The sequence below is a fragment of the Gallinula chloropus genome (genome assembly GCF_964237585.1).
Source record: "Gallinula chloropus genome assembly, chromosome: 1".
Taxonomy (NCBI): Eukaryota; Metazoa; Chordata; class Aves; order Gruiformes; family Rallidae; genus Gallinula; species Gallinula chloropus.
Genome location: NC_140085.1, coordinates 134,945,020 through 135,089,198, shown reverse-complemented (window position 1 = coordinate 135,089,198; position 144,179 = coordinate 134,945,020). Strand labels below are relative to the sequence as shown.

At 40.2% G+C, this 144,179-nt stretch overlaps 1 protein-coding gene across 2 annotated transcripts; it reads right to left on the bottom strand.

Annotated features, from left to right (window-relative positions):
- Positions 1-38,307: 38,307 nt before the first annotated feature.
- On the bottom strand, positions 38,308-135,343 carry MID1 (midline 1; the record flags this gene model as incomplete). Of its 2 annotated transcripts, XM_084272824.1 has the most annotated exons (10): positions 38,308-38,656; positions 40,226-40,433; positions 42,927-43,088; positions 52,838-52,981; positions 60,380-60,507; positions 64,310-64,458; positions 68,034-68,141; positions 81,723-81,818; positions 105,326-105,409; positions 134,684-135,343. In XM_084272824.1, 10 exons carry the CDS (start codon positions 135,341-135,343, stop codon positions 38,308-38,310), a joined length of 2,088 nt encoding a protein of 695 aa, XP_084128950.1. The 2 variants fall into 2 exon arrangements, with proteins under 2 accessions (XP_084128950.1, XP_084128951.1); XM_084272825.1 differs by lacking the exon at positions 105,326-105,409.
- Between the last annotated feature and the right edge of the window lie 8,836 nt (positions 135,344-144,179).

Below are 144,179 nucleotides of genomic sequence, written 5' to 3'. Positions count from 1 at the left end.
TTCTAAACAGTTTACATGAAAAAAAAAATCACAAAACCCACCCAACAAACAGAGGGAAGGAAGGAAGAAAAGGATTTCTGTTGCAAATTGACAGGAATGGCGGTATTTGGTTTCCGCTGATGGAATCTCTCTACAGCCAAGGGTTGGCAGGAATAAAGGAGGCTTTATGCCTTATTAGGTTGAGAGAAAAACAAGACATAATGATGAAGCTGAATATGTAAGCAAGCTTCTCAAAACTTCTGTGAGTATTTGGGAATTTACACTTTCTCTTTCCAGAGAAGCAACACATCTACCAGTTTCTGGTTTTGGTAATTTTGGTGGAGTTTTTTTCTTTTTTTGTTTACATAGATCAACTACTTATGAGTGTCCAGAATAGAGATTATACGCTATAATCAGAGATGACAGTAACTCACTAGGCTGTTTTAAAAGAAAATTAAAAATTATTGAAAGCAGACTAAATTCTGGATAACCATATCAGTAATGTGCTAGTAAGAGCAAGTTATTGCAACACAGGCAATACAAATCACATTTGTATATACAGTTCAAATGTTTGGTCTTTCCTGCATTAGTACTGTGCAAAATGGAATGCATTTGAGAAATCCCTGGAATAAAGGAGAATATATTTAGTACCAACAGACTGCACAGAAGAGAGATAAACTTCTAGATGACCTTTAGGACAAGAGATTAATATTCAATGGGGAGATGGTAAAACCCTAAAGCTTTAAAAAATACATACATAAAATTCCTTACATCATTCTGCAACCATGCACTTCAGAGATAAATTAAAATGTCAGTACTGGAGCACTGGCACTTATGGAAATACTAGTTCAATGAAGAAGTGAATCTGATTTGATGAAGTGGATGACTGGTAACACACAAAATCTAAGAGCTTAATTCTTCAATATGATTTCCTAAAGGAGCAAGAATACCAAAGAAATTATGAGGAGAAGACTTAAAGCTTTCAATAAGGAACATAATTACCCAGGATACATCAATTAGATGTTCTGCCCTCAGGAACACGCAAGACTTGTGGTTACACAATGTGAAGTCTCTGACGGCAATACTGGCTGCAGGTATTCCCATGGCCACCTTTTCCTGAGTTCACCTGCACAGTTTCTTGAATGATAGACTGTGAACTGAATCAGCTTAAAATATATCCTGGTAGGTTTTTAGGGTTTGGTTTGTTGGTTTTTTTTTAATTTAGAATGGCTACACAAAGACTTGTGCTGGAGCACAGACCAGGATACCCCACAGCCACCGCTGCCGATTCCCACTCTCTTATTATGAAATCTATTAGTCAGTATGTAAAAGGCTAATATAGCAAGGCTGTTGTCTTGCTTGATGAAAACAAAGACATTACATGAAAAAGATGCATTAACATTTGTGAAAGATAATTGCCAGAAGAATTCTAAAGATTTGAATGCCATCTTTGTCTCTTACTCTTAGTCAACCACCTCACAGTCTTACATATGCGATTTCAGCTGGTACTTGCTCATTGTTTACTGATCCCAGTTCTGACTGAGTTTAGCCAGCCACATTAATTTTAAAAGGTAAGCTTTACATTCTTTATAACTCCATGGATTTGCGTGGGTGCTTCAAAAGCTAATTTTAGGATTTCAAGAAAATTTCCATTATATAGGCATCCTCCTTGCATACCAGACATACTTCACTAATTGGAAAGGCTTTCTCTAGGCTGCATAACCTTGCATAACCAAACTGACTCCCTGCATCTCAACGCTTATTGCTGTCCAGTCTTTCTAGGGGTTCTGGGTATGACAAGAATGGACTGATAACCTGTTTAGAAATGTTCCTTTGTGCTAAACAAATTTCCTCGGGTTTAGCCAGGTATCCAAAAGTCGTATCAAACACGAAAAAAGTGTAACATAAATAACTTCCAAACAATTGCAAGGATTAAAAAGTAATTATCACGTTAAAAGATGGATAGGTAAAAACCATGCCTGTTGACCCTGGATTTTAGTAAGCTCTTTAAGGGTTTCCTACTGCTATTTCAACTAAAAAGCTGTCAGCTGCCAGTGGGGATGCTTTTCTTCTAAATAGGATAATGCGCAGAGGCAAAAGTCCTCTCATATATTTGTTTCCTTACAAAGCAAACCATTACTAAGGAATTCTTTTCCAGCTGGTGCTTTCTATGATTCACAAATTTTATCAGGGTGTCAGTTTTGCCACACCTTGCAACTGCTGGCTGTCCACTGGAGTCTAACTTCTCTTCCACACTGAGATAATTAAAAAGTTTGCTGGGTCAAAGCCAAGCAGAGGTTTTGTCTGTAAACACATCTATTTACTGAAGATAAACAAAATGTCCTGCTAATGACCGAGTACTTGAGTATCTCCTGAGAATCTTTTGAGTTGGAAAGGGACCCATAAGGATCATTGAGCCCAACCCCTGACTCCACACAAGGCCAGCCAAGACAGAGCATGGGACTGAGGGCATTGTCCAGCTTTTTGCAAGGAGTTTCAGATGTGAATTTAAAGGTATGCTGAAGTGTATAGAAATATGTCTAATACATTTTAATGAATTATTATTTATTGCAATAATTAACTCAGGCAAGTGAGACAATCTGCAAATGCAACAATTATGATAAATAGGCAATACAGCAAATCACAGAATATCCTGAGTTGGAAGGGACCTATAAGGATCATTGAGCCCAACCTCTGGCTCCACAGATTGCCAGCTAGGTTAGAGCATGGGACTGAGTGGATTGCCCAGGCGCTTCTTGAACTCAGTCAAGCTCTTGGTGCTGTGACCACTTCCCTGGGAAACCTGTAGTTCCAAGAGGTACTAATTCAAACCCTCTGAATCACAATATGGTACAGATGCAAAATAAAGCAGAGCCAATATATAGGAGGCAACAGATGGAATTCCTGCATCACAGAACAAATCGCCATGGAATACATCTGGAAATTATCAGGAAAAAACAAACAATCAAAGAGGTTGCCTTAAACCTTAGAGCTTGCTAATCACAAGTCATTGGTAAAAGAAGCTGGAAATCAGAGATACAGCAGGTATTGCAAGCAGAAATTAGTATGACTAGAAAAAGAAAGGATATGCCAATACTTGATAGTTGGTATAATTTGGATGGATACTGTGTCCTTAAGGGGAGGCTGAGGACCTGTGGAGCATGGTGAAGGACTGGTGCTTGCAAGGGTTAATTAAATGTGTTCTCAGGCAGGAAAATGCATAGAGCATACAAGATAGTGCAGAGTTCAAAAAGGGTTGAACTGTTCTAGTTGGATGCTTGGGCATTTTAAGTGCCTCTACATGGCAAACTAAATCTATGTAGAAATATATGTCCAATGCAGATGCAGCGCAGGACACCCACTCGCTCCTGTCTAGGTGCTTTGCAGGGTCAGGGTGCTGTGCTGGGTGGGGAATGCCTTCTGCTTCAAGGATCTGCTGCTCAATGGGGCTATGCCCTCTGTGGTGATGCTTGTATAGACACTTAGCCAAAGTGAGCCACTTCATGATGATTTGTGTAAAGGAAATCCTTGTTTCAGTCAGATCAGAGGAGAATATTGACCTTGTTTAGTGGCAGGAGGGAGCACCTCTTCATTTAGTTCTTAGTTTTCTCTGGTAGGCTCCTCTGGCTTATCTTGCTTGACCCATGCACTGAGAAGAGATTCCAGGTCCTCATGTTACATTTCAGATCATGGTCCGAAAGCCAAACAACTCACATATAGGGACCACCTTATAAAATTTGCATATGCTTTTGGTCTTTAACAATATTGGCCCTAGATCACCTATGGTTCTGATACAAAGGATTTCTTAATTGTCCTGGGATGCACACTGTGGTGGTTTAGCCCCAACTCTAGGCCAGACATCCACCAAAGTTGCTCTATCAGTCCCCTTTTCAGTTGGACAGGGGAGAAAATACATGTTGAGAGGCTTAGGAGTCGAGATAGGGACAAGGAGAGGTCATTCCGCAATCAGCGTCACAGGCAAAACAGACTCAACATGGAATAAAGGACAGAAAACTCTCTAATTTATGACACTGCCCTGCACACCCAGTGACACCAGAGTCGGATAATGAGAAGTGCAACCAGATCTCAAAGCACCTCTCCCCACCCCTCCCTTCTTAGCAGACTTCACTTTAGTAATGGTTTTGCTCTCTTCTTCCCCGTTGCCCCACTCCATGGCAAGGGGAGGGGCAGGGACTGGGGTTTTGGTCAGTTCCTTACCAGTTGTTTTCCTTCTCGGCAGGGGGGGCATTTCTCACACCCTTCCCCTGCTGCATGGTGGGGTCCCAGGCCTTCACAAACTTCTCCAATGTGAGTCCTTTTCCACAGGGCTTCAGCTCTTCACCAGCTGCCCCAGTGTGGGTCACTCTATGGGGTGCAGTCATAAATCATCGAATGTCTCTCAGTCTCTCAGACTGCTCCAGCCTGGTCCTCCAAAGGGTCACCAGCCTCCCCCAGCAAACCCGCTCCGATGTGCGTCTCTTGCTCACCTCTGTGTCTCTGTCTCTCTCCATATGCTGCAAGTGCTAGCAGAGGCTTGCTCCAACACAGGTCACAGCCTCTTCTGTATGTCTCCACTTGCTGCATGTGAGGTATCGGCCTTTTCCATGGGCTGCGGCAGTGCATCCGCTCCACCATGGGTTTCTCCATGGGCTGCAGAGACATCTTTCTCTCCTGGCACACGGAGTGCCTCCTCCCCCTGCTTCCTTGGCCTTGGTGCCTGCAGAGTTCCTTACATCTTCTCACTCCCTACTCTGGTGGCAAAAACCCGCTGCTTGCAATTTTTTTCCCCCAGTGGCGCTGTGACCTTTGCTGATGGGCTCGGCCTTGGTCAGCAACGACTCTGGTCTTGAGCCGGGTGGTGTTTGCTCTATCAGGCCTGCAAAGAGCTTCCGGCTGCTTCTTGCAGAAGCCACCGCCCCCCTTCTCCACCAGAACCTGTTATTTTGGAATTCTGTTGGGTTTTTTTTAGGATCTGCCCCTGCCTAAAAAAAGGTGCTAAAGGAGTATATCCAACTCAAGATATTTTACATGAGCAAAGGTAGCTTTGAGTAATAGCTTAAAAAAAAATTATAGTAGTCAAGATGGGGAAAATGTAGTTCTCATTTACGTGGTCAAGTCAAATAAAACAAATTAGGTCTCAGCTAGTCCTTTATTTCTGTACCATATTTATAGTTCCCATATGTAAGATTTGTCAGTCTTATGAGAATGGCCAAACTAGCCCTAACTACCTCTGGTTTAACTTGAATTTAAATGCTCTTATGTGCCTATTTTTATAGAAATAAAATCTCTTCAGGGTTAGCTTATTGTTTTTCTAACTTGACATTTTTCGTATGTGTAATGTTTTAGTCCATATAATTCAGATTTCTTTTTCTAATTTAGCTTTAGTAAAGTGGAATTTAGCTTTAGTAACATGGCAAGGATTAGTCTATAAAACTTTGCTGGAGGAAACAGAGTCTAAGGAAAATATTATCAGAAGCAGAGAGATGTGAAAAGTTTGAGATATGAACCACCATTTGAGCCATATATTGTTCTATTTAGCAAAAATTTGCTGTAATAAGAATGGTGGCAATGACATTTAGACTGCATCAATATTCACATAAATATAATTCATTTCAGTTTGCTTTCTGAGTTTACTGTGATGCTCAAGGTGCCAGCAATGCATTACCATGTAATGAAGGCAGTAAAACTGCAGTGAAGAAGCCTGTCCTGTCCTCAGTGGTCCATTATAAAAATCTTGCACTCATGTAGTGTTTACAGCCCTGTAAGAGTCATGATTATTATCACTGAGCATTGAGACACATCATACAGCCATGGCAAAAGGAAGATGTGCTTTTTACTTTATCAGTTTGTTGTTTGAAACCGTTGGCTTCTGTTTCAAGCAGATAGGGTAGCTACCCATCATTAATCCAGAAAGTAAAGCAAGTATAAGCTCATTTGACAGAGACAGCTCTTTAGCAGAAGAATGGAACAGCATATTTGGGCCTATAATGTTATATGCTTTCATTATACACTAGCGGTTTGTCTATCTCCTTAAAAGCTTGATGGGTCACAATAAGAAATGGGACAGGGCTTAGGAAATTTTACAACTGTATTGTAAAAAATTTCTCAACAAACATCTTCAAACCACTCTGTCCCAGGGAAGAGCTTGGTGACACATTTATTTGCAGACTGTGCCCGGGAATTTTTTGCTCCTGCTCTTATTAGGTATTCCCAACAGGGAATGACACTAAAAAAGGAAGAAATGCAAGAATTATTTGGAGGGGTTCAGTGAAGGAAATGTAAAAGTTCTGACAAAGGAAACTGCCCTAGAAAGTATTGTAAACAGACTGTAAGTAGGGAAAGTCCTCCTAGGACTCAAGCTAACAGATGTGAGCAGCACTGAGGTGCCAGTAACACCTTCACCAGTTAAATGTGAACATAAACAAATAAATGGGAAGAACCATTGGTAATTTTTAACCTCAAAAATCTGTATTTATAAATCCATTTACTGAGACTAGTTTTTTATGTTTTGGTATGAGCTTTCTACTTGCTGAACCTACATAAATTCTCCCAAACTTTTCTCTTGCTCCCCTAGAAAGTATCTGGCTTGTTAACACTTACTTTTCCCTGCAGCATCATCTGTTAGCTTGCAACAACTTTCATTCCATTTGTAGGTCATGTTGAAACAATCTTCTTCAGATGAAGATTCATGGTGCCATTTGCCACCCTTGCAGTGGAGAAAGAAAACTTCTGTCTAACTGAGTAAGACTGTATTACAATAGAAAAGAAATACATGTCATGGGTTTTCCCTCAAATTTGCTTTTCCATCCTCATCCACAGAGTACTTTGCTGAATAGGGAATCTTGCCTTAGCTCCTTTTGGTTACCAGTTTTATAAGTACAGATATACACAAGAGCAAAACATTAGTGCAATAAAACAGAATGCTTAATTTTAATGCTTTTTCTTGATTCCAAATGTCAGAATTATTTTCTGCTCACTGAGCTGGGGAACACATAAAGAGTAAGGCTTACGCTGCCTGGCGGGGAAGGCACTTTGTCAAAGTGCAGCTCAAATCCCTGCTTCATGGGATAATGTCTGCTTGTTAACAAATGTCTAGCTGCACTGGGAGACATTAGCTTCTGAACAATGTGGGAGCTGGGGCATTCTGCAGACACACAGAGGTTCAAATCCCAATTTTGAATCAAGCTTGGAACCTTTGCTCCCAGATCATCAGGGAAGTGGATGTAACGTTAAAATCCCCAGGGCTGCAATTACCCCTGAGTTTATTTGAGAAAGTAATGACCTGCCTTAAGCTTCAGGTGAAGGTGTTGGGCAGCAGACCTGAGCATGCAGAGCTGTCTGCGGGACGCTTCTCAGCAGGAAGGAGGTGATCTACACAACCAAATCTTCCTGGGGATATTTCTTACTGCCTGCCTCCTGGAGAGTAGCACTGCTGCGTAGCATAGACTGAAAAGGCAGCGTGGAAGAGAAATTTGCAAATTTTCACCAGTGTGTCAGCTACAGAGAGCCTGGCAGTACGGTGTGGCAGTCCTGAGCCATGCACTCAGATCTGACACACAGCAAGCTTTCTGGACAATAGTTCAAGGACTGATTTTTGTTGTGCATTTCTGAAGTAATTGCCAAGGCACTACACCTCAGATCGTGGCTGGCATTTTCGCTTGTGCAAATGTGCTCCTCTTGGAGTGCATCTCACTTAGAGAGCCGTGTCGGTCCACAGCTGCACAATATTGACTGTAAAGAACTTATTGTGTCTGTTAATCATGAGGCTAATTTCCCTCCATGTCTCTCTCTCTGGTCTCACCATTGTAAAGGATACTCAAGCTGTGCGATAGTAAAAAATTCATGTACTGTTTACCCGAGATTCACCGTTAATCTGGGGTGAATATTCACCTTATTATATATAGTGATACACTCCATTTCCAGACCTTCAAGTCTTTGAAGCCTTTGGAAATTGTTGACATTTTTAATTACAGGCTGAAGGTTACATTTCTATTGCTTGGCTTTAAAATGAAAAAAAAACCAGTACAAGCTGGTCTTTGCCCGGATGAGGACAACGTTTTAGCTCTGGCAGGCCACCCAGCACCTATCTAAAGCTAAGCACAAGCAGAAAATGAAAACTATCTTTGTCACTTCTTGATAACCACCAAATAAAAAGTTTAATACTTTTTCTTAAACCTTTGATACAGGAAAACCAAATGCATATTCCCTCTACTAATCTGTTTGAACAGAAACCTCTTACTTGCCCCACTGCTATCACTCAAGAGAGGGGCTGCCGGTCGGACACAACACTATTTCTCTAATCACTTCAAGGACCATTGGAGAATGACTGTACTGTTTTATTTAATACCCTGCTTGAGAGCAAAAGCCTCTACTGAGAAGCACAGAGAAAACCATACGCTCTGCTTTCATGCCCGCAGAGGCAATTTAGTTAAATTACAAAATGGTTTATCTCTGGCTCCTTTGCCCATGCTCCAAGCTGGCCAAAAATGCTCCAGCCCAAAAGACAAGTGTCTTGCACACAAGAGTGTCACCGTGCCCAAGCTCATATACATTGTCAGGAGGCACATGCTACCTGCTGGCCTCAGTAGAACCAGTATCAAGAGACATAAGAAGAGAATCCACAAGCAGAAGAGTGTACATATGTTGACATGACAAATATGTTTTTGAATAAGGGAGACATCTAAACATGAAACCACAAGCATACAGACAGATGTTTTTATTGATGCAATGGCTAAGTAGAGGCAAATTTATGAGATGTTAAGTAACGATGTGCTTTTTGTTGAAGAAAAAAATCAGAGCAGTAAATGACAAATTATTGTCAGGAATAAGACCCGAGTTCCCAGCTAAAGGTACTGAGTAGATCCCGTGAAATGCAAACCAAAAGAGGAACGCAAACTGTCAGACCCAATTAACAGAGCCTCCTACTGCCTGTGTTTAATGTCAAAAAATTATGAGACATCCACAGGGAGACAGCTGTTAGACGCTCAGAGATACTGTTACTGACCTCAGTAGGAAAGGTTAACATGAACCATGAATCTGAATATCATCAGCATGCTTATGGTAATGAAAGCCATATGACACAATCAATGCTTCAAGGAGGTTTAAATTTAATGAAAGATCAGAAAGGTTCAGGACAGAGCACTGAGGTACACTGACACTCACAGAGCATACAACTGCAAAAGGCTTGATAGGCATGTGGCATCGAAAGGGTGGCTATAGGGTAGAGACCCAAATCTTGTCCCAACCTATGGAATTTCTCAGATGACAACTGCTGAAGCAGTGCCAAAGGCAGCTGCTCAGCTGAACAAACCTGAAGAAAATCTGCAAAATGTCAATCAAGATCCTCGTTTCCCCACAACAACTGCCCTAAAAACACAAATCCACCTGCCTTTGTGCTAAACAAACATTCGGTTCAAAACTACGTGTGCTGAAGGATGTGCAGAAGGAAAGTCCATCACACAAACTGCAAGTTTAATGAATTAACAAAGATACTAAAGGCTTTCTTTCAGTTGTAATGGGACCTTCATGTCAGGCTTAGAATGTGAAAACCTGGAGTCTGGTGTGAATCCAGAATGACTCACAGAAATAATAAAAATGAGAATTTTAAACATGGTTTCTTTCACTGACAGTTCAAACTCTTAAATTAGGCCCATCGCAGCATAGATAAATAATCTTTCCCCATTCTAACAATTAATTCCATAGCTTTTGCTCCCCTACCTGACCAAAACACATATTATGTTACTGGCAGACAACGAATGTATCGACATACTAGTTCTGGTTTGAACTCTGATGTAGACTCCCAATAGGGAGACTTGAAGTATTGTTAATTATATGTAAAGATTCATATAAATTGAGCCATGCATTGTTATATTGCATTCCTGAATATTCAAAAGGTCAATAAACTTTTTCTTCTATTGAGACATATTTCTATTACTTCATTGTTCACCTTTGTCACAAAGACTTTTTAAAGGCTCTGAGGTTATTTGAAAGCTAGGCTGAGCTATACAATCTAAAATAGGCAGTATAGGGAACAGTCATTTACAGACAAGGAAATGACTAATTGGGCTGGACTTGAACTTCAGTTCAGCGGTGTCTCTGATACTATTTCCTGTCAATGATTTTTAAGGAGACAGAAGTGCTGTAAGAAATACAACTGGAGTCTCTCTGAGAGGGTATAGACATCTCTGGATGTTTCAGAATCCCCTTATAGGAAAAAAAAAATAAAAATCAGCACAAAGAGTCATTGGATATCCATTTCAGTAATTAACAGCCATGCCATTCAGGAACACAGGACAGACAATTGCCAATCCTGTATGTGACTTGCTGTATGTATTTTGCACAGAGAAACTTCATAGGTAAGATTTTTACAGCACATTGCTGTGACTATGCAGCTGTTTCCTTTGCTCGCTTGGAGAGTTTTAATGTAACATGAAATTTATAGAATATTTTCAAGAATATTTCAGTGCCTGGGTTGATAACACTGGCTCATCGTTACACTACTTGTAAACCTATATAGCACATACCAAAAGCAAGCAACTACTGGTTTCAGTGGACTTCCAGACTAGTCCAACTCATAAAAATCTTGTGGCCTTATTGGCAGAGAAAGTCATCTCTAATTGTGTTTTTTTTTCACCAGTCTTTAAGCTCTAGCTCTGCTCTGTCTGTGAAAATGGTAGCTCTCATTGCACTGGAATTTATTTAAAATCTGTCCATCCTGGGACAACATCATGAAATATTTTGATTGGAAAAATAATTATTAACTGTTCTTTTGTGTATGGAAATTATCTTGGCTTATTTTTCATTTTTTTTTTTTTTTTCTCCATTCTAAACCTACGAGGTAGTCCCACAGTTTGGCCTTCCTGGCTGCTTGCCAGTCCAACTTCAATAGGAAAGGTGGTGGTGAAAGCTCCCCCTGCTCTCCAGGATCCAGTGGATAGGATGCTCTCCAGGTGTGCCAAGGTGGCCAGCTGCTCCACAGGAGGAACACCTGTAAATCCAGGGCCACCCATTAGCTGTGTAAGTCACACAATCACTCCTCTGGGTGTCCAAGTAAAGGAAATTATTTCAGGCACTGCATCACATTTTCCCAGTAGACCTGCTGCAGAGGTAGCTCCCTGAGCAAACAGAGACTCTGATGCTAGGGCAGCCGAGCATGAAACTGGCCTGTCCTTGGCATGACAATGCTGGCGAGCTCTTGTTTCAAAGCCTAATGTGTCCCCATATAGGGTCTAGAGCTCTTCAAGCCCCTAGATGAGGATGGAAACTTTGACTTCTGGCCTCTCGGGCATTGTGGCAACACCTGTCACATCACCATGGGTCCCATGCTGAATGCCTGTCCCACTGGACGTTTCTCCATGTGCACAGACACACACATGTTCACATGCTAATGTTTATTTAATCTTTTTTTTCTATGCAAAAGTATCATCAACATAACTACATTATTAACCTGTTCATTATACATTGTGCATAGGTAGAAGATCAAGGACAAGACTCTGAGTGGTATTTCAATAGGTTAGCCTGAGTATCTTTCTCTGCAAGCATGCATAAAGCATGTCACGGCATGCTCGGGAATTTTTATGGAAAGGCATTTGTCAGAGGACCCGAATGGAGACTAAGCAAACTATGAAGAACATGCCCAGCTAGCAGAGTCAGCCAAGAGGTGCAGCACCTGGTGCAGAAGGGTGGGTGAGAGTGGGACAGAAACCCTATACATGTCCTTGGCAATAGTTCTGACATGCCTCAAGGCACAGTCCCCAGCACCCACTTGAACAGTGCAGGTCCAGGACACCAAAACATGCCCGGTGCCTCTCTCTGTGGGCCAGGGCAGAGGGACTCCCCACCTGCAGCCCACATGCACAGGGGAAGACTCAATGTCAGCAGGGAAAGGAGCTGGGAGAGGAGGTCAGCAGGCTGCATGGCCTCTGGGCTGATGAAAACAAAAGTGATCCAAATTTCTTTTGGACTCTGTGGGTTCAGGGGGTCTGAGGGACAGGCAGTCTGTGCCTATCAGTTTTGGAGACAAAATAGCAAAGGTTGGGAGCTCATGACTTTGGCCATCAGCGGAATGACTCTGCCTCTAGGTCTGCACCTACTCAGTGGGTTCAGTGGCCTGGTAGCAGCCAAGGGGTTGGGAGCTCTGCCTAACCCAGCACTGCAGCTACTGAGCCTGAGCCCCATGGCAGCATGTGGAAGAAACAACTAGTCGCAGCAGTGGGACGGTCCCTCCTATGGGGATGGAGGCCCCCATCTATCAACCTCACCTGCTTTTGTGGGAACTTGCTGCTTGCTAGAGGCTAGGAGGAACTTCTGAAGCTTGTCTTCCATTACTCTCTCACATTGGCACCAGCAATGAGTGTAGGGGAGACCTGGAAAGTATCAGTCATGGCTACACAGCTCTCAGGGTAAGGGCGAGAGGCACGGAAGTCCACATGTGTGTCATTTCTCTTCAGTGCTGTCAAAGGGCAAGAGGGTGGATCCTGCAGCTCCATGCTGGGTTGTGCACCTTGGATTGATGAGGACTGTCTGGAAGAGATAGTGTCCAGCTGACCAAACAGCAAAAGCTTCTTTGCTAACAGCTTAACAAATACCTGGAGGAGAACTGAGGGATAGAAATGATGACCTACAGTCAGGAGAGGAAATGATAGACTGGGCTGGTGACCAAAAGATGCGGGATGATGGTCACAAGAGAGATTTCTTAATCAACAAAATGGGGCTAAAAGAGGCCCCGGTCAAGCATATGTATAGAGATAAGCAAGTGCCAAGAGGACAGCAAATGATATGTGTGCTAAATAAAGGAACAATGAGGTGGATTAAAAATTGGCTGAATTTCCAGACTCTCATGGTTGTGGCCAGTGGCAGAAAGCCCAGCTGGAGACGAGTCACAGGTGAACAGTTCTATTGTCAATACTGTTTAGTATCCACGTCAATGGCCCAAATGCCAGGACAGAGTGCACTCTCAGCAAGTTTGCAGGTGACACAAAACAGGGAGAGGTGACTGAAACCCTGGATGGATATGCTACCATCCAGAGTGACCTTCACAGGCTGGAGAATGGGCGACAAGTTACTGCATGAAATTCAGCCAAAGCAAATGCAAAAATTCCTGCATTTTTTATTCCTGGGGAGCAATAACATGAGTCACTTGTGGGGGCCAAGTGGCTGGGAATCAACTTAGTAGAAGAGGACCCTTGTCATCCGGTGGACATCAAGCTGACTGTTAACCAGCATGGCAAAAGCAGCCAACGGCATCCTGGGCTGCTTTAGGCAAAGTGTCACCACCAGGTCAAAGGAGTCTACATACTCAACTCTGGTGAGACACCTCTGAAGTGCTGGGTCCAGGTCAGACAAGAGAGATATGGAGGTACTGGAATGAGTCCAGTGAAGGTCCACAAAGGTGATTAAGAGACTGGAGCATGTTCTGTACAAGGAAAGACTGCGCAAGCTGTGAGTATTCAGTCTGGAGATAGGAAAGGTCAGGGGGATCTTTTCTATGTATACCAGTACAATGAGGAGTAAAGACAAATGAGCCAGTCTCTGTTTGGTGGTGCCCAGTGCTGAGACAAAGGGCACAAACTGAAACACAGGAAAATCAGTTGAAAAAAGAAAAAAAAATCTTTCTTCCTCACAGGGTCATCAGACATTGGCAAAGGTGGCCCAGAGAGGCTGTGGAGTCTCTGTGGAGATAACAAACTGGATGTAGTCCCACACAACCTGCTCTGTCTGACCACATTCTGAGCAAAACTGTTGGAGAAGATGATCTCCAGACATCTCTTTCAACCTCCACTACACTCTGGTATGCCTGTTTAAGCCAAAAGATGCTAATATTTTAGAGATGTGGTCATTCAAAAAATGCTTGTAATAAAGCCTTATGCCAGATGACATGAACTTTGCCCTTATCCCACCTGTGTGTGCTGATGTACGAGGGGTTTTTTCATGCAGAAAAGCGCCCATGCAGAAACCTCAGACAAAGGAAAAGACTGGTATGCTCAGAACTAATGCAAACACACTCATTTCATTAGGCATTTTATTAGCTCATCTCTTATCCTGTACTTGTATACTGCATAAGACAATGAAGCTTAAGCCTCGTTTGATGTCTTTTGTCCAATGATAAATAAAAATACGTGTTAGCTATAACAAAGGGCAGGCAACAATGGATACCTATAAATTCCTTATGGTTTTCAGAGACAACGCACTTATTTGACACACTAATAAAGCAGACTGTTTTTGATAAAATTGAGTGATAATAAAGGGTAAAATTCTGCATATTAAATGTTTTTGTAACACCATTCTGGTGTACTCAGCGAGAGTTTCCAGTTAATGCCCCATACAGAAGGGAGGAAAAAAAATTAATCTCACACAAATTTTAAAGAATATTAAACAATCCAATCTCACTTGGCAGGGATTTTGCCATCCGCTAAGAAAGTACCCATTTTTGGGGTCAGCAATGAATGGCTTGTCTGCAGCAGAGGGAACTTTTAACATTTCAGCTAAGTTCACCAGCCAGCGCGTCACTACCAGCTTTGACAATTACCCAAAGGAACGCAGAAATTGTCAGAGCATCTGTTTTCCAGCACTTGCATATGTAAAGGCTTTCTAAAAACACAGGTACTTGGATCCCTGAACACTTCCTGCAGTACCAAGGATAGGGAAGCAGAGACTATGGTTTTCTTTCCTCTCCGTATCCCATTTACTATTTATTAGTAATTTTGCCTATTTTATAGTGTTTTCAGATACACTCCTTGCTCAGTCCTTTTTATTTTCTTTTCCTATGTTGCAAGTGCTGTTTTATTTCATTTCTCCCCTTCTTCCCATTGTAGCATCTCAGTTTTAAAGCTAAGAATCTGGATCCTCTTTGGACCTGATGAAACATCTGAATCGTTTTGGCTATGATTTTGAAAACTCTCTCTGACATCCCCCCTGCCCCCGCCCTCCATGGCCTTTTCCTGCTGTGGAAAGGATGATCCAAAAGCAAATTGAAAGCTGACGCCTGCCCAGCTCCATGCCTGCTGTCTCTGCATGTCGCCGAGACAGTGGTTGTATGTGGGAAAGAGAACCACGGTAAAAAACATTGTACAGCAAGACCATTTGAAGATGGGGAAAAAAAGAAAGAAGAGGACCTCAAGACTTTATGCAAAAGAGACTCCTCTGAGATTATGGGGAAAAAACAGAAAAATGAGGAAAAAATGTCTGTGGGGAGCAGGTGTGCCTGTGGGGACACTTTTTGAGAAGGAATAGAGATGTGAGGAGAGTGGAAACTAACAAAGAGACATATTCCCATCTGCCTTTCATCTGGTTCTGAAAAAAATGCTCATGATATACTCTTAGGCATGTTGTCAGATGAAAAGTAACTCAGAAGGGAAAATGATGACAGATTTACAACATAGTTATTAGAGAGCCCAACCAAAGCTGCAAAGGGCCATGGGGTAACAATGAAGGGCAGCCATTGCTCACAGCAGCTGGATTTAGATTTGATATCCTGTAGAGAGAAATGCCTCTCAGTCCCGAGAACTAGGTGGATTTTTTACTTCCTTGTGCCCTTTATCACATCTCACTAGGGGAACGCATTGCCTTTGGTTTCACAGTCATTTCAATCAAGGTCTCAAACTTCTTCAGGATGGCCTTTCAAAACAGCAAAAAGGTGTAAAATGTCAAGGAAATTTTATAAAAGCTTTGGAGTTAAATGGGTAGGTTTAATTCCTCATTATGTCAATAATTTGCTCTGTAATTACAGCTGATACAGTAATAAAGATAAATGACAGTCAGCTAAAATTGTCTGGAAGCATAATTGTCTCCTTAAATCACACAAAGACAACCATTTGCATATGGCAAAATCCTGGCGTGTTCTTTAGCAGTCCTGTCACTCGTGCTGATTTCCCAACAATACGCCAGCCTAATTTGGTTTGGGTTTGTTTTTAGGAACACATGTAAAAATGATCCAGACTCTCCGGTCATTCATGCTGAGACTGGATTTGGTTTATGCTGCTTTCTGTGGGACACCAGCCTTTTTATGTTTCAGGGATAATGCCCTGGCCCAAGCTGCCCACGTGAACAGGCACCGGGTTGGCCCTGCTAGAAAGGCTTTTCTGCCTCCCAGCAGTGCCTGTCTCGCCCTCAGCTTTCCAGGGGCCTTGAGAACAGATTCCCAACCCAACCCTTTTCTCTCCAGCTCTTACACCTCACACGCTGTCCGCAAAACCCCAAGTAGGGCCACATGGATCTTGCCACTCTTGGTGTTGCCCCACTATATAACAAACTGCTAAATGGGAAGATCTCAGTTCCCTGGGGCTGCTTTCTTTCCCAAACATGAACACAGCTCTGTCTGGGAACACTAAACACTAATTACTTCCTATGCACCTTCTGCTGCTTAGTTAAGGGGCTAGATGATTTTTTTTTTAATTTTTTTTTAAAAAAGCTGATTTTTGACAGTGTATCAACAATGGGTATGTCATGTAGAACCTGAGGAACTGTGGACTGCACAAAGACTGCGTATAACAGTATGACACATTTGTGCAAAGGCTGCCTCTGCCTGTCCCTATCTATCTATCTATCTATCTATCTATCTATCTATCTATCTATCTATCCAACCATCTACCTACTTAACTACCTATGTACTTACCTACCTATTTATCATCTCTCTCTCTTCATCTGCCTGTATGTATTACTTGTATTTTCACTTGTGCTTTAGTGTGATCAGGAATCAGTAAAGGTCAGTTACAGCTGAAATTCAAAGACCGTCTTTGAATTAAACCCGAGACCAGCCTGTTGCAAAGAACTCTCATCTTACTACGCAGAAGAAATAAACCAAATGTGACAGGAATTCACAGGGGCAGAAAACTTTGAGTTGGTCTGGTTGGTATTAACCACCTCACTGCCCCAGCATAATGAAACTCCATCAAACACAATGAAACTCTAGAAACTGCTAGGATTATGCGAGCTGCCTCCTACAAAGCAGATTTGTACTTTTGCTGACTGGTGAAAGCCAGTGGAAAACCTACTGTCTGCTGCTAATGGAAATTATCAACACCTTCTTCAAAGAAGGCAGCTTGTCAGGCTCCCTGGAAACATCCACAGTTTCAAAGAGAATAAGGAAGTTAGAAAAGCCACATCACCCATTTCTCTGTTTCCAGCCTGAGAAAATTGCCGAGAGGCAGAGAATGAAAAGCATATGACATATGCCATCATGCTTTGGAACTGGGCTGAACTGGTCCTCAAGGTATGACAATATTCCTTAGGACAATGAATACCAATCACATCCTAAAGCTCCTATTTGTGTCTCTCAAGCTCCAGAACTGCAGAACACAAGCTACAGAGTCATCACAGCTGGAGTAATTGGTATTACCATGGTTTTAATTATTAAAAATTAAATTATTAACGAAAGTCAGTGACTCCTGGTAGGCAAAAATCTTTCTAGCCCAAACGCTCTTTTTTTCATATTTTCAAAATATAAACATAATATTTGGGATTGTGATGGGATGTTATGTGATGTCAGGCCCACAGGAGGCTGGTGATGCTGTGATGTAGCCAGTGATGTTGTATGATCGCTTTCTCTCTAGGAGAAATCACCAACTGGATGAAAAAAAGGCAGGCTCAGACTGCCAGACTTAAATAATGCTACCTGGGAGAAAAGAATGAACTAGCTGAAATACCATACTCCATTTCCATGTTTTCCTCTATTTACGAGACTGGATAGAAGTGGATGCATTTGACAATTGTCTGGACAATTGATGTTAGCCATGAAAAAATGCTTTATTTTATTAGCCAGCAGTGAAAATAATCTCATCCAGTTTAAGATCACTCAAAATACAGTTGTGAGTTTAGCTAATCATCTAGACTCCTTCTGTATTCTGTGGAGGCTCACAGACACTTATGAAAAGGTGATTCATACTACCCTGGGTATTAAGCAGAGGGTGAAATAATCGCTCTTTAGAGGTGTCTGTCCTTCTCCCTTGGCTATAGCAAGAAGCTAAGTGCTAGTTTAGGCTAAATGATTAGCATTTAATTGGTAGGCAAGATTAATCCCTGTTCATTTTAAAACTTCCCTGCCTGCAACATGCCTTCCTGTGAATCCTGTAAGATAATTTGGTATTGCCTAGGGGTGGAAATAAGGCGTATTTCAAGCTCTGGAACATAGAGGCAGACTTCGTCCTTGTGCTAAGCTCCTGGAGCCACATTAACCCTTTCTCTCAACTTTCTCCTGGTTTCCAGTTTGTCCCTGTGGTGGGTGGGACACCTGCAGTTTGCTTGTCACTGGTAACAATGAGCTGGGTCTTACAGAAACACAAAGATAACCTGGGCAGGGCCCTAAGAGATGGAAGATTTTTTTTTCTTGCTGCATTTCTGTTATTTAGGGGCTTCGTGTTGAAAAGGGTGGTAATCTCCTTGCTTTTTTCAAGGTGTAAGAGTGACCCAGAGACATTTAAAGGCCACAGCCTATCTTACAGGATAAGGATTAAAAATGATAGACTGAGAAAGGGTTTTTAAAATTATGGCCAAGTTGAAGCCATAATTTCATCAAGCCTGATGAAGAATGTCATATGAGGATGGGTGGAAATCACTCTACCTTCTGCCTCCTCTAGCTTTTTTTCCCTCCTACTCTTCCCTGTAATTTTCAGCTCATGATGAGTTCTCCATGTATTTTAATAACATTTTTTTGCTGCCTGAATTCTACTTTCACTGAATATCCACCTTGGCCTCAATAATCAAGTGGCTTTTTCAATAGTGGTACATCAAATTGCAATTGTGTAGTACAGACTTTGGATCACAATCCTTCCTAGGTTTTTTTTTTTTTGTTTGGTGTGAATCTGGTGCTTTCCACCGTCCTTGTGCAGCACTGACTGGAGTCATTGACCTTTCCTAGGGGAGAGTCATATAACGCAGCTTCAGGTTTCTTTTGCTGAGCTTTACAACAGTAGTAACGTAAGAATTTATTGCTTGATACACAGGAACAAAATCTTGCCACTTAATAAAGCTATTAAACACTCTGAATTTTTCCCACATAAGAGATCAAACTTACAACATTACCCAAACTTCCCTGGCACTACTAGTCAGTATTTAATGCCATTGTACAGACTCATATGGTTTGTCCATAGATTTTATAATCCTGGAAGATACTGTGTCTGGAAAGTGTTTTTATTGAAATTCAATATGTCCTAGATATTGCCATCAAAGATTAAACATCACTCTATCAACAGTGCTTATTGGGGAACAACACCTGGTATATATGCAGCAAAGGTTATTATATTTCCCTTTCACAGTAGAGGGTTTTAAGTCTTAACAAAGGACTAGCTTTTTATAGCTGAGATTATAGGTGAGAATATAACAAGCAGAGAGAGGTTTTTCTCTGTTTATTAAATTATCTGATGATTTAAACAGTAAGGGGGAAAGATGTTTTTCCCTAAAAAGCTTCTTTTTCACCCGAAACAATTATATATGCCAAGTTATAAAAGCATTACTGAGAAATTTTCCACTTCCATTGTTACAGGTATATCTATTTCTCAAAAAAGGGATTTTTGATTTGTTTAAATCTTGAATTGTGTGTTTTCATGTGCAGATGAAACTAGATTAAGTAAAAGTGGAATTAAGTTAAGATTTATTATATTTAAAACCATAATTCCATTACAGCAAAAGCTGGGACAACTTCAGTATAAAAACTCTCTATTCCAATCTTTGAACCCACCTTGAGTGCACACTTAGGAGACAGACTTGCACTGGAAAGTCCTGGTTTAAGTCATTGGCTGAAACTAAGTTTTAGTGCTGAGGGAGATACAACCCAGGGGCCAGCTCTGCCAGATGCCTCGTTTAGCCTGGCTCAGTGCTGCTCCTGCAGAAGTGCTGCTGGGGATCCCTTGGACCTCTCCTAAGCTAAGAAAAGAAAAATGAGAAAGGCATGAGTGAACCTGTAATGCTTAGTCCAGAACTTCGGAGAGAAATATTGATGTGAAGACTGGTGGGGGGAAGTAGAGAGGCAGACGATGGCAGCTCAGCAAGATAATGGTCCAGCCACGCCATGAGGGATGGCACTTCCCTGCCTGACTGATGGCTGAAGGGCCAGCAGAGCCTTGCCAATAAGCATATTAGTACTTACTAGCCAATAACTACACACTGTGTACTCAGAAACTATGTACAGTCCTTCCTCAAGTCTTTGCATGGGCTGAAGACTGCCCCATTAATGGATCCCCCACTGGAGAGGGGTTACAGCTATGCTGATATGCTCCAAGGGAGCTGGATCCATAGCTGGTGCCCAGTGGCATGCCTTGCTCCTGGGCACCAGCTACCTCCTGGAGCCAGCCCTCAACCTGCCCTGGCATACTCAGACCAGCGCCTGGCATCCTCCAAAGGGTACATTCCTGCTCCTTCTTATGGCTGCACTCACAGTGGTCTTGTGTATGAGGGTGAACCCCCAGACTGGGGACTGGCCTTCAAGGCCACTCTCCACAGAAAAGAGAGAAGCAGCCAGTCTCTGGGCTTAAAGCCACCAATCCAGCTGTCAAGATACCAAGCTGCAAAAACTGTTCAGTTATTTAGGAAAAATATTAAAGGTAATTAATATATAGTGTGAAAACACACACATGTATTTGCTGAATATATGCTCTGAATGACAAGTGGACTGAGATGAAACTGTTCCTTAAAGAGCTAAGACCCTCATCCAGGTCCTGCAAGCACCTTGTCCTCCTATTAGACATAACTTAAGCTACTCTAGCTGTTCCCCTGGAACAAGCTGAGTGGCAAGCTGAGGCTTGCTACTAAGCACTCCACAGGGTACGTAGTGCTGACCTCAGCAAGGCTGGCAGCCCTGGGCCTGGAGACTATGAAAAAAAGAGAAGCCTTCTGCCATTTAGACAGATTCACAATGAAAATAATGCTCTTAACTGTTGGAACACATTTAAGATTGCTTGCTATGTTACAGTGTGTGCTATGTTCTGTCTCTAGTCTGCCCTTATGACTCTCTACTCTGCCCTCCCAAGGCTCCATCCAGACTACTGAGTCCAGATCCAGGGCCTGCAGTACAAGAAAGATGTGAAACTGTTGGAGCGGGTTCCGAGGAGGGCCACAAGGATGATTAGAGGGCTGGAGCCCCTCCCCTATGAAGAGAGGCTGGGGGAGCTGGGCTTGTTCAGCCTAGAGAAGAGGAGGTTGCAGGGGGATCTCATTGCAGCCTTCCAGTACCGGAAGGGAGCATACAAACAGGAGGGGAATCAGCTTTTTAAAAGGGTAGACAATGGCAGGACACGGGGGAATGGACTAAAACTAAAGGAGTGAAGGTTTAGATTAGATATTAGGGGGAAGTTCTTTATAGAGTAGTGCGGTGCTGGAAGGCTGCCCAGAGAGGTGGATGCTCCAACCCTGGAGATGTCCAAGGCCAGGCTGGATGGGGCCCTGGGCAACCTGGAGGTTAGTGGCCCTGCCTGTGGCAGAGGGGTTGGAATTCTATAATCCTTGGGGTCCCTTCCAACCCAGACTATTCTATAATTCTATGATTCTATGATCTGTTTGTTGAACCAGAACCATGGGGTTTACATGCTTTTTCATAATATTAAATTAAAATTGATCCTGAAAAGTACATTAAATAATTTTTGAACTTTTTGAATTCTTTTTTTCTTCAACTTTTTCTAGTCTGATTGATTTTCAAAGCACAAAAATGACATCTCCAAAAGAGATAGGAAGCTGGATTAAATCCACTGCTATAATTCTGGAAAAAATGTGAAGCTACAAATTTATGGCTTTTTAAAAAGAAGCATATTTGGAAAAAAGTTGTTAAGTCTCGTTGCCAGGACACTTAAAAAAATGTTTTTGTTTCAAATCCATTTTATGAAGACTTAGCTTGTATTACACTTACGTCGATGGATGAGATGTTAATTGGTCAAAGCATGAATGCACGCATGGATAGAGAAGACCCACACTCTGGGAATACCATCTGTAAGCCTGCCTCAGCTGGAAAGTATATGGCTCTGCTAGCATGGGAGTTATGTTGCAACAAAGTAATTCACTTCTTCCACTTTGCCTCCTAAATTTATATGTTGACATGGGAAAGTCCAATGTTAACACAGCTCCAGAGCTTCCACACCACAACTGGCTTGTGTATGGGCAGTGGGAACCACTGGGCGTTTGCCAAAGTGGACATGCCTAAAAGAGAACATAATGATGTGTGTAATGGGTCCTTGCCATCCACATGGTCTCCTTGCAAATGGTAAAGGCAACATTAATTTTGACCCCCACACGTGTCTGGCACGTGGGAGACAAGCCCCAGACTGTGAGAGTGGTCAGAGTACACAGAAGTCAGCAGGAGCCTGGGGCTGGAGCTGACATCCTGGCAAGTGGTACTGATGCAGAGACAAGGGGGCTGCTGCAAAAGACGAGCCTGCGCCCCACCCCAGCACAGGCTGGGCAGACAGACAGACATACATTTGGCAGCTGCATCCTGCACGTAAGTGGTCTCCACTAGGGGTGCAGAAAAGTCACTATCCTGTTCTCTGGTCCCCCAGCAGATGTATCTATCCCTCTACAACGCGTCCAGAGCACAGGCAGCATCAAAATTCTGCACACCTCCAGCCCTTGCAGTAGGTGTCCTTCTGGGAGCACAGAGATCCCTGCCTTAAATGAATAGATCACATGATGTTGATGAAGGAATTTGAGCCTTCTGTGACATACTGTAAGTAAGATAAAAGGCACCCGTTAGCTTCTTCTGTGCAAGTAAAAATAATTTCAGCTGACTCTTTCTCCTTATGCATATTCCTTTCTGATTCTAAGACTCCCCAGTTATTTCACAGCAATCTCCTGATTCTCAGTGGTATGAAGTTTTTTTTCCCATGATCTTTTTTCTTCCTAGATTAGGCTAGTGCTTTACTGTATCTCCTAAGGACTTTTCTGAACTCAGACCTGTATGTGAATCCCCTTTCTTTGCTCCCTGCCTTTTTTCAAATCTTGGGAGGACACCAGAAATTCAAATTCAGGTAGAATTCACTGTAATTACTGGTGCAAAGGTAGTTAAACAGAGCTCCCAGTAAGTCTGCAATGGGGAGGATATATCAAAGGGAAAAGATTCTCCTCCTCCTTCCCATTATACATAAAAATAACTGCTTTCTAAAATGGCAGGAAGTAAAAAAAAGTTGGGTTGGTTTTTTTTCCTTTTAGCTCGAGTCTCAAGATGATATGCCCAAGAGGGTCTGCCAAAAACAGAGGATCAAAGTTCAGCAGTAACATAAAACTGAATGAGCAGAGATTCCATGAGAGATTAAAATGACAAAATTAAGGTCAGTTAATTTAGGTCAACTCAGGAATGACCCAGTTGTTAACTATGGGCCATTTTATGTGTCTAAAATACCTGGCTTACTGTTCCAGAGAATCCATGCCCCCCATAGATCCTGTGGCACATCTGGCAGCCCCCTGAGATACTCCCATGCCCTGGGGTTTCTCAAATGGGTCTAGATGCCTGTGCTTGAGCACTGGTCTTTTGCATGTCAGCATTTAGGTGTCTTAGTTTTGAACCAAACTTCTCATAGAATATCTGTTTCTTCTTTCAGCTGTTCTGAAATTTTATTTTGTTTCATACTGCACATTAATTTAGCTGGAGAAGGCATTTAGTAATTTTTTGGGAAAGAATTACTTTTTTTTTTTTTAGAATAGCAGTCACTGTTGTCAGTCCTTTATGTGCCTGTTCATGTAAAATAAATTGGCAAGCACCTGGAAGATAACTTCAAAAGGAGTAAAAGTTAACATGTATTTGTCAGGAACAAATACATCTGACAAATCCTATTTCCATCTACAGCACAGTAACTGGGAAGAGACGAGAGGCAGTACTTGTCACGTAGGTAATGCTCAGTGAAGCTTCTGGCACTGTCTCATGTGACAATCTTGGAAACAAACAAAGGAAATCTTATCTAACTGAAAGTACCAGAAGTAGGTCTAAGAGCCCTTACAAAACCTCTGCTCAGAGAGTAGCTATCATTAAGTTCGGTGCCACAATAATGGCACTGGTAGGTATTCCTCAGAGGGAGGACTTGTCTCAGGCTGAACACCTCTTGGTTAACACCCAGATACCCCAAAGAGGTGGAACAACAGATAAATGTATTACATTTGCAGCTGACGTGGAGCTGGACTGCAAATTCCTTGCAGTACTTTCATTGCAGGACTGAAAACAAACATGATCCTGACAAGGTGAAGACAGGCTGGAGGTAGCTCTCCTGAAGAGATTATAGAGCATGACAGGTATGTTATTCAACATTGCCATGGTGTCATGAGAAAGGCAAGAACCATACTGGGTTTTGAAGACTGGCAGTGTCCTTGAAAGATGGTTGTTTTTATCCATCTGCTCTGGACAGCTGCTAAAGTCTTGCATGCAGTTTTGGGCAATGCCTTTGTAGTAAAAGCTACATAGATCAGTTGAAAAGAATCTACAAGGAAGCAATACAAATGATGAAAAAAATCTAAAAAACGTGATTTATGGGGAAAGACTGTATCAGCTAGGGACTTTAAACCTAAAGCAAGGGAAAAAATAGTAGGGGATGTGGTATCAGTTATCAAACACAGCAAGCATGCTGCCTAACTTCCATATTTGTATGTTTATAGCTCTAGGTGTCAGAATTAGCTTCAGTTCAGCTCTTTCAGTGGGCCCACATGTGCTTCAGTTAAACCCCTTTACTGGTGTTGAGATATAACACAATACTAAAATGGGGCTCAGCACATACTTCAAGAAGAGCAAGGATGCTATGTGGAGCATTTCCAGCACTTGGGCCCAGCCTGGCCCTTCTTGATGGGAGACCAGCACAGGGCTGCGATAGTTGCAGGCACACTGAGAGCTCCCCCTGATGAAAGTAATGACAAAGCATGCTAATTCAAGGAATGTCTAACTATGTATTTTGTCATGCCTCTGCCAGGAGAAACGTGTAGAATTTATAAAGCTTGTATTGTAGTTGGGTCATGTAATTTAGATTCTTTTCATTTTTTTGGTAATAAAAGGTGACCAAATAGGTGTGATTCTTCTAGCACGAGCTCAACGAGCAGTTCTGAACAAGTTTAGATAGGATATCTCTGAGGTAAGGCTGTGGGAATGTGATGGAAAGCTGTCTTTCAGCCAAAAGTGAAATTAAACTTTTTTTTTTTAATACTGCTGGCTGGAATTTGTGACTCAGAGATAATCCCAAAACTATGTTGATTCAGAGAGAGAGAGAAAAGATCTTCTGAATTTTGTTACTCATCTTGCCCACAGCTCATTAATCCCAGTAAAGCCCCTCATTGTTCTCTCCCTTACCCATGCACCTCTCCAAATTTAGCTTTGCTGTTATTACCCTTGTCTTCAATAGCTCTACACTACAAAATAATTTTGCTCCAGGACCATTTCAGTTCCTATGACATTACATGGAGGAGAAAGCTTATGTGAGCTGGGAAGAGTGGCTTGGTTTCAGGGAGTCACATGGATCTGATGTGAGAGTGTGAGGCTGAGAACCCTCTCCTTCCCCTTGACTTGAAGGTGGCTACCCTTGGTCATAAAAATTCAGGCACATCCACCCATGTGTTCAGCTGATGTTTTTCCTCACTACAGATTTCGCCATTTTCCTCAAGGCTATCCTTGAGATAAATCTCTGGAAAGCTTCCTTAAGGTGCATATCCCCTGTGATTTCCCTTCAGTGGGAATTACTTGGTGTGACAGTGATTCACCAACACATTACTAATCTGTTGACCATTCTTTTACATTGAGATTAGATAAGGTTTATCTACCACTCTTACTTTTGTTAAACTAGACCAACCTAAACCAATTGCTGAAAGTCACAGGTTTACTTTAGCAGAAATTAAGAGGTAGAGTTAACATTCTTTATTACAAAAATCAAGACACATTCATACAATCCAAGATTGTGCTAATAAATTGTTATTTCTTTTCATATCCACAATTTCCTTAGCCTGGTAGAAGAAAATCACCAACAGATGGCCAACGCACCATCTTTTATAACCCAAATCATCTAGATTACACATTCATTTTTATATATCCCACAATACATCTGCAGTATCTTATTCAAATAAGTAAACATCACTTCATTTACATTTACAAAATTCCATATTTTAACACTATTCAGAGCACAATAACCTTACAAAGATTTTGTCAAAGTCCTTTTGGATTACAGTGACTGTAGTTACATTTCATCAACCTCCTTGACTGTGAGAGCTCATGAATGCCTTGGCAAAAACTTTCTCCTCATCCAGCATCAAACATCCTCACCACCCTTCAGACACATTCCGTTCCAGCAGTTCAACACAAAATCATCCATCATTGCTTTTAACCCCTCAAATACTGCCCACTTCTATCTGAAAGGCAAATCAGCCCTACTTCTGTCACATCAACCCACCAAACACCCAAACCTAGAGGTCTCATAGGGACACCATACCAGCCTAGTTACATTATTTACCAAAACCTTTCATAGAGCTACCTAGAGCTGGAAAAGTAGCTGCTCCACATTCCCTCTGTGCTATTGGAAGGGTCCAGGATTTATACAGATTAATTCCACTCTTGTGTCAATTGGGAAATACCTATGGAGGAAACACCCTGCTTGCCCTGAATCAGAATCGTAGGCTGTTTTAGGCAGCAGAAATGAAGGAACATTTTGTTCAAACACTGAAAATTAACAGAAGTAATGAACCAAGTTGCCACAACCAATGAAAATTAGTTAAGAGTTTAAAAGCCGTCTCCATTTCAGTAATCATTGCTGTTACAAATCACAAAGGGAAGGAGAAGCAATGTCAATTTACCAAAATCTTTCACTGTATCTCATTTCCTGCCTTTGGATATTTCAGTGCACTTTTTCTTTTGAATGAGTAGAAAAGGAAAAGAAAATATTCTCCCTTCTTTCTCAACTTGCATTTTGGTTCCTTTATTTTCTGCTGCTGCTTCCAATTCAGAGACCCCTAAGCAGGATGGGCCAGTGCAGTTTCATAATTTATCACAGAATCACAAGGTTGGAAAAGACCTTTAAGATCATCAAGTCCAACCATTCCTGTCCTATGCTAAACCATATCCCTAAGTACCTCATCTACCCTTTTTATCCCATACTTTCTACAAATAGAAATCCTCAGAGCAGTCCCTCCAAAGCACACCAGACTATCTCAGTCCTGTCCATATTCCACTTTTCACTGTGACTCAAACCCTGTTAAATCCCTCATTGCCAAGCCTTTTCCCAAATATTTGCCTAGTTTGGGTGATTTTCTGTCAGTTTTCTTTAGTTAGCCTTCCTGAAGCGCTAATCCGTTCCCATCATAAAGTGCTTCCTGCAGAAGCTCTCACCTTTTATTTGAGCAATTCTTTTTCTATCAGCTTGAAGAGCATCAACAGTCCTCACTATAACATTTCTCCAGCCTGAGTCATTTCCTTCCCTTTCACAAAGAACAAGCACTTAACAATACTTTGCATGTGAAGGGTTTTTTTCAACTATGCACTCTATTAACCTGAAGGATGAATCATACCTCACCACAGCATCCTTTGATAAATACTTGTGCTATTTAGAAATAGATAAAAAGAAACCATTGAAAGTAAACTACACAGTGTAGAGAGGTGAGTGTAAGATAAAACCTTGGAAAAGACATATTAACATCCACCCACAGAGTATTTTTCTCTCTTCATTAAGATTTTTCTGGATGGTAGCCATCCAAAACAATCTGCTATGAATACGAAAAGGACTCTCAGTTATCCTTCAGAGAACCAGCCCTGTTTCCTTTGCAGAAGATGCAAATAAATTACATGGCAATATAAGTACTTTTGACCCCAGCATCCGACTTACAAGCTAAAGAGCTAGCACTTCTCATCTGTCTCTTGTACATTCCTTTTAACTTATAATTAGCCACTTCTCCATTAGAAGAGAATTATGCCAAGGAGCATTTCAGTCCATAAACAAAACCTGTTTGGCACAGGCACTGTGAATTTAATACTTGTACTATCTAACTGAGTTAGCCTTACTATTGTGCGGAATGAATGATGCAGCCATGTCAACTGGTGTCTACGTATTCTAGCTTTGCTGTGGTCATGTAGTTGAATTCAGGTAATGCCAGAGGAGATGTGATTGTGACATCTATTAAAACAAACTTTAGGAATAATGATAGAACAATGCTGATTATTAATAGCTAACATTTTGCAGCATTGAATGACGTACCCAGTTGGGAGTTTCAAACACTTGTGCACATGATCAATACAATAGAATGCATACAAGCACATATATCTCCAAGGCACTGTTGTTGTGTGGTCAAACAGATGTGTTTTCATTCATTGACTTTGCCTGGGTGGCCATTTTACCGAAGCATTATTACAAGTAACTTGCTTTGAAAAATCAAGGGCTCCGTGGCTAGAACGCTCTTTGGTTCAGGAAGATGTCTACATTTAGTATGACATAGACCTTCAATGTTTCACCTTGTCCATACTGAAGGGTGAATTCTGAGCTCCACTGAGGCCAGTGAAAAATTGCCTGTTTACTTCAGCACAGCAAGGATTTTAAGTCGGAAGCTGTCTGTAAATGTCTGTATTCTATCCAAAGAAACGGTTTTACTCCATAATTGCCACTATATAAAGGTCAATATCCCTTTTGATAAATATGTAGAGTGATATTGATTCTTCCTATTGTCAGTTAGGTTGCTAGAATAACTGGGATGAGTAGATCCCTGAGATGCTGTTTGCTTCCTGTTCATTATAGAAACGCCTAGAAAATATGCTTAGGTCTAGTCAACTAATACTTGGGCATTTGGATTAAAAGGAGATTAATCTTACCAACAAAACTTTGTCTCAGAAGCAGGAAGGGTGCTTTTTTCTTCCTGCTCTACTGTAGAGCAACTGTCTCAATTTCTATGGACCTATCTGTCTCTAAACAGGTTTATAGAGAGACCACATTTATTCTCATACCATTATTGTCTTTTATTTAAAGCTGCTATTCTCCTTTCCTGGTGCTACTTGAAATCACACATTTATAGACACAACAACCTTATGTTCCTTCGCCCATCAACTGCTAGACCAAATAAACCACATGCACATCTCCCCTTCCTACCTAGGCTCTCTCTCTTGTGTCGCTGAACACCACCTTTCTCACTATGATCGACCAGAATTTTGTAGTGTTCCAGATGAGCTTCTACAAGCATCGTTGCAACATGGTAGCAGCTGTTTCTGGCTTTGCCTCCCTGGGTGCATTCCCCAGTTATTTTATTTCTGTCCTTAGTTTCTATTTCTCTCTCTTTATCAGATCTCTTGTCATGATAAATCTTCAGCTTTGTTTCTGTTACTGATTTAGTATCTGATTAAAAATGTGTCAGATATGAAACAGTTGTAACAAATAACAATTTTGCACACAGAGGATTCGCTGACTTTCTGTGCATTATCTTTGTTTTGACGCCGAAGACGAGTGGTATGAGCATTCATGCAGTGGAATTTGATGACTTTTTTTCTTCCCAGATGTCAAACCTCTGAAACAGTGGGGAGTAAACCATGGGGCAATGATTTTCCACTCTTCAAAATTAACTGTGAAGCCTGCCTGCCCACAAGCGCTCCCAAACATGGGGCATAAGGAGGTAGCTTTCCAGGCCTTCGTGGAAACAGGGAGAAATGGAAAAATGTGTCTCAGCCTCCTTACACAGACCTTCCTATGAGGATGAATGATACCTTGCTAGTGGAGCTAATCTAACCTCTCTTTCTGTGATGTCAAGTTCCTTAACCAGAGGAGTGTGCCTGGAGCTTCGTACCATAATTGCCACACAAGATGTGGAGACAAGGGCCAGCCTATGGCCTCACTGTTTCTACCATGAGAAAAGTCAGGGTAGGATTAGAGCTGAAGACCTTTTTGAGCTTGCTTGTCTCTCCCTTTACTTGTGGGAAGCAGGAAAAAAATGGGCCAGTGGGAAAACTTTCAGGGAACATTGCACCCTGCCCCCACCAACCCACCCCTCAGCATGATTTGCAGAGCGTTTGAATTGCCCAGGCAGATAAAAGGCTGTCAGGACCTTGGGCTACAGGGCTTATGTATGTGTGTGTATGAGAACCAGTGAAAGTGCAGGTGCTTTATACCAAGTCCATAAAAATATTTTCCTGTCCCTGTACCAAAAGGCTGCTTTGTAGCTGGAAAAAATTACGTCTATTCCCACATCTATATAGAACTGGTCACTTTTTTTTTTAATGCTTGGTGTTTCTTCTCGCACAGTTAAAAATACATGAAAGCATTCATAATGATGGTAATTTATCCTTGAAAGTGGCTAATGGCTTACTCAGGCTCTGCAACTGGTGAGAACTCTGTACTCATTCCTACTAAATTTATTCATCCTGAGAGATTTCCAAGTAACACGAATATGGAGCACTGACTTCATAAGAACAGAAAGACAAAGCGTTCCTGTTTCATCCTCTCCATGGAGGGACGTGGGAAGGCAGTGTCAGGATTCTAATAAGAAAGGATGATTTGGGTACAGTTATTTGAATTATTGAATGTGAATAAATAACTTCTTTTTTTCTGTTCTTTTTGTGTATGTCATTCAAAGATTTATCCTAATTTCCTCAGTCGGTCTTGTGTTTGTAAGTGTAACTCAGGGCACATCCTTAATAATATTTCCTGTTTTTTTTAAATACATGCTGTGTAGGAATGTTATGACCCACCTATTACAAAAGAAATTATATCAACTATTAATTTTACAGAAAAGACTTTTGCTTTTCAATAGTTTCAGCCCTGTGCCACTTTGTACTGACATACGTATTTGTGTCCATGCCACGGTTGAATTCAGTCTTCACTTACAGGAATAATTTCAATTAGGATTGATGGAAATGACGTTCATGAGCAGTATTATGCTGTTCCAAACTCAGTCTGCACCTGTATTTATTCTGTTGATTCTACGTTGTTCCTTATCTCTTCCCTCTGCCATAAGATACTGATGTAATATCAGCACTGTTTGCTTTCAGGATAGTTTGACAAAAACCATAGCAGTTAAAAAAAAACCAAACCCAAACTTTTTCAACTCCAACTTTAACAGATGTTCAAGCAGCTTGTGTATGCAAACTGGTGGACAAATAGGGAAGTCAGAATCACTTGAAAAAAATTAAAAGGATATCTTACTGATGGTATAAGGACAATATCCATTTGCTAATTTCCAGCTCTGGGTTGCGTCTACCACTGATTGTAATCACTACTCATGATTCACCAGCAAGGTCTTCCACCTCTTCCTGCACCCAAAAATCTGGATGAACCTATTTCGTCCTCAGTTTTTCCATCACTGCGACTTGCACAGAAAAGATGACAGAAATACAGATCAAATTACACCCTGCCAGTGGAAGATGTTCTTGCTGTTTCAACACCACCTTCAAACCTGCCACAGGGAAGACTTTTTTCCCAGTCCCATAAGGAATTAGGCCCTATACTTTCCAAAAGACACAGACTTTTCTGGGCTGGGAACCACTCCCAGAGAGGAAACATAATATTTAAAAATTAAAAATTACCCACAAATGAACTGACATTAATGAGGGAGAATATATATATATTGCTATTAAAGTAACTTGTTTCATGCTTACCCTAAAATAATCTACTATCCCTCAGCTTGTGCTCCTTAATCAGGTCTCATAACACAGGCTTAATTAGAGAGGAATACTATTAAGCCCTGAATAATGAAACCAAATAATTCAGTAATTGTAGAAGAGTGACAAGCTTATCTGCATTCTTTCTTTAACTTCTACCTAAAAAATATTTTCCACTTTCAAGGTGCCATATTGCATTAGTATTCTGACTTCTCATTTCATTTTCTGCAAGCCTCCTGAAAAAAGGTAATTTTCAAGGAAAGAAAAAAATAAATCCAAGTTTTAAAAACTCTCATTTCTTGCTGCTCTAATATTTAAAATCTGAACATGAGACAGAAAGCAGAAAAAGAAGAAATGGAAGGACAACAAAGAACTATTTTCAAGTGGAATAGTTTGGTCTCCTTATAAAATAAAAACGATGGATAAATAAAAAAACCTGCTAATGAAAACTTTCTCATCCTCTTGTGTGGCAACTGGTTGTCATTTTCTAATAGTGTTTCGGTGACCTAAACAGCTTTAGCTTTTATTCCCTGTTCAATGACAAACGTAATGCAGAATGCAAAGCCTGCATTTGCTGTCTTCCAAAAGCTTGATTATAAGCTATTCTATGAATTAATGGATTTTCAGGAATGTTCCTAATTACTGCATGTCTGTGTGTATCAAAAATAAGTGAGGTGGTATTCCTCAAGAGGGAAACATCTCCATACATTCAAATAAGTATATAAATTAGGACAAACAGTTAGAGGAAGTAGACTTCTAAACCTCTCTAGTTATTATTCATTTTTAAATAGGAGTCCAAGAAGAATAGTCTTCTGTGGCAGCATTGTATCATAACTGAACTATATCTGCTGTTTTCATGACTTTTATAAAAGTAACACAGCACCTGCGAAGAGGATTGTTCCTACCCTGCTTGGAGGAAAGAGCAAAGCATGGCCTGAACAATTCACCCGAGAAGAATGTTATTGAACCAGGCATTTAAAAAGAACCCTACTTTTCAAAGCACACCTGTGCTGGCCTTGGGAAACAGCCCATGAGAAAGTGCAGTTTTGCTAGCAGCCAACATGCTTTCTCCAAAGGCGTGAGTTCATAGGAATGCTGAGCTGTTTGCACCGGGGCTCCTGCTTCACTTGGGTTTGACCCTTGGGAAGCTGAAGATTCATGGGCTTGTACCTACCTCTATGTAAATCAAAACTCTCTCCTTTGAAGTCAGCAGATGTAAAAGTCTGGGTGAATACAAGAGAATCAAGGCCCAGGGCTGTCATCCCTGCCCTGCTGCTTTCATTCAGGTCAGGATTTCAAACGTATACCTGCAATATTTTTTTCCTGTCATTTGGGAATGTGGGTCGGGGGCCGACCTGTTACAGAAGGAAGAATAGGTGCAGGCACGCATTGCAGAGCTGCAGCAAGGTGCCAGGGCAGGTAGCCATAGCAGGTTTCCAGCTGTCCTGTCACTCCGAATGATTCCTCTCCAGAACTCTGTTGCTGCCTCCAACCCTCTCTCAGGCAGCAGCACTAGTGACAGTGTTGGTCACACTGTAGGAGGGTAAGACTAAAAAGAGTAGACTTCATGCTTTCCTTATACATTGTCACACTTCTAAACCAGAACTGCCTCAACGCTGATGGTGTTCAGGCCCATGTCTTTCCTATATAATCTATGGAAAATATGGGAGCCTCTCACCTTGAACTGATATCATCATATGTGTTGAGTTCCTTACTCATAGCAAGATGAATCCTACTCGAGAAAGCTAAATACTTGCTCAGTGGCTCAACATCATTCTGCACACTGGAGGTGACGTTGCAAAGGTTATGGTTGCAGTTGATGGGTTCAGAGGCACAGGACAGTGTAGAGATTGAGTAACATGGTGAAAGCTTATCTTGCTCCCAGTCTTACTAACATGGTCTGCACTTGAATCAGTGCAGATTCAACCGCACTAATTCAAGTGCAAAACCCATTCAAAAAAGAAGTCAAGGAACAGAATATTCCACACCAACAGTGGAGTTAATGCAAAAGCCTAACTCACAAGAACACACTTGGACTCAGACTGTTAAGTCCCACATGAATGACAGATCAGCCTATTCTGCCACAGAGATTTATGTACACACAGTTATATAACTTAAGCCTCCTGGTCCAAACCAAGAGTCTCACCCATACTGAAGCATCGCTAACACCTTTGATATTTAGACTCTTAATCATTTTTATATTAAAATCAACTGCTAAATCAAAAGTTAGAAAGTAAAAGCGCAATAAAAATGAACAGCTCTGCATAATTGGGAACACCCACCAGCAGCACTTGGGAGTGACTGGGGCTTTTCTCCCTGTGGAGAAGATAAAGTTTGATGTTGAAGATCAGAATGCTATGCTGAAGATGCTAAGTTCTACAGTGAAAACAAAGCTAATAACACAGGAAAAGACTGCATTTTACATTCCTAAATCTTAATACACGCTTCCATGAGTGGAAAGATCACTACATGAAAAGATGTTAGAGATGGCGTTACAAGAAAATTGGCAGTACATCACTACATAAGCAACCTGAGCATGTTTCTTTGTTGATCACTGGCTTCCCAAAGCAGCCCCATTGACAGTCTCCAGATCAGGTGTGCCCTGGACAGTTAATGAGATGGTCCAGTGTGTACTTCCTCTTTGGACCCAACACTTCTTCACTCCTAAACCAGAAATGAAGACAGTTTTTGGCAATTAAAATGAACAGCCTTGGTTTTGGTGATACAGATCAGAGCCACTAGCAGTTCTCATTTTGGCTTTGGTGCGTGGGCTTATCTGGAATTTGTGCTGTTGTAGCTGAGAGCTGAGCTACCAGGCATCTGTTTTATCAGAAAAATTAAGAAAGAGAAATACTTATACTGTGCTTGATGTCAAATAATAGTTTAATGAAATCTCCCACAGCTTCATAGAGCTATAAACACTGACCGTATCAAAATGGAATGGTTAAATAGCCGACACTTTCATTTTTGCTGTCAATGGTGTCCTGTTGTGTTTTCTAACTTGGGAAGAATATAGCCTTTGCAATTAAAATCTAGGATTAAAACCGACAATGTACACTGCTGTTTAGTGACCTACTATCACTAATATAACATGCATGTGTTTGCACTTGTGTTTCCTGATTTCCAGCTTTTCAGACAGTACCCACACCTCAGAGATTTTTTATGCTTCCTACCTTGGGACCCACTGATCTCTGGGGGTCCCTTTGCTGAGCAATTGAGGAATGGGATACCCAAAACAAGCGCGGAATAAACTCATGTCAGAAAATGCAGCAACTTCAGCTTTCTCATTGTTCTCTGGAAACTGGCAATAGGAAATACAGTGGGCTGGAGACAGTCTACTAATTATGAGCTACAGCACACTCCTGAATGACTTTTCCCCCTTTAGGTATGCATTAACACATGGGAGCCTAATCTTACCTAGTCTCATAGAGAGAAAAGTCCCCCACCATCCCACTACCTGAAGCTAGAGATGAACTCTCTCTGCCCTGCTAATGGCTTCTAAAGAGATTGTGCTACAGTTTGCTCTAACTTTGCTGAATCCCAACATCGCTCTTAAACACATCTCTGAAACAGTCATTATACCAACACAGGCTTTATCTACTACATTCCTTGCTCACGTCTCACCAGGCTAACACCTCAAAAATCTACCTTTCTTAAACATGGCATTATTCAATGCTATTCCTAGTCACAAAACTTCCAAAAATCAGGGGAAAACCCTCACCTAAGACAGCACACTACATTAAATTACCATGTTTTATCTTTACACAAGAATTACCATTCCCCCAGACTTCAACTGATTGCTATGGACCATGCAAAATGCCACAGACCACAGAAGCTACAGTTTAGAATGGATGTTTTTATTGATTAACCAGGCATTGAATCAAGTATTGTAAAATAAACAGATTTTGTTTATTTTTAAAAATGTCCAGAAGAATACCATTCATAGCAAACTTGTTTCCTCAAAGTCATACAGAATATGAAATTGTTCAAGAAACAAGCAAAAAAAGAAACACCTGACTAATTACTGTCAGTCTGTGTGTGTGTATACATGTTATGTTTGTATATACACAAATTACGCGCTCTATTTGTGCATACACCAGGGAGGGCTGTGTGTGTGTGTGTGTGTACCCATACATATGAATACATATATACACAAACATATACACACAAAGAGTACTGACTGAATGAACAGTCCACTGGAGAAAAGTGGCTTATCTCCAGATTAAGTATTTTGTGTTAAAATAATAAAAGATAGCACAAGGCCTGTAGACAACAGACCATCCTTTTGCCATTGGCCAAACCCATCACTGGCCTTTAGACTAACCGTCTAGCTTTACAATTGAAATATGTGAGATCATTTGGGACCTTTCCAAATTCATGGTATTACTTCCATCCAGCTCATTCTCTGCTACCGTTGTACAGTCAAACACTGAACAGTGTTTTCAGTTTGTCCACTACTGAAATCAGCTTCTAGATTTATTATTTCTGGCAAAAGAGGAGATACACAGCCTTGCCACAGGTACTGTGGTAATATACCCTTTCCTCCTAGGCAGAAACTCCTACATTAAAACTCCTTTCTACCTGCATCTTCTTATCACTGCTTTGCATCTGTCATCTCCTGCAAACTCATTGTAACGATTTTCATGCCACCTCAACTACCTTCCAAACACCCCAAGACAGATCAGGCAATGTACCCCTGATTGTATTAGTAGCATTGTGATCAATTATGAAATGTAATGTTTGGGGATTAATTTACTTTTTAATTTCTGAGGGTACATGTTTTATTATTAAAAAAACTATGATAAGCACCGCAGTTCACTGTATGTACACATTTTTTCCTTATTTATGCCAACCCTGGAAAGATCAGTGGCTCCTACCTCTGAACCCTGGGATTCTGTCCCAGCTGAAAGGCGTGGTATCAGCAACACGGTCAGACTTTTCTCCATTTAATTCAGCACTTAGCAGGGCATGTAAGGGAGAAATCAAAGGAATGTGGGTAGGCATTTTTTTTTCTATAAAAAAAAGAAGGAAGAAAACACCAGACTCCAAATAGGTATGTTCCTCATCTTGCTCAAAATTTTTCTACATCATCATAAGGCAAACTGTAGTACAGCTTGGTACCTGGAGAGTCAGTATTTAAAAAATCTGAAGCTGAGCTTGGGACCATTTTACTTTGGACCCATTAGTGAACAAAGTGCATTAAGGCATCCTTTTCAAAAAGACACCTAAGTCATGGTTATAAATTACTGAGCAAGTCTTTTCTTAAAGCTGGTATTCAATTTATCCTCTTTCTACACAGGCAGATTTTCACCACTTGCATAGTAACAACAAAACACGGTAGGAAAACCATTCTTTTAAAGTTGCCATATGCCTCAAGCATCTCCCAAAACGATCATTTATACATAAGTATTGTTGCAATTACAAAGGGCTTCTATTCTGTAGAAGGAAAAGAGAAAAAAATGCACCTGATTCAGCTCTGAGATAAAGTAGGTACAACCTCTGTTGATTTTACTGAAGTTCATCTCCCAACACCAGGATGAATGTCGGGCCTGCCAGTGCAGATTCCTACTGCTCCTGAAAACATGTTATTTACTCTTCATTCACAAAGAGAACTGTGCTTTCCCAAACAACCCAGGACAATGATAACTGTGAGCAAACCCCAGCTGCAGTGTTTCTCCACACAGCACATGTAAAACAGATTTCCTTGCTTTGTTATAGAGACTACACAGTGTAGACAATGAAACATTTGTATTTAATTTAAAATCAATGGTTAAAGTGGCGCATGTCTCACTTCCGAGTTGTCGGCTGGGCTTGCTATGTTGAACCTTGTAAAATCAGCAATAAGCATTCACACGTCTACCATCAGAACCGTGACATCTTCTATTACAATCAAGCCTTAAAAGACGCTGTGCTTTATCAAATTAGTCTACAGTCAGACCTTGAATCCGCTGCTTTCCTCCAGTGTTGCTGATCCTCAGAGATGGTATCAGTCTTTCACATCCTCAGAGATTCTACAATGTTTTCCAAAGACAAAGGTGAAGCAGTGGTAGATGGGAACGTCGCCGTCAATGAAATAAATCACCAGATGATTTGTCCACTTCCATTTCTAGGAGATATTCCACATTTGTTTTTTTTTTTTTCAAATGAATAGAGAGAGCACTGCCTTGTGAAGAGAAGTAAATTTAAATTTCTTCTTTTGCTGTGCTGGCTAGCTGCACTTCATCACTTTGTTTTTGCTTTTTTGGTCTGCACATTCCCATGTGTGAAGTAGAAATTAGGAGATCTCGCACTCAGTGAGACTGTTACTGAGACCGCTAATATTGGCCTGAATAAAACCTGCAGTATACCGACTTGTCCACTGCACAGTTTTCATCCTTCCCATTTCCTGCTTTTATCCACTGTAAAATGAAATGATGTAAAGGGCTGATGAAGCTTTAATTAACAGAACCATCACTGTGCAAAACAAATAAGTCATTTTCCAGGTGTCCAAACCAGGCTTTCCCTTCTTTTTTATTTTTTCTTCTTTTTTTCTTTTTTTTTTTTATAAATAATTTATAAATCTTCCTGTAAGAGACTAAATACAAAACCAAGGAACCAAAGCCAACTTCAAAAGAAAGTTCTAAGATATTATTAAAGCCACTTCTCGTCCTTCCATACAAAGTAGACAGTAAGGAGATACTCTCCCCTTTTCAGTTCTGGCCAGATTTGGCAATGACAGCTGGGAATACCGTGTGGTCTGCCAGCTCTGGGCAAGCTCCTGTGGGCAGCTGACCTGGCCGCCCTGGGAAAGACGCGTCGTCCTACCTTTTGGCTTTTAGCAGTCATGCGAGCTGCTCGGAGGAGTCTAGGTGGTCAGGGATCGGCAAGCCAGTTATAATGGTCAAACACTTGTTCCACACGGTGAATGTGGGGCACACCGGCTGCCCAAAAGAAATGTCAAAAGTGTAAAGGTGTAGGGAGTTCAAAGCGTCGTAGAAAGCAAGGGAACCGTTGTCATAGTCCAGCAAAATCCCGACCCGCCGGAGGTGAGGTGCAGGCTCAATGGGGATTTCCTTGCTGTTGTGCCGCACCACCCAGGTGTTATTGCAGCGGCAAAGCACCCAGGAGGCAGAATTCTTCCCAATCCACTCGTGCTTCGGCGCTGACTTATAAGAAATACCAATGGCATACCTGGAAAACAAAAGATAACTCAAGGAAACAAATGCTTCCTGCCATGTTTGTCTTTCGATGAAGGCAAACGTTAGCCCAGAAGACTCACTGGAATGCCTCAGCCTCTTACTTCTGCTAGTTAAGTTCTAATTAACTGACATTTCATGACAATATCTGCACAAGTTTAATTAATGTTTTTCCCTCATCTCTCTTTTGGGCCTCAGAGGTCACGGAAACTTTATTGTTCCTCACGTTGTTTGTAGTTTGGCTGCTATGGTAATTTTTTGGAGCGCTCACCTCTGGTATGCAAAAGGAAAATTGTTGAGTACTCAGCAACTCATGAGTTTAAATCAGCAGGCCTCAAATTTCCACTTACCAACACATGAATACAGAGGAATTCATTGATTTTGAAATACATTGCTATCTGTCAGCTAATCTGATCTCTCCTTGCTCCTTTAATATATGGCCCAGAAGAAGGAATGTAAGAGTAAACATCAAAGGACACATTAAAAAACCCATTTTTGCCATTCAAAAAGATGTTTTGCCAGATGTTGGTGAGGTTTTTAAATTCAAATGAGCATTTTTGAGACTGGGTTTTGGGCCAAGTGAAGCAATTGTAGGTGAAGACATTTGCTCTGCAAACCATAATTTATGGCAAGATGTGCAGGGTAAAAGGACTGTGGAAATGTTGTCATTAATGGACACTGAGGGCAAATACCTGTTTTCTCATATATAACAGAAATGTAACAGTTCCTCACGTTCTAGAGACACTGCAGTATTTGTTGGGCTTTCAACCAACAGAGATTAATGTGCCATAAATTATTCTTTTTCCATTCCTTAGCATTGGCACGGGCAAACAGCATTTTTCTTGTTTGGGACAGTGGGCATACCTGAAGACCTTACTGATTTTTCCACTCCTCTAACTTCCATCCTGATTGTTGCCTTTGAATCCCAAAGGATGCCATCTCTTCCACTGACTAAAGGGCCTCTGAAATCCACCCTTGTGTCACACAGAGGATCATTCAGGAGTGGAGGAATGCACTCCTCCATTTCCTGCCCCTTGCTTCATACCCTGGGGCATAGACCTACAGCTCTGCCGCTCTGTGCCCCCTCCCCAAAAGCAAATCTGACCTCCACCCCTGTGAAACTGGATTGCCCTCATCTTTTTTTTTCTCACTGAAGGACATTAAGATCTTTCATGTTTAGTAAGTTAACGATCACACTTACAACATTCACTCTGTTGTCTAAACTCGATGAAACTTTCTGAGCTCCCCAATTCACTAAAATTTTAGAATTTACTGTATGTGGGTTAAAAAAAACAACCATCCTAAATCATGGAGGAAAAGTCCAGTGAGGTCCTCTAAATATAGAGGTGCTTGATCTGGCAGACTTACTTCCAGAGTCTGAAAGATTCCCGCTGGAGATCGTGAAAACAGTCTGACAACTAGTGTGAAAGTAGATGTTTATTCTGCTCTTGTGCCATTCCCCATGCCTCTGCTACTGGTCTCTGACAGAGAAACTGTGCTGGGACCTGCACAGGCCTTCGGTGTGAACTGGTGATTTTTTTCATGTGTATTTTTATATACATACCACGTACTGCCGCTTATAACCACTTCCCAGTAATGCCGCCCGCTGTCAATGAAGACGTTGCCAGCTACTCCGTAGCTCCCTTGGCTTGTGAATCGCTCTGGTGTGTGACTCTTTTTGGAGGATGTTTCATCACGTTCCACTGTCAAGTTATCATGAGACACTTTCAATTTTCTATGAGCAGATTTGGGGTCCAGTTTAAATGGCTGACCTGAAGAGGCAGAGACAAAGACCACAGAAGAATGGTTTGGCTTTGATTTTGAAAAGAAGAGTGGATTAGTGAACCTCTAAAATGTCCACAAGATTACATAACCATATTAATCTCCTCCTCTGAAGCATCCTTGAGATAGACTAACCCATTCTGCTCCCTGCAATAGCTAGTTTGCATTGTCAGTTTACTGTCAATCTCATTGTGCACTAACTTCCCCATGTCGATAATCCCTGAAAAGAGCCCTGCATAATCAACACGCCCATTATCTCTGACCTAGAGGTAACCTGAATACTCTAATTCTTGTATGTAATTGAAACCAATATACATGCTAATAAAGGTCTGAGGGTTGCTTTTTTCACAGCATATTAGAATTAGAATAACTTATGTTCTATTAGTTCTCGAAGGATAAAGTTCCGTAATAACAACTTCATCTTTACTACAAAAAAGGATGGTTTTAAATACCACAAAATGAGTGTGAAGATAAGAAGATGCACTGCTCTTGCCTGTTTGTACACGCACAGCTTTATTTATAACAAGCGCAGTCAACAACTCAGGGTGGCTTTGGAAGGACGCCCATGTGGCACTGGATACTGAGCATTAAAAAGAAGGAAGTGAACTGTAACTTGGTCCAAATAATATGGTGTAAAAACATCACTGAGGCTGTTGCTCTTGGCAAGTACCTCCACCCCTAGCACAAGGTTTGTAGACAATAACAGGAAGCTTTTTTGGTAAACCAAACCCTGTACATATGTCAAGCCCACCGAAATTCTGACAGGCTTGCTCATTGTGTCAAAAAGCAGAAGGATCATTTATCTCCACCAGGAGACAACTAGGAAAGTATGACTCCACGAATGGCCCAGCAAAGCCTTTTTCTCCCCTGACTGTCTTTCATATCAAGGAGGAGAGAAAAAAAAAAACAAAAACCTAAGCAGAATATGTGATGACATGCATGGAAACCAGAGATGAGAGCTCTCCTGGGGTCTGTGTGTGAAGCACTGACACGCGTACATCAAATAAGATGCAAATTGTTCAGTTTATGGAGGAACCTTTAAGCATTTCTCACGCAGTAAACCTGAAAGCATTAACATGGGGGAGTAAAAAGAAATTAAGTTCATCTGAACAGTGTCAGTCAATATGTGTTGGTTTAGATCTCCAGGCAATCTGAAAATGCAGACATTTAAAATGGGAGATGAATGAGGCAATACTAATTCTCAATTAGCATTATTAAAGATGGGTCAGGAATTAGATAAGGAATACTTTTAGCTTTAGAGTTATCATCTCCTTTCATAATGTGTACTTAGTTAACCATTATGATCAAATAAGAAATTAAAGTTGGAGAGCATTTGGGGCACATTTTACCTGTTTTTTCTTATTTTTCAGTAGTAGTAAAATACCTACGGCCTGCCTCTCTAACTGGTTTGTGGCCTTTGTGCTGCTGAAACCATATCTGAATGGTGTCTTTCTCCATGCTGAAGTGTAGCTGGTGGCATAATTTCTCACAGTCACTTGAGAGACTGCTTTTGTGCCAGGCTGGGTCACAAAGAGACAAAAGGATAAAAGATTGCCATTTCTGAATGGGTCCTCTGGTTAGGCATTTGCTTGTAGGTTACCAGGTTTAGCAATGAGGAGAATCTTGGTAGCAGATGTGGGGTTTGTAGGAGCAGCTTTTACACAGAAACGCAAGTCAGGTTAACAGCAGGAAGGGGAAAATGCGAGACATGTACGTGCCATTCCCTGCAGCTTCCTTTTTGCAACATTCAGTATCGCCCCTCTTCAAACACCCTCCCCTACAACAAGCAGGTTTCAGAGGGTCAAAAATCCCAGTGTTCCCTTTCCAGTCCTCAGGGCTGCCTGCGATGACTACATGTGACTGAGGGATTGGCCAGGACGCAAGAGGAAAAAGGCTGAGAACCAGTCTTAAAATTGCTATACTACATCTGCTAATAATTTGTGCAACCATTTTCTTTTTTTAAAGTGGAATCTCTGAATACTCTACCACCTTGCTGAACTGCACAAGAACCCGAGAGGGATGAAGTTAAGAAAGTTTCTCAGTGTCCTAAGAAAGAGATGATTTTGGAGGACAAAATTAAACTAGGGATTATCTTATGAACATTACACAAAAGTGAAATATTTTATTGCAAACATAAGAAAAGTTTTTTTTTTTTTAGAGGAAGAATAGAGAGGACATTAAAACAAAACCACAAAAGAGTATTTGCAATCATTTCACATGTGATGGCTTTGTTCCTAAATGATATTTCCAGTGACCAAACTACAGATGTATCTCAAAAAAGCCCAGCACAAAACCAAATGGCAATTTCTGCACTACTGAAGACTGTGGCAATCTTCAGTTGGGTTAAATAAGTGGCTTTCATTGTGGGAAGCATTTTAAACAAGTTAAACTGCTCTGCACTCTTGTATTTTCTGAAGATCAAACCTAAAAAGGAAGGGAAGAAAGGAGAAAAATGCGCGTGTGCCAGATTTCACGTTACTCACTGTTTGTCTTGAGTTTGCCGGGCTCGCTGCTCCTGCTGCCCGCCTGATTAATGGCCTTAACAATGAAGATGTACTTAGTGCCACTCTGCAACCCATGCACTGTGTAGTGGTTTTGTTTGATATTGGGAACAATCATCCAGCTGTCGGCTGAGTTGCATAAACCTGCAATTTCAAACAGAGCACATTACTCATAGTGTACTAAACACTTTGTAACAAAAGAACATCTAAAGACCTCCCAAACACCCAAGGTCTGATAGGAATTTTACTTCTGTACCTTTTAAAGCATCTCAGCATCTACTGAGTCACTACTTGATTCCACTAACTCATTTATCTGTCCTCAGCCAAAGCATCTGTCCTGGTTTCATCCAAGACAGTGTTAATGTTCCTCCTGGTAGCCAGTATAGCGCTGTGGTTTGGATTTAGGATAAGAATCCTGTTGATAACACACAGATGGTTGTTTTAGTTGTTGCTGGGTAGCTGCAGAGCCTACAGTAATCCAAGGACTTTTGGGCTTCTCACACCCTGCCAGGTACACAAGGAGCTGGGAGAGCACAGCCAGGACAGCTGGCCCAAGCTGGCCAAGGGATATTCCCTGACATATAGTGTCAGGCTCCCTGTGGAATGTGGGGAGTGAGCTGGGAGGTGGGATCGCTGCTCGGAAACAGGCTTGGAATCATGTTGTTTTTGCAGGCAGAGAGAAATTGCATTTGTGCATCGCTTGTTTCATATATTATTATTATCGTTGTTGTGCCTATTGTTACTATTTTCTTTTTGTTATCCTATTAAACTCAAAACTATCTCAGCCCCTGAGGTTTTTTCCTTCTCTTCCCTGTCCCACCGGCGGGGGTGGAAGGCTGAGTGAGCGGCTGTGTGGTGCTCAGCTGCCGGCTGGGGACCTCTTAAGTTCTTGCTATGTGAAGTCAACCGTAAAAAATGGACATTGAAGAAATGACTCAGCCGAGGCACAAGTAGTCTGAGATTTTTCATCTCCCAGCACAAGGAATTCTTTATTGCTTAAGAACTAGAGGATTATGGAGATCCCATCAATCTACTGTTTGGATTAATGAACTCAGTTTAAGCCTCAGAAAACTAATATAAGCAGTAGTGCTAGGAGGGCTGGGGTGGCACCTTTGCTGACAGTCCCCAGGTATGCAGTCTTCAGGACATGAAGCAAATCATAGGAGGCAAAATAGGGTGCAGCATGGGCTCCAGAGCAAATTTTGGCTCTTACACTCCAGATTTTGCCAGGATGTAATCTAAACCAGCAGATTTAATGGATGCAAGTTTTTAATTTATGTCCTCATAGTTGGATGTCATCTGAGGAAAGGCTGGATAATTTTTCAGTTACAAACTCTTTGTCTATGTTTGATGTCTAATATGTAATAACAAAAGGAAGGAGAAATATCATCTGCAAAACAAGAAAATATTCCATCAAGATGAACTTATGCATCTGCATAATTTTTTCCTACTGTGATATAACACTGCAATGGCAGTCAATCACCCATATTACTTACTGCACACTTTAAACAGTCCCTGGTTTAATGGATCCCCAGTCTGATAGCTCTCTTAATATGAATGTTTACATAAATAATAACAACATTCATGAAGTGTATGTATAATTGCAAACTTTATATAGTTACACAGCTAAAAAAAGCTGTGCACAGGTGGAAGCACGTGCACGCGTGTGCATATGTAAGACTGGATTAGGAACCTGACAGGCATTTTGGTCTCTCCCTTGACTGGGCATAGAACATGTTATGAAAGCTGTTGTGTTATTCAAAACTGGCTTTCTGCTTTTAACTTGTGTTTAACCAGTAAGTACTAGTGAAGAGAACCTTTTAGAAGTCAGCACTCATTTCAGTTCTGCATATTAGATAACAAAAAACCTCTATGTAAAGCAAAAATTAACAGGCTACTGGGCAGAAAACTTGAAAGAAAAAGGCCTGTGATACAGACTCATAGGCAATTTATAGGCATACTGCGAGATTCCTTCCTCATTTGCAATGTGCTTTTCATAAGAAAAACTCATTAGAAAGAGAGTTCAGACCCCAAATTTCAATCTAAGAACTATGTAGCTTTCAACTCAAAATTGCCTTATAGTACAGCATCCTTGAGGCAGGCAGGTGTCCAGCCTGCTGTGCAAATGGGTAACTGAGGCACAGTTTCAGGTGGGATTCATATCACCTCTTCATCTAATGAAGAGCTGCAGTGCCTCATGTTTTTTCTGGACTCTGAAGAACGGCAGAAATCAGCAAGTAGTTTCTCTCACTTCTGGTGTGAACATCCTACCACAAGTGCCTCTCTTTTCTTAGCCACAGATGCCTAGGTGGCTAATGCAGGTGAGATCTCTAACTTCAGATATCCAAATGAAATGTGGTAAGATGAACACCCCGACACTGTGATTTGAAGTCTGGAAATCTAAATGCTCGGCAGAACTCACACATGGGTTGTGGCCTTTGGACCATGATTAACAGAATAAGAACATGTCTTTGTTGCAGTTTCCTGGTGTAAAGTGAGAAGACAGAATTTTCCATCCACTGAGCATCCTGACCACAGGTAGCCTCCCTAAATATCAGCTACAAGGGATTCAAATAGTTTGCTCTATCTGGATAGAAGCAACAAAGAAAACCAACCTTGCAGCACTGTTTTTCTCAAGACTATTGAAAAACTAGATCATATAGAGCAATCATCTGTCTACCTCTTGATAAAGAAGGATCCAGTGTCACACCCCATGAGAACCCCAGTCATGCCTGGCACCTGTAGTAAACTGCATATAGCAATGTCAGTCCACATCTTGTTTCACTGAACCATACCTACTGAACAGTATTTATTTTTTAGGCTGGGTGTGCATGGGTTTCCTAAGAGGAAAAAAGGAAATAAAAGCAGCAGTTTCCTGGCATAAAATATTTCACTGCCTGCTCAGAGGAATCCTCATCTTTTCCCAATAAAAATTTGCCACGGTTGTTAGAGCAAAGGCGTAACTGTTCTGTAGCTGAACTACCACATTGATTTTGCACTGAGACCATCACTTACCCAACTCATGGGCTCTACTGAAAAATAAGTGTTAAGTTAAAGAACCAAAATGAAGTACTGCATTTAGACGGTGCCCAGGACAACCAAGGAATCCTTAACTGTGAGATCTCTCGTGGGGAATCAAAGAATATAATAGGACAGTATGAGGAATGAAGCCAGACAGTGGTCCTGGAACTGTCTTCTCCTTCCATAACCACAATCTGAAAGCAAAGATCTATGGTATACATAGGCCATGTGTAAACAAACCCGTATTCAGGCACAGAAATACCCATATTTTTTTGCTAGATCATCTGAAAATTAGATTTGTATTAGTCCCTACAACAGTCTAAAGGGCATATTTTTACAGACTTGCTGACTGCTTCTTAACAAGGTATAAAACTTGGATCTAAATAGGTATATAAAGGACTGTAAAGGTACAGTTGCATTGCTATGAGTCTCCTCTCGGGCCTATGTTCTCCTCCCATCTCTGTGGATTTATACATAACCGACACTCACTAGTCTGTAAATACCCATACAGGGTAAATTATTACATTATGAAATAATCCACTTCAAAGTTAATTTAGATTTCTGTACAGAAGGCAGAGCCAAAATAATGTTAGGTATTCCTACATATTGGCTTCTGTTGCTGGGGTTCATGACAAAGTGCTCAGGTGCAGATGTATATTTGTCCCACCTGACCTTCAACAAAGAGCAGAGTTCCTGAGGTAGCACCATACCTAATCTAAAATATCTGCACAGTCAACAGAGAGATTTGGGAACCCTTTGTTTGACCTGACTCATGTTCTAGGGGAAGACTCAATCCTCTGATGACACAAGACACTCTAGGTTTCTTTGTTTGTCCATCCACTCTTATGCACCCCAGACCACCAGTGCACAATAAATATCAGAGATGCAGTGACTGCTCAACTTCTCTTCTTGACAAACTTTGTTGTCCTGTCAAACTCAGCTCTTGTCTCTGCACCACGGGGCTCAGTGGTATGTCCACATGCTTCCTGACAGCAAGCTTTTTGATAACAGGCTTTAAACTGAACTTTGATTCTAGAAATCTTGGAAATGAAGTTTTGATGGTGTCAATCTACAAGTCCAAAATCCTTCAGCATGAAGAACAATAAATAGTGGCAGCCAAGTTAAGCATTTAGTTATGAAAGAACATTTTCTCAGTAGTTCAAAAGAATTTGTCTCCAGTTCTGCCCTGTGAGGACAGCCTTTCTTCCCTGAATACAAAAGAAGCTGATTAGGAAAGTGCAGGGAAATGAGCAAGCAGCCTGGCAACGCGGGCACCAGGGGATAGCGTTTGCCCCCTCAGCTCCCTGCCGGTGGCAGGGGGCTAAGTGGAAAAGCACTCATCTTCTCCTCACTGGCACAGCAGCAGGAGCTAAAGGTCTTCTATTGTACCCACCCCTAATCCAGGCTACATTCAGGTTTCTTGTTTCAAAAACCCAGGGCTTTTTGCAGGGTTATGCAGGTGGTAAAACAATGTATTTTAAAACTGTAGCCTACAAAAATGTAGAGAATTTAAATTACATCCTGGAATCGTGCAGCGAGCACAGTGATGTCCGTACAGGATGTGTGAGTTTTCAGAACGTGTTTCTCAAAGTCTGGAGGTAATAGTTTGTAAAACTATTTCCCTGGCATTGGCTGTTGATGCACTTGAAAAAAACAGATGGGAAAAATCCCAAGGTGTAAATCCTCCTAAAATTTACACTGGCAGATTTTAATAAAACATATCTGCTTGAAAACTGGAAGAGGAGCCCAAAAGTCACGGGAAGGTTATTTAATCTCTTGAGTGCTTTAATTATTTTTAAATGCGTTATTTAAATAAATTATTACCAATTCAAATTGGTAGAACAAATACAGTAGGTGAAAGTAACAGATAGCTTTCCACCCCCACTCTGCATTCCCATGTGAAAGAAAATAATAATGCAGGATTTCTGCAAAAGGCATCACTTTTTTTTTTTAAGAAATATACTCTTTTTATACTCTTCAAGAGGCAGAACTTGTATCAGTTTTATCCCAAACTTCTTTTTGTGCCATTAAAACACACTAAAATCCTCAGCAGCAATCTGAAGATTGTAGGGAGTCTGGTTTTAATAAATTAATTCCTGAAACAGACAAAAGCTAGCATATTCAAAAATTAATTGGTGAATCATAAACTTACTCTTTTTCTTGTAAGGTTGGGCTTCTAATCGCCTTAGATCTTTCAACAAACTCATATCCCATCTTACAGGATGAGCAACACTGGGAAGGTTCTGACAGTACACTTTATCCTTAATACAGTGAATTTTAGTATTTAGCCAATGAAATTAACTGTCTAACCTAAATTCCAATTGCCAGGAAAGAGAGAATTATTTATGGCTTCTTGTCTTGAAGAGAGAGATGTGTTTTTCATGAAGACACCTTGCATTGCAGCTAGCAAAAAGCTGAGCATTTAAATTTTAACCTTCCTGAAGCACACTAAAGAAATTACATGTTAAAAAAAAAGAGCGTGCTTAGTAAATACTTGAAAATTTATTGAAATGGGATAATGAAATTATAATGCAGGTTAGCTAGCTAGTGACAAAGTCATTTTAAAAAACCTTTACAATATTCAGATTGCAGGTGATTAGCTGCCTCTCAGAAATGCAAATGTGTGAAGGGTATAACTAAGAACAACCGCTTTGGTAGAAGCCTGCTTGATTTAAAGTTCTGTATAGCTCTTATGCACAGAACAGGGCTGCCAAACATTTAATAGCCGAGCGGTTTGGCCACATTTGGAAATAATCTTTCCTGTATGAAATAGGATTCAAAATGAAATACTCTAGTTGGACCTTTTCCATCAAATGTTAACTCTCCAATTTTTCAGTTAATAAAAAAGAATATAGTTGATTATGTTGGATAGAAAATACACTAGATAAACACAGCACTGCTTGTTTTTGTTACCTGAATTCTTAGCAATCTCTGAATGATATATGCCTCTGGTGGGGGAAATGTACTGAGGAGTGGAAAGTGCAGTCAGTCTGGCTCTGTGGTTTTAAGAAACGGATTCCAAAATAACAGCCTCCATTAGCACGGTTGGTGGGTATGTATGCAAAGTGATTCCTGTTCTCTCAGGGGAAAAATGCCTGTTGGTTTAATGCAGTACTCCAGCAACTCCCTTGTGACTAATTCATAGCTACAAAAACACAGAACTGGAGATGATCTATGGACCTGTTTACATTATCTGCTACAGGCAACACACAACACCAATGGAAACTTCTTGGGATATGACAGAAAAATAAATAAATAAATAAAATTCTGTGCAATAGCATGCAAGTGCCAGAAATAGAAAGAAATCTGTGCAGAGCCAAAATCTATTCTATTAAAATAGGATTTTATAAAAAATCACCTAGCTTCAGGTCATCAAAACATGGAGGCTGCAGTGTAGCACTTGCTAATGCCACGCAGAGTAGAAAAAGCTCTCTGTGTTATACCACACCCCCAGGGCACACTGTGCTACTCCAGGGCCAATCAAGGAAAGTCATCTATAAAAGTTGGGATATTAGACCCTTAGGCAGGACAAAGAATATAATGCAATGAAGCAGAAAAATGTCTGAGTAGTGTTCAGAGTAAAATCAGGGTGTTACCTGGCAAATCTTTGCCAGTGGAAGTTGGAATGAACCAGGGGAGTCCCATGTGTTACAAACTTGGGCAGGTCTGTAGCAGTTAGATTTGGCAGGAACACCTCCATTGGAGGTGTTCAAGTCTATATTAAATAATGAGATTAGAATAAAACCTTTACATTTAGAAAAGCCTTCCACATATACTTATAAATGCATGTATTTAATTTGGGTTAACATTATTGCCAGGATATTTGTGGATTATAACAGCCAGGATACTTGTGTAAGAGTTGTTGCACTAAAAAAGCCCAACCAACCAACCAACCAACCAACCAACCAAAACCACAGTTGCTTCCTTTCTTTCTAATGTCATTTAAGGTCTTCAGAGCATGTTGGAAATAAAAATTCTTACAGTATTGATTTGATTTCTCTTCAAACTTTTTAATGACACCATTTCTGCCAAGTGATAAAATGGAAGTTCAGACTGCACACTGAGCACTCCATGCTATACCCAAATAGTATCATACTGCATCTCTGAGAGTAGACTAATCGATACATATTTTGCAGATCAAAGCTTTTGTCTCCGCATGGGAAACCTGTAATACAGCATTAAAATGACATAGCTTCTTATTTATTCACTAATAAACAAAGAGAAAAACCCTGCATCAGAAAGGTGTGGAAATGGCAGGCCTTTCTGCTGCCTGCTCGTCTGTAGTGCCAGTAACCAACTTACATAAAGCCTTTTATCATAAAGGCATAGATAAAAACGGGTCAGAAGGCAAGCAATGAACTGTGTTACCATTAATACCTGTCTGCTTAGTGGTGGTTAATCAGGTAAGAGTTCCATACTTATCTACCATATTTCAATTTGTTCCAAATTACTATTAGACCTTTTTGGTACCCAGTTTGCTCAGATGGAGCATCTGTTGAAGGTTAGCTTGTCTTTCCAGCAGTCTTAAATTTTACAGTGTGCTGTTTGGAATTAGGCTGTTTAGTGAAATACTGAATGAAGGTTTGAGCAAAACACTCAACAAATTTTCAACAGCCTACTGATTTTTCAGTCAATCCTGAATATCATGATGTATTCCCAGTAATCTACTTAAAAATAATTTTAAAATGCCAGCACATGATGCCTCATATATCCTTTCAGATGGCTTGGAGAACTCACACCAACAAAGGCGTCAGTGCAAGAGTTTGGCTCAGTACTGAGGCTTGGCGTAGACCACACCATTCTTCCACTGATCCAATGTATGTAAACATGTCCACAGCACTAATTTTCATCAAAACATCTCCACAAATTTTCCAAGAACAAAACCACTTCTGCATTGGGTCAGAGTTAAGCCTATCTAGCTCAGAGCATGCCGGGGTGTCTGACAAAAGCAAGAGCGTAGGAAGGCGGTAAGGAATGGGGAAAGCACACAGAGATTATTTCTCCTGGCTCCAACAGCTTACAGCTCAGGGACTTCCTGAGCCGGGAGGAAGCCTCTACACTTCATTGTTCTCAGTGGATTTTTCTTGCATGATCTGATGAGTCATGTCTTGAACTCAGACTTACAATCAACAACGCTCTGTGGCACGGAGTTCCAAATATATGTTGAGTGAACAAACTCCACCTTTTGACTGATTTAGTTCATTTCATAATCCTTTGGTTTCATAAAGCAAGTACAGATCAACTAGTGGTATTCCCCTTAAGCATACAGGGAACAGGAAGAAGTTAAATGATTTCTCCAAATTTATAGTCAAGGATTGCTATGCACTGAGCCCCGAAGTGTTGACTTCCTGGCCAAAGGTCAGACAGTATCATTTTCTCAGAGGAATAGCTATGTAACAACAAAATAATCCAAGGAATAATCAGTGAGCTAGCTCATTCAGGGAAGTCACAGATTGGAAACAGAGAGTGTATTCAATAAAATATGTGCTACAATGCAAAATAGAAAGCAATGATAATTAATGTCATTATAAGTTGAACAAAGTTACCATATTAACCGTTGTTTCACTGATTCTTGCTTTCCTAGCCTTTGGTATACTGAGACCTATACCTTTGAAGACAGTAAAAATCAGAGGGAAGGACTTAATCAGTTTTTCTGACAAAAGTCCATTTGTCAAGGGTATGTGAATGAGAACAGAGCTGCAGTTGTAAGTTCAACACAGGCTCCTAAGTGCCTGGCTAGCCCGGACAGAGATAATGAGTAGGTCTTTATCCCCATGGCTACATTTGCAACAAGAGACTTAACATGTAGAAAACAAGTCAAGAAGTGGGTGCATGTGAACCTCATGAGGGTCAGCAAGGCCAAGTGCAAGGTCCTGCACCTAGGTCAGGGCAATCCCTAATATCAATACAGGCTAGGGGATGAATGGATTGAGAACAGTCCTGTGAGAAGATTTCTAGGTTATTGGTGGATGAAGAGCTGGACATAAGTTGGCAATTTGCACTTGTGGCCCAGAAAGCCACCTGTATCCTGGGCTGCACCAGACGAAGCGTGGCCAGTGATTCTGCCCCTCTACTCTGCTTTTGTGAGACCCCCACCTGGAGTTACTGCATCCAGCCCAGGGGTCCTCAGTACAAGAAGGACATGGACTTGTTGGAGTGCATCCAGAGGAGGAACACAAAAATGATCAAAGGGCTGGAGCACCTATCATGTGAGGACAGGCTGAGTACTGAGGTTGCTCAGCCTGGAGAACACAAGGCTCTGGGGAGACCCTGTTGTGGTCTTTCAATCATAAAGGGGGCTTATAAGAAAGATGGAGAGAAACTTTTTACCAGCGCCTGTAGTGATAGGACAAGGGACAACAGCTTTAACCTGAGAGTAGTTACAGACTAGACATAAGGAAGAAAATTTTTACAATGAGGGTGATGAAAGACTGAACAGGTTGCCCAGAGAGGTGGTAGATGGTCCATCCCTGGAGACATTAGAGGTCAGGCTGGAGTTGAAGATGTGTCTCCTTATTGCAGGAAGAAGGTTGGACTAGATGACCTTTAAAGGTTCCTTTCACCTCAAACTATTGTATGATTTGGTAAATCTTGTTAACATGGACAGTGTTTGTGCCTTTGGGAATATGTGCTGGTTTTAGTCTTCAAAAGCTCTCACTACACAGCCCTCCCAGAAAACACACAAGAAATTTACTGAATGAAGCTGAATTTAAAAATAGATTTTTCTTTAATTTAAAATTTTGGCTTTACATCTTCCTATAAAATATTTTTTAGTTTTGCTTTTGACATATAATGCGTTGACATTGAAAGGCATTTGTTATACAGTGAAACCATAAGGAAACAGAATTAGAAAAGAGAAAGCTTATACTTACTAACAACATTAGCTTGTCCAGTGAAGATGGTGTACTGCAATTCATAAGAGACCACACTGAACTCATCATCCGATGTCCAGTGGACAGTAATGGTGTCATAAGAAGCTGTACAGAGCTCTTCTCGAATGGTGGGAGGGTTGGGAGCTGCAAGATACAACAGAAGGTTTACTGATGCAATCAGTAAAATATTTCCCTTCTCACCTGAGATTGGGAAGGGTTGCATCTGATGTGTAAGTCTGCAGCTATATCATCCAACAGACTTTTCAACAACTTTTCATTACTGGAGTAGTAACTTAGACTATCAATAAATTGTTGCAAAGGAATTCTTTCTATCAATATAATCACAGATTTTGAAAATAATTTCCATTGAAGTAGCTTTAGTTTCAGATGCTCTAGCACAATTGATGTGTTGGTGGTCACATTGAACTGTGATAAATGGGCACAGTTCAAGATGTTATTTTTTCTAGGTTTGTTTCTGACAATCACACCAAAATTTCAAAGTTTGATTGAAGTATATATCAAACACTCTTCACTGTTGACTTGAAACAAGTGTTTGCCTAGCCTATCTTACCAGAGATCAGCCAATTGGTATTTTAAAAATATATTTTGGAAAAGACTCCAAACACTCATGATTTCATGCACAATCATCTTCCCTACATGCCACCAGCGTGGGGAAAAAAAATAAAATTCCTTGTGCTTACTAGTGTTCCTTCCAGCTGTCACAGAGTGAGGAAGGAGGGCACTCAAGCTGAAAAAACCACAATAAGCTTGAATTAAAGGAACAGGAAGGAATTTTTTCTGTCAGCTCTCTAATTTGTTAGCCACAAATCATGGCCTCAAAAAAAAAAAAAAGCCTCTGAAGGAGGGACCTTTACTTTTGCAACAACTTATTTTTATGAAACATCTATTTAACTTTCCATTAAGAATTTTTATAGTTCATGTCCCTCGTTTACTGATGTATGTTCCCAAGGATTAAAGTGCAGATGCATTTCCAAGCAGCCTCTTTCAACCAAGGGGCATAAGGAAACGTTCAAATGTGTTTCATGATATGACTGTGATTTGTGATGCTCTAAATATTCTAGCACGGAAGCTTACCAATGCCCTTTTTTTTTCCTTTTTTTTTTTTTTCCTCAGCATAGGAACCCTTGGGACAGATGGGTATTAATAAAGAGAGAGAAAAATGAACTAAATTAAGAGCAGTCATCCAGGAAGCGAATATAAACAAAAGGAGAAGGGAAAAAAAAACCCTGCAATCTTCTGGAAAAATTAGCACGGCAGTTTAGAGGCTGTGTACTAACTGAGGCCAACTGTTGTGAAAGCTCTGCAGTACTGCATCGGCTCATCAGCTACATTTCAAAAATGTGCTCAGCAGAACAATCTACTGGAGCTATTATAGTTTTTTCTAATTGAGGCTTCATTTTCATATTTTGCCCATCCTTCAAAGGGGAAAAAAAATAACTAAAATATATAAGTGGATCAATTCTTTTGTGTGCCAGTATTCAACTAAAGTCTTCTTTAGTGATCTCCTGCACCTGAGAGAGCAAAAGCTTTTACTTGAGAAATGTACCTGTTATTACTACAGCAGAGATAATAAATATTAATTTATGGAAATCAATAATTACAGAAGGTTTAATGAACTGTAAACTGCATTTCAATAGCACCTAATGTCTTCAACTCCTTTGAAAATGACAGCCTAAGTTCTCTCTTTATGCACACACCTGGTTGGCCTTATGGCTAGGGATTTACAAGCCTTCATATAATAAAAATGACAGAAAAAAGAGATTTGACCTAAGTGGGACATTCCTCTTATGATTAAGCTATACCTACTTGAGACTACTGTGAGAGACTCAGCTCTTGACTGCACAACTCATCATTCCACAGCACACACTCCTTTGGAGAATGTAAGTCCATAATGCAATTAAAGAGATTGACCTTAATCAATTATCTTCATTGCTATATTGATAGTGTGTGATTTAGTAGTACTGCTACGGAGCTCAGGTGCCACTGGGAAAACTCCACAGACTCCAAAGCGATGTCAAAGCTGCACTAGCACCTTCCCACAAATGGCCTTGACTCGGCTGTGCTCCACCACTGCTCAGGAAAAAGGAAGCCCAGCATCCTCCCAGCACAGCGGTGGAAGATGTGAAGCCTTATATCCCCCCTTTGGTCCTGTTTCCCAATGGAGAAGCAGTGATTGCTCATGAGCTCTTCTAGTCCATTGGAGCACCAACTCACAACAGTCATGAGATCGACATTTGACAGCTGATGCTGTTGGTACCCTTGGCTATCAAGCAGCATCCTGTCTACAAATTGCTACCTAATGGCAGGCAGACCTGAAAAAAAATACAAAGCAGCTCTTGAATACCCCAAATTTACAGCCTTGAGCAGTGAGGAAACCTGGAGCCAGTGCCAGCAGACTTAACAAGGCACAGTGAAAGCTGCAGTGGTTTAAGTTATTGCGTCCTAACACCTGCAGCTCTTGTCGGTCACGGGGTGGAAATCTCCATAGAGGAGAAGGGCAAACATCTGTGGTGACTGCTCCAGATGCAGTGACTTTCATCCACCTGCATTCACAAATGAACATTCCTTGTCAAGAGTGAAAATCATCACTGAAGGTTGTTTTAGTTCATTTGCATGACTTCTACTCAAAATTGAGCAGGCACACCTGAATAGTCACGAACCACATCTGAAGTACTTGGAAGGCATTAACTAACGTTATAAAAGCAGTTTCTTAAATTTGTTCCCAGAAATAACTGACCTTGTGAGTATACCTAGTCCCTTTCAACTGAATTAGTCTAACCCACCTTCAGTTCAATGTCATCTGCATGGCTTTTGCTGTGAAGCAGACTAAAGCACTTGCATGGTCCAAACACCTGAGAGGCAGTTTAGGGAAAATGCCACCTCTCATTGGTGAAACCCAGAATCAATGCACGGGCTCATGGGTGACTATTGAGACTATTTCTATATCATTCCAGCTCAAGATCACAAGGGTTGACAAAAAGCACCACATCTTCCTTTTTCTTTTTCCACTTGGTCTCCACCTCCCTGCTGGCATGGGATGACCAACTTTGCCAGGGTTCATTAGTGGTTTTGATACTGAATGAAAAACAAAGAGCCAAGCCACTTCCTTGACTTAGTGGTGCTAGAAATGTTTATATTGCTGCTATAACACGAAAGAGTTGAGAAAGCTGCTGTGAACTTCTCTCAGCTCTTCATTACTGTCTCTACAGTGTATCGTGACAGTAGACTGAACCAGGATGCAGGAACTCAAAACCAGAGATGTGGATACACATTTGATGTGTTAGCAACAACCAACAGAATGAAAATTGGTTACTCCCAAAGGATGAGGCTGAGCCTGCTGGAGGCGGTTTTGATCTTTTTAAAACTGAAAGAGTTAAGAGGAAAGAGTTTCCAGAATGAAGTTGGGTTTGTGTGAAAAAAATGCTGGTATAGGCTAGGCAGTGCATATTTCTTAGTACAGTCATAGCTAAAGTGATGGATGAGGAAAATGTATCATTCTTTCAGATAGGATTTCTGAAGGAGGGCAAATTGCAAGGTCAAAGAATAGATGTTCCTGCAATTGATTTCAAAGTACCAAGACACAGAACAAGGTTTTTTTATTCACAATGGGTAAAAAAAAGTCCGTATGTTAGTAATATTGTTCAGAAGGTTTGCAAGTCATATGCATTGCCTGGATCTAGCTAGATATATGTTTTTATGAAAATATGAGTTCCAGATGAAGAGCTTCATCAACAAGCAAGATAAAAAAGCTTTCAAAAGACATCAAGGCTATATATACAGAGGATAGAACAGTCAGAGGAAGATTAAGGTTATTGTTTTACTATACTGAGCTTGACATCTTAATGTCTGGCTGGCAAGTTTCAGAGAGATATCAGAGATTTTCATTTGGATAGCAGAAGTGTTGGAAAGACAGCTGTGTAAAAGATAAGCATAAACTAGCTAAATTATATTTGGGAAAGAAATAGCCTAGGAAGAAGGAAAGATGCAAACTTCAATGTGACACACAGAAAACTAAGATTTGGGAGATGAAAGATGAAGACAATCTGACAAATAGTACATTGGGAAGAACCAAAGGATAAGAAAATCTCAAGAAGACAACCAAGGTCAACTGCTTCACAGACAACTGACAACTAACAGAATGAAGCTGGAGCTCAGGCTTCACTACAGACAGCACAGACAATTGCTATACTATGGGCTTCTTCCCTTGATTCACAACACAAATGTACCACTAGGATCTACAAGTGGTCTTCATTTTACTTAACTGTGGAACATGATAAAAGTAAAGGCCAATTCAATCTGTCACAGAGTTTTCAGTTTAAGATCTATGAAGATTCCATTCATCAATCTGAAAGGGGTAAAAGAAAATAAATTTTCCTCTAGAGTTTCTGAACAACAATAGAGGATAATCAAGTGTATTTGACCCCTCGGATCTATACATATACACATATATATTACATATCTACATATATTTACATAAATGTATTTTAACTGTCTGCATAGTTTGTATTTTATGCTCAGATAATTTGGACATGTGTTTTGGATTTTGGCATCACAGCCATATGCTATTTATTAATGTGAAGAAAAATAGTACAAAGACAGATCCGGCTAAAACTGTTCTTCACTGGGCATCAAGGACAATGATAAAAACAGTAGATTAGTAAAAACCGCAGCTTAACTGCTTGATATATTCATGAGTTCTCTTTGACTACATCATGAGCTGTTATTTAAGACTGCAGATAAGGGAGGAAGGAGGCAGAGAAGGAGCTGTGTAAATGGCACCACCGGAGTGCTGAACTGCAGGAAGGATCCTGGTGGCACTGCACTGTGTAGCAAGACTACCTTTCATTTTGGTACAGACACAACGTTCATTTTCTGCAGTGCTCAGCAATTAGGCTGGTAATATTGACATGGAGCATTGAAAGGGGAAAAGATGGGGGGGTGTGCAGTAACTGCTAGATGGACAACTTTACAATTTTACAACTTTAAAGATGTAAACTACAATTATCTGTATCTGAATGTGTCTCTTGAGCCTCTGCTTGGAGCCAGTTGGGAAAAATAGACACCTCCAGAACGGAGTCAACTGACTTAGATATGTGTCTTCAAATGAGTCATCTTTGACTGTAAATGAAGCTGAAGCTGATTATTTTACAAGTAGATTCCTAGGTTAGGGCAAATGAGTCTGACTTTTTCTTATTCCTTCCTTTCCTTTCATTGCCTTTTTTTTAAAAATAATTTTGGGGAAAGTATTCAAATGATGACAAAATTGTAGTGAATTTGGGGAGAGGCAGACACCATAGCATTTCACACTGGTGCTCTGGAAGAAGTTCAAGACACTCTCACCACAGTATTATTGTGTATTATTTACTTGAGCACGTGTTAAACGCTGATTGTATCCACCAGTTACACAGTGATACAGAAATTTCTCGCAGACAAAATCCCCTTCAAATATGGCAAGAACTCCACAGCTCTGCAAGGCAAGGGTGGTTCCACTGTGTGCATGCAGACAGACAGCTTTGCTCTTCCTAGTATCAATGTGCTCTCTTATCCCCCTGCAGAAGAGCCAGAAACCAGCTCTCTGAATAGAAAAGATCCAGAGGTTGGCAATGAGGAGACTTCATGCTCTCACATTCTTCTGAAATATCTCCTGTAAACCCAGCTAAGAGAACGGGTCTAGGAAGCCTTTTCAATAGCTTTTCTGACAGTGCTTTGTGACTTCCACTGCAGATTCTCACTGGTAACGGCAGATGCTTAAAGACTCTGCAAAATGAAAACCTACTCAGTGTCTCTTCTGTTTTCAATTGAACTGGAATGAATTGTTCTAATTCTGGCATTGAAATCAAAACACCCTAAATTACAGTAATTTGTTTCTCTTGGTGAGTCATTATATACTCTGAGATCGCACATTACTCAGGCCTTCAGTAAGGATCTAATCCTGTGGGCTTCTTCAAGCCAGTGCTCTCAGTTAAGCCAGCTGGGGCTCTGCAGAGAACCCATCCCACACCCTGGTGCGGGCTGCACTGGGTACTCTCTAGTCCCAGAGGCAGTGAGGGTCCTCCAGGTCTACGATGGGGGAAATACACAGTGTCACCAACACAGGAATACATCGTTCATTGCTGAGCCCTTTAAGTTGATTGCTAAAACAATTTCTGGTTTCTCAGGGGAAATCTGACAGGCTGCAATTTGCTGCAGCGAGGAGGCAGCCCCAAGGGAAAGGTTAACACGCTCCCATCCGTCCCCTGGGAAATGGGACTTAGTCCCTGCTCTCCCTCCTCTGGCCGCTCCAGGCTGAGCTCCCCCTGTTCTTTCATTTCACTCTGAAGCCTTTGTCCCTCCCACTTGCCCACACTCTAGTGAGGGAGAGTGCAAGGAGAGGAGGTAGGAAATGCATCTCAGTTGTTCTCTGTAGCATCTAATCCTTCCTGCGGAATTCTGGGGATGCTGGGGGTAATATATTCAGGATCAAGAGGTAGAGTTGCATTGGTTTTATGTAGCAAGGTTTTATTGGCAGTTGGACTGCAGGGGTGACTTCTGTGAGAAAAGACCACGACCAGACCCTGTGTTGAACACATACAGTTCTTATCCAGACCCACTGCTGCCCAAGGCTGAGCCCATCACTGATGCTGGTAGTGCTTCTGTGATAGCATATCTGAGAAGTGGAAAAAGGGCTGCACAGCAGCTGGGAAAGAGAGGAGTGAGAAAATGTGAGACAGCCCTGTAGACATCAAGGTCAGTGAAGAAGGAGTTGCTTCAGGCACTGAGGCAGATTCCCCTGCAGTCTGTCGAGAAGATCATGATGAGACAGGCTGTCCCCCTGCAGACAATGGAAGACCACACTGGAGTAGATATCTACAATTCTACCTGTGGAGAGGACCCCACACAGGACCAGGCTTTCTGGGAGAAACCACAGGGGAGCCACAAGAGAGCAGTCTGTTACTGAAGAATTGTACCCCATGGAAAGGACCCATGCTGGAGCAATTCTTGGAGAACTGCAGCCTGTGAGAAAGACCCATGTTGGAGAACCTGGTGAAGAACTGAATCCCATGGGAGGGAGCCCATGCTGGAGCCGGGGAAGAACATGAGGAGGAAGGAGTGGCAGAGATGACGTGTGATGAGCTGACTGCAACACCAATTACACATCCCCTTGTACCACTTGCCAGGAGTTGGGAGTGAAGTTTAGCCCAAGAAGAAGGACAGGGTGGAGGGAAAGTGTTTCTAGTTTTGTTTTTATTTCTCCGTATCCTATTCTTACAATTAATTTGCAATAAATTACATTAATCTTCCCCAAATTGAGTCTTTTTTTCCTGTAGCAGTAACAGTTGAGAGATCTCCCTGTCCTCATCTCAACCCATGAGTTTTCCATCTCATTTTCTCCCCATCTTGGTGAGGAGATGGAGCAAGAGACCACTTTGGTGAGCCATGACCATCAGCCAAAGTTAACAGATCACAGAGAAGAATGAAGAAAACCCATCACTACTAATTTATGAGGAACATATAATATTAGCACACTAAGAAAAAAATTACCTGTAAGATAATCAAGGCATTCCAACAACTTCTTCTCCCTGGTAAAATCAAGTGCGAAAGTATCGAAAGTATCGTTGAGATTAATTTCAGGAATTAGAACCTGGGATGATGCAGTTGCCATGGAAACTCTATAACAAAAAGAAAAAAGCCTTTTAGCAAAGAAGACACAATGACTTTCATATCAAGGAAGGACCTGATCATTGTAATTGTTATTACTTGTCAAAAACCTTGACAAAAACTTTTATATGTATTTTACTTATATGGTATGTTAGGAACTTCTGTGCCATTTTTGATTTTAGCACGTAAAATCTCCAGTAAAAATCCCTCATTACTTAGCTTTTGCCTAAATATGCAATGTCAGATAAGTTTTCAACAAAATATTGGTCAAACAACAATACACTTCAAATTGCTCTTTCTAATCACCCAGTGAAACACAGCAGTGGCAGCACCATAATTATCTATGTTTTAAGCAATCCTGACAGATGCTGCATCTCCCCTAACCCTTGTTTTCTCCAGCATTTTTTTTGCTCCAGGGATTCCTTGGCACTGCTATCCCAAGGGCTTGGTGCCGATCCCCAACCTCCTCAGCTGCTCAGCACAGCGCACTGCTGCTAACTTAAAAGCATGAGGTGGGGGGAGATAAAACAAATAGACATCAGTACAGTTTGTTTTGAAAGGCTTTTCCCTGCAAAGCATGTGTGCATGCTTACTTTTCCTCCAAAACTGAAAAGGTTCCTCACCTTCCTCATTTCGGGAGCTACATCCGCTTTCTGTCTATCCAGCCATACCAATAGAGAGAGGCCAGCTTTCACAAGAAAACTGCCATTAGGGCCTATCTTTCAGATCCTTCAGCCTGATATCTCAAAATATTTGTTACTGGAGAACTGGATACTGGGTATGTTTACAGAAAGTTTGGTCCGTTTAAGCAAAGAGATTATTAAACCTCATTTCTTAATTGAGTTTGGAGGCAAACACGCCAGATACGTCAGTTATCTGCCATTCATGACACATGTCAGATCAAAATATTTTGATTGATTCAATTAACAATTTCCCAAATTAGAGTATTTCTCTGTAGATGTGACTCGAATAGCTCCAGGCCAAATGCTTACTAAAAACTATGTTTGTGTATATTTGTGCAGCATTTTCAGAAAATGCAGTTGGGAAAGTCAAAGCCCGAGCTGTACATCTCATTGTCCTCAGCATAGTTTTCAAAAGCTGAGCTGAGGAGGTTTCTTAGTCAGTAATTCATATTATAGGGTTTTTAGCACTGTTTCTCTTGCAACTGTGGTTGTAGAACTTAGTTTAAAGTAGATCCTAGTACAGATAGTACAAATGTTTTTTTTTAGAGAGGATAATCAAAGAGCCTCTTGCCCCATGTACTTAGAGGTAAAATTCCCTGAGCTCTTTCACATGGGGTTTTTTTTTTTCCTCCCCCACTCCTTTGACCCCTGGTAGTTCATTTGCAGTCACACTACGCTGTTTTATATCCAGTAAGAGAAAATATACACTGGTTTCTTGTAGGGCCTGTGTTAGGGCAAACACCTCTACAGAATTAACAATGGCTTTGCTGAGAAATCAACTGGCAGATACCTAAGATGAAGAGCTTCTTTGAATACCTCCATAAAGCACTTATTATGAAGAAGACCGTTATCACCAGGCCCTTTGGAACTTTGTTTAGGGCTATGCAAAGGCTGCGCTGTGAGTACATGTGTGAAAGTCAGTTTTTAATGAGCTCAACAGATCAAACACCATCTCACTACAGTAGGTGCAGAGGACTGAGTTTCTTCTTGTACTTCTTCCCTACTCTATCTGACACGGTATGTGGCTGGAAAGGGTTTTTCTAGCATAAATGCATTCCACCCACGGTAAATGATGCACGACCTAAATCATTGTGGAGTGTGTAATGTCTTTGCTATACATAGTTACCTGTTGTGCTTACAACAGAGAATATTATACTGCAATTACTTTGAAATATGTGCATAAAGAAATGCAATGACCATAATTTCAGGAGACTGTTTAGCTGCTGGAGCTCAGAGCCCTGGTGAGACTGTTACATGAGCAGTCTAGAAGCAAACAAAATACTGCTTACCACAGGAGAATGAAGAGAGTTACTTGTGGGGAATAATTTATTAATCAGATTTAGTCTCTTTTTCTACTTGCAATTTTTCTGCAAACACTTGGTGTTTTTTTCCCCCTCAGATTTATTCACTGCTTGAAATGATTCTCTGATTTTCAGGGTGTTCACAGCCATCTCATTACAGAAAGCAATCTGTGATAGCCAAAAATTAGGTTTGAATGGGCACATATGTCAGCTGGTCTCATTTCTGCTCCCCAAGTGTCTCTCCTGTGACTGTATTTATGATGCAACTGTTCATGTTTAAAAGTTCAAAATACAACTCTTGAATTTTCCCTGGTAGTCAGTTCAAAAGCTTTGTGTCTCCACAGGTTTCTGCCTTACTGCTTGTTCCACTGAACACTGAATGAAAGACCAGACCCTCACTTCAGATTTTAAGTCATGATACTTGTGGTAGTTTACTATCAGCTTCAGCTGGGAAGCAGTGCTGTGATATAGGTTGGTGGCAGAATACAAACCAGGGTCTGAGTGTGACAGAACAAATTTAATCTACTGCCCTGCCTTCACTTCCTTTGCTTTGCCTTGCCTTGCCTTTCTCAATAGATATTCAATCCTCTGAACCCATAATGGGCAACTCAGTGTTGCTGGCTTATTTATAAATCGATCAAACACCTTTGGTGAAGCCTGGAGATATCTCCTTCTCTGGAGATATTCCAGACCCCTCTGGACGCCTACCTGTGCGATCTGTCCTAGAAAACCTGCTTTGGCAGAGGGGTTGGACTAGATGATCTCTTGAGGTCCCTTCTAACCCTTACAATTCTGTGATGCTCAGAGAACCTACATACAGCACTCCAGAGTAAGTCATAGCCTTAAAAAATAATCAAAAAAAAAGGAGTAGGGAATTTCATAATTTCATGCTTCAAATTAGATAAAAAATGGCTGGACAATGTGAAGATATAATGTAAACACAGAGATAAAAAAATAGCTGAATAGTTGAGCATACTTTTTATAGTTTTCTTCTTTGTTTTCTAGATACTATTTTTTTTTTGTTTGTTTGTTTGTTTTTGTTCTCTGACTGATAGCCAAACAGCTGATGATTCCAACAACTTATTTTTTTTCATCAGAAAATACTGCTGAAATTCAGTGGGAATTTTTCAGCATTCACAACATTACACTGAAAATCAGACCAAATTTTCTGACCGTGCAATTTCCAGTAAAGACATGCTGACTTTTCTTTGGGTCCTTGATATATCCAGTAATGCTAGGATCCCAGGAGCAGTAAAAGTTCCCTGTGCCCAGAGACCCAACACAAAGGCTGCCATAACTTCCAGACACCCTGGGCTGTTGAATCTCAAACCCTTTGAGTGGGCCGCCTCAGAGATGTGTATCACACCATCTTAAAGTTACACATTTTGTTACTTTCCACTTGCTGTTTTGTGAAGAATAAGAATCCATTAAGATCATTCCAAATTTCTTCTAAGGAATGTATTCACTGCATAATTTCTTTTCCAATCTCAGGATTTTTTCACGGAGTAGGAATTTCTGCTTCCAGAAACCTGTTTTGTAGTGTGTTTAGCACCAAACATCTGTTTGGCATCCATGCTACCGCCTTCAATTGTGCATGCTCTTACTGTTCTGACTCTTATTTTGCACCTTGTTTCAACTGTTTCTCTTTTCAAAGAGATGTTTTGATTTAGCATCCTTCCCACTCTGCTACAGCAAAAATTAGTGTTTTGGGGAATGCGTCAATTTAATTGACCCCGCCTTTGACCACATCTGTGGTGGGACAACACAGTGTGACAACTGTGACAACAAAGTTGCCTCAACTGGAGGTTACACTGGAGGAATGTCTTTACCTTTCAGTGATATTTTTAGCAGTTTGCAGGAAGCGAGCATGATCGTTCTCCTTCAGCGACTGTTCAGCCTGAGAGATGAGGGATGTCGAGCGCTCGATGCACTGTTTGCAGTTCGCAATCTGCTGAGCCAGTTTTCTCAACCTCACCACCTTGAGTGGAAACATAAGAAAGCAGTCACATCTCCGAGGTCACAAATCATGATTGCATTTGCACTTCCGAGGCAAAGCTGGGATGAAAGGGCGGGGGAAGTCAGGATGAATGGCTTTGCTGACAAGAGCTTTTTTCACACTGGCTTGATAGTGAGCCCCTTCTACTAGCCATGTAACATTTTTAGTAAGGGGACAGGCACAGCCTTTCTGCATCAATATTTTCCACATGGAAAACAACTGGAGAGAGCCAAAACAAGCACAGCTGGACTATTTTCCAACAGAAGAAACGTCATTTCCTGGTACTTTCTGCTTACATGATAACTGAGGGCTATTTGGATAACCATTTCCCTGAGCATGAGATCTGTGTTAAAGGCATCTCATAGACTAACTCCTTTCATTTTTTCCCTATCACTGAGGTGAATTTCATTAAAAATAATCTGAAAATAAAACTTGACAGAAAACAGCCGTTTGATTCTAATAACAAGATATATGCCCACCCTTTTCCTCATGTGCTTTTAATCAAGCAGGGCGGTTTCTTGTTGGATATTTTTAACTGGACAAAAGCACAGTAGTGCTGGAGAGCTGATTATTATTACTGCAAACATACGTGCTGGAGATAAACACAGTAGATGTGACTGTAATCATTAGCTGAAAGGTTACGGAGGGGCATCGTCAGTCCTCCATTTGAAGACAATGTTGGCTGACAAAACTTCTAGTTCCTGAAAGGTCTGGGAGTCCTTCCCATTGTTATCACATCAGCATCATAGTTGAAACAGGAGTAAGACATAGGAAGGAAATGAAATAATTCTGGAGTTTAGAAAGGCATTAAGACCCAGTTACAAGCAAAATGAGGAAACCAACAACCACGTAGACTGGCAGAAATATCCACATTTGTAACCAAGATAAAGTTCTCAATCTCTGCAATTAGGGCACAAGCTATGAAGCTGCTAAGTTAAATTTTAGGTATAATTACAACTTAAGCAGAGATAAGGGTATCTCGGTGCACCTACCTGACATCAGAAACCAGCAGGAAAATAAATCTTTTGGCAAACTTTCAAAAAGAAAATACTGGCCAAATGATTAATGTCCTGTAACATTGGTATTTCTTCTAAAGATTAAAAAAAAAAAAAAGGGAAAAATGCTGAGAGAGCATAAAGATTTCAATAATGCTAATGATCTGACCAGCTTCTAGGATGAAATAATGCCATAATGTTTTCTCTAACTGTGCATTTGCAGAGATTTCAATTTAGTCTACACCAGTTTAACCAGGGTAATGTTCCTTGCAGTATTACTTAGCTCATCTCCTTATTTATTAATTAACAAAACAATGAACTGAAATAAATGGTGAGCTCTTAGCAATTAGGAGGCATGTCATTATTTGTGAGGTCTACAAATGAACTATGCTTTTGTTTGCTTGATTCTTTTCTTCTATATCTTCTTCAAGAAAAATGTTGATTCTAAACTTTAAAAAGCACAGTCTCAACTTACTTGTCCAGCCCTCCCTCCAACAGCAGGAACAGTACCTGAACTAAAATTATTTATTTGATATTTAAGTGGGTTTTTTTCGTGCTACATGCTCTGTGGGTTTTTATAGGTTTCAAGTTATGGGTGAGATTAAGGTTGGAGCTGCAGGACACTGCCTGAATCTACAGCTTGCAGCCATAGCTAGAACTTTAAACCTAGGCATTTCCAGGTCTGTGGCTGTAACTATAGTCCTACAGACAAATCTGCTGTGCCCTGCCTTCCAGAAAGACTCTTAGGCACGGGCCCTCTCAAAGAAAGTACATTGGGCAGAATTTCCAGTGGTTTTTCACATCAGTCTCTTGAACGTCTTGAATCTTTTGACTTATGCAACATTTGAGGCCCTGGAACGCGTTCAGAGGAGGGCTACTAAGCTGGTGAGGGGTCTGGAACACAGGCCTTACGAGGAGCGGCTGAGGGAGCTGGGATTGTTCAGCCTGGAGAAGAGGAGGCTCAGAGGAGACCTTATGGCTCTCTATAGCTTCCTTAAGGGGGGTTGTAGTGAGCTAGGGGTCGGCCTCTTCTCCCGTGTAGACAGCGACAGAACTAGAGGGAATGGTATCAAGCTGCGGCAGGGGAGGTTCAGGCTGAACATTAGGAAGCACTACTTCTCTGAAAGGGTAGTCAGGCACTGGAATGCACTGCCCAGGGAGGTGGTGGAGTCACCGACCCTGGGGGTGTTCAAGGAAAGACTGGACGTTGTATTGAGGGACATGGTTTAGTGGGAGCTAGTAGTAATAGGTGAATGGTTGGACTGGATGATCTTTTAGGTCTTTTCCAACCTTGATAATTCTGTGATTTCTGTGATTTCTGTGGGGCAAAGCATTCCAGATCCTAACTGGACCTCCATTGATACCACTTTTCGTTGAACCACATAGAACAAAGAATGGGGACAGACTCAGCTAAATTCAAATAAATTTTGAGTCGATTGTATTATAAATCTTCCATGCTCTAATGGACATCTAACACATCTTAGCAAGCATTTGAGTTTTTAAAAGCAACTCATGTATAGAGCACAAATCCAAATGAATGCAATGTTTTCTACTTCATCGGAAGCACAGCTGGTCTCACTGCACAGAGAAACAGAGTCAAAACAATAATGCAGAAGGTCATCTTTTACATTTTGAAGGGAATTCTGTTTTGTTAACAGCATGAGGAAATTCAGGTTCTGTCACACAATGTGCAGGACCTGTGGTTTCAAACATGTTTAAGTCAGGTCTTGCCTACAGGCTTTTTATTTCAAGTTAATTGGAATATCTTGACAGCCACATGAACCATTTAACCTGCTCTTGACTTTATTCCTTTCCTGAGGTTTTCCCACACAAGAAGAGTTTATATTTGACTTAGCTGGTTTAGCAGTTAAAGAGTAAACACCATGTAGCTAGAAAATAAGAATGTTAATTCAACTCTAATGTCTTTCTGACTTAACAGGTTGTTAGCAAAATGGATTGAAACTTGAATATCAGAGATTTTTTCACGCTCAATATGTCTGTCATTTAGAATCATTGTACTTAAGTAATTAGAAATGCCCACTTCATTTAATTTCCTGCATGGTTTTAAGTATTATTTTTCTTAATAAGTTAAATTTCCTATTCTCAAGAATGAACATTGGTTTAAATAATTATTTTTGTGACAGTACTTTAATAAATAATTAAAATATCTAAACTAACATATTCACAATTGCTAGCCATAATACCAAGTGTTGTGACACTTTTGTGAAAGTGAAAACTGTGAGGGGAAACAGTTAGACATACAACAGAGGGAAACAATCATTAATTAGCCATCATTTTATTATCATTTATTGATGGTGACATAATTTCTGTGATTATCCTTAAAAATCATAATCAGGTGTAGTAAGATAAATACCAGACAGACTGATGAGATCTAGTTTACTAATCTTGACATATTTCATTCCTCTTTACATGAAAGTAGCAGTAACCTGGGACTATGTAAGGACTTTTACAAATTTGTACAGAACCTACGGCCAAAAAGCCCTAAGCATGAGCTAGCATTGTTGACCTACTTGGGAACTACAGAAGAAGAAAAGCTTTTACCTTTCCTTCCTTGATTTTGGTTCCAATTATTTGTCGTCTTTGCTGGATTATTTCAATTAGCTGGTCACATTCTTCCATCAGCTTGGTTTCCTGGCGGGATGCATTTACCTATGAAGCAAGCAGTTTTGATTAGGAAAATATTTTTGGACAATTTCCTTTTCCTAATTTAAAATTTGCAATTTCTAAAATGGTTGGGGTTTTTTTCTCTCCTTTCTGTGTATAACCTGTAAGTTATTTTGTTTTCCCTGTCTCGGATTTTGTGAAATACTAAACCAAGTCTGAACGTCTTGTTTGTGGGAGGTAGGACTTGCAGATAGGTACTCATCAGGTATTTCTGATTGAAGTGAGAAAAGCCTGGTGAGAGATGCCAGGTACAGCTGACATCAGTGAAAAGGGAAGGCTCCTCAGGAAGTAATTAAGACATCACAGAATCAAACTGTATATAGGACTGTAGTGAACACATATGCATGTAGGAGCACAAGAACCAGATCAGACGGTCTGTCTAGTGCAATATCCTGTCTCTCACTGCTGCTAGTGCCAGCATATGCTAGTAAAGCATCTTGGGAAGAAGTCTCTTTCAGCATGGATGACAATTCTCATGAATCTTTTTCTCATCCTCCAACCATTTGCAACTCAGTGTCTTCTTGAATCAGGCACAATTTCTACACCATTCCTAATCTTCAGAAGAGTTATCTTCTGTGAATGCATTTGGTCTCTCCTTCAAGCCCTGTAAGCCTTAAGTATCCCACCATGATACAGCAGAGAGTACCACAGCTTCACTCACAGCCAAGTGAACAGTCGCCTCTTTTAAGTGGGATTTGAACCGTTCATAATGATTCCTAACGTTTGATTTGCTGGATTTAACACTTGAAAATATTGTCTTTTATTTTAAATGTCCAAATACTGCTTCCTGAAAGATTAAAATTACAGAAGATCCAAGCGACATTACCAAGCCCTGTGTATCCACTGCTTTATTATTGTCACTTTGCCTCAGAAATGAATCAGCTAGAAAATTATAGCTGTGCTCATGTAGTCTTCCACAGTGTAAGTATACGAGCCACTGAAACACCTTTTAGCACAAAATCCCCTCAAAAACCATATTAGCTTTCAATGGAAATTGTTGAGTTCTGTAAAAAAAAACCCAACCCCTTAAAATAGAAAAAAAATGTTTCTCTTCTGAAATTGTTTTGCTTCTGGAGGAGATGGATTTTTTTTTCAATGGAAAGCGAACCTTCTGTATGTTGACAAGAAGAATGTACTTCCCCACCAGCAGTTGTATGTGTAATTTACATGGATGCAAAAAAAGTCAGAGAAAAAGGAAAAAACTCTAATCATACCTAGAATAAAGAAAAATTTAAAGGAGTGATTTCAGAGCTGTGTTTACTTATGCATTTTGCTAAGAGGGTGAAGTATCTTCAGCCCTTGCCAACTACTCCTAGAGGCACTCACTGGGCGAGTAAGAGTTTGTGGTGAAGAACAACAGGGAACAATTACAGGTGACAAGTAATGATATTTCTCCCCTTGGTTATTTTTCAGTCTAATGAATCCCTTGATCTGCCTCAACCTTCTTATTTTAATTCCAACAATGTGTTTAAACATGCATTTACCTTTAAGCACATTATGGAGCTCATTAAGATGAAGAAAATGCTTATATATCTAAATTTGGACCAGGGCCAATTTTACAAATAACCTTCTTATGTGAAATACATTACATCCTCTGGGCAACGAGTGGACTTGTTTACAAAGGCCTGCTTTCGTTAAAGTTTTGGATTATCCTTAAACATTCATAAAATAAAAAGTTTGATTGCATATTTTATAGTCTTAATTATAAATTAAGCTATCAGGATTATAAAGAGGAAATATATTTGTTTCCAGAAGGGGTGAGGTGGCACAAAAACCACTGGGGAGATCTGCCCGCAGTAGGTGAAGATGTACAAAGCACTTCCACTGTGCAGTTTTAGGTGCCTGTTTATCTTCTAGCTGTTTGTTGTGCCTGGCTTCCCACCATGGTCCATGAGGAAAGATAGAGCACACAGAAGCTCAACCAAAGCCTCTGGCAGTGCCAATGTTTCTCCACTATATGCTCAAGGAGTCTAGAAGAACCAGTCAATCAACACCTTACTTCTTATTCCTCCTTTTCTTGTCATCCCACCAGCCGGTGTGCAGGACATCCTCCTGCCATACACTGTACTTTGGCATGAAGCTCTACAGAACTGATCTCAACAAATTGTTCAGTGCAAAAGTTTTCCCAGCCCTGACACCAGTTTCACTAGTGCACTGAAATTCCATCGAAATGTGGGGAATCCCAAATGGGATTAGTCTGGGGCAATGATGACATCCCCCTCACACTTGCACAACTCCCTCTGTGTCAATACAGACATGTGCTCGTGCCAGAGCTGACTGACACTTAATTATGGTAACACTTCATAGGATTTTTGAGTAGCTTCCACTCTAAGTGTTACTTTTATCACCACTTATGTCATGAATTCATTTTGTCAAGCAGATCCAATTAATCTTTGGGGTAACTGTCATGAAACATAGTCTTACAGTTAATGTTAAGTCAACATTGCTTCATTTAATGCTCTGGTTGGATTGAATAATAAAATATTAATTAAATCTTAATTTAAAAACTCCAGACTAAGAAAAACCTTGGAAAAAAACTTTGGATTTCATACACACTGACTGCAGACTTCTTTTTTTCTTTGAAATCTGAAAAGTATACTCTTTTATAACCTTCAGTTGAAGACATTTCCAACTTTATAGCTTGCACACGCTTATTAAAAGTGAAAAGAATATTCCAAAATTATTTGATATGTCTGAGCTTTGTATGAAAAAAACCCCAATATTTAATCTGGGGGCTTTTCTCAAGTTGAAATACTCCTTAATCAAATTTTCAGCCTAGAAGTCCTCTTATTCGGTAATAACTTTGTAATTGAGCACATGCCGAACTTTAAGTGCACCACATTAGCTGTGGCCCTAAAGGGACTATTTGGGAGATTAGCATTGAATATTATTTACTTGTATGTTTCTGAGGAGTCAAATGTCAGACCAAAGAGCCACAGGCATGGAGCAGGGCTCCTCTGTACAGGTGCTGCAGAAATACCAGCGCAAGGCTCTGCCTTCTGCGTGCGGCCTTTGATGAACAGCAACCTTCACAATAACTTCCAGCTGGGGCTGGCCAAGGAATGCGAGTTCTGTCTGGTGAAAATATTTGAGGTTTTACGTTCTACATTTTTCCACTTTAAAACAAACCCTCTTTCCAAGGAGTTCATTAAGAGCCTGAGAGCTGCATTAGAGAAGTGCATTAGACTGTGTCCTTCACACTGGTTGTGGGAGGCTCTGGATTATGCAGAGAGAAGACTTAAATCTGGGCTTCCTTCACCCCAGATGAGTATCAACCCCTTAATCTGAGATATCTATTGCTTGAGAGTTTACACAGGTCTTGGGGAAACCTTTCGGTAGAAAATTTCCCATGTTTTTTGGCATCAGCAAATTCCTTAAGAAAACATGTGCAAAACTACTTTGAACCTAAACCTCTGTGTTTTGTTGGTATGATTTTTAGAAACTCTCTCACACCACAAAAGTTTTAAAATTAACTAGGAGATCTTGCTACTATTTAGCAAAAAAATGATGGCATTTTCTGCTGCGAACGAGAAAGCAAGGACTGATTCTAGTCCTTCTGCTTTTGTGGGGAAGCTATTCCTGGTTCTATAATAGCCAAAGACTTGACAGTTTACCAAAAAAAAAAAAAAAAAAATTAAAAGATCAGGATTCCTTCCAGGTTTTTCAGACAGATGGATGGGGTCTGCTGGCCTTTGCCTCAGGGAGTGGGTGTAGAAAAAAAGAAAAAAAAAGAAAAATGGGGGTTCCTCAGATGTCTGACAGGGAGCTGGAAATAACAAGCCCTCCCAACCCAAAGGGGTGAGCAAGCCAGCTGTTCTCATCTCCACAAGCTGAGAACTGCTTTGGAAAGTGTTCTACTCTCTGCAGAGGTTTCCTTGGCTTTCATCTTCAGAGACCTGAGCTAAATTGCAGGTTTGGTCATAAGAAAATGAATGTGGTGGTTTCAAAGTCCCCAGCAGATGTTTGGGAAATCACAGAACTACAACATGGCTAGAGGTTCAAGGTTACAGGAGAGCTTCTCTGGTTAATTCAAAGGCAAACAGAGTGTCAGAGGGCAAGATTCATAACCACGAAAACTTCCCCATTTGATAGGCTGGAATCAAAGGATATTTTAGTGTCTTAGCAGAATTTTCCTCTCAGGAGCAAAACTCTCCCTCTGGGATTCTTTATGGGTGAGGCAATTTTGTCCCCAAATGGAAATGCACATATCTTTTTGGCAAATAATGTCTAAATGATAAATAAATTAAGACACCCTAAATTAGAAGTGGCCTCCTTTTTTTAAGAGTGCATTGCCTTGGAAATTAAGCAAAACCAGAGAAATTTTTATTCAATAGTGTTCTTTCGGGCATGCAAAATTCAAGAAAATAGGTTGCAGAAAGAATGTAATAATTGGAAAGTAAGGTAGACATTGAGTTTCAATTTTAGTATTTAAAAATGGTCTTAATGTCCCAATAAATAATTTCTTTCCAGTTGTGGCCATATAGGTAAATAAGAGGTATCAGCTTTTCTTTATAGGTTTGAGGTAGTGGTTATAGAATTACTACATACTCACAAAGAAGCAAAACCATCAGAAAATAAAATTGCAGTGATTCAATTTAAAACCTATAACATCCTTGCCATATATTTCAGTCTAGATTTTGAGCCCGAATTCCTTCTTGCACCAAACCCATAAACTGAGAGAAAGGAAAAAAACAATCCAAAATGATGACATGTAATGGACTGTACCTTGTTACTTTAGGAAAACTTTCTTCATTGTAACGTACATGTGGAGCACATTACCTGGGATTAAAGGATTATACTCATCTAAAGAGAGAGGCATCTGTATTTTTTAATTACTCCATTTTGTACAGTGAATAACTTCTTCATAGAATCACAACACATTGATGTCGTATTTTGACATCATCCATGTTTCAGGTATTTAATGGAAATACAAAGGATAACAATTAATACACATTTGTGAAAACACATCTTCCCTTTATTCTTCTGGGTGGCTAGACTGAGTGAGAGTCATGGATGCAAACTTCTTTCATTTCACATCCCTGTCTGGTATCATGGGTTATTCAATTTAGTCTTCTGTAGAGCAAAAGCAACTCCTGGAATAAAGCTTTTTGGGACTTTGTCTAGTCTAAGTGTAGAACTGATTTTATCTATTATGACAAACTGTGCCTTTGGAAATATGTGATATTAATCAGCTTGCCATCTCAATGGATCATCTACAACTCCTCTATTTGGAATTGGCGCAAGAGAAAAAGGAATGGTCATCTCCCGTTTCAAGTGTGCCAGAGGCTCTGTTTGTGTTTGCATTCCACATCTATCTCTAACCAGGAGAGGCAGCCTCAGAGCAGGTTAAACAAAGGTCAGTGCAAAAAATACAGCAACTTACTCTGGCTACTTAGGAATTTTGTGAATGAAGGATGGATTGGGCCAGGATAGCTTAACCACTTTGGGTCAGGCTGATAAGACTATCTACCTCAATCTTGATGAAAAGTAAACCTTTTTTTAGAAGTCTGAAATACTCATGTTATTTATTAAAATACTGTTTCAAAGGTTTTTTTGTCCCACTGTGCTTTGAAGCATGTTGTTGAGAAACTAACCACCGAGATACCTTGCAGTCCTCTGGCGACATTTACAACCTAATCATAAAACAAAACAAACCCAGAAATTTCATGGAAAATAAGAAAATTGTGACTTCCATTAAAAAAATCTTAAACTCAGATGGTCTGGAAAGTTCTCATCAGGAGCTACTCCAGAGGCGCTGACAGCTGTACAGCCCATTGACTGGGCTTGCTTCAGTGAACCACGCAAAACACAAATGCAGCATCGTGTTGGAACTACAGCTGACATTTCTCAGGATAGGGAAGCACACTGGAGAAAAGACATTTACTGAGAGACAAACTGCACTGGGATCATCCTGCCAAAACTGGAAAGGTATTCCCTGTTTTCCTTCCGTCCGTAAGTGCTGGTGTGGCCACCTGGGGAAATGGCTGGGCTGAACTCACCTGGCTGACCAGGCAGTGGCACAAACATATGGGAATCAGGTAGAGAAATGTAGTGGGAAGGGCTGAAATAGAGGTGGGGGGATTTATAGCAGCAGTGAGGCTTAAAATCAGATTAAACTGTGAAACTAAGCCCTAAGAATGATGTGTTTTTGCAAGATGCAGTTAAAGGGCCAAAATAATTTATTTTCAGTCATTATTTTTGTCCTTTGTGTTAGTCCTTTCTCTGAACCTAAATAATGAAAATATATTTTGAACTGAACTATATTTACTTATTTATTGCTTTTATTTGGGTTTTTTTTCCTGCTGACATTGAGCCTTTGTTTCACACTGAGCAAAATATTCCACTTGGTGTGTTCATCTGGGGTAGAGAAACAAAAACAATTAAAAGAATCACAGAAGTTCAAAGGACTGCCTGTCCCTTGATGAAGATGAAGTCCATGCCCTTGTAACCAAGAGTTTAAAACTCTCATCCAGGGTCTCTAGCACGATGTTTAACATACTTGCTAGAGGACTAACACTGTTGGTATCCTTACTGCTCTAATTGTTGTTCAGGTATTTATGTCAGGCAGAAAAAAGAGGAACTGAGGAGTATTTTGTTCCCATAAAGGTAAGCATCTCAAAAACAGAAGGTTGCAAAAAGTAACAAGATTTTGATTGAAGTGTTATCTTCACTGATGGCAGGCACAAAGCATTACCTGCTGCATTAGTTAATCAGTGACCAATAGTGAACTAAAGAGATGGAGCGAATGGGAACTGGTCACCTTAAAAGGCAATGGCAAGCGTTGCAGTTAGTTTATGTACAATCCATGTGACCTGTTATCATAATAATGACTCCAATTTACAAAAACAGTTGTAGGTGCAATAACATATTCCAGCATGTCCTTAAACTATACATAAAATGTATGCAAAGTGCTAGTTACATATATATATATATATATATACACACACACACACAATTATACATTTAATTAGCAATTTGTGAAAGCAAGTAATTCTTTAGGCAAATAATATTTCAGTATTAGGCTAGGGCTTACTGGACATGCAACTTAAGACATCCTTGAATAAATATTCCATATCGCCATGTAGCCACCTAAATTTCCTAATGAGAACTTCTCAGCTTACTCAGGCTTTGACTGGAATGGTCCCAAATCTCTAGGACTGAGTACCGTGAAATTTAGTGAAAAGAGAGTAGTTGCTGGTTTTAACTATCACAGACAAAGCCTCTTAAATGCTTGAGTATCTTCAGGGATTCATGCTGATGGCCAAGTTTTGATTTTACTTTTCCCGAAGAAACATAAATGCTATGAAACTGATGGAGACATTTTGTCACAAAATTTGAAGAAGCTTGCTTGTAGCTTAACAGAAACTCAAATTTAGACACACAAAAAGGCATGAGCAGAATTTTCCAGGTGCTGCCCTCTTCATCTCTTCATCCCTTTTGCACTGCTGTTGGTACACTGATTTAAAATGTATCTGATATATGTGAGTGTTCAGTATCTGTGCCAGTGAAATAAAGGGTCTTTCAACATACATATTTTTTTCCAGGTGATTATATAACAGCTATAAATAACACTGCTTGACACATACAAAAACAGTTTTTGACTGGGAACTTTATGCTGAGATTTAGCCTGCAGCAGATCTTTAGAAGTGAGCTAGAGACTGAGCAGTTCCATTAAAAACAGAAAGCATGCAGCAGTTTGAGGGTTACACAGGGAGAGGAAAATGCCTTCCCTTCTTTACACAACCAAAAATGATTTTGCAGCAGTGTCCAGAATTTGCTTCCTATGATGTTTGGTGAATTGAAAACAAAACAAAACAAACAGAAAGATTGAGATACAGATGTTATAAAGCTGTCTACAAGCAAAACTTATTTCCTTTCCCCTCCCCCCCAGATAATTGCTCCAATTTTTCCTCCAGCTGAGTTCAGATTATGTTTCTGCCTAACAGATGAGAGACGCTTCATGGTATTGACTATATAACAGACGTTTAATCATATGTTTCCTAGAAGAGATGAGGAAAAAAGTCCAGAAACAAAAAACTTCCTTGGAGAAAAAGTAACAGTCAGAAGACGTTCATGGTCAAATTTGTGTCTTATGCCAATTAATGCCATGATCTAAAAGATGTTTCCAAAAGCCTCACACATTCATGGAAGCAATATGCCTTGGAAACTATGACAAAGAAGCAAATTTGCTGTGACATAGCACTTTGTCAGCCAGAGAAACCTGTGACACTAAAGCCAAGGGGAGAACGTAAGTGCTCACAGCACTAAATGCTTCACCAGTTCCCCTGAGAAGTGGCTAATTCCACGGCTGTGTACAGCTGGCAAAGCCACAGGACAGCAGAGCAGGATGCGGCCCCCATCGCCTTGCACGTGCAGGGGGTGAGGGGGTGGCAGCACTGCAGACTGTCAGGGACAGGTATGGAAGGTGTCCCAAAGGCACTCAGGGGCATGGCCATGCTGATGCTCCTCCAGCACACGGTCTGGCAGTGGCCACAGGGGTGCTGTCACTCAGCAATTAACCTGTATTGCCATATCCCAGGCCTGCCAATCCCAATTTTACAACAGTGTTTTTGGAAGATGCGTCCAAGGCTCCTACAGGAACATTCATTCACACAAGTGATTTGCACAGCATGTTTGTCTCGAGTGAATTACAGCAGCCTTGTAACTGGATCGAGCTAGAGCCTCTTCTCCCTCAGCTGAGGTAGGGGGCTTGTACCCAGACTGTTCATATATGCCAAAGCAGACATAAATACATGACTTCCTTTTCCCTCAAACATCTTCCTCATATAACAGCTCCAGAATTAGATAGCTGCTTTCCCAACATGCACACATGTTTTTAGGGACTTTTAAGAGCCACACATGCTAGAAGGCTCTCTCTTTGGGTGAATGGACACAGAATTTAAAGCTAAAATTCAGAATTTTTTTTTAAGTTTTCTAGGAAAAAAAGTACTACGAGATGTGAGCACTGTGAAGTGCATCTACAAACAAACATATTTCAGATGGAGTAGAAATGGCTAGTAATTTTCTCAGTTTATGGAGAAAACTGTATTTTATCCTGTGAATCAGTTTATCATTTGACACAGCCAAGCCTGCTGTCCCTGGGGAGGCAGCCACAGCCGCTTTCCCTAAATGGAGTGAGGAGCAGAGCTGGATCACAGGGGCCAACCCAGAAAGCCGCCCCCAGAGACAGGGAGGGGGAGAAATCAGCCTGGGTTATAGACCTGCCATTGTCTCCAAGGAAGGAAAAACAAAACTTTCCTGATTAACAGCCTTTGGGGTTTCTGCAAAACCAAGAAATGACAGATGGGATTAAGAAGAAGGGAGAGTGGAAAGATGGAAAAATGAGTGTAAAATAAAAAACATGTTAGGGATGTGTCTGAAAGAAGTAAGGCCAGTGTGCCAGGGTGCTCCTAATGAAATGGAAAGATCTGGGACAGAAAGGAGTGTTATTGTCTCAAGCATTCCCTTTTCAGGGTGTTCTTCTCTTTGACAAAATGGGGGTTTTGAAATGAAGTGCTGCTTAGCACAGACCATATTTTCATATTCAGCATGAAAACAGACTTTCTATTATTATTATTAACCACTTATTATCTCTGCTGTACTTAAAGGAGTAACGAATACAGGTTTAGCTTGATTTATTTGCAAAAGTTTTCACGCCAATATACCTGGACTCACACACAGGAATGCAAAGCTGCAAATTGATTTCTCTAGTCTCTGAAGATCAGGTACCCCAACATGATAAATTTTGCCACAAATTGACAAATTCTATCTAAAACCAGGCAAAATTTATGCCTCCGTTGCTGGGATGAGAGGCAGCCCCAGATCCCCCATCCCCAGAGGCTGGAAGGTGTCCAGCTTCCAGAGAGCAAAAATACCTGGCCGGTGCTTGCCTGCTTATGTGATGGGAAACAACTCTCTCTCAGAAGGGAATGCACATTAGTTATAAACCAGGGATATTGGGATTTGGCCTTTGCTAACAATGAAGTTGCAATTTGCCTGATGCAAAGGATGTATGGGCAGATAATTAATCTGCATCGAAGCTGGTTGCTGGGAAGCCATTAACAGCTCTGTTGATGAGAAACAGTGGCTGTGTGACAACATTTGGTTTGGCTGGCAGGGATTCATTTATTCAAAAGACACAGAGCCTGTTTGTTGTTCATTTTCAGAAACATCAGCTTCTGCACCATTTCAAAAGCCAAAATAGACATTTCTTTTTCATTTTACATATAAAGTTGAATTTTTTGGTGAAAAAGGCTTTAAAAAGTTTTGGAGTTTATTTCCACAAAAATGTTTATTAATGTAACTTTTTAGAAAGTTTTTATATTTATAAATTCATATATTTATTTATAATAAAAACTTGGTAACTTCAACACAAGGAATAGCAATTTCCTTTCCTTCCTTGTTTTTCAACTTTCAAATTATGTGTGAAAGCCAAAACTTCTTTTCTTTTTCTTGTCAAATATTTTTAAAAATCTAAATTGACATTAAAACAACATTATTAAAATTATTTAAAATTCAGTAAGGAAAATCAAGGGATGTAACAGCAGTTCTTAACAGGTACTACCTATGTTTTTACATGTTTGCAAATCGTGTCAATATATTCCACATCATTATCTGTAATATATTGTATCAAAAAATGAAGAAGGAAACATTTCCTCTAAAATGACCTGTTGGGTTTCAACCTTTGAGTGAGTTCATGTGGCAACACTAATGCAGTCATTGGAAATGTCAGCTTTTCTTTTCCTAATAGTTTGTAATTTTCAATTTGCAACATTAACTTTACAACCAACATACTTTGCATCATTCAGGTTCCTGGTTTGGGATGAATGTCTATCAGGAAGCAGTACAAAGGAAGAGAGCGTATGGACTTTAAAACAAAAAAATGGATGCCTCATCTTCTCTAACGTTGGAGACATCCACATCATATCTGAAGTTTTCACAGAGCTCTGAGAAACCGAGATAGCTTTAAAGTTTACTTCCACATCCCCACTTGCCTGATTTCCAGCACAGCCTAGGTCCAGGGTTTTGACTGAGGCTCATTTCTTAATATTTAGCTCATTTAAATGCTAATTAGACTAATTTGATGAATAAAACGTGGTAGGAATTCATTAACAACTTTGCCGCTATTGCTTTGTGTCTACAGAGAAATTTTCTGAAACAGGACTCCAGGGAGAGCAGCGCATCTGTTACCAGTTGAAGAAGTTGGACCTTTTGTAATATTAAACCTCAGAGCTGGTAATATATTGCAGAATTGCAGAGGAGATGGAGGAGCAATTTTAAATTTCCAGATCTAGCCCATCTTGGACATAGGCCACTAATGAGGAGGAGGCCTTATGTCGTCCTGGGCCCATCTGCTTCATGGGTTTTGCTCTGAGTTTTATACACAGAGGTAAAAAATGAGCCTTGTCTCTGTCTCTCATTACTCACCACAGTCGTTCCAGCTGATGCTACAGTTGTTCTGCCCAACGTTAATGCTGCCTATACAAAGAACTCAACCCTTCACCTCAAGTCTGATACTGTGGATAGACTTTCATGATTTTGTTGGGCCCCACGAAGTCAGTGAGGTTCCACAGAGGTGGAGCAGATACAAAAATGGATGAGAGAATCTCTTTGGTGGCTTAGTTTTTGGGTTGGTTTTGTTTACTTCAGGCTTTTTGGGTGGACTTTTTTCTGTTGTTCTTTGATATTTTTTTCAGTAGCACATGCCATTGCCACAGTCAGCAAAGTACTTCAGCAGGTGCCAGATTTTCAAGACGTGACTTTGAATCTGTTCACAAGAGAAATTGCTCCTGCTGAACTTTAGTCAGAGAGACTGCACAAAAGTCATCCTATGGAGCACTTCCATGGGACTTTATAAGGAAGAAAAAGAGGCTTCTCTAAGAAGAGAGTACCTTTTTGCAGAGCTGGCAGGTGGCTGTGTTACAGTAGTGCATGTCACATCAAACTTTCTCTTAAATTATACATGTTTCAGAAAGTCTGGGTTAAGGTTCCCTTCCTCACTCCAATTCCCCAGGGCTACTCCCTAGGTAGCACTAATGAAGAAACCTGGCTTTCTTTCACATAAAGAGACAACCATACTCAAAGTGGAATACCTTTTCTACACAACATTATTACTATTTAATGCTGCCTGCCTGTACAGTGCACCCTTTGCTGAGTAAACGAGGCTGCTGCAGGAACTGCAACAGAGTCAGAAGTGAAATGGTTTTATGAAGAAGCCTGTCAACAGACAGCATTGTAGTGCAAATGAAAACCCAACCATTTTTCATGGGAAAAATAAGATTTCCCTGGTAATCTGACTAGTAAATAGCTGTTCAACTGAAAAAACTTTTCTCTGTGATTGAAGTCTGAAGCTTGTTTCACTCTAAATCCGCAGTATCTATGTTGTGCCACCTCCTCATCTGATTTCTACCCATTAACTTTCCCATGCCAACTTCAACTTAGAACTTATGAAAACTAACAGTACTGCAAACTGTGGGCTTGCTGTACCTCAGTGAATCCAGTATATCTGTCAAAAAGTGTATGCACCTCACAATATTGAGCTTTCCCTAGCCTTCCAGTGCTTCTCACCCACAATTTACCTGGAGGAAGGGTTTAAATGTTTTGTGTCTGGTGTGTCACCTGAGACTCATGGCTGAGACTGACAACAAGGAAAGCACTGGTGATAAAGTTTTGATGCCCTGGAGATGTATCTGCAATGATTACTAGCAGAAAGCAGAAACTTGTGTTGTCTTTTGCAAGTTTTGCATGAGATGGACACTTCCTATTCATAGTGTTCATAGCTTCGTTGACCTGAATGTGCTGTAAGGAATTGAAAAGGTCTTACAGTATGGCAAAATGTAAAAAGAAAAGTTTTGCTAAAAAAGAATCTATTTTGGACTGATTTCCTCCTGAGTCAGCTCCCATGGCTGAAGTAGCCTGATTATTTTCATTTGCATTTAGAGCAGCAGGCCCCACTGGGCCATCTAAAAAATTTCTCCAGATTTGGGGGGAATACAGATTCAGGTCCCTCCCTGCTAAAGATATTCTGTGATACTCGAAGTGGAATATGCAACTGAGGTAACTCAAAGGCCTGTAAAAGCATCTTTCTTCCTCTGAAGATACATAGATTTCATGTATGACTGAGTCCACAAATGTATCTAGATACTTAACTCAGAGAAAAAATAACCTGTGGCCCGTAGAAACCTAAATATTGTTGTGGATCTGAGCACTAGAATTCCTTTGCTTTAGTTTTCCACCTGTAAATATTACTCTACCTCACATAGAACTCAACAAGATATATTACAATTAAATATATTACATATAGTGAGTGATGTGCTCAAGTATGTCAGTGGTGGGGACCATACAAACGTATTGTAATTAAAAGGGGATGTGCTCGAATGTAAAGGAGTTCATCTGTATCAAGAATACCATTGACCAGTGGAAAAGCTCCAAATCAATTTACTATTATTTTAATTCAGTGCTGTGCTTTTTGAACTTATTTTTTTGTTCCTGAATGTTGAAAATTAATGCAATCAAGTTTATAAGTACTTCAAATAGATGTCAGTACAAATGGATGTCAGTACTCACTTCTACGTGTTGACAGGTCTGAATAAGTTTTGCCAAAAGAGTTTCCAGCTCAGTATTCCTTTTAATAAGGTTGGTAAGGTTACTCTCCAAATTTTGCTGTGAAAAAGAAAAAGAATACATTAGCATTTTGAAGAACTCAATGTGTAGGTGAACAGTTGAAAACCAGATAGATTTTCAGGATTTTGCAATTACACAGGTATGAACACGAGACTTTCATTTTTACATGCTCCATTAGATGTTTTGTCTATGCATCAGGTATGACAAAACAAGAAAGAAGAGAAGTTCAAGATAAGAGTGAGTTCTAGAAAATAGAGTTTCTGAGGACCTATAAAACTAGATTAAGTAATTAGGGAAAGGGAGGGAAGAAGTAAGGAGAAGAGCAGGAAAGGTAAAACTTTTCACTAAAATAAATGGTTTATTTTGTCTGAGAACATTTGACTTCTCATTTCCTGCTGTCAGTCTAACATCTGAATTTAAAAGCCTGCTGATAACTGAGGTCTCCGATCACGTGCCCCTTTGGGACTGTAGTTGGGTCAGCAATTTCTTCTTGGGATTCACAGCTTCCTAGTTCAGTAGAGTTACATTTTTAAATAAAACAGTCTAAAGAAAAACACCCTTTCTACACATAGGAATGAAATATCTACTCACAGACTGCACCTTCACTAGTTGTTGTTGAGAGACAACTTGTTGTTTGCATCTGTGTTTATCAACTGATCAGGGCTGCAATAAATAAATGCAACTGTGAGAGCTCAGCGTTGCTTTCCAGCTTCCAGATCTGAGGCTGCGTCCTGGCCACTGTACAATTGCATGTGAGATTGAGGTCTAGAAGCAAAAGTTTCAGCCCCCCTTGCCCCCTTCATATCCACAGGAAGGAAATCCAAGAGCATGGGGAGGAGGAGGAAGTGATGTGTGAAGGCTCCTTGGTCTGGCTGCGTTAGGACCAGGACCCTGCAGTGAGTGCACTACGGAACCTACAAGTACCAGCTTCTTGATTTTTACTATACATCTCATGATAGCTGCTGTTTTACAAGAAATTCCATCTTCTGGAAGCACACTGGCATGAAAAAGTCCTAGTTTTGCATGAAATGCAAAGTTTCCACAGAGAGGGAAAAAACCCTGGTAAACATAACTTGAGTACATGAAAAAGAAGAAGAAAGCAGCAAGCCATTAAATGACTGTAAACAGTCATTTTTTTCAGTAGCTTCAGGGGCATATACTTCATTTCGAAATCCTGGGCACTGCTGGCAAGACAGTCTGTTTCTCACGGTTATTCACCTATGTAACGTGTGTGAGACTAGTCCCTTGCTTAGTATTTCTGACAGTCCCTGCCTTGTAATTGTACTTTGTCCTCCAAGCAGTCCCCAGCGTGTCAGAAGTACTGAATGAGAATACCAGAACTGGGCCCTCACAAGGCTGGAGTGTCTCTGCAGAACTCTCATTAATTTCATCCCTCCTCACGTTTTATTAATGGTCTTCTTCACAATACTACTTACACCCCTCACCCCCATGTATCCATTCCATCGCTCAAGTCCCTTCGGCTACCACGAACTTACCCAACTTCTCTCATCCATGTTTTTTCCATCTCCACACACACACATAATGTGTGTGTTCTCCACTGCTGTTACTCCCTGCCTATTTCATGCTGTTTCCAAACACTTTGCTCCTTGCCTGCGCAGTCTCCTTACCCCTCCTTGCACACGGCTACAAACGGACAGAGCCGGCAGTATGTCACTGCTGAACCAGACATACTTTGGCATTTACCGGAGCTGATGCTGTAAACACCAGAGGAGCAGTCAGTCCTGTTACGTTAAAGATAGGGCAGAATTCTGATAGCTTTATGTATATAACCCTTCCAAGAAGGATGATGTGTGTTTGAAGTACATAATTTTGGCATTTTCATCCCTGCAGAGCCACGCATATCGTGTATCACAAGCTCTGGCTGTAAAAATACCTTTTACACTGCATTTATTTTATAGCCCAGTATAACAAAGAGTAAAAAGAATGGGTATTTTTTACTGAACAGTTTGAGTTGTACATTACATTTCTATAAGCTGTGCTGTGAAAGATCATTAATGGCCCTTTGTAGAGCTGAGACTCAACGCACAGTAAACCCCCCCCCATGTATATAGTTACAGTATCAGATAATCTTTGTCATTAAAAACCAGTTTGTTAAGGAGGTCCAAATGTGCAAACACTCTTGAGTTGATATTTATATGCCGTCTTATTGCCCATATATTCATTCTATACATGTTGTAATATTTTATGCAAAAAAGATTTAAAATTAAAACTATATACTTGTTTGTGATTGTTGAATTTCAATTGGATGATTTGACACAACAAATACTAACAGTCAGGATCTACATTATGAAAAAAAATGCTCTCAAAGCTGTTACAGAAAACTGGAGTGATTTTCAATATCCCAAGTGTTTTGAACTAAGGCCATTCATATAAAAAGAATATATTTTTCTCTGAAACAGAAATTCATTTACCCTTAAGTTATATATAGATTATATCCAGGATATTTTCAAATCCTGGATAAAGAAAAAAAAATCTAGAATTAAGTTATCTATTCAGTGAACATAAACACAAACCCATATACATACATAAAATTGTGGTTTTACACAGGTCTCAATGTCCTCTGCATTTGCCAAGTGTGAAAATGGAAGATAGCTATTAAACAAGTTAGATGCCTTATAAAAATTAGAGCTAATGCATTCCTGTGCTCCTGCTCCTTTTACTGTGTCATTTTCAAACTGTACAGTTTGTTCCCTTGCAGTTTGATATGCAAAAAATTGGATTCTTTTTATATGAAGACTTATCAGAATTTTGTTAAACTTTTGTTGAGGAACATCAGGTTGTATTAATGCTGTACAAGATAGCAAGAACCTGGCAGCTGCTTTCTGAAATTAACGTCAGTCTTTCCAGTTTCACTAGGGCAAGCACTGAATGTCAGCTTTTAAAAGTGGCTTGACTTGAAAGTTTTAAAGGTCATAAAACTCAGTCGATTCTTGCAGTATGTTTACTCAGATTTTCTCCTGGCAGTATCCTCCTCTAGTTCTTTCCCCTATTCCATTCCTATATGGACCATAGCACCACTCTGGCTACCACATAATAGTATGTACCAGAAGCAGAGTTCAAGCCCTGCTCTCTTTCTTTACTCTGCACAGGGGCAGATGGAAAGGATCTGAGAAACATTAAAATTTCAGAAGCAGAAATTTGCTCACAGACTTTTCACAGCATCAGAATCTCATTTTGCATCCACACATTAAAACTTCCCAGGTTGTATAAAACTTGAACTCCAGATTTGGAGCTCCAACTGTCTTGAAAAATTGATGCAGTGCTATAGACCAGAATTCTGGAGGTAGTAAATTGTAGCTAGCTTTTAAGTCTGGAAAAAGCATGTTCCCACGATGAGCACAGGTGAAAATGAGCAGCTGAATAAGCTTATTCAAAGTATCTTCCTTCCTCCCTCCTATTATTCTACTGCCATTCTCTCAGAGTCAAATTATAACTGTATATTTGAAGATAAGTAGATATTTCTTAGATAAGGAATTTCTTAGATAAGTAGGCAAGTAATATTTCTTAAAAATTGCCACCTGTCTTTCCTTATATTTTTTTGTCATTATCCATTTATTAAAAACTGATCTTAGAAGTGCAGGGGTTGTTTTTCAAAAGAAGGACAATAGCTGTTGTGCATTTGCTTTGTGAAGAGGCTTCACGCCTGTTGGCTCAGCTGCTGCAAACTGCTCTCAAAACCCAAAAGCCAGGCTTACAACACAGACCTAGCCAGAGATCTTGACTTCCCATGCGTGCCTTGCGACTGTTTTTACAACATCCAGTATAAAGTGAAAAGCATGCTTACGTCCATTTAGCATGGTCTGACAACTATACAACAAAAATGTTCCCATAAGCTTAGGATAAATCCAAGTAGATGAAATCACAGACATGTAATTGAAGAGGACAGTTGAGGATGATGTTTCATTTTGACTCTGCATGCCTATAAAACATGATCCAGGGACTGGAGTCTGAAGTTGGAAAAATTAATGCTAAAAATTAAAGGAAGGCAACTCAGGACTGGATGCCTTCTTTAAGCTGCTGTCTAGCTCACATTGACATCATGGTCTTGTTGCGGTAACGATTGCGTGAGGCTTGTGCCCCAGTTGAAGTGGGAGGTCAGACTAGATGATCATAATGGTCTCTTCTGGCCTTTAAATCTATCAGTCTATGAAAACCAAATGTGAACCCATGCCCTTTGCCAAATTAACAGTCTCACGCAAAGCATCACTTGTCTAAAATAGCAAGGTAGCACAAACAGATAGTCCTAAGCTACTATATGGGTTTAAAATGATGTCAAAATAAATTAATGTAAGCTTCTTAAGAAGAAAATGATGAGTTGTGTGCTCCTGCCTTACATCACAGCAGAAAAAACAGCAATATCCCAGATATCTTCTGAGAGGCATTTTCCTGGTTCATAAAAAACATATATTTGAGGGGCCACAAAATGAAGCAATTAACTATCAACTACAAGAAGATTTTAAATACCATTTGAAGTAAAGCCACTCTCTCTTGCTCATTAAAATATTAGTTTTCCTGCCATTGTTCAACACAAGTGCGCACTTGTGTTTTCCACTGCTTACTGGAAGATTTTGAGAACTGATCCACTGAAACTTCAGCACCCATTAAGACTCACACACTGTGGGACAGTACTTTGTAACAGCCTTGATCACTATTTACGTCAAATCCATCATGATCAAAGCCCTTCAGCAGCAAACATTGACAGCAGTTTGCATTTCCTTTGCTTCTGGCACAGAACTGACCAGGGTAAGGCATATTTTGAGGCTACTGCCTCATTTAAAGAAGAAAACAGCTTTAGAGAGCCTTCTGGGCTTATCAGAACCCTGCATAGTGGAAATTAGGTTAAGTAATTGTATAGGTCTCATGGGAACCATAGCCACCTTCCCATCATCTCTTTACAAATGGTAAAACTGAAACAGAGGTTATATATTTCCAGATTTGGTCGGTTAAAGCGTGTAACCAAAAGCCACACAGCTCCACTGCAGTAACACAGACATGAGGAATAAAATGCCATAAAGCAGAAGTGCGATCATACCCCAGCTTACTCAAGTGAGCAGGGCAGAGTGGTGTTGACATGGCAGATCAGTCTTTAGTACATGCAGGCTGACTGGAGATCATAATTTTATACACTGTCACTAATAAAGCCCACGCAACCACATCTTTGCTGCAACTGTTTTTCCTCCTAACTCACCCTTGCATGTGCTCCAGTTACGCTTCCACCTCATCACGGTGACATACCCTATGAACTAGGCCTGTTGCCTCCAGGACTTGTGTCTAACCTATTAAAAAAGTTGCCAATCAATTCCAGAAGAACTGCCAGAATATCAAGCGTGGTTTTGAGCTTGGCTGTGGGTGTATGTGAGTTTAATGTTTACTTTGGTGTTCTTTATTTAAATAGACATGCCAGGTGCACATGGAAAAACTTAAGCTAATTTTTATTCTATGTACTTGTCCTGAAACAGATGACTACTCTTCCATAGGATACACATGCTTGACCCTGTACTTCTCCAGCCAGGGAATGGTAACATTTGCGGTTGATAGGAATGATTGACCTCAAGTCTCAAACACGCAGAGCTTGACGACTGTACTCCACATTTTATATAAAAGAAATAACAGTTATGATGGTGATACACTCCTGGGGACCAAGATGTTTTACCTCAAGTGATTACAGCATATCACAAGACTCAGGAGATAGTGTGCTATTAATTAATTGTCCAGGATTATTTTTATTAAATGTGCAATAAAAGTAGCTGCCTTTGAAGCCAAAATGACTTAAATGTGATTTAAATGTTTTTAACTAAGTTTGGCCTATTGCCATATTTCATAGCAATGTGACTTATTTTTTTCATTATCCTTTATTTAAAATGGAGCATCATGAAAATTAAAGGAAATACAAGCATTTCCATTTCTTGACCACATAAAATCTTTATTAACTGAGATATTCTAGAGCAAACCTACAGCTGTGCTCTCACATCTCTGTAAAGCCATGTCCTCAAATACTATCATGGGCCCTTGCCACTTGCAGCCATGGCTCTGCCCTTTGATTTAACTACTCTAATCTGCATTGTGAATTGCTTTCTTGCCATTCCTTCACTGCTTCTTCTCCCTCAAACCATAAGAGAAATTTCAAGATTACCAAGAACACAGGCCATCAGAAGTGTCACTGCTTGGATATTTGCAATATTACGAAAGAGACATACAGAAAATGTAAAGAAAACATTCTTTTAAACAGAGAAAGCGATTTGTCGCCTGAGGGCATTCAAACATATTGTAAGAAATTTGTCCCAGTTTAGACATGGACAAAACTGACTATGTAGTGCAAGCAATTTTTTTAGAGATTCCCATTTCGATGGAACTATCACAAGATATCCAAATATTTGCTTGGCTGGGATCAGGTGAGATGGTTCAGCCTTACTTCTAATGAGTCACTAATCAAAGAAGGGCCAGAATAGTAATCAGGAATCCAGGATCAATGAAGATTGAGCATTTGGCTAAATTAAAACCCAAAATCAGTCTTGAACTGATATGAGAGCTGATGAAGGTTTGCAAAACTGTTGATATATTTGAGGCCCCATGTATATTCTTTTTTTTCTTCGATGCAGTAGTCAAACTGGAAACTGAAGTGTTAAAAGAGCACAACAAATACCAGATATCCTGCATTTAAAGCATGTCATTAAAGACTTATTGTGGAGAGCTAGAGGATTGTATGCGCCTTCTTTTCCCCATGGGCTAATCCAATGCAATGAAGGGGGTTAAGGGGAACTTGAACTGTTGCACAGCTGTCCTACAGCATGCTGGCTACATCCACTTCCAGCCTCCCAGGACATGGAACGTACTTGAAACTGAGCTCAACAAGAGCTCCTGCTTATGAGATGCCTAATCTAATCTTTTTCAAGCAAGATCTGGGAAGTATTCATTCCAAAAACTGAAGTTCTGAGTTTTGCACATAACTAATGACAGACATTTATATGAAGAGAAAGCAAAAAGCTCATCTGAAGAACCACAATTTATGCAGTGTTATTGAAGTCCTGGCTTCTACAGATGTCTGCCTAAACATTTCTGAAAGTTTGTATTTTATTTAAGAGGTTGTATTATGGAAAACAATCTGTTTTTAATCAGTCAGTACATATTACTGCATTTTGTGGTTGAAAAATTCCATCTTATCTAACCAGGTATGTATGAAAAGCAATTCAGCATTATGCAAAACTGGCAGGCTAGAAAGGACGGCTACATAAGTAAGGATTAGAGAAGGTCAACATGGTGATTTGGTCTGTGTTAGGTAGGAGACCAGTGGAGCTGTCACAAACCTAATTCAGCTATTTTTGCTGGCCCATGACAAATTGGCAGTATGGCAAAGGACACTTTGAAGGACCTCTAGAGACTGCCCTCCCGAGGATGTTATTTGTCCCTCTGGAGAATGAAGCTAGAAGTCCATCTCCTGGCATGGCTGGAAGGACTGGGACACACAGGGCACACACTGGCTTCCTCTGCCTACCAGTGCAGCATCAAGCAGTTGGACTAAGCAGACCAGCACCAGGAATTTATTCAGAAAACAAGATTGATTTTCAGTGCAATTTCTCTACAGTGAGGAAACAGGTGCATCCGTGAACACCAGATGTTGCTCTGGTGGCATCTGAGGACCTGAATAGGCACCATCAGTAAGCCCGAGGGGAGCCAGAGCACAGTGCTTCTTGGAAAATGTCAAATTCCACTGCCCAGCTGCATGGTGTATGAGGCAAGTGTCAATCAGCCAGTCAATCATGAAGACCCAACTCTGACTTAGACTGAATTGTACTAAACAAAGAAGCACTTACAATTATGTTTTATGGTATTTTTGTGTATTTATAAACTCTTCTGTATTTTGCCAAGAAGTGCACCATGAGCTAATCCTTCCACTCTGGAGTGCTCTGGTTTTGCACTGCTGAAGTCATTGGTGGATCTGATTTTTCCTTCCAGAGAACAGGCTTCAGCTGCAGGAGGTTACTCTTGATATAAAATATTGGCATCCACACAGTTTAGTGCTTCTTCTGGCACATGCTCCTTACTTGCTGCCCACAGTTAGAGCTTGGTCTAAGCAGAAGTGTAAATCTCACCGTTTTCTTCTCTTCATTTGCTCTACTTCCTATTCAGTAAACAAAACCCCTCTACTATAGTGAGTAAATTCCCTGAAAGGAGTTTGGTATAGTGAGCAAGAGCTACCCACAGGTTTAGAGTTTAGACACAGGCTTAAGTAATTTTTTGAAGCTTTTGAAGGCTTAAGCATCTAAAATACTTGCCAACCTGTCCTGATAACCTAATTTCTTCTGTACAAAGCTTTTGACCAGGCATCAGATCTTGAATTTAGGCATCAGGAAAACAAATATCCTTGACTCAGATTTCAGGTACAAAGTTTTTATTATAATTAAATCTTTTACTTTACAAGTTGCTATGGATAAACCAGCTAATAATGTTAAAATAATCCTAGTAAACTTACATACTTAGGGACTTATTAAAATAATTTCATGGTTGTGAGCTGACTTTAAATAGTGAATATGAATTTCAAGGTACAGATCATGATTTGGCATCAGATTGTTTCATATTTCTGTCATACTCGGGTGAAGCTTCTGTTCTGACCTGCCAAAACCTTATTCCCAAAACTTCAGACATCAACTCCAGATTCCAAATTCACCAAGAAACAAAATAAAACCCAACAGAAACCCAAATCAAAACCCAAAAAAAAGACAAGAAAAAAAACCCAAACTAAAACAACAGAAAAAAACCTCAGGAGCTTGTGGTTCAAAAACCAGGTTCAGGTCTGAGAATACCTGGACAGGCTGGAGAAGTGGGCCCAGGTGAACCTCGTGAGGTTCAACAAAGTCAAGTGCAGGGTCCTTGAACACAGACCTGAGGAAAAGGACTTGGGAGTACTCATGGTTGAAAAGCTGGACATGAGACACCAATGTGCATCTGCAGCCCAGAAGGCCAATAGCATCCTGGGATGCATTGAAAGAAATGTGCCCAGCAGATCAAGAGAGGTGATTCTGCCCCTATATTCATCTCTGGAGAGACCTGGAGTACTGTGTCCACCTTTGGAGCCTTCAACACAAAAAGGACATGGACCTGTTGGAGCACATCTGAGGAGGGCCACAAAAGTGACCAAAGGGCTGGAGCAACTCTCCTATGAAGACAGGCTGAGGGTTGGGCTTGGTCAGCTTGGAGAAGAAAAGGCTCCAGGAGAACCTTATAGCGGCCTTCCAATACCTGAAAGGTGCCTATAAGAAAGCTGGGAAAGAGCTGTTCATGAGGACACGTAGCCATAGGACAAGGGGTAATGGTTTTAAACGCAAAAAGGGGAGATTTATGTTGGATATTAGGAAGAAGTTCTTCAATATGAGGGTGCTATATCACTGGAACAGGTTGCTGAGAGAGGTAGTGGAGGCCCCATCCCTGGAGATATGCAAGCTCAGGCTTGATGGGGCTCCGAGCAACCCGATCTAGTGAAGAACTCCCTGCTTACTGCAGGGGGTTGGACTAAATGACCTTTAAAGGTCTCTTCCAATGCAATACATTCTCTGATTCTATAATTTAAATACCAACGAACGCACTGGCAAAATAACCACAGCAAACATAGCGCTACATTCATGCCTTGTATCTGCAAGCGATAAATGAAAGCAAGCAGAGCACACTGGGGAAACAGTCAGCAGTCAGAAGTGTCATCCTCTCATTTAATGTACAACACTGAAAGCTTTCCCCCAACCCAGCAGTGGATCCCACTCTGTTCCCAGACATCCGGAGCTCCCTCGCCTATCTTACTTCCAAGTCATGCACATATTTTGCCCTTTTCTTTGGTTGTGCTGTGACCTGCCCAAATGCTGTGACCACACACTCATCACCTCCTGCTAGATTTTATAAACCTGAGTTGAACCAAGTTGCTGGCTCTTGCTTTGCCAGCAGTGAACAGTCCAAGATTTTCTGGGTGGAAGGACTGAGAGTGACTTGGATGTTCAAGAAAAAGCTCAGGGAGTGAGGGACACATGCTACAGCCAGGGGAACACCCAAAAAATAATTCCTTTCCTTCCCCTGCTACGACATTATTTTTCAGTCTCTACTGGAGGGCACATTCACACAGCTTAAAATGCAATAATCAATTCCACGTTGATCCAACTATTATTTGAAGGGCCAGTAACTCAAGGACAGCTTATTATTTAACAGCTCTTAAAAATGTATATGTAATGGTTAAAATACCAACAAGCCTGAAGCAAATGTCTCATGTGGAGGCCACAGCAGAGACTTGCAGATTTCACTTCTTTCAGCATTGCAGCTAATCACAGATGTGTTTCATTTTACTAATATGAATTAATCAATGAGTATGAACTAATGAATTGTTCATACAAATATGAACAACTGCATGAGCATACTGAAATTTACCTCAAGAAAGTATGTTTGCAAGTACTTTTGCAGTTTATTTTTACTACGTTCCCGTGATGATAAATCCCTTACAGCATGCCAAACCATAAACGCAACTCAAGCCAGTTCTACTTGTCAGTACTTGAGGTCCCATCATTATATTCCAAATGTTATTTTCCATTTTTTGTTTCAGCTTACAGCTTGAAACCATATCTGGGGTAAAACTTCTGTCGGTGAGAGTCAGTGGATTGTGACAACACGTTCCTAGTAGCACCGCAGGACTCTGGTCTCTCAAGACATTTAAAAAATGCTATTAAGAAATAAAAATTCTGCTGTAGTTTGGCAAGGTGATAGATCACATCATATGAAATCAAATTATGTTTTCAGAGAAATACAAAAGTGTAAATAGAAACCCAAATGTGTGCACCCCTAAGACTTCGAACTCGCACTGCACAAGCACAGGCTTACCTATTACTGTTCCAATTTCTAACACAGTGTTTTCTACTGCACCTTCTGAGGCAAAACCTTCTCTGTTTTCTTGACACTCCAGATTCTCAGCCAAAAGGCAGAGTGCTAAGGAAAGGCTTGTGTGTTCTCTTTATAAGATAACAAGAACAGCTAATAAGAGTGTTGTATGTTCTAATAGGAAGAGACTTACAACATTTTACTAATAAAGTAAGGACAAGATGCTTTGTCTTCAATATTAATGTTAAACATCCATACGTGAACTAGTAAAAATGGTAAATCTCACATTCAAAAAGAGAGCATTTAATGCACATAGAGAGTCAAAGCAATTTAAGTTCTATACGTCCTGTGTCTTACCACTGTCAGCTGCAGTGTTTGAGGTGAGTAGCCACAGTGCCTGCTGTGGGGGCTATGGTAGCTGCAGAGCCTGTGGGTCTCTCCCTTTTCCTTTTCCTTTTTTTCCCTTTTCTTTCCTTCTCCTTTTCCCTTCTCCCCTGCACTTCCCTGTCTACCACAGAGTAGGGCTTTCATGGACTGGACACCGATGGGACTCTCAGCCCATGCTCAGCCTATCCTGGAGCTGCCACCCCACCCCCCAGATCCTTTTATGGGGGCATGATACCATGTGGTGTGGAAAAACCCTTGGCCAGCTCAGCTCACCTGTGCTGGTTCCTTGAGAATATTTATCCCTTTCCTTGCCAGAACCAGGACAAAATAATAAGGAACAACAGAAAATAAAACATACGACCCCACAGACCCTCTTCTAAAAGACCAGCAAGCAATAGGTACAACCCAACACTTCCTTAAAACCACAGAAACTTTAAAAAATCATGATGATTTAAAAATGCCATTTTTCTGTTACCTCTTCTCCCTCCAGAATGCCAAATGCAGCAGTGACAGTCCTCTAGAGGAACTCATGTGTGAGCAATGAAGCTTTATAACTTACCTTTGAGTGATTTACAGTGGATCTTAGACTCTTTCATCTTACCCAGTTCAGCATGTCTAAATTGGGGATGCAGAACCGAGTTAGTCTTGCATGCCTGTTGACTGTCTTCACATCAGGTGGGCTAACAGTAGGAAAATGTAGAATCAGCCTGCCTGAACCATATAGCTTTGGCCACTCTCTGTAACCATTTATCATGACAGGCGTCCAGACAATGAAAAATAAACGTGCTTACATTTTGGTGAGAAGATTAGCAATTTAGAGAGATGTGCAAATCCAATTATTCCCAGAGAAAGAGAGGGAGAGATCTTAACATTTCATTCGACACATTTAGATAATGTGACCAATATATACAGACTTCCTCTAGACAAATTATTCATTTGATTTACCACATCCTTTGAAGTTTTCCCTACTATCAAGGCTGTCAAACTTTTTCCACTGAAGATACGAGCCAATGCTGATTATCTAAGTATATTTTAATGGCACTTTGGGAAGATATAAAAAACATAAAGCCCATGAAAGTATTTATTTGGAACTTTTAATTAACCAATTTTGATTTTGATCTCAAAGTTTTCTTTGGAGAAAAGACATGGACTTGATTCACCCAGTACGTTACTCTAAGTCTGTATCTTCTACATCCATTGTTTCTGAGAGTCAGGCCCAGGCCTACAGACTTTGAGAGAAACACCCCTGTAGTCCTATAAAACAGACACAAACAAGCATGCATTTACATACGTACTCCTACATCCTCTGTAACACGGAAAAAATAAGCTGTGCAATGTGCAAAAGGTGTAGAGGGATAACACAGACTCTCCTCTGGTGCTTCTGTGCATGATTAAAAATAGCCTTCTGAGATCATACAGTACTGACTGAGGGCTGAGTACGATTTTGTGCACTCAACAGTTTTTAAAACACCCCATGAAAATATAGGTCTTTAATTTTCTTTTTTCTGTTCCATGACTGAAAGAGGTAGGTTTTTAGTCCCTGGGGAAGAGAAGGCTCAGGAAGAACCTCATGACAGCATTCCAGTACTCAAAGGGCAGCTACAAAGAGGACAAAGGTGCTCTCTTCACAAAAAGCTACAGGAAGAAGACAAGGGGCAATGGTTACAAGTTGCATTGGGAGAGGTTTCATCTTGATGTAAGAAATTATTTACCGCGGGAACAGTCATTCACTGCAACAAGTTCTCCAAGGATGTGGTAGCATCTTGATCACTGGAGCTTCCCAAGATGCAGTTGGAAAGACAGTCTGGATAATCTCATCTAGGCTTCCTTTCCGATGAAAGTTTGGACCGGATCATCTTTCAAGGTGCCTCCCAACCCGTGCTGTTCTATGAGTGATGATTTATTAAATACTTTTATGAGTTAAAGAGCTGTATCTATAATTGAAGTACCCTTTTAAGTGTGGTTTTATGTGCTTGTGCATGCAGGCACGTATGAGCGTGGTTTACAAATGCCACAGTAAAATCAACTTACGGTTTATCCTGGGTTCTTATTTTAGCTCACTGGGCTCCATGCCTGTAATTTGAGCTGATTTGCCAAGTTTGAGCTGATTTCAGTTATGCAACCCTTGCACCATTTTGATCATTATAGGGCCACTAGCAATCAAAAGTGAGCTATGGATAGTAGAACAGAACTGACATCTATCGAATTCCTACTGGCCTGGTCCACTCCCGCCTCTATCTCCAGGACTTCGGAAAGCAATGCCTGGCAACACTTGTCAACCCTCAGGATGTCAGGCTCTCCCAGACTGAAGGGCTTTGACTCCTCCTTTCTGCACGCATGCCTGTTCGCCCCGTGCTTAAACATACCAATCTGTGAGATGGCCAAGAAAATAATTGTGCAAATAGCTGAGGGGGTACCAGGAGGATTATGCCACATATTGCCTGCATAACTGATGTCCAGACCAACTCTATTTTCCCAATTGCTCTGGTGTTTCTAGAAGTATATACGTTTTAGAGTTGCACTGTGACAGGAAAAGCACACTGGCATCCATCCTTTCAGTTTGTTGTAACTGTTCTTGCAGGATGTGGGATTTGCATTGAGAAACTGCATGTTCTAGGTAATATCATTGAATATTGAAATGGCAGCTTCCACTAACTTTAATTTTTTTAATTTGTTTTTGCTATAGTTCCTATTTCCTAAAACTAGCTTTGACCCTTGTTAATTAAAAAGGAACTTAGTCTATTTAATGGTTCGATATCTGAGGGATTCTTTGTTTTCATAGTAATGTATTTGTTCCCGAAGCTAACAGCAACTCACATCTTGCAATGTCTTTGTTTCCATAGAAACCACCTTGTTTCAACTGAAAGAAATAAACGAAACACCAAATACATAAGGCCTTTAAATGCCTTTAATCGTTCATTTAAGTAATTAAATAAAAATTGATAAAACCAATTTTCTTAATAGAGATAAAACAGTAATAGTGCATGCTTTGTACTTTCCCTCAATGAATTTCAATTACTTTTACAAGGGAGAAACACTATGATCCTTATTTTAGAGATTATTCAATTTCCCTATGATCAAGTGCCTTTAATTCAAAACCCTTTGAAGGCTATACTAGTTTTTCTACTGAGCCAGTGAGCTTGGAATGAGACTAATCAGAAAACAGTACTTTTAAGAAGAACATCCCTTCAGCCATAGATGCCATGTGCTGCTACCACGTGCTGCTACCATGTGCTTGTGAAGATATTAATTATTACTTTGTTGTCAGACTCAAACTGGCACCTTTTGGTATCAAATTATTGCTGAAAGAACATACATATGATTACCAATGACACCAAAAGCTATGACTCGGAGATGCCTAGGTATGACATACGATCATAGAATCATAGAATGTGCAAGACTGGAAGGGACCTTTAGAGATCATCTAGTCTAGCCTTCAGGCAGTAAGCAGGGACATCTTCACTAGATCAGGTGACTCAGAGCCCCATCAAGCCTGGCCTTGAATATCTCCAGGGATGGGGCCTCCACTACCTCTCTGGACAACCTGTTCTAGTGATATAGCACCCTCATATTGAAGAATTTTTTCTTAACACCCAACCTAAATCTTCCCTTTTCGCATTTAAAACCAGTCCAACAGGTCCATGTCCTTCCTGTGTTGAGGGCTCCAAAGCTGGACACAGCACTACAGGTGAGGTCTCACGAGAGCAGAGAGGCAAAACCGCCTCTCTCGATCTGCGGACCATACTTCTGTTGATGCAGATCAGGATGCTGTTGGCTTCTGGGCTGCAGATGCACATTGATGGCTCATGAAATAACACAGGCACTTTGCTTTTGCCACAGTTGATTGATATATAGTCAAAAGGAAAAGTTACTGGATAAAAATTCCCAATTCTGACTCCTAAAAGTAGTATCACAGAAATATTTTGTGAAAAAATATTGTCTTGCTGCTGAATGTAATTTTAAAAGTCCATGTCTGGAAAAGGAGATTTGAGCAATTCCTGCTGGATTTCTCCAGAGCATCAAAGTTGCACATTCCCATTACCAAACACACACTGTGGCATGTCTCCAGTGTATGACATCGGGTGCTGGATGCTTTTCAAAGTAAACAAATGTCTGTTTTGTTTAATTTTGCAGAGTTCTCTACAGGTGCCTTCTGAGGTGCCTTGGGTACAAATGGAATTTGTACATCAAAACCACTTTTAAGACTCGGGGCCAAACAACTAGCACTAAAACCAAATATGAATGAATAAGAAAAAGGAATCACCATAAAAGCAATGCATCTAAAAGTACAACATGGTGATTTTCTTGAAGGAAACACTGAACTTCATAAAAAAGCTTTTGATCCTGATGTGTGCACAAAAGGCCCTGTAGATTCCAATGGATATCTGGCTGACGATGTGCTCTTGTGCTCATGTGCAAAGGTGGCTGTTGTCATTTTGAAGGTGGTCAAGTGCTGGAACAGACTACCCAAAGGTGCTGTTGAGTCCCATCTCTGAAGATATTCAGTATAATCCCTAAGCAATGTCCTTCTCACTGTGCACTGGGCTGGACTAGATAACCTCCAGACATCTCTTCCAAACTACACTTCAGTGGTCTGTGGGGACAGGACAAGGGGCAATGACCTCAAGTTGGAGCACAGGAAGTTCCGCACCAACATGCAGAAGAACTTTTTCACAGTGAGGGTGACAGAGCCCTGGCACAGGCTGCCCAGGGAGGTGGTGGAGTCTCCATCTCTGGAGATATTCAAGACCCGTTTGGATGCCTACCAGTGTATTATGTCCTAGGGAACCTGCTTTGGCAGGGGGGTTGGACCCGATGATCTCATGAGGTTCCTTCCAACTCCTACAATTCTGTGAAATTTTGTAAACTATTCTGTAATTCAATAATCAAGATGCTTATCTTTATAAATCAAACATTTTAGAAAAAATGTGGAAATCTGAAGCTCTTTTCAGATAGGTAGTTGAGCCTTAAATAATTTTTATATTATGAAAGTATAATTTTTCACTAGCATAAGAAGACCAATGAGATCTATAATATACAAATATGAAGTAAGCTAATGTACTTTCTATAAAAGTAATAGGAACTCATAAATGTCTAGGAATTTAAGATTTTGTTTCAAACATTTCAGGAGACAGATTTCAGGAAAATCAGCTTTTAGGGTCTCAGTAAGCCTGTAAGCTTTATCAGATGTGCTTCATATAGCATATAGGTGTTGACTTTTTCTGCACGTTTGATTAAACTATTTAATATAGGTTGTAAACCATGAGTGAATAATATGGCTACATAGCTTGTTCTGTTAACTTCATTGAAACTATCCTTCGAATCCTCTGCAGGATATCAAGTTCCAGTGAATAACATATTTTTTGTAAGGTGTACAGCTACAAAAACATCACACCTTTTCTACCTCACCTGGAATCTGTCACAAAGAATTACAATCTCTATTGTAATTATGGGATGCTTTCAGCTCTCATGGCAATCATGAGATATTGTAAATAAAGTAGAACAGGAACTTAAAGGAATCTTCAGCCTTTCCTATTTCATATACTCTACTAAAAGGAAAATCTGATTTCTTTTCTCTCCATCCAGTTGTTGGGCACTCTAAGTATGGGTGAAAAAATTACCACCCTTCTTTCAAGACTCAGTCTGTCAGCATGTGGCACCAGACAGCTGTGATTTAGTGCTCCTGGGCTGCACTGATGGGCATGAAAGTTTCAAAGAGCTTTAATTTTAAAACCCATCAACGGAGAGAACACATTCAAGCCTGCTTTTAACTGCTTTTAACATTTGTTTGCTCGATATGAAAGCTATGGGGCAGAAGGATGAAAGAGGCTAAAATGTGTGTGGATTGCTTTGCATAGAAGTACAAATTAAATTAAGACAATTTAGTGCTATGCATTGTAAGAAAAGTGTAAGGAAAAGAGCACCATCCAAATGAATTAAAAGTCTTTATATAAAACTTGTGCCTGTTTCTCATTTTTCCCTGAATAGTCCAGTTGCCCCATTTTTCTCTGTCCCACTGAACTCTGCTTTTTTCCCCCCAGTCAAAAATGCCACTTAGCTGAAGTGAAATCCTTAATTCTTTTGAGGGTATACAGTATGGATCTCCTAATTAGGACATCCTGTGGAAACTCAATTAAGAAAAAGACTGCAGAAAGAGGAAAGAAATCCTGTATAAAACTTTTACTGAAATAATGCACCAATTAAATAAAAATGCAAGCTAGAAATGACACACTCTTCATTTTTCCCTGGAGGTCTTGCAAAAGGCTGAAAGCATTTTCAACCCACAGATTTAAAAATTCGAGTGCTATCCTGCATCGGAGCTGTAATTAGTCATTTTGATACTAACAATGGAGTTTATAATTTCACACCAGGCTGATCATCACTTAAAGCCATTTATTTCAGCTCAGTACATCCCCTGTTAATTGGAATGTTTTGCTTGTGGTGCGTCCCCATTAAGATACCGTCAAGTCATTACGGCCATTAGGCTCAACCTCTTCTCTCCAACACAGCCCAGGAAAGAGCACCCCTGTCCTGTCCCCGAATACATGCATACTGATAGCTGGATCTAGATACACTAATGGCTATCTTCTGGTTCAACTGTGAGCGTTGGGTGAAATCAAAGAATCGGTATGCAAAATGTGGCAGTCTCTTTTGCCCAGGAGACAGGATTCTGCAATGGCTGTGGTCATGTTTGGCCTTAGAAAGATGAGGATTTATAGCGCCTGCCTGCAGCAGGTTTCAAAAAGTAGATCTGCTATACACAGAGGGCTGAATTCTGTAAGAATCAGATGTTTTCCAGAGATGTAACTGAGTTCATAAATTATCCTCAACTACTTAAAATATATTTCAGACTTTTCTAAGCCTTTACTCGTATCAGTAGGGACCGTAGTTTCACCTGTGATTATGCACATTTGACATTTCACATTATTAGATCCTGATTTCACATATAGCAATGTCAAACCTTAGCTACTCCAGATTAAATTTTTAGTTACAATCTTTCCTCGGCCTGATCTTACTTAACTTTTGTTTTTATGAAAATGTCAGCCAAAACCACCAGCTAATTTTGCAGAACAGGCTAAGGGAATTATGCTGCCATCAATGATAAAAAGCCCCCCTTTGCAGCTTCAGTGCTTTGAAAGCTGGATTTCAATTTGGCAGGAGAGGTTTCTGTGCCAGGTATGTGCTTTTTTTGCCCTTTGCTGCCAGTCCTTCCAAATTCAGGTATGACCTGAAAATACTGTATGTCACAGCGTTGCACCAACGATCATCAATGCTAGCTGAGTTCCAGACCCCAATCTGACCAAACAGTACATGTACTATCACAGTAGAGCTCAGGGCTACTAAAACCAAATTACAATATCCTTCTCCCACATAAGGCAGGGTCATATATCAGATTTAAAAGCAGAGAGTTTGCCTCTCTTGTGCCCTCAGTCCTCCCGCCCATAAGAACCCGCTAGTTAATGCAGAGAATTCAATTGAAAATTTAAATGAAGCAAGCACCAGAGTTTGATTAGAGACAGAGAGGGGAGTTCAACAACGATGTGATATCTGGTGCATTAGCAATGGATAAAAATTGCTCCTGATGAGTCTAGATTGGAAGAAGGTGCTGGGAAAAAACGGATGGGTAGCTGGAAAAGCGGAGTGAGTTAAGAGTGATTTTGGAAAAGGATACTGAGACTGGGAGGTGGGTGGGCAGGAAGCCCCTCTGGAAGTACAGCCAGACAAGTGAAAGGGTAAAGTGGCAGGGGAGATGATAGAAATGACAACCCCAGGAATGAAAAAGCGGCAGAGATGGCTGAACGAAGGGGGAGGAAGAAGCAAAGCAGAAGGACCAAGGGAATGTCAGTATGAATTAGATGAGAATCTGCATATAGGGATAACTGTGGTGGAGAAACAGCGGGGATTGGGAAAATAAAGCCTTGGAGGGGAGAGACACTGGGGCAAGAGACCAGGGAGGGCAGAGCCCTGAGCAGAACCGTGGTCTGAGGAAGTGGGGGGGCTTACCGAAAATAGTTGAGCATCCATGGAGATCCAAGCAGTCTGGGAACCAAAGGAAAAGGTTCAGAATAAATACAGATGTAGAGCCAAGGAAATGGTACTCTTGGGGCACAGATGCTGAGTACACACAACTGGAAAAGGATCTCAGCAGGCAAGGAGACTGAAAGTGGGTGTCAGGAAAGGGAAAGACTGAGTCTATGGGAAGAAGATGGAAGGAATTAGGAACTAAGTCTCCCTCAAAAGGAGAGCCCTCTAGGTGAATAATTTTGCAAGCCTTTGTGTGGGCTCATATTGACATAGAAAAAAGTCAGCTCTGGACAACATTCTTATAATTCTCAAATGATTCCTATGATATCAGTCATACTTTTCCTTTTAGGAAAACATTTCCATTTGCCAGCAAAATGCAATCATATATTACAACAAAATCACATAAAGGGGACCAATAGAGGCAATGCTCTGTTTTAATTGTTTCTCCCAGTTCTTTTTTGCAACCTTGGGAATTCTGCTTATATGCAAAAAAAGAGAAGTAAAGAACATAAATGGTTCAACAGCTGTCTCTAGTTATGCTGCTCTATTGTAGATACTGAAAAACAGAAGTATCAAAGGATCCTTTAGTCTTCTAATTTACCAATCTGAGATTTCTGTTTCTAAAATTTTGCCGTTATTTTTATTTAGTCAGGGTTTCAGCCCACCTAATCTTGGAAAAGGAGACTGAAATAAAGCACTTGTTCTCCTAATCCATCTTTTGATTACTAAAAGGCTGCCATGTTAATATGATTGCTTTTCATTTTTGTTAAGGATATTTCAATGTAAACATCAGCTTTTTACTCTCCTCAAGCTAGCAGGGTGTTAGAGGACAACATTATTTCATTCTACCTGCTACCAAGTATAATGTATAATACAGTGCAACTTGTCATCAGCTATAGTTAGGTTGGGTGTTTAGTTTTCCTATAAAGTTCTCCAAATAGAAGACTGTGGAGTTTGCAGTTCTCTGTTTTTTTTTTTTTTTTTTGACATTGCCAATCAAAGCAGAAATTAAAGTGGCTTTATTTCCCAAGTTGCAATTATTTCACAAAATGTGTTTTCTCACAAAATGTGTGACAGTTTTGGCCTACAGCAATTTGTTGCTTTGGAAAGTGTCTAACATGTTGAGCATCTGTTTTTAAGGAAAAGATACTTGGTTGATGTAAATTATGACTCTGATGAAGTTATTTGTGTCAGCTGAGAATATGTCCCTGCTAACTGCACTGCTGATATTTACTTTGAAAAACAGATAAAGTGTCTTATGATATTTATCACAAAAAATTCCCAAAGTTATCATAATTTTGAGTCTGTGTTACGTAATCTGGAGATTAATAGAGGGACTGTTAACAGGGCATGCAGTGACAGGACAAGGACATGAGCTGAAGGAGGAGACATTTAGATTAGATATCAGGAATAAATTCTTCATTCTGAGGGTGGTGAGGCCCTGGCACGGGCTGCCCAGAGAAGCTGTGTCTGCTCCATCCCTGGCAGGGTTCAAGGCCAGCTTGGATGGGGCTTTGGGCAGCCTCGTCTAGTGGAGGGTGTCCCTGCCCATGGCAGGGGAAAGTGGAGCCAGGTGATCCTTAGGTGCCTTCCAACCCAAAGCAGTCTGTTATTCTATGAATCTGACATACAAGCCTAAGGTTCTACATGGGTCACTTCAAACCTTTTGTTAAAGACATGAAGAGCACTGAGTTTTCAGGCTAATATAGGACAGTCAAGTATACCTTTATAGTACAAATATAGTGACAGATCTGAAGTGTAGGATTTAGCAAAGTGGTGGCATAACTTTGTCCTAAGAATGGAAAAACACATCAGGAAACTACAAGAGGCATTTTTTAGTGTGCTATTCAGTGGATACACATCAAACAAGTTTAAGGTGGGCTGGGGTGTATCTGTCTCTTGGAGACAGCTCTCTGGTACCTGGGCTCACAGTGGGAGAGACTGCTCTGCCCCGACAACAAGCCATACAACCATCATCATTCAAAACTTGTGTATGGCCACCGGGCAACACTTTGTCTCATGCCAAAAGAGAAGTGAAAGTGTTGACTATCAAAGTGCTTCTAAAGAATGCTAAGATGTTAATTCTGAACATGTGGGTTTCATTGAGTTTCAATTCCATCTTTATTACCAGATAAACTCCAGTCAAGGATGCCACGACAACCAAGCTGTCCCTGCAACACTTCTATACCATGGCTGACACCTTCAGTGTGGACAACGCTGAACTACACTGGCTTCTGGTCTGTCTGTACTTTCAGTTCTGAAGCTCTGGTTTGGATTGCAATCAAACAATGAAGTAATTGGTGTTATAGCAGGCTCAATGTGTTGACTTATGTTTTTCAACGGTATGTTATCTGCAGTTGCAAATATGTTCTTTGTGAGGCCAAATCCGTGAAAACATTGCACAGTGGAAAAGAAAAATAGTATTCCCAGGTGCTAATACTGTGATAAGCAAACCTGTCTGTGTTCTTTACATCCAGAGACAAGTTAAGACCACACAGGAAAGCCACAGCCTGACTCTGCTAGTTGGTTTAAAGATATTTTAGTATTCATCCAACGCTTGCCATATGCCAAAGGTGAAATGTTCTTCCTTGGCGCTTTTATTCAGGACTATCCATTTCTCTTACGCTGCTAGACAGTGCTATCTGTTCAATGAATCAGACTCACTGTCTGGAAGAAAAACTGCTTCTGAAAATAAAATGAGTAAGTCTGACTTGACCCACACAGAGATATCTCAGCAAATCCCAAATCCCTTGTGAAAAAAATCCTTAGACAAAACAAGATTTACCATTTCCTTAAGAAATTTCAGAAATGGCATATAGCTCTAGTGCACATCAGCATGCCTTTAAATATAACAGGTTTACTATGTTTCTTTCTTGAGTAGTTTTCTACAAAAAAAGCATTCCTGACTGATAACATCTGGCAAAGAAAACATGAGTTATGAAACCTGCATTATTTGAGCACAGACTGGTAGGAAGCAAACTACAGAACAAGTTTTCACATACATTTCGTCATAAGTTTTATTCCCAGGAGTGATGTTTATTCTCTGCCCTTTGTCATGTCACATCACTGAGTATTTCGGTTCCTTCATCTAGAAAGGAAAGAAATATAATACCAGCCTAACTCTACCTAATGAGGCAATGCAGCACTGCCCCCAGGGCAGCACCCAGAGGTCTTCAACAGCTGCTCTCCATTACACCAAAACCTTGCCATGTAAATGCAATACACGCAGCCACTTGTTGGGTGGGAGCAGCCTGCTCCAGTCAACCCATTGGAACTGGTTAGATACATTACAAGAACACTGAGCATTAAGAGTCCTGTGGTCTTCAGTGGGATATTGTCACTTATGGGCTGTGATGGCAAGGTCAGTTTTATGGTCCTGCCAGCCCCACTACCCTGACTCTGCTAGCACCACTCTATGTGGCTGTCACGAATCTGTCCGGCTGTCACGACTCTTGGCAGCTGCAATGCAAACTAGCTGTGGGTTACAAATAAACCTCTGAAATAAAGGAGGAGGGAATAGGAATATATTTTAAACCAGTATAGGAGATGCAGTTTGCAATGCAGCTCCATAGACAGTAGTGGCAGGAAAACTGAGGAAGTGATAAGCTGTGACAGAGCAGGAAGACTGGGGTGCTAAAGGGTCAGAAGTTGCCAGGCAGTCTTCACTTCACAGCCAGTATTCTTGTGGATTCACTGAAAAGTAACCCTGACTCACTGAGTCCCCTCAAACACTGTAAAATATAATTATATAGATCACCACTTGTTACTGATGTGATATTAAAAGGGGGAGGAATTTCCCAAAGAAAAAGATAGTCAGGATCTGATACTGTATGTGATGATAAAAGAGAAAGAGAAGGAATAGAGTAACTGTGTAGCTGGTACCAGTTCTCAGAAAAGCATGAGCTGAGGTGTGTGATTGTGTCTCCTTGGTCAAACATTATTCAGTTTGCAAAACAGCCAGTCAACTCCAGCTGCAAATTAATGTTACTCATTAAACCTGATCATTTAATGATGTTCTACTTACTTCTTTTGAACCAGCATGATGATCTGCAATATGAATGTGTCTTACTTGTCTTCTAAGATCTATTTTAAATTTACGTATGTGGCCAAAAGACTTGTTCTACTTTAAAGTACAATAAACAGTGCCCTCATTTATTCCATTATGTGACACTGTGCATTTCACATGCCCACTAAAAATGTCCTTATGACTGGATGTGTTTCTGCTTGTGTTCAGGCAACTTAATGATAAATGCAGGTTTCCTTACCTGGCCTATCATGGCACTACAGAGTGACACTGCCACAGCTCCTGAATTCTCAGCAAGTTCTGGACTCCAGGGTGGGGTTAGTTCCTTGGTGAGAAAGAAATGAATTGACACAGAGAGAGTTTATGGCATCCTGGCATCTTTTATTTATGGTAGATGCAATTTTCAGGGGAGGAGTTAAATAGCAAGGTCAGTGTGTGGCATGTGACTCAGAGACTGGTTCTGACACTCCAGAAATGACTCCCTCACAACAAAACTCCACACCATTTCTCCAAATACAGGGTGGACTCTGTTTAAGCTCCTTTCCTCAAGTAGTCAGACAGGGACTCTTAGTTTTATTTGTCTTATTTATTTTTTTGGCAGCAGGTGACTTAATTTCAAAAGTTATTAAAATAGCTTAAGAAGGTGCCATTGTTGAAAGGGGCACTCCTACTCTCACCCTTTCATCAGCACTGCAGCATATGGGGACATATATTCAAGCACATCAAAATATTAATCTTGTTGAAAACAAATCCTCCCCAAAGGTCCAGGACTGTAACAGCCAGTGCCAGTGAGGAGATGGATAACAAATTATCTTGAAGCAAGTAGGAAAGCAGAACCATCCCTCCTATCAAGGTGTCTGATTAGCTGAAACTGCTCAGAAAAAACTTATATAAGTGATATTTTCCTTTGTATCTAGAGCCTATATTATTTTCTTTAAGTTTAGGACTGTTGAAAGTCTTACAGCCTCTCTGAAAATCAAGCTATTTCTGTTTAAAAGTGTGACTGATCTGTTTGTCCAGAGGTCTCAGATTTGAATGAGACATTCACCATGCACGTATTTTAAAAAACACTAGAAAAAATAGGTGCCCATGAAGATTATATTTTGGGCACTCTAGCTCCTAAATAACTTTTCCAAATCTTGCATAAGCTCAACATAGTTGATTTATATACTCCATTGTAGCATCTACCTGCTTTCCACACAAAGAAGCATCTTACTCTTTGTTCTACAAGGAAAAGTTCAGTCAGATTTCAGCTAGTCAGAAATATTTTATTTGCATGTCATTATGGTTTGGTTATCTTTCTAGATGAACAAGTCACAACTGTAAAATTGGGAGTCCCCTCAGAACAGGGATCTGTAGAAGTGGGGGGGTTACTCATAAGTATAGAAAAATCTGACAGACACTCCCTGCAAACATTTGGTCCAACTAGCTGTGTAGAGTTGTGCTGGAGAAGGAGCAAAGTGGCTCTTCAGCATTCAAAAGGGAGAGAAAATATTGAGGATAGAAATTGGTTTGTGTCCAACAGGGTGTCATTTAAATTCATCCTGCTCTCTAGCTCTGAACTGAATGTCTGTTTTTCCTCCATGCAGATGTCTACAATAGCCTACAAACTGAGACAGAAGTCTTGGATACGTTGAAGTCCTACAAAGTTCATTAAAACTGACTGCTGACAAGGGGAGTGAGGAGTCCATTAATGGCCCTGCTGAGGAGGAAGACTGTGGTTTGAACTGGACTGACCCACAGGGCCTACTGAATCATGCGCCAACCTGGGAAGCAGCCCTTTGACTTGCCTGGCCAGTTGCCTTAAGAAGGGAAGAGGTACTGAAGACACACAAGGGTTTTCAAGAAAGTATGGCAAGGAAAGAAAACTGAATTCACAGAAGAAAATGGGCTTATTTGTAGGGGTTATCAAGGCACTGGCTGCTCTACTTGTAGCTTTGTGAGTCCTTTTACCCATATAGCCTACTTTGCAGTCTCCAGCCTGGGCTGGGGCTGGGTTATACACACTAGGAAAGAAGCTAACCTCTAGTCACAGGAGAAGTAAAAGAAAATAAGAAATTCTTAGCTAAATTCTTGAGCGTCCACCACTCTCAAAGCAGAGAGTATAACATCAACCTCAGCTGGAAAGTGCTACTGTTATAATGGCCGTATCACCAGTAATAATGCAGGGTACCACTACATATCTTTATGCAGTATACTAAAATACATATGATACTATATGCTATCCATTATTACATGGTGTACTGTAGTGCAATATTGCAATACACTGCTGCAGTATCACTAGATGTACTAGGATGAGTAAGAACATAGTTCATGGCCTGGAAAGGATTATAGTCAAGTATTACAGTGAATACAGCTTTGCTTTTTAGCACATTTGTTGTTAAGAGTTTTACATTCATGTTTTCAATACTTGTGCACCTGTCAAATTTGGGAAAAGTACCTAAATTAACAAGGAAGAACTAAATTATGAAAATAATACAGTTACAGCTGTAGACTGGCACATTTTCTCTAAGCACTTTTTAAGAAGATTCCCAAGGACTGGCCAATCCTAAAGACCTGTTCTTTAGCTAATTCCTTCCAAAGAGTAACATCAAGCACTTGGTAATCCATCATATCTTTGCAGGTAGACTTTGTCATTTGCAATGACAGTGCTCCATTTCTACATCTGCTGAGCAGGAGGGGAGCCTTTTTCTTGGCTCCTGAAATGGTTCAGAGGACTTAGGCTGGAATATATTGAACTGCATAAGTCTATACTCACTCTTAAGCTCCTTTGTAATTCTGCAGATACCCAGCACTAGCAATCTACAAGACTTCTACAACATGCAAAGGCTGATGTGACCCTTCAAATTATAAAAGAATGTGCACATGAAATAAAGCAATATACAGAGAATTGGTGAATATACTAATTGTCAGGAGAGAGGAACGGACAAAACACTGAATTTTGAGCCTGCAAGAAACCCTCTTCTCCTTTAGTGCATGAGACATTTATCTGTAAATAAAATGTCACTAGTGAATAATTGCAAAATTAAAAGAAATGTGTAGTAATTAAAGGCAGAGCTGAGCACTGAAACATTCCCTCCAGGGACACTGACTCAAATGCTGCCTTGTTTAAATGTTAAGAGAATTTAGGCTAGAACTCAAATAATGATAATTATCCATAACCCACAAATGACTAATTGATTACTGATGAGTGATAGTGGGTCAAAATTAAAGCAATTTATCAACTTGTTATGTAAATATTACAGAGTATGCTTAAAACCCAATAATTTCTGATTAGAGAACTATCCCAAATATTTATAAGTTTAAAAAAACCCCATAAGCCTAAAACTCACATTTTTTCCTGGTAGTTTTTAATACTTACTATATTGTTATATAGTGGATCCAAGATTAAAAGTTAATTAGTCTTCAGTTTTGAAATACCCACAATAAAGTAATTGATAGATAAGAAATTGAAGCGACACACTGTATTCTTCTGTCTCCTGCTGCAGTCCTGTCACACATTAGAACTCTGCTCTGCTAGATACTGTATAAATGTAAGACCAAAATTTAGTCCCTGCCCAAAAGCAGTTAAACATTACAAGTAAAGATCCTAGCATAAAAAACCCAGAAAAATTAATATCACTTTTTATTAATATTATTTTAAAATTCCTTGCAATGTGACATTCTGAACAAAGAAAAATACAGATTTCACTGCTTTGGAAGTGCCATCTTAGAGCCTGAAGTGTCTTCGCCTTGAATCACTGAGCTTTGCTCTACATGAGCTTTTCTCATGTGTAGGGGACTACACATGAGAAATGGGTGTGTATTTGGAAAATGGAAGCACTGAGACAATGAGAAGAACAGGGAAGACACAGGAGGTGCACTAAAAGTACCCCTACTTAGGCTACTGAAAGGAACCATAGGAAGTTGCAATTCAGGACATCAACACATGAGCATACTCAAGTGATGGCAGCACAACATGCCTGAAGCAATAGCTGAGACATAAAATTTTGACAGCAGTACCTTGGACAATGAGGAGGAGAACAGCAAAACTGGAAGTGATGTTTGTGAGGACACAAGAGTAGGAGTCTATGTGGGGAATGCTCAGCATATGAACAAGCAAAGACAGGAGCATGTGAACAGCTGAAAAAGGAAGGCTGAAAATCTGAGAAACTTCATCGTACCCTAAGCAATTGTTTTAGACCAATACCAACATATACACAAACAGATATAAAAGTATATACCTGCTCGTGCACGTGTTTGCCAGTGGTTGAAAATGTCTTGGCAGGATTAAATAACTTCTGTGAGTGTGCGTTATTCAACCCATGCAATTAGCTGACTTTCTCCAGACCCCAGCGGTTTTTGTTTCAAGCTTTGTTTGTTTCTCCCGAGCTCCTTCCCCTTCAGAGCTTGTTCCTGACCAATCTTAACTGATCTTATTTTAGCAGTAAGCTAAAACCAAGCACTCTCATGAGAAGGACTGCCTGCCTGTAGGGGGTGCTAAGAAAGACATCAAGTCCCACAAATGTCATTAAAGATCAGAGTGTCGAAAATCTTAAAAATTGATTTCTTAGATGCATATTCTCCGAGGGAAAGTTTTAAAGGGAGCAGCAGACAGATGGGGATGAGGAAACAGTTTCACCTATTGAGAAAGGAAGCCCAGGTGGTTTAAGGAACAAAAGAAAGTGGGGGAACACAGGAAGGGAAAAGTATGAGGAAAGCCACAGCTGGCTGAATGTATTCTAGAAAAAAATTACTGAAGACTGTAGAGTGTTGTAAGAATGATGGTAGAAAGATAACTGCATTGACTGAACACACTGTTCAGAAACTTCATGGGATAAGGAAAATATAAGGTTTAACTTCTACATTTTCTTTTGGCCCCAAGATAACTCTTTCAACATAACAACACCTATAAGGAGCTCTGTTTTCTTTCCTGAATTGCACAGCAATTTTCTCATTGTGTATGATCTCACCTGTGTGAGGTCCATGCTCCTGCTGCAATGTCAATGTTTATAAATAACTACATACTGAACATATATTACATTGAACACATACTTGAACTTTGGCATCCCATATGATTGATTTGAACAAGCTGCCTTAAATGTCAATTAGCAGCCTGTGACTGGAGCACGCAGTCCCCATCACGCCTTTTCACAAAGTTGCCCCTTGCATATATGTTCACTTACAGAACCAGTTGTGAACTTCCAACACGGACTTCTCCCTAATCATTATGAAAAACAGAATGGCTATTCTGAGATGGTTTTCCTTTTCTGTTTCCCTCAAGAAATTGCTGTTTCTCTCTGCATAAATTTTATTAAAAATGGATCATTCCTGGAGAAAGTAAATAAATGTACACAAGCATTTACAAAACCAGCAATAGAAAGTGAATTTCCAAATTCAAAATTATCCCTGCTCCCAGTCCCCCCCCCACAATCCTATCACCCCAACATCTATAGTGCTCTGTAATGACAGTTCCGTAAAGACAGGTAGGGTTCACCTTTGGACTAGCTCTTTTCTTTGCAACACAGATTGGAATGCCTTAATTAAGTGAAAAAGGAAAAAAGAAACCCACAAGTGTCTCTATTTTAAAGTTTACACCAGAATAGAAATTGAAGCTTTGTGACCTAATAATGTGTGTAAGTGACAGGAGATTCAGTTACTGGTTCTGAAATAATCAAAAACTGTTGAAGTGAATTACAGCATTAAACGTGGCTCCTTGCCCAAGCATTAAACTGTATTTAATCTAAAGGGTTTTTTTCTTGCAGACTGAAGAATGGAATATAATATTAGACAGGAGATGATAGAAGATAAGTCAATTTAGTAAATATTAAGAGTAAGGAGGGGAGGAGAGTATACAATTTTATTTCATTCAGTCTTAGCTTTGTTTTACATAGATAAAAGTAATTTCAAAATGAACTCCTGTGTTAACATAAATAACAACTGTTTCCAATGCTTATCTTATATTTTCTGTGAAAATAAAAGAATGCAAAATGACTATCATTATTTTCTTGATCCTTTTGGCGCTTGATCAAAGATAAACCTGATCTTTTCTCCCTGTGCCCTGCACTGAGATCTTTTATTGGAAGTTGCACTGCAGCATTCATTATTGGTGAAGTTTCAGGTTGCACCATTTGTTCCACTAGGACATAGTGCTTTGTAAAACTTTAACGATACTTCTATCTAACATAACTAAAAACAAAATATTTGCTCAGTTTCCTTGTTTGAAATAAACATCGAAATATTTAGAATAAACTAGGTAGAAATTGAGAAATTTGTTTCCAGCTACTTGAGGCAGCATTGTTTATTAGTTAGAATATGAGCACAACACTTCAACCTGACCACCAACAGAAACAACAAAACTTAGGTCCCACCTCAAGGCTTGGCAACAACTGTGGGTAAGATAAACATGACGCTTTCTGTTCTCTCTTGAAACTGAGGGTACATTCACAGAAAGTGTGGGAGTAGATACAGCTCTGAAGTGTTTCAAGAGGAGAGAGCACAATAGAAGTGATGAAATAATGCTTGTGGTGCTCTGCAGTGCCACATTGCTTCCACTTCACACTGCCGTTTTTGTTGAAGCTCCAAGAAAGCTTTTCTCCCATCCTGTCTGCTCGAAAGTTTAGATAAAGAATCTAGATTTAAAAGTCCAGACAAAAGTCAAGAGATCGTACCTGTATCTGTAACAGTGTGCAAAATAATTTTCAGCCCCCAAGTTCTCCAAGAGTAATGCTAGACCAGCAACTAAAAGAATTGATTTCCAGCTACAATCCACTCTACAGTTCAAAACCTGCATGATCTCTACTGCAACCATTGATGGTGACTCACAGGAAGAAATAAAGTAACAGCTAGTAGTAGAAGGCTATGTCTCTGATTTTTTGGGACATGCTATGCTCCTACTTTGCAATGATGACTTGCACGATGCAACAATGCTAGCAGTACTGTTTTAAACGGATCGCAGTCCAGAAAATGTTTAAGACAATGTTTTTTTAGTTTAAACTAAGGATACCCAGAAACTTAGAGGATTTAAAAAACAGACTATACTATTATTTTCTTATTTATTTATTATTTTCAAGTGAGTTTCTCTTGCTTTATACAGCCCTACATTTAAAAGAGTATGTTCTTTTTTTTTTTCTTTTAACATGTCCATGTAACTTTCTCACATGGTGGAAAATATGCCAAAGAGGAAGGGGTGCTTTGAGTTTGTTGCATTTTGTACTGTGGTAAAAAAATGCTGGTTGGAGGCATTCCTGGAAAATACTGTCATTTACCCATTCTGCTTAGTGCAGTGAAATGGCAGCCCTGGAGTTCATCACGTAAGCCCTCATATGAGCGGCCCTTACTCTTGCATGTGGTACAACTGGAGACAGAAGCAGATCACTGCACCATATATTTCCATTACATGGGGATGATACATACTATACTGTTGTTTTAATGCTTTTCTCAAAAGTTTTGAGAGAACGTGTAGAGTCTTTTAAAGTCCCATTCCAAATGGTTCCACAAAATGCAGATAATTTGTATGTGCAGGCAAATGCATTGGACTGCTGTGACCTCTTCCAGGTAGAGGTCCCATCATGGCTATCCTACCCCACGGGACTGAAGCACACCAAAGGAGCGTATTACCCATAAGAGCACAATCAACACCTTCCCATTATCCCTACATTATTCAATGCACCTATTTAGGAAAGTTGACTTGATTTGAAAACATTTTTTGAGACTCAAAGCAGAGGTCTTCTTAAATTTGTAAAATACATGAGTGTTAAATAAGGAGGTCACTCAGTCTGCTTGCTAAGGAATAAAGTCAAGAACCCTGTGAATCTTATGAAAATCATTTGACCTCCTTATATGTCAGCCATTCTACAAGGATCACTGAGTAAAGTAGAACTGCACTAAAAATCAGATGCAACATATGCATGAAACATGCTTGAACCAAAAAAATCACATATGAGACCCCATGCTGCAGGCCCTTATACATCTGGACTTAGTAATACATAATGCTTCATGGCCTCCTGTGGCACCTTGCCTAAGAAGACCTAATCTTCAAATTACATCCTCTGTCACCTATATGCAGTAAAAGTACAGATCTTTAGAAAGTGATCTCTGCCTTTTAAAATGTAAATGAAACAGCCAAGAACAAACAGAACAAAGAGTAATCTGAAAGAGTATGGTTTGTTTTTTTTTCTTGAAACCAAACAAATTTTAGAAAAAATCTAGTATTTTAAAGGTTTCCACACACATTTTGCATGGAGAGAGATGAAAGATATGTGAGAAAAAATCTATACAATGACATTATTAGGGCTTGTAGAGGAGTAAATCAATAAATAGCAGTCGGATGCTAAATTCAAAAAGCATAGTTCATGGCACTTGGGCATTTAATTACTCGATTAAGTCCTCAAAGCACATGGCTTTTGCTGCAGTGCTTTGTAAGTGGTTTATACACAGTTTGACTTCATGGACCTCACTTGAGGCTTTACTACTAAAAATGCAGACAAAACATTCAAATTAATCCTAGTAATTTTTTTATGGGTGCAGCCATCGATTCCCTGTGGTACTTGTGCAATGGCTTTCAAAGCCATGTAGGGCTTTTTCTGCTGATGCCAACAAGCCCTGGATCAGCTGTGCCATCACAGAACGGTGTTAATACAAACTTTGAAAGCGCAGGGCCCAGAAATTGAAGCACAACCCTGAAAACAGATGATAAAAATTGGATGGTAATTTATAAGGAGTCACAATCAGAGCAGAAAGAACTAGGACAATATTAGTTCTAATTCTCTAAATACAACCCACAGAATTTACAGTAAGATTTAATTTGGTTATTCTGGATACGGCTTTTTTTGGTAAAAAAATTTTAGAAGTCTTTCATCAAGTGTCAGATCTCTATTTACTGAGTTCTTCGAGGGATTTCAAATGTAAATGTAAATGCAAATACATTTCACACCAATACCTAAAGGGTGAAGTAGGTACTGAGCTGAACCAGATGTCCCCTGCTGTACTGTGAGGCCCAGAGCAGCACAGGAAGAAGAAACTGCAGTGCTTTTAGCGAATTAACTTCAGATTTGACCTACAGAGGCAGGCTTCTATGGGGTAATGCTAAGTAATTCACTGTAGGCTCATTTAATCCTGAGGTCTCTTGCAAACAAGGCTGCCAAATTGCAAAGGTGCTTTGTGAAATCACCTATTGTACACCAGATGCCGAATTAAGACTCCAGTGTTCATCCTCTGCCAAGTCCCCAGACACTAAAAGCTCATGTTTTACCTCACTAAAGACCCTTTTTTTTGACAACTGAATGAGAGCTGCAACAGGCTGCAGGTTGCCAATAAAAATAAGAGGTTTACTAAACTTTCGACATTAAATGCTAGACTGGGGGTCTTTAGCACTTTCCATAATGTAAAAAAATATAGAAAATACACAAAACCAATTTATGTAATGACACTCCCACATCTTGCAAGCAGTCATTCTACTAAAGAGCAAGTTTCCTCTTCTGCTTAAATCAACAGCAAGATTTCAACATACAGGAAAGTGGCCTTTACACAAATTTTATTTACCTTTTCTTCTCTTACATTAGTTCTGTGCTAATTTTAATTCTTTTTTCTCTTTCTCTCTTTTAGATTTTTTAACACATTACCTGAATAAAAGTTATTTGTCTTGAAATATTTGTAATTATTGAATTACATTAAACCCAGAATTTTCACCAATTAATTTATACATCATCAAAATAAGCATCCTTTCACTTCAGTCAAATACCAAGTTACAATGTTCAGAGAGATTGATGACTACAATGAGACCATGAATGCTGATGGTCTCCAGAATAAGAAGTCAGTAAGTGATAGGCCCACCAAATATCTGCCTCAGGAATACCTTAACATGTATTAGAACCACGAATTTCAGCAATGTAGCAAGTATCCCCTTTCATACGCAGTTTGAAAGGGAAAAAACACATTAGGATACCAAAAAGATATGTAATTATGTACTTTGAAAGCAAAGTAGTTGAGTAGAGTTGTCTTAGTTCAGGAAGAATTTCCTTCTGTCTTGGAAGGAAAAAGTCTTCAAGTGTCATTGATTTTTGCTCTTTAAAGTGGACACTAAATTATTTTGTGTCTCTCATGATAATAAACCAAATAGATATAGTAACAAGTCATTACAGAAATTAAAATTCCTATTGAAACAGTGTTATGTGAATTGGAATGAATAACAGAAAGGCAGGATGTGTTTTCCCTCTGTTTTCACCATAACTTTGTTCATGGATAAAAAAAAAGAAAATTAAGAAGTATGAAACAGAGAAATAAAAATGAAGCAAACATCAAATGCACAATATCCTGGTGACATATTTCCTCACACTGCACACTCATTCTTCTAACTTCTAGATGAATATAGTGAATACATATATTTGCAGGGCATTTACATAAACTTTAAATATTCACTAGAAATATTACCCCCCCAGGGCTAGTTCTTCTAGTGAAGCATCAACACACGGTGTTAAGTGGTTCAACAAAAGTAAAATGGACCATTCTCTCTATGCAAAAGCCTCTTTGCAGTTAGAAAGCTGCTGGTGGCTTTGTTTCCATCATTTGGATCATCTAGGAAGGTGGAAGCTTGAGTTATGTAGAGGACTTTGTTACTTCTAGGCAAGATTTCCTGATTGAAAATCTGTGAACTTTCGCTGTATATGCCATAAATCCGAGGTATAAAGGGACTGCAAAGGCCATCTGTGCAGTGTGACCCTTCCCAGGGACCTACTGAAGGCAGTGAAGTGCAGTTGAAAATGAATATGAAGTACAGTGCATGTTCAGGAAGGCCGGGATATCCTGACTGTCAAAATGCCAGGTGATGATCTCTGGAAAGCCCAAAGACATTTAGGATTCCAGACAACAAGCAGCCAAATTAGAAGTGTGTGATCCATTAGAGTTACCATCTGGAAATTCTGGGCACTCTTTTACAGCCTGTAAAATGAGCACAATCCAGAAGGAGAGGATTCACCTGAGAAAACCTGCGTGTAGGGAAGCTTTTCATTAGAAACTTCCCAGGGACAACAACGTGAAAAAAATAATACTGAATGCTGCTGAACTTCAGTTAGCTGGAATGAGGGAAACAGAGTAGGTTTCCTGAGCCCATCTCTCCCATGAAGGTCCAACTTGAGCAGAATGGACAAGGCTAACAGAAAACATCCTTCTGATCTGATGTAGAGTTGACAACGAAAAGCTGAGCTGTTAATATACAAGCTGAAGTCAGCTGAAAAGCTGGGTAAAAACTAGTTCTGTAGCTTGTTCATCATTAAGAAAATCCATTTAAACTTGTAAGGTGTTACTTTCCAGAAATGTATAAATGCTTTCTGCTGCCATCAGCTGTCTGCTAGAGTATCAGTATTTTGCAAAACGTGTTAACTTCATAAAGCGGAAGTTCCCTTTGGGAACCCACTGGGAATGGACCTCTGGCTCACACACAATAACCATTGCACAAAATAACAATAATAATTTAAAAAAAAATCTTATTTTAACTTTATTCTGTTATTGAAACTTTGCAATTGTAAATTTCTAATTCAGTAAAAACTAAGCAATAGAAAGTAGTATTTTTGATGAGAGTCCTTGTAGAAATTAAACCCCAGGCTTCTCAGAAGGAGAGGTTCATTATGACAGCAGTTAGTTTTAATGAAGCAAAATCAACCAAAAATGTGAACAAATCAGAATCACAACTTATTCCATATTGCTTATTATTTGGATAATTTTAATTCCCAGGACTGCACTCCATAGGCTGTTGAACAACCCCCCAGGCTTTTAGTTGCAACTGATGTGAAGGTGCAGAAGAGAGCAGCACTCGTTTGGCATTCATCGCGTGACTATGTCCTAAAGCTATCAAAAATCAGTGCTTGGAAATCAGCCCTTTCTCAAGGCGTAACAGCACTTACTGCCATTTCCTGATTGTTTTGAAAACCTTGGCATCAGAAATCTTTCTCTCCTTCTCTGCCACATTGGGAATTCTGTGGTGTTGGGTTCCACAGGACTTGGCAGCGTTTCTCCTCGTCCTTTCTGCTGTTAAACTGCCCCAGGGTTTCCCAATCAGACGCACATCATGCCTCCCATGGAAAAGCCTTTGAGAAATTCTGCTCTTCTGCACCATGTGGTTTGCAGACTACACAAGCTCTGAGACTGAAACAGTGCTTCCAGAGCCGAGCTGCTAATAGATTTCTAACACCAGCAGGACAAAACAAGACACAGAAGTGGCATGGTTGAGTGAAGAAAACCTCACTTACATGTTTGAATGAAACACTGCTGCGTTGCTGGTGGTGTACAAAAAAAAACCCCAAACAACAGTGTAGAACCATTCCTTCTTTCTCCTCTAGTTATTATTAATTTGTAATGCAAATACATACCATTTAGTAATCAGAGTGATAACTCTTGCAAACGCTGAAAAAGCTGATAGCACGGCGCAAAGTGTTTTCCTCGAACACTGTGGGAAGCTTCTCAACCTGGGACTTAACCTTGGGATTTGCAAAGCTACAGGAAGCTGATTTAAATATCTTTGTTCACACAACTTGGCCCACTAGTGCTCTCACTAAATTATAGCTGGCCGGTTGATTAAAGATGAAGGTATCCAGAAATGACTGGATTTGAGGACCACAAAAATCCAGCTGCAACAGCTGAGCCAGAATAGTTCAGATTTTGACCACTGCTCTCTATTAATAAGTTCCTTGGATAATGATCTTTGAATGTAAGCAGCCGCCATCAGATGCAACACATGCAAAGACAAGCTGCAGACATAAGGAAGCAGAGATGGATTGTTGCAAAGGTATCACAATGATCAAAATCGGCCTGACCACATATCCCAAACCAGGCTGTAAGAACAAAGGGCATCTTAATGGGTGGAAATTATTTGTAATATATTATTCTCTTCACATAATAAGGAGGAAGTCTTTTTTTTCCCTTTTGCTGTTCTCTTATATATTGGATTGAAACACTTCCTTCTGGTCCTCTCTGCCAAGTCACAGTATCAGAGGAAATATCAGCTCACTATTGTTAGTATATAAATTAGCTGAACTTCATCTAAGACCAGTCTGTGGAACTATTGTGCCAAAAAAAAAGGAAAAAAGAAAAAAGTACTGCAAAAAGTCTCTTCATGTACTGCAACACTATTTTAAATAAATCAGCACAGAAAACAGGATTCCTTTGGAGAACGTAAAGGAACATAAAGGGATAAATAAGGCAGCACGTGGAAAGCAGCCTCTGCAGGTGTCTTAGCTCCACATAGACCAGACAGAACCACTGTCATACTGATTATTACCTTATTCTGCACTACATAAGGCTGTGACTGTAATTGATTTTCTGGGTCAGCAGCAAAACTGAAATACTGGAAGCAAAAAAGTGGCCCTGCCTCTCTCTCCGGTCCTGTCCCCACCTTGGACTGGGGAAGAACAAACTTGACCTGGAGTTCCCACTTTCCTAAGAGCGACTGAACCTCCAGGCTCTAGGACAACCGAGGAGGGCAAACATGGCCAATGGCACCTCTGCTCTTAAAGTTGTTCCAGCAGCAGCATGCATATCAATTCCATGTGATGCAGTTCTACTCAAAAGTGGAACCAGCTTCAGCATCAAAACCCTATTTGTGATGAACCTGTGGTCCCTAAAAATGTTACCCAACTCTATTGATTAAATTTCAGGATAAGGCCAGTCTGGTCCTTCCGATAAGCTCAAGAAAATGCCGTCACTTTCTCAGTGACTTTGTGGAACTTTACAGCAGGCACTTAACCTGACCAGACAGGCCAAAATCAAAGTCATCATACAGTAATGCTAAAAAAAATAAATCACAGTGGAGCTGTTTTGCAACTGCTATATCATTTTTTTTGGGGGGGTGGGGAGTATGTCAAGAATAGAGGCACTCAATTGCCTTGAGCAATGCTGAAGGTATTACGCATGAAATCCAGGATAACTGTAAAGCTCACTGTGAGCTGAAACAACATGGCAACAAATGATTTCAGCCTCTCACTAAGATTGCCAGCACTTTGTCATTTCACAAACCTCTGAGAAGGCATGAACATTTGTTTTTCTAAATCTCAGACAGCTTTGGGTTTGCAAAGCTACATAAACAAATGAATTACGTGAAATCTATGACTGACCTACAAATCCCACCCTGCCTATTTCTCTTTTCACTTCCCCTCCTGGCAGTCCAAATTCAAGAGACATCAGTCTGTTGCTAGAGTAGATTTATGCTGCTGGAACATTTACCTTGAGGCCAAATGTTAGCTCTAATAACTATTTTTTATTCCCATCCAAAAGAATGTTTTCTGGCCAATGTTAAGGAACAGAAGGATACAGCAGGCTCATTTTGTCTTCTTGTTTTAAAACTTAGGGTAGAAAGAATATCAACCTCAAAATACAGTTTTTCTCTAAGTATATATATGTAAAAGTAGGGATTCCCACCTACCACAGAACTCTCTGCTCTTAGTAATTTTTAATGTTCTTTCCACATCAAAGATGTTCTGTGAACTTTACTGCTGAACATGTCAGTCTTTAATCCCACCATTTGATCTCTCCACTTGTCTTTCTTCAGCAAATGGTTATTATGTTTTTTCATCAAAAGCCTGAAATTTTCCTTCCCCCCCCTTTCAATTACTTCTGCTGGCACTGCTGTCAGATGCTGCTTCTGCAACTTTGCCAGCAACTGCTATGCACTAAGGAATAGTAAAATAAAATATTGCTAAAAAAGAAAAGATATTGTGAAGGACTTTGTGGCTTCATCTGATTAACTGTCCCTAAGCTGAAGTGTTAGGTAACTCCTCTGGGAACACATCTTGTTAAATATTCATAGATATCCAATTCTGAAGCCATAATACTGAATATTCATAGTGGAAACACAGTCCCATGAGTTTTGCTTAGCATATAAAGGAACAGAAATATAGCTGTTAAACTAAAGCCTGGCCTAAGCTGCACAATTTATACATGCTTAATTAGAATGGCTATAGTAAGGCTTATTAAACAAACATTTAAGAACTCAGATTTGGCCCCAATGCAAGCTAAAATTGAAATTTAATATGGGGTCACTTTTAACACAAACTAGAAATAAAGCCTGCTTTCTGATGAGACAGGATGACACTGGTTCAAGTTTTACAGTTTTGTAACCAAGAAAACTATTGCAGTAGTCACTTCATCATAACTCTTGGCACTTTAATGACTGCTTGTTTGATCTTGAACAGCCCAAGCAAAGACAATGTTGGTGTGTTCAGCACACATATATCACAGAATTTTTTTCAGATGTTTGAGTTGCCTGTTGGATCTTCATGTGCCAGCCTGGCTCCTGATAGCTCCAGGAGAATTCATCAGAAGAGGTCAATCTGCCCAGAGGCCAAAGCTCATGACTACTTTCCCCTAGATGAGGCTGCCTGAGTTATGATCAAGGAGCTACACATTCACTGACAGCATGGGGGAGGATGTTTTAGCAGGGGAGCCTTTAGCAAGGGAGCAGGACGAAGGACGAGTCTGCTCATCTGCTTTGGAATTGCGAGTCTTCTTACCCTGACGGTGGCAAAGCTGCAGCTCCTGCAGGCTCCCTTTGGTCAACCCTCTTTCCTCATTGACCTTGTCACTGCAAGGTGTGGTGGAGAAATTTTCTAAGGTAACCCATCCAGGGTTTATCCTCCTGTCCTCCCCTTGTCTTCCCAATCGGCTTTCCAGCATGGCTTGGATTAGCCTTAAATTCTTGTGGTTTCTTGTTTCAGATTTTGGTCTGGTCATTTGTCATCCTGGTCCTGTTTCTCCTCTCTCTGTTCTTAGAATGACAGAACACAGGATCACCTCTCTGGATAAGATTATAAACGCTTTGCTGTTGGATTGCCAGCAACGAGTCTCTGCCAAATTTATATTCTAAAATTCCCCGAGCAGCAATTTAATTACTTTATTTTGGATACAGCACCATAGCAGCTGCATTCATTTGATGAGGATTCATTATGGTTTATGGTGAAAACAATGGCAAATTAGCTCTGATGTGTTTTGGAATTTGCTCTTTATTTAGTTTAGAATAGCCCCGTTTTAGTGAGCACGACTCCCCAGCCCATTTGGCCCTGCAGACTGTGAGAAAGTAGGAAAGCTCTGACAGGAGTTCTTAAACATCAGATATATCTACACCTGTTGCAGCTTAGTTATTGAAGTCCTGCTGCTTGTGGTTAAAAGGGAATTACCATTCCGATCCATTCCACTATATTTTAAGGAATTTTCCAGAAGTATTTCAAAAGTCATGTGTATAAATCAGAACAAGTACATAAATAACAAATCCTCAGTTTTGTCCATATTTTTCATGGATGAACTTTTCCCAAAGCAGAAAAGTTATATCCCTACTAGAAATTTAGTAAGGGTTCTCAAGGAAATCTAAACCAAATGATTTCTGTGACTGCTTCCGAGCTCAAGTTTTAAGCCAGATTTGTGAAATATTTGCTCCATTTTTTGGAACTGTCTGAAGGACTTACAGTAAGTTTGAAGCACATGTGAGGGGGTGACATGAAGCCTAATCATAGGGCAAAATTCATGGGGCGGGGGGCAAAACCTCTGAAGATCAAATTTGTTCTCTTGCAAATTCCAAACAAAAGCTGCAGCTTCATATCAGAAGCAACATTAGAAGCTTTTGCCAGAGTGCTAACATCATGTGAGGGGTGTAGCTTCTGCAGGGAATTTTTATATTGAAAAAAGTCTTTGTATAAGGATAGCTACAGCACTGTTTTTGTACCTCTGTAGTTTATTTGGCTTTGTTTATGAATACAGATGTTTGGATTGGCAAAAATACTTTTCGTACACTTAACACAAGGAAAATGAAAGCTTTCTTTTTCCAGCTTTTCTCAAATTCTGGAAGGTTGACTCAATGTCAAGAGTCAAGTCTGTAGATACATCTTAACAGTGGTTTGGGATGATAAAGAGAACAACCCTTAACAGAGCTGGACGTAGAGTATTTGCTATAACCCCTTTTCATTCACAATTAAGGGCTATGGGTTGAATTGCTCCTCCTTGCTTAGGGTAACATTTGAAGTCCATTCAGTCACTTTCCTCAGTGTCCTACTCTGTAAGACCCTCATCAACTTGCTAAATGCACAGAAAACTATTCACTTACTAAATGAAGTCTGGATTTTTAGCCCACATTGAGAGACACCATAGATCAGGGTGGGATCGGACAGGCACGGTGCAGATGCTGAGGTAAAGGTATGGATGCACCACTGCAGGAGGGGCATAATGGTGGGCCCACAGAAACCAGCCATTGGCTTTGGCTGCTGGGAAATTGTATTTTATGCTCCTGACTTGTACATCTATTATCAGCACCTAGCACAGCAGTCTTTCCTAGAGTACACCTGCGCAGCCAGTGAAGACAGCTGGCTGCCTATGGAAGGAGAAAACAGAGCAGACTCGGTGGTCCCACCTCAGGCATGCCTGCACCACATCATTGCTGCGTCTGCTCACTGCCCACAGAAAAGGCAGGGAATTACCTCACCAAAGGGCCACACAAGTGGCAGAGATGCCTCAGCGGGATGACAGTAGTGTGCAGAGAAGACAGGGAGACCGGTGTAGCAGGATGAGCCATTGTTTGGCAGCAGCAGGCTTGTTAAGTAAGTTCAGTGATCCCATAATGTACTCTCTTGGTGCTAACAGTATGAATAAGGAAAACCTCAAAGAGACAATAATAAGCACCTAATAAATAAGTAATTACTAAGTGAGAACAGAAAAAAAAATCCAATAATACTGGCTGAAGCAGTGTGGGATTCTGCTGGTGTGCCTGAGGCTAGAATTTGGTATAGGCTGTAAGCATAAAGCAAAAGTAGTAACAGGGTCAAACTTTGAAAGACTGGACAGGAGGCCTTTTGTTCACACTACCAAGCTGTTACTGCCTCATAGCTCTAGAAATCAATTACATGAATTCTGATTCCTAAGCAAGAATACTGAAATTACGTATATACTATATAAAAGAGCAAAACCCTAAAGCTTCAAACTACCTTTCTTCTACCTGGCACACCCAGTTTAAACAGCTTCCCATGACTGAATCACTTTGCCACACTCCAGATTTTCTGAAAGACTTTTCCTTGGAATTTTTCTGTAGAAATAATGACTCAGAGAGAGAGCCCTGAGACAGGCAGCTTCCAAGATCGGATATTTGCCTGACCTTGGAGACCTCCTCAGGAAGGAAATGAGTTCCTCCAAGGAAAACATCTGACAGCAGATTCAGAGCCTATTCTGTAGGCAGGAGTTATTCAATGAGGCACTCTGGTTTTGAACTTCAGGGTGAACTGGGGTTCCTAGCATGCTTAGAATACATCAGGAAAAAAGAAACAGTAAAAAATAAGCATCCTCCCCTTTACTTTTGTTTCCTTGGAGTGACAGTTTCACTGCTAACTCTAAGCACAGCCATTACAAAACAAGCTCTCCCACATCTACATTTGTAGCTTGTGACAATCATTTACCTGTAACCCAACAATTTACTTGTACCCCTATACTGCAAACACTCAGCTCTGCACACAATAGAGGCAACAATTAGACTAAAATAGCTCCCTAATTTATTCAAAATTATGTTGATACTATACGCATTAAAACCTAAATCCTTCGCTGACTTTTATAGTGCTGAAATGAAGCACTCTGAGAGCTAAGAGCAGAACACCAAATGATGTTTGTTTGTTTGATTTTTCCTAAAGAGCAGTAGTGATTTATTTGGCAGGCAAATCGTATTGCTTTCAAGTCAGAACATGCAAACAGATTTAGTCAGCGCAAGAACCCTTTTAAAACTTCTCCACATTCAGACTTGGTTTAAATGACTTTCAAGACTTCAGAAAAATGTTTTATTAGCTTATCACTCTCTTTACCCAACCTCTTTAGCAAAAGGCATTACAAGAAAGTTAATCTAAAGAGGTGTTATTACTTAGAGTAATGCACTATATGTTGAGACAAAGGCTTTCAATTTGTATAAATATGGACAAAGCTGGAAGCAATCAAGTAAATTAAAGGGGTAAAAAAAGAGGTTCCTCCGATGATATTCTTGCCCCACAAGAACTACAGTAATGCATAGCATCCCACCCACATAAGGATTTCAGTGCATTGTAATTTCAGGAGAGCTGGAGCACGTGTCTCCCAAGTTAGAAAAGAAAGCTAATTCAGCAGAGGGAAAGAACGCATAAAAACCACAGAAAAGCTTCATGGTTGCTGCTCTAATTGGTGGATCTGAATGGAAAGGTCACTTTTTCTTCAAGAGCGATCATAAGAAATGCTCAAAAGAGGGTGAAAACATTATTGTATGGCTAATATAATGCCCCTTCCCCCCAAGCTGCAGCATATTTTTTAAGGTTGTAATCAAATGCAGAGGAGGGAACAAAGCCTGCCTATACTTAAGGCAGATGAAAGAAAAGATTGCATCATCACATAAATTCACCCAAAGTTTGCATAACCTCACCAGGCATCTCAAGTGGGTCCTTCCGGTAAGTGGGCACCTATCACCCCTTGGGATGAAAAAGGGGGCTCAATGCCGGATCTCCCTCACTTGGCGGTGTTTTTAATGCACTGGTGAGTTTTAAGGCTTAGTGCTAGCCTTCCAGCAGCAAGCACTTACAGAAAAGCAAACGTGGTTCACTCTGCCCAAGCTGAAGAACACCCTGTGCCATGGGAGAGCCCCCTGTGCTGGTATGGTCATCCTGGAGTGACTCACTTGCCCCAGCAGCCCCCAGCATCTGTGTACAGAGGGAAGCAGGAACCATAAGAAAGACCATGAAGCAACCAGGAGGTCACAGGAGGTCTGCTGGAAAAATACAGGGGATTTCTCTCCCAAACATTCTCCTCTACCAATCTCTTGCATATCTGCACATCTGTTTTTTTCCCCTTTTATAGTTTATGGGATATAGTGAGGTTTGGTATATTCAGAAAAGCATTGAAAACATTGGAGTCTGGATTGAAACATTTTATTTTTAAACTGATTATGTCAGTCATATTATTTGTAATATTTTAATAGTTCTTGCAATTATTCCTTTGAAGGCATTTCTTGCATGTATATGTTTAGAGGCTTTGGGCCACAAAAAAAAAAGAAAGTCTTAAATACCTACTCAGATGAATCATCATTCATACTCTGAATAAAAATGTATTCTTCTCTTTAGTAACTTACTATTAAGATAGATATTGCTTGAGTTCAGTTTGAATAAGTTACATTCTCCATATGCTGCTGGCTTAATCTGGAAACAAAGTCTGCACGCACTGTCATTAGCTGCAGCCTAACAAAGTCTGCGTAATGCTTCCATCACCAGACGCATGTGTTGTGAACAGCTGCCTGTCTTTAATCTCTTTTAAAGTTTGACTGTATCACAGCAAACAACAGAACTTGGGTAGACAGCCTCACATTTCCAAACAGCCAGGATGTCTCCAGAGCTGAGTTTCAGTAACACGGGAGCTTAGAGCAACTGCCAGCCAGCATCAGCAGAGCACTGGGTGCCTACCAGGGGGATATCAATGCATACAGCCAACACAGCAACACAGGCTCTTCTCTGTCATGGGATGTTTCTGATTCTCTAGTAGTTAATAAAAGGGGATGTCTTTTTTTTTTTTTTCCTCCCCACCTGTAACTCATTGTACCTAGCAACTTCTCTGAGACTGAAACATGTTACAAGCTTGAACTGACATCGCTGTTCAGAGATAACCTGAAATCTCACTGTAAACTGCTTGGGGAACACAGGAAACTTTGGCAAACCTTAAGTTTTGTTTGTGGCAACTCTTAAGACTTGCTGCAAACTAAGCTTAAGGGGTATTTTGCTTGTGTGCCTGTGGATACTTTTAAGAAAAGAGAAAAAACACATTATTTTGATAGGGGAAATCCTGCTTTTTTTTTTATTTCATCTGCTTCGAATCTTGGAAAGATTTTCTGGATGTGATTAGCCAGTGTTTTCCCCAGGTCTGATACTCTGAGCGTGCTGAGAAATCTCCCATCAGAGATATTCCAGTTTATTTGTAGCTGAACAGGTTAATGTTTATCTTCTGAGGGGAAAATGGAAGTTTGATACCTTTAAAGCATGTATTTTGAAATATATGTGAATTACAGGAAACAGCACAGAAAAAAAATGCTGGGGTGGCATATGATTTTAGGTATACCCCTTATCGAGAGGTATATTAACAATCCCATCCTGTTATTAGTCTTTGGACCTAAGATCTCTGTCCACCTTTTGTTCCTGTCTCTTCACTCAGCCTATCAGATTGATGTTCCCATCTTCATCTGTCCTGGCATTAACAATGATTTCTCACTCACAACTGGTGAGCCTGCAGTATGCAACGGTGTAAGAAATGATTCATGCAGTACAACACTAGGAAGGAATCCCATCAAAAAGGCCCCTTTGTACTTTCTAGCTATTTAAGAAAAGACTGTACATTTTATTACTATTTATTGTCATTTATATGCCCTGTAGCATATGTCTATTCTTGTCGTAACAGGTTTTTGTTTTCTTTTTATTTAGAATACCCCTTGGAAAAAAAATGTTATATCAGAATTATAATTCCATTAAGAAATGGAAGCTGAAACACTTATGAGATAGAAGAAAATCTCTGTGAAGTATAGATTCTCTCTTATTTTGGAATCTCTCAGGATGTACACTGGGACCTCTTCTTCTAACTGAAATGCACAAGAATCCAAGCTTTTCAGCATAGTGACAAGGGGGAGTGAGGCTACTGTATTTCAAACCTGTATAATTATAAGAAATCAAATACTAGTGTGTCTGCTGAGTTGTGGAACTAGCCAATATTTTTTTTTCCTTATTTAATCTTCCCCATTACATGATGCCAACAGCTTGCCTGACTATTACTGTGACCATGTAAAATTTCTATGTACCTGTCATGCTTGCTTTTGTATTTTTTTCTAAGCATAGTTGAATGAATAGTCCTTGAAGCTTGGATCATATCTCATGCATTTGTACAAGATCTTATATTACAGGACTTTTTAAATTGAGCCTTAGGGAATTACAATAGTAAAACTAAGTAAAATAATTTCTATACTGTACAGATGCACTTGGCAGATGATGGTACAGAGAAATATTGTCTATTCCAAAGTAACAAATGCCATCAGAGATTTCCTTTTTTGTTTGTTTTTTTTCTTAACAAATCCTCACCTTCTGTATAGATACGAAGTTGTGAATTATATATTACTCCAGCCAAATATCTTTCCCATTTCAAACTGTCAGCATTTGTTTTCTGCAGCAAATGTTCTGTGGGCCACTAAAAGGCTACGAATGAGAGGTTTGTCACAGTTTAGAAGATAATTCTCAATATCACAACTAATTGAACAGATAAATCACAAGGGGGAAAGCTAGCCAGAGGCTCTCCTGTTACATTTCTCATCTGTGCTGAATTTGATCCCTTTCATACTGTAAAATATAATTATTGGATGATACTGCTACTTTATGCTATTATGGCCGACGGTCTCTAAGGAAGCTAAAATTGCAAAATTTCAAAAGACAAGACTGAGATTACACTTTGGAAGGAAATTTTCGTTTCTCAAAAAACGCAAGTGTTGTGATCATGGAAAAAAACCCAAACCACCAAACTCTGCTGCTTTTAAAGTCAAAATGATGCAACTTTGAACATGCATTCAGTACAAACACATAAATAGGCCAAATTTTCTGGAAGTGCAATAGTCTTGTACTTAAGATAGATGGGGAAATAAGTCTACAAAACTATACTCCTCACATGGACTCATTCCTTGTTTCTTTTCCTTCCCTTTCTACTTTTCAGTGCTCGGAATCTCACAGAGACGAAGTGTTTGCTGTCACATTATTTTTCCAAATATTTGAATGAAAATAAGATTATACCATAACAGAAGTTCAGAATATATATACCTAACATATAGACATGCAGTTTCATACTCTTCCATGCACGCGTCAGTGCCACCAAAGAGTGTGAGATCTAGCCTACTGTCCATGGTAAGTGGTTTTAGCCATACTCCCCCATCTACCCTTATCACTCCTTAGTAAAGCCCTAAAACAATTAGCTTACTCATGCTACTTATCAGTTATAAGAAAAAGTACTGTTATGCTAACACTCATAAATGCTCTGCCTTCGAAAGGTCACTTGTTTGTAACTTTTCCTGTTACCAACCCTATCTTTGTTACCCTGGTAGACAGACACTACGTTGCCTTAACCTCATCTGTCTGCTTAATTTCCATTTTTATTGCTTTATTTTTTTATTGCTTTGTTACTTATTGTTTACACACAAATCTTCATTTTGAAGAAGTATCTGTCACGCTTTATATTCCACCTCCAACTCTCAAGCATCATATCATCTAAAAATCCATAGGCAACTAAGGGCCATTCAGGAGGCCATTACCATAATGAAATTCAGAGCTAGAACATGAACTTAAAGTCCATTATCTGAACAGTTTGAACCTGATCCACAGAAAAGCATGAAAATGCATTTTACTTAATGCTTTGTCTGCCTTCACTGGAAACCAGTTATGAGAACAAAGATAATAATGCCATACTGTTTACAATTTTACTTAATTCTCTTGTTCTTCCTGTATAGATTATGCCTTCAACACCATCATTTCCACTAAAAATCGAAGGAAGTAAGTAGTACTTTATTTATAACTGTTGTAAAGTCATAGGCCATTATCCACCATCATAAAGACAAGGAACTTCAAACTAATGTTATTACTCTATTGACATTCTTCTCTATTATTCTTCTAAACTCTACCAGCTGGAGGAAACACAGGCACTGGAGACAACACCAAAGAGAGTATGGTCTAAAGTTTGCCTTAATGTTTATATATTAATGTAATAAAATATGTGCAGCTGGAAAACCTTTGTAATAAATTGTTCCTATATCAATCACCTTCATGCAAAAACTTCGTATTTTTAGATCTTTGCAAGTACTTAAGCACAGACCTTTAGTTCCATTTCTGCATCTATTTCTGGGTTAAGTAATATCAGGTAATATTGCATGCTAATATATGTGACCATTCATCATTTTAACTTCATAACACATAATACACTGAAATATATGTCAAGCAGTTTTTAATAATAGTATCAAGCTGCATCTAATCTAATAACAATCTAATAATGATGAAAACCCATGAGTTCCCATTTTGTCAGGTTGGATACAGTAGTTTAATTGTATGTTAAACCTGCATAACTGGCACTATAGAAAGTCACCTTCTACACTCTGCATCGATTAAGTACAATGTAAGGGCAAGTACCACTTATCTAAATGTTTAATAACATGTATCACTGTAACACTGACTTACTACGTCTTTCTACATATCAGTGCGTTTCTTTTTAGTGTATATAGCTTCCATCAAATAGGATGTGAAAATATTCAGATATATTCCAAATACATCAATAAGCATGTAGTTTATGTATATATATGTCAGCAAAATATTTTTACTGACCTACACATGTATATGAAACTGATACAACTACTTTAAAAAATAGGTATATATGTATTTATTCAAATTCAAGATTCTAGATGTTAATGATGTTAGACATGTATTGGGTCTGGCTGAGGAGGAGTGACTTTTCCCCACAGCAGCCAGCCCAGACTGGCCAAAGGGATATTCTGTACCATCTGATGTCTGCTCAGCAACAAAAGCTAAGGGAAAGGAAGAAGAATGGGTGGCATTAGTTATTTATAACATTTGTCTTCTGGAGCAACTGCTATGAGTACTGAGGGCCTGCTTCCCGGGAAGTGACCGGACATCGCCTGCTGATGGGAAGTAGAGAATAAATCTTTTGGTTTTCCTTTGCTTCTGTGCATGGCCTTTTGCTTTTGCTTTATTATTATTATTTGCCCTTGTCTTGACCCATAAGGAGGTTTTCTTCCATCTTATTTTCTCTCCCCAGTCCAGCTGAGGAGGGGAGAGACAGAGTAGCTTTGGTGGGCACCTGGCCTCTAGCCAAAGTCAACCCCCTACAGACCTTACTAGAACTTATGAGTATTTCTATGCTAGACAAACAAGTCTACATATGCATGCATACAAACATACGCAGTATTGTCTCAATATACTAACACAAGCACTACAAATGTGCACATTAAATGAATAACATTTATATAGCCACATATTTACATATATGTGTCTAATATATGTATAAGTTCAGAAACCAATATTCCCAGCTAGTCCACCCAAACAACTTATTTATATGAGTATAGATTTGTAAGTGCTGGGTTTTTACGGTATCACAGTATACCAATAACAATCTAGCTGCAACTACAAAATAATGCCAATTAAAAATAGCTGGACAGCTTCAGCACATATTTTGCCAGTATCTCTGCAAAGACATTTAAACACAAGAAGTTTTTAAATTCGTAAAATATGCCTGCAGGGAAGCAGACATACTTTTGTGCTCTATTTGTTGAAGCTACAGACTTGACAAACTCTTCTACCTTTACAAAGTCAAAGTAGGCTTATAAGAGTTGAATGCAATTTTCCCTATGTGGAAGCAGTTTATGGCTGCTTCCCACCAAAGAATATTTGTGAGTAATTGAATTGACACACCGTGGAAAACCGAACCCTTACATCCTGAATCAACAGCACAGGAAATACAGATGTGTATAGATTCTGTCACTAAAACTAGATGAAAACCACACAAACAAGAAGCTCCCTTTTGTTCCTGCAATTGCTGAGTGCCTTTCAGAGGGCTGCCCTGCCTTCGTAAACATGCCCAATACACGTCAGAACTAATAAGATTCTAACAAAAACATGGAGAACCACAGCTAACCTACAGCAGTTTGATTTAACAAAAGATCTTTATTGATTAAGCACACAAAAAATGTGGCCAGATTATTTTTTGACAAGAATATATGTGTCAGTGACCAGATTCCCAGTTAATACGAAGATGAGTAAAACCACCGGTTTCAAAGGAGTTATGCTGGCTTTACACCATATAAAAATATGGCTTACTATGTACCTTCTTCTTTTGTTAACACCTTCTCGTGGCGCTTCACTAACCTTAAGTGGCAATATCTTTCCATCTATACCTTCTAACTTCTCTCAAAAATATTACCTCTTGTACAAAACAAATCTTATATTTTATTTTTCCTTATAACTTCATTGAGTATAAATATATCTATATAAAATAGTAATTTTATTAAATTCATCTGAAAAAATGTAATTCTTAATTATCTTTTCCTTTCCATTGCAACAAGAAAAAAACCAAAGAATCAATATCACAAGTACTTAGTCATACATAATTTCTTTGAAGTAATATGGTGAGCTAAGTGTAAGTATTTTCACCTTCTGTTTCTAAAGCTCTCATTATTAATGTAGCTAAAAATTATTTCAAATTTATACCACTATTTGGACCACCACTTCATAAATTTAGCATATCACCACGATATTTCTTGTTCCCTGGTTTGGACATGGTTTATCATTTTTCCATTTTCAATACGCGCCTGCCTATGAGCTACTTTAAAAAAAAAAAACCAACACAACACTGCCACATCTATAAACACTAAAACAGCTCTAACTGTGAAGATATATCATTTAGTCATGCAACTGAGCAAGGATGGACCATTCCTGGAAGAATACAGGTGTCCTCGATCCTCTCCACCCTGGTGTAAGTTGAGAAAGAAAAGCACCTCTCAGGGTTGGAGCTGTAGGCGCCAAAGGAAAACACTTTCTCATTTTCAGATGTCCACAATTGCTAATACATTGACCTCTAAACTTCAGCATAGATGCCTCTGTTGGAGAAGTGTACAGAACTCCTAATTAAGGGGTTTCTTTTTTGCCACAAAAGGAGCTAGATTGTAACGGCATCTTTTGTCCTGTGCTTAACGAAGGGTGAGATATTGCTTAAATAATTAGTAACAGTGCTGGAAGAGAATGCAAGTAATTAGCATAGCTTGACACCCAGAGCAACACCAGTTGCTGTTGTTAGCATCAATAATGTGTCAATTTAAAAAGAAAAATCACTTGAAGGAGTTTTCTTTTTTAAAGATACAACTAAGCACCCATTTTTTAATGAATCTACTATACTATCAGCTACCACACACTCTTTCTTTCAGAATACTTTTTAAAGATTTGGGCAGCCTGTCTATCAAACCCCATGATACATTTTAAAACCCACAGCAGCAATATAGCAAGCAACAACCTGTATTTTCAGGTGGGGATTTTCTGACCCACTTGACCACTGAATTTGCCAATGGCATGTGCACGTTAGCTATAAATTAACAAAGACCATGTACACGCTTGTACCTAAGATTTACATTAGCAACATGACCAGTGGCTCAAGAGGTAATATCATTTCTGAAGGAGGTCTGAACGTGAAAATGGACCTGAAATTCTTGTGTGTCAGCTACCAACCACTGATGTGAACAGGTATCATTCCGTTACTTCTTAGGAATAAGTGCCAATCTGCCAAATCGAAAATCTCATTCTTGGAGATCTGATATATCAAATAGCAAAAATTTCCGAGATGGAAGAGGCACCAAGGAAAGGAAATGTATAATTTTCAGATTGCCTTCTTATGAATGGAGAACTCATGCTGGATCTGGATAGAAACCACCTAGCCTACTGTTCCTGTGCTGAGTATAAACATATCCTCATCACTGGCATAATTGGTATGACTGATGTCATTGCTAGCATTAGCAAAGTGAAATAGACTGCTTCATGACAAACAGGGTAGGAATCGGAGTTCACATAGATCAATAATTGTCTGTCGAAACTACTTTAGTTTTAGATAGTTTGGGTACAAAGAAAGTACATATGTCAAAAAATCCTCCAAGACCCAATCCCATTATAAACAATGCTAAATCTTTCCATTATAGAGAGTTATTTGACTCAGGCCTACACTAACCATTACGTTAGTACTTGAATTACTCTTTAAGTAGGCTGGTGGTAAGTACTTTACTAGGCTTCTGGGTAACAGACTGGGTAACATCTGATGTAGATGTTACTTGCCTGTTTATTACTTTCAGAGTTTGCTTAGGCATCTTTGTACAGAAAACTCATAGATCACGCAAAAATACTCTCATTTTTTCCCTACCTACCTGCAATATTCAGTAAAAGATTTCAAGAGAAGACACTTGTCTTCTTTCAAGACTTGTTGTATGTCTGTATGTCCAAACAAGGCTTTTTTTAAAAATATCCTTAGAAATATACTTATCTGGTATTTATTATTGAAAACATTTCACATTAAGTAGTGCATTTCTACTCATATAAAGTCCATAAACAATACACTGTTAGCTTTCTATATAGTAGTACCTGTTAAGGATATAAGCCTGCTGGATTACTGAAAAGCATTGTAAGCTCAGACACCTTCTATTCACGTTTGTAGTCCATGTCCCATTTTATCAATGGCCAAACTCTTACCTAATTAATAAACCAGTCCAGAAAGAAAAAAATAACAACTCGCCCTCAATAAATATAAAAGCCTTCAAGAGATGAAAGGAAGCTTTTGGGTCCAGGTAAAGGAGAATCTTTGTAGATACAATCACAGAATATGACCTGCATGCTTGCCCATGCACCGAGGCACAAGATCCATACAGCATGTGTATGCAGGTTTCACCTGCACTTACCTAAAGTTACCGTAGACATGTGCAGACACATATTTTTGTCTGAAGGTATTCAAGAAAAACCCTCTCAGTTCAACCCATTTATTCAGCTTCTTTTTCCACCTCTGAAATGCTGTGTGGGAAGCCCTGCAGATCATCTCTGCCCTCCACACCTGTGATTTCTGGATTGCAATCCACCTTCCAAAAAAATTCCCCCCCCCCCCGAGCCATGCTCAGGCACATGCAGACTGTCTGGGGGGGAGTGGGTGGAAAAAAGCATGGGGTGCTTAATTCCTGCCTTTGCTCTGCAGCAGCACCTAAATCGGCAAGGGAGGAATGTACACCCAAGCGGGTGAGAGGCCACTTGCTGTAGCCTCTCTGCTCCGTGTGAGCTGTATCTCCGCCAGCTGCCTGGAGAGCTGCCAGAGCACCCTGTGACCTGGCTGTCCACTGCCACCCGTACCAGGGGTGTCCTTCACGGGGACAGGGGGCTGCCGGAGCCATTCAGCTACCTGGTAGGAGATGTGTAGGGAGCTCACTGAACTGTGGGAATACCAGAAGAAGCTCAGAAACAATTTCTGTTTTGTTTCCAGGGCTGCGCCGTCTGTGAGCCTGGGTGGGAGGCAACACGGGAAGAGCAGTGCTGGCATTCGCTTTCCCTGGCTGGATGGGTAGCTGGCATCCCTGAAGCCGGCGTGGATAAATGCATCTCCTGTTAGCGGTGATGCAAAGGGCTTTTCACAATGAAAGCAACCAAATGAAAACTAATCAACAGCAGAGCGTACGCAAAGAATGCCTGACATTTCAGTCAGCACCTATGCGCAGTCGGCACTAAACCTTGCCGGCTGCCAGGAATAAAGATGGGGGTAGATAAAACGATTCATCTAAACAGTAGGATATGCTACATATTCCTTATGATAGCTTTAGAGAGAGCAAAGCACAACTGAGGAATCTTAAGCAAAATCTGATACCTTTGGAATAGTGATGAGCAAACGCACATATAGATCTGTACGTACATACGTGCATCTCGTCCGATTAGAATGTGCACCTACCTTACCCAACCCCTGCCCAGATGAGGGATTTAGCATGCAACCAAAGGGGACTTTGCTTCCCAACTTACACGCAGCTTGACTAGAAAGGCCAATAGGTAGCACTAACCTTTAGCTTGTCATAGCGCTCACTTAAAGCTGCCACCTGATGGTCACGGTGTCGCCCAACCAGTTTACACAAGGCACAGATTAACTGGTCGTCGGTCACGCAGTACATATTAACTTTCTCATCCTCGTGCTCCAAGCACATTAATCCCCTGATGTGAGAGTCCGGGATGGGCTCGATGAGACGGTGGCCGGTGAACGGCTTCTTGTTGGGGTGAGTGGCTTTCAGGCACTCCTCGCAGTAGGACACCTCGCAGGTAACACAGGTTTTCACCGCTTCCTGGGCAGGGTCCTGGTCACAGAACTGGCAGAGGACCTTCTCGCAGGACGACATGCTGTTGCTATCGAATGCCCGCTCCCGGCGGGTCTCGCTGGGGGAATTGGGCCCGCTGACCGAGGCTTTCTGAAACCTGTCGATGATGTTCTGCAGAGTGACGTTGCGCTTCAGCCCGTCTAGACCGCGCTGGCTGAGGGTGATGACATAGCGGCAGGTCGGGCACTGGAAGGCGGTGATTGACTCCACCGGCTCGTTGGTGGCGCAGTGGGAGACCAGGATGCGGTGCGCGCAGTTGAAGCAGAGGCTGTGAGCGCAAGGCAGCAGCAGCGGGTCTTCAAACAGCTCCAGACAGATAGGGCAGGTCAGTTCCGACTCCAGTGTTTCCATCTTCAGGCAAAGCTTTCCTGTGGCGTCAGCGAAATCCAGGGAAGCTGATCAGCTATCTGGAAACACATGTAAAATTCGATTAGGCGAGAGAAAACATGAGGGGTCAGCCATGGGGGGTTGTCAACTTTCGCCACTGCTCCTGGGGCTATCAACCCGCCACGCCGGGCAGGAGAGCAATCTAAAGTTTTGAGCCTGCACATGCACACATCAAGGTATTTAAAACTGTACTGCTTTGGGGTTTTTTTTTCTCACTTCTGTTCACTTAAAAATGCAAAATAAAAGCTCCTTCTTAATTTCTTTCTCTTTCCCTTTCTCTCTCATGAGCTGGAGGAAAACAGCAGATGTTTCTGTGCATTATTAAAACCCAAAACGATGACCTTCAAACAAACAGCCTATTAAAGCAAAATTAGATTTCTTCTGCAGATGCTGCTTTTGGCTTTATTAATCTAGTAGTAAAACTTTTTTTAAAAAAAAACCCCTCACCATTATATAGGATTAATCCAGAGTATTAACACCTTACATCTCTCATTGCTACTAAAATTAAGAGAGTTATTTTCGCAGATTGAAATTTTAACTTGCAATAGCACAACAGTTAGCATACATGTCTGTGTTTATCTGTGTAAATATCTATCTGTATATATACAGGGAATACTGTTTTTAGGAAAGCAGGTGATGTTTTTATATATATATCTATCTTGTATATGACGTATCTATTATACGCCTCCTATGTATTTCAAGAACATATGCAACTACTTGTATATCTGCGTTTTTGCACCTGTATACATATTTATAAACATATACCACATATATATTTGTAGAAAGATGAACGCATCCAGAGGATCACACAGCATTGTAACTGAAACACCTAAAGGAAAGGTGGATAAGTAAATGACAAACTGTAGTTTAGCCCGAATTTGTGATGATCCTATAGTACATGAAGAGCCTCTAGAGAGTAAGACAGTGAAATGTGTGATTTGCTTAGGAGCATGTGTGTTTGCCTACACTTTTGTGCAAGTATTCTCTCTTGCTAAAACTTACTACCTCCTGCTTGCTTTAGCGGCCTGATTAACCACCTGAAGTGGCTGAGGAATCACTGACTTTTAAAGGCGGGGAGCTGGGCATGGGATTTTCCAGAGAACGCAGCAGTACACCCCTGTCAGAGATCAACCGAAACTTCATTTTGTTTCCTTTCCTGTGCTCAGCGTTACAGAGAGTGGTTTTGAAAGAGTCGCCCTACGCAGCTCTCCCTGCGTAAGCTCCCGTCAGGGGCCCGTCTCTGCCTCAAGCAGACAGGTCAGTGAAGCAGAAGCAAAAGCTATGCTTCACACTCGCAGAGCTGTACCTCTTCACAGTACAATCCATTTAAGCTTTGTTGCTCATAACTGAGGACGGCTTTGGATGGCACAGCTGCATCGTCTTTACACTGTAAAGTCATTGTTCTGTTGTGTGAATTCTTGCCTCCTCCCCTGACCAGGGAAAAGGAGAGAAGGGCAAGAATCCCCCCACCACCCCCCGAACAAACCTTGGTTCATTAAGGGTGAGAGGAGCACAGGGCTCATTAGCAGCCTTGGGAACCAGGCGTGCTTGAACCTTCTGTACTTCATGACAATTACTGTGGAGTGTGCGATGGCAGCGACAGGAATGCTACCTATAACCTCAGTATGAACCACAGCAAAAAGGAAAGTTCAGCAAACAGAGGCAAGGTTCAGGCTGCCCATTGGTATTTAGTCCTGCTTGCTCTGTGGGAAGAGCAGGAAGGCGTCTGTTCCAGACGTATGCTTAGAAATTAGGATACTTTGCCTCTTTGCACTAATGCGTCCTTTTATTCTGCCAAGAAACGTGAGTATTTATAAAATGCACTGACCCCATCACAAAATTTGCTTTCCTTCGTCTGCTGTGATGCTGATCTTACTTGAAATAAAGTTCAGTTTGCCAAAGACTAATTCATTTATAACTATCCATCAGCTGACATAACTGCATGGTGCATCTGGTCAAAATTAAAGCTCTGGCAATTTGATATAAACAGGGAGACAACTCCCCTCCTCTCTCCTCAGCCATAGCCACACAGCACAGAAAAGATGAAAGCCTACGCAAGTGAAGAACAGTTTGTCTCTCCTCCTTTTCACCCTCTGTATTACAGAAGTCCCAGAAGATCAAAATCTCATTCACATTGTTTGAATCCCCTCCACATCACAACTATGCACCTCATCATCCACTTACCCTGCAGGCTGAATGCTGCGCTGGAAATAGGAGAAGGGGATTTGGGGGCTGGCAGGAGGCAACATATTAAAAAGGCAAACTAATCATTGCTCGCCTCTTGGAAACCCAGTGAAAACCTTTTGGGTTTGTTTCTTAGGACCACATTCGGGATAGAAGGCTTTTTTCCGTAGTATCCTTTCTGTACAAAATCTCTCCTGCTCCTTTGCATGCCAAAAAGGTTTTATTCATTCATTCATTCATTCATTTTCCTTCTTAAAGCAGCTTTTTCTTCTTTCTACCCAAAGCTTTTTTAAATTATATTTATAAACGTGAGGTACTGTTGTGGTTTTGCATGGCATTGTTCTGGTGGAGGAGAGGTGGCTTCTGCAAGAAGCAGCCAGAAGCTTTCTGCAGGCCTGACAGAGCAAACACGAGCCGGCTCAAGGCCAGAGTCTTTGCTGACCAAGGCAATTTGATATAAACCCATGGTGGAGCCGGTGTCCCCCCGCAGCCCATGGAATATGATGGGGAGCAGAGATCCCACCTACAGCCCCTGGAGAGAAGCCCACGCCGGAGCAGGTTTGCTGGGGAGACTTGTGACTCTGGAGGGGACCAGGCTGGAGTAGTCTGGGCCTGAGAGACTGAGAGAGATTCTATGATTTATGATTGTGCCCCATAGTGTGACCCACTCAGGGGCAGCTGGTGAAGAGCTGAAGCCCTGTGGGAAAGGGCTCAAGTTGGAGAAGTTCATTTCTCCTGTGGGTGGGACCTCACTCTGGCACACAGGAAGAGTGTGAGGAATGCGTGCACACACATGCACACACACCCCATCAAACTTGTAAGGAACTGACCAAAATCCCCGTTCCCAGTCTCCCCTGTGACACCTGGTGGGAGGAAGGCAGAGAAATCATAGATAAAGTCTGAGAAGAAGAAGGAAGGCCGTGAGGGGGAAGGAGGGGGGGGGAAGGTGTTTTAAGATTTGCTTGTACTTCTCATTATCACACTTTTTCTCTGTGTGTAGTGCAATAGATTAGTTTTCCTTTTTATTCTGTGTTGAGTCTGTTCTGCTCATGACACTGATTATGGATCATCTCTCCCTGTCCTTATCTCAACTCCTAGGCCTCTCAATATGTATTTTCTCCCTGGTCCAGCTGAAAAGGGGAGTAACAGAGTGGCTTTAGTGGACATCTGCTCTCCAGCCAGGGTCAAACCACTACAGGTAGAGATAAACAGATGAAACCAGCATAAAAACACTTCATTTCTTCATGGAAAGATGCTTGAATCACTGCTACAGTTCACCGTAAATACCGCTGTCTCAGTTGATGACTAATTCTGATCTGACTTGAACGAGCAGCAGCTTAGCCCTGACTAATGCTATTCAGAATGAGCAAGGGTGCCAAAATCTGAACTTAGACTGTAAATGTCTTGGAATAAAAGCATATCTTCCAAGGTAATCAAAGCTGAGTACACAGAGAAATCAAGAAGTGACACTTCCCTGTTTTCTTTTGCAATTGCAAATAAGTCAGATACACACTGCATCTGGGACTGAACAATGAATCCTTTAAGAGGCACTGAGGAGGGATTGCATTTTCTGGGCAATCAAATGATTGCTCTTTAATCAACTGCAACTCTGCTTTCACTTTTAGGTTGGTGCCCGAAGTGCACAATGTGCTGATGGTCCAGCTACAAAATCTTTGAATCTCACTGGCCCTTGCTTTAAAGTCTCATACTCAGTTTTGTTGGGGTATTTTTTTTCCCCTTGAGAGTGGTAGAGAATGCAGAACTAGAGTACACTTAAAGATCAGGCAGAAACTAAATACGCATCATTTATATATGTACACAGTTGTATTCCATATTCAACATGACCCATAAATTGAAAGCCACATAGATGCTCTCAACCACAGAAAGGAAAGAAAAAATTTGAGGGACATGATTTATATTTGCAAAAATATGGAATTATTGGCAGAAAATTATATTATTACCAAAATGTCATTGAAATGATAAATTTTTTTCTACCCACAAGAGGTGGTTTTAAGAACAGGTATCAAAGAAAAAATGATTGTCAAAAGACAAATGTTATTTAAAAATCAAAAATATACTTAAGTTACTTAGATTTGTGACATCTCCCCAGCACATAACGATTAGTTATGCATTATGTGGTAAGCAATGCAGTAAATGAAACCCTCATCTCAATGGAGTTCACGGCAAGACTTCTTCTAACCCTAGAGGCATTTGCATCTTTTTACTTCTGGTTTTAAGCACAACATGTTTTGTGGTGATATTACTGCCTTCAGAAGCTCAGAAGCACACCCAAAGCTTTTCAGAAGAAAAGATACATGAGGGAAATTAAATTTAAAACTGAACTAGATAAGTTTCAGTACATCGAGTACTGGTACAGCTGAGTAGATAAACAAAAAATGAATCTGTAAAGCTGTTTCTCATAACCAGATGAAATGCTACACTGCAAAAACACTGCATTCTACCTTCCATTGAAAAATATCAGATCAGATATACTATCAAAAACCAGAAGATTGTTGTCTGATGGTCTTAATATGATCCTAGTAGTCAAAGCCCCAAAACATATTTCCAGAGGAGGACATAAAATATGCAGTTCATCACTTTTTGAAACATTACTATTTGTAGGTAAATCTAGTGATTTGGTGTCCCTGAAATCAGCACAGGACTGACTGAAGGCTGACTCCGGATTTTTCATTGCTGGGAGTTAGCAATGAATGGATGACCCCTATGTTTCAAATACAGAGAGCAGAAAGTGCATATAGAAGCAGCAGGGTAAATACGCCAGAAAGGACTGATTGAGGGAGATTTCCATGAACCAGAATTGTAAGCACTTCCCCACAGGAAGCAACATGCTTCCACACTCTGAAGAAATCACCTGCCATTAGAAAGGTATTGCAAACCATATGTTGCTATACGGAGCAATTCTCACAGGAAATAGCTCTACACAGGGTATATATACTGTGTACTCCTGTACACAGACTAGCACTCTTTCTGCACCCAGATGGCAATTCTAAAATTGCAATTAATGTTCAAAGCAACCTCCTTGGGAAAAAGACAAACATCCGGCAGTAATATCACAGGACCTGGTGATGCTACAGTAATAAAATACTTCAAGAAGGCTAACAGCCTTCTTTAAAGTTGAATCTCTATAGGACATTTCAGCCTAACTGGTAACACTGGACAACTAGTGACCTGTCTTGATCTTTATATCAGTTTCTTACTGGTGTTAACAAGATGACCAATAATATTGATAATTATTTACATCTGTTGTATTAAGAAGATAATTAATAACATGATACTGTCGAAGAACATTCTTCACCTTAATTCAGTACATTCAAGCTAAAACATAATATTTCTGAAGTGTTAATGTAACATTTGAGGTAAATTGACTAAAATATGAAATTCCACTAAAAACCTAATGTGTCAAGTTTCCAGTATACTGAGATCACTTTTTGCCATTAAAACACTACAGAATTCTCCCCATGCAGAATAAATCACTACCTATCAGAAAAAAGTTAGCAGGCAATGTTTTAGTGTGCCACGTGTTGCCCCCTCCTTTTCTATTGCTGGTGCTCATATTTCCTTCAGCAAAGGTGAGAAAAGAGTCTGCCAGGAGCGGAAAAAGTGGTGGGTCTCCTACAAAGCTTTGATTTCCAATTCAGTAAAAATGGAGCTCATAGAATCATAGAACTGTTTCGGCTGGAAAAGACCTTCAAGATCATTGAGTCCAACCATCTATCCAGCCCTACTAGGTCCAACACTATACCATGTCACCAAGTACAATATCTACTCTTCTTTTAAACACCTCCAGGGATGACGACTCAACCACCTCCCTGGGCAGTCTGTTCCAATATCTGACAACCCTTTCAGTATAGAAATTTTTCATGATATCCAATCTAAATTTTCCCTGATGCAGCATCAGGCCATTTCCCCCTGTTTTGTCACTAGCTACCAAGGAGAGGAGACTGATCCCCACCTCACTACAACCACATTTTAGGTAGTTGTAGAGAGTGATGAGGTCTCCCTTCAGTCTCCTTTTCTACAGACTAAGCAATCCCAATTCCCTCAGCCGCTCCTCCTAAGAGTTGTCTTCTAAATCCTTCACCAGCTTTGTAGCCCTTCTCTGGACATGCTCAAGCCATAGCTTGTAGTGATGGGCACAAAACTGAACACAGTACTCCAGGTGCAGCCTCACCAGTGCTGAGTACAGGGGAAGGATCCCTTTCCTACTCTTGCTGGCCACAGTGTTCCTGATGCAGGCCAGGATGCCATCAGCCTTCTTGGCCACCTGGGCACACTGGCAATTACAATTCATAGTACAAATTAAAGCTATTTCAGTGAACTTTTGCAATTAACTTAGTGACACTGAAGGAGGAAACAGAGCTGAAGGCCATTCTGTAAAATTTAAGCATCTTAGTAACAAATGCCATTGGGAAAAGAGTAAGACTTGTGCCATGTTCCAAAATCTCTCAATGAGTTACCTGTCTGGCAAAATTGCACTTTGTTGTGTTTTGGTGAATTATGGCCAAATATGCTCAAGCAGGTTTGAACTGCATTTTTTCTAATAATATTTTCTACAAATTTTTTGTACTAAGGCTATTACCAAATGCCTACTACAGAAAGGCGCTGTCAGCCCTGATCCTCCATATACAGGAATGTTCACAGATGGACCCAAGACTGCAGGCTAAATTAAAGATCAAACACTTGTAGATCATTTGTTTTTGGAGAAAACACTTGCCAACTTTTTCAGTTAAAAAAAAAAATTGATTCAACTGCCATAATATGAGTATGAAAAAAATGCTTGTATGAAAGATATCTAAGTATGGAAGCTAATAAGATGTATTATGCATCTATAGATGCATGTGTGTGTGCATACATACATATATATATCTCCTTGATTTACAGCACAAGAAGAATTACTGCCAACTCACATTATTCCTGAATAGTTTATGGCAAGTGCTTAAGCAGGCTACTGTCATTGTATGTAGCCATAGCTTTCCAAGTGGCAGTATTTTTCTGTTAAGTGCACTATAAAAGGAAAATTTTAAGTTTATGTTCTTGTCATAAAGTCTGCTACAGGTAATAAAAAACCAAACCATTTGCAATTTCTTCTGTTTGCTGTGGAAAATTTTCTATCATGTATCAGGATGTACACACAAAATTATCTTGGGAACAACTTTCCCTTCCAACAAGCGGATGTGATTGTTTCACATCACACCCAATAAATATTTCAAATGTGATGAAACCAATGGATTGCTTAATACCACAGTTTGTCTCAGGTCCATTACAGTTTTTGCCCTTTGCAGCACAGACACCAGCAATGCCAGTAATTGCCAGCAGGACAGCCACCTAGACATTTGTGTAAGCAGTGTAAAATGAGCTAATAATCAAAACTCAAGAATTTTTTTTATTTAGAAATGTTTAATGAAATCACAGAATCACAGGGTTTGGAAGGGACCTCAAGAGATCGGGTCCAACCCCCCTGCCAAAGCAGCTCCCTAGGATATATCACACAGTGCGGAACTTCCTATGCTCCAACTTGCAGCCATTGCCCCTTGTCCTGTATCCACAGACCACAGAAAAGGGGCTGGCCATTTCCCCCTACATCCCATACTTAAGATAATTATAAACATTAATAAGGTCTCCCCCTTAGTCTTCTTTTCTCTAGGCTGAAATATTCCATGATGGCAAAGCAAGCAAGCTGCACACACCCTGAAGCAAGCAAATATTTGTTTTCCCACTGTTTTTTACCAAAGCAGTGCAAATTAATAAATATTCAAAGGGCGGTGCTGTTCAACAGCTCCTGATACGCAAAACCAAATACTCAGCAAAAAAGGCAATGAATAGTTCATCCTATTCAGACATTTTGACTGACAGAAGAATGATTAGCTGTCATGTCTAGAAGTAAGTTACATGTAGCATTTCCATCATGTTGAGATAGTTGTTTGCAACATTTAAAGGGTATTAATAAAGCAAAAGCACATCTGCTATGCTGATTGTAGTGATATAAAGTCTAGACAACATCCCTCTCTGGTTGAGGCGTGTGCTACCAGGAGGGTGTTTTTTCAAAAAGCCAAATCCTGTAGTTATTCAGTGAGACAAGAACATCTCACAGTATTAAGGGCTTTGGCATAACATCACATATTGCTTCTCATGGGAGCAAAAACAATAACTGAGCTTCAGAAGCTAACAGACAAGAAAAAATTATCATGTCCTGTAAATCCCAAAGTAATCAATAAGTATCTGATTTAATATTATTTATAGTATTAGGTACAGTATTAGCACATGTGCATAAATCGATCTTAGTATACATTTGGAATGCCTTTTGACCTTTATTTTTTTATATTCTTGCAACTATCATAACTCTATGTTCTTTAGATATAAGATTTAGTATTTCCTCAAAACACTTCAGAGGAGTGAAAGCAAATGATTGTTTCATCTTTATCACATGTGGATGAGCATAGGTCTACTGGCATCAGCAGTGACCTCTTAACAAATTTATGGCCAAAGGTCTGTTCCAAAAAATGCTTCAACCAAATTCACACTCTTCATTTGAAAAATTTGAAAAATTGGTCTTTATTCTGGGGTATATAACAACAAATATTGCAGAATTAAGTTC